The following is a 134706-nucleotide window of genomic DNA, read 5'->3' on the forward strand; positions in this document are numbered from 1 at the left end:
GCAAAGATGTCTTAATGAGGAAAAATCATCTTATGATGAGTTTGTATACTTTAACATAATGTATATTTTATAATAAAGGAAAAGTTAATGCCATTAACATTGGCATATAACCACTTTAGAATTATAGTGATTATGGTGTGTACCTCACGTAAAACAGTGAAAATATCATTTTCAAAAATTATTACTTTGAAATAGGAGTTTTTCAAGCAAAGCAATTTAATATAATTAGGTAGGTTTTTAATTTTTATGGCTGAATGTTAAAACACAATGTGTTAGCTATTTAAAGAAGGCTATTACACCATAGCCATCACCCTACTCCTTTTCTGTTCTCCTCCTTCACTGTACTCAACTGAAGAAAGAAAATCCACAAGTTTCTATTTACCTACATGCAAATACATGCACCAATGTACAGTATACAATGTACAGAGAGGAAAAATAACAATAATGATGATAACCATAAGAATAGTTACAGCCCATCTTTCCATAAATTTGCATCTACTAAAGTGGTCTCATACAACAACAATCTAGTGAGGTCGGTCCAATGCTCTCTAAGGTGAAAAAGCAATATTTACAGAGTATCTCAGCCACATGCCACAGCCACACTGCAGGGAGAAGCAGAGGCGGGATTCCACCTTTGTGCATGTGACCTTTAGCTTAGGCCTTTTTCTTCTAACCATTTAAACATATAACACAAAAGGAAGGAACACTGATTTTTTTTTGAACACTCACATGCTAGGCATGTGCTCGCCACTGAATTACACCACCTACGCTAAATATTTAACATTTTTGTATATGCCCCATGTTTTAAGAAGTTGAAATATTTTTATTTCATCGAAAAGTTAGAAGATATGATAAAACATTTCTAATTTTTCTCAAGATAATTATTTTTTAAATTATGTGTATATCTCTGTGTGTGGTGGGGTACATGTATATGAGAGTGCAGGTACGCAGAGTCCAAAAGAAGCTGTCAGATCCCCTGGAGTTGGAATTATAGATGGCTATGAGTGCTATGAACCAAACTGGTCCTCTGCAAGAATGCTGAAGATGGCAAGCACGTCATCCAATGTGCCATCTCACCATGCCCTAACATGCAAATTCTACTGCTCTACATCTGTGTACATAGCATGTGTTGAGTGGGAGCACTGTCCTTTTCTCAGTATGAGTTTAGGCAGGACTTTCTTCTCTGTTTAACAGGAGCAATAGGATTTAGCTACTCACAAGACTTTGTTATTAAGATGGAATCCAATAACCCATACCAGACAGCTGAAATGGCATGTACATTCCAAGTGCTCAGTACTGATGAATTAACATCATTGTCTGAGATTCTTTAACCCCGCTCTCATTAAAACAAAAAGTTAGTTTGGCCTCATATCAGCTGCTGCTTCTCCATCTCTTTCCTTCTTGTCCTTCCTTCCTGCTCTCTTTAATGTGTCATGAACTTGCAGTTTGCCAAGTTCAATGAGTGCATGTTCACTTAGTTCTCTCATCAGTCAACTACTCAGCGGTGTGGGGGCACAGCTCCATGCTAGAGTACATACTGCATGTGTGTGGCAACATGAGTTCAATGCCTAGCACTATAACAAAAACAAAGCAACATAGTGTCCAGTGGTCATTTAGGTTGCCCACAACTCTTTGAAATACTTTCTCTCTTGACTTCCCAGACTACATTTGTTTATGATGTCCGTCATGGAACATTTGCTACCTCCATTTCCTTTATTCAGGGCCTACAGTTGGAGTCTGTCAGGTATGGGGACAAGATGGACAAGATCCTATTTTGCTTATTCAATGTACTTTCCAAAAATTATCTAATTTCATTGTATAAATACCAACTGTATTTTTTTAATTTTTGTTTTTTTGAGACGGGGTTTCTCTGTGTAATGTCTCTGGTTATCTTGGAACCAGCTTTGTGGACCAGGAGGATCTCAAATTCACAAGAGATGTGTCTGCCTCTGTCTCCCAAGTGCTGGGATTAAAGGCATGGACTACCACATCTGGTCCAACTGTACTCTTACAGTTCCAATTTGCATCTCATTGCAAGCCCTATTTATTATCATATTCAGTTCCCCTCCCAAGTTTTGAAAGAATGTTCATTTTCGGGATAGACCAAATGTAAAATTGTGAACAGATCATCTTTGTTTCAGCTGGGAGTTGGGATTATCACAGGTTTAACTTGTATTCTAACTCCAGTTCTGTTCTGTCAATAATATTGCCAAAATTGCATGTCACAATCTAACATAATTGTGTATAAGATTCTGAGGACTGAGATAAGGTCTTTATTTTTTTTTTAATTTTATTTAAAGCCAGGTCTTTACATATGCTAAAGTATGCTCCTGTGAATTCCACAGCCAGATATATAGTCTAAGATTTACAAATAAACCAAATCAAAAAGATCAATGAATATTCATATACACTGATATAGATTCATTACATTATATTTGCATATACAAAATAAAAACCTCATGAGTCCTTTGTGTTATAAAAATAACATGGATACTTAAAAAGATATCATGCACTTCAGTTGTTCATTGGGTCAGACTTTTTCCCATAGAAAAGCTGAAGTTCTTTGGATGACTTTAAAAGGGAATCTAAATAGGACCTTGTACAGTACAGAAGCATAAGATTGTATGAGGCGTATCACTGAAGATCTAGTAAGCTGTAAGCTGACACCATCTGGATGGGAATGATTAAGCTTGAGGCTGTAATTAATTTTTCATTGCTTTCTTTTTTATCTTTTTGTGTGAGTTCTATTTCTGGCATCTCCTCTGCTGACTGCTGGAGATGGTTTCCGTTTCCTGTAGGCTGTCTTGGTTACTCTTCTGTCATACATACTGTGTTGCACCCTCTGCTATGCTTTAACTGCTTACTCCTCTTTTTACAGATACTAGGATACCATTGTACCATCTTTTCTTAATTCTCTTTCTTGATCATTTTCAGTGGTGTAAATCTCATACCTTACAGTCTCTGCCACCCTGGAGAACAGAAACTGCAGTAATGGTTTAGCACACATCTTTCTATCCGCCATTTCTATGACCAGTGTTAAAACTATAATAAATCTCCTATACTTTACCCCATAGCTCTTTGCCTAGAGATAATTCCTCCATTTACATTATAGTCTCGATAAACACAGTCTTTAACACAATTTTTAAAATGTTAATTCACTGAAAGACTTCATTAGTTTACTGTTCTTTTGCTTGAATGTTCCCAGTTTGCCCCACTTTTTCCTCTCTGAATTCTACTCTGGCAAAATGTAGCAGTGGCTGAAAGGAAGAGATAAAGGGCAAATTCTACTACTCTAGTCTTAGGTGTGTTTAAAGAGAAATTTGTCCATCTGTTTTGAATCAGCAGTATCTAGTTAGAGGTCTGATAGAAGGAAAATTGTTATATTTGTCTTTAAGTACAGGGAACTATCACCTTTCATCAAAGACATCCTAATCAAAGGGCTTTTAACTTAAGCACTCATGGAAATGCTGCCAGCATGTTTTCTCTGCTCTTTTATTATATAGAGAAACAATAAGGGGCCGGTGTAGTAAGCTTTCTTGTTAGGATTGCCAGGCCGAAAATGACAAGGAGATTTATTATTTATTAGGAAAACATGGCCTTAGCTTAGGGCTTTCTTTCTAACTAGCTCTTCTTATAACTTAATTAACTTGTTTCTATTAATCTAAATTCTATCATGTGGCTTAGTTACCTTTTCTCTGTCCTGTATGTCTGGCTTGTTTCACATCCCGTTGGTGTCTCTTGTGTGCCTAGATTCATCCCTCTGACTTCCTCTCTCCCTTCTGGAAATCCCACCTATCTTCTCCTGCCTAGCTATTGGCCATTCAGCTCTTTATTACACCAATCACAGCAATATATTTTTACACAGTGTACAAATATTCCACAACATTTCCCCGTTTTGTCTAAATAAGAAGGAGAGGCTTGAACTCTAACTGATGGGGGATGGATGCCCTTCTGTATATATGTTTCTCTTATTGATTGATGAATAAAACATTGAGTGGCCAGTAGCCAGACAGAAAGTATAGGCAGGGCTACCAGACAAGGAGAATTCTGGGAAGACGACAGAAAAAGGAGCTGCCAGGGAGACACCATGTAGCTACCAAAGGAGTGACATGCTGGATCATTCTCCGGTAAGATAAGACCATGTAGAAATACATAGATTAATAGAAATGGGTTAATAATTAAGAGAGAGCTAGCCAGTAAGAAGCCTAAGCCATTGGCCAAACAATTTATAATTAATATAAATCTCTGTGTGTTTATTTGGGGCTAAACAGCTATGGTACCAGGTGGGACAGAACCTCTGTCCACATCTAACATAGTAAAACTATATGCAGTAAGTAAATCATTAATTAAGGATTACATTCATAATGTCCAGTCCATTTGTATTTGGCAAATTTGGAGAAAGTACTCTATTATATACCCTATTTTAGTGAATATAAAGTTTTACACCTAAACCATCTTCTATCATAACTTGCATGTTTTTAGACCTAAAAATATTTCCTTAGACAAACAACTTAAGCTTATTTGTCTCTCAACCTTATGCACTTTAAATCTCTTATGTAAGTTTCTTTTCTGAATTTGGTAACAAGGAAAACTGTAACTATAATTATCTAGTCTTCAACTCCATCAAAAACCTGAGAAGAATATATTACGTGAGTAAACAGGAAGTGCAGAGCAAGCAACTTTCGAAACTATAGAAATGACAGAAATAGTTGACTGCCTGTTCAGTTACCCAAGGTTCCTCTGTGAGGTTGGGGGCATCAATCTTTGGTCTACAGGCCTAGAATATTTGACAGACTTTTCTGTGAAACAGGAATTTTGCAGGACTGTTCTACCTTGTCCTTGCAAAGTTCAGTAGTTGCCTTCTTTTGTGTCCTGCTTGTCTAATTTGTACAGCATTCTATCAGCAGTGGAGGTAAGGGCAGTTTCTTTGCCCAGTGGCTAACTTTGCCACACAGAAAGCAAACTCAGTATGGAGGGTTTTAGATGCCCATCTTACTTTTTTGAAGTAGATTGGTGCTCCTAGGAGCAGATTTGTCTCGGTGTCATAAAAAGCCTCTTGCTATGAAAACATCTTAAATGCCATATTTAGGCCTCTGAAGTATTTGAAGACCAGCTATCTATCTAAAATATATGTTTCACCTTGAAAACATACCTAACATGACTATTAGCCTGTCTGTATTTTATTATCCTTAATAGCTTTCAAAGGCTAGAAATGTACATTACATTTTTAAATGAACTACATCAGTACAATACCTTAAACAAGAGTAGAAATATATATACAACAAAAATAACCTTAAATTTGTATCAATATACAAAAATCTATACCAATGTAAACTATTTGAGACTGGTAGTTTCTTTTTAAGTTGAAAGTAGATTCAATAATCTACCTTTATTTTATCCTATAATTTCTATATCCCCCCTCCTCTTTTCAGAACGAGATCCTTGAATTTAACCTCCCTTACTTAGTTTCCTCCCTTAACCATGACCAGTAACAATTTGCAACCAACCCCCTAAACAAAGTCAAATATCTATAGCCCACCAAATAACCCAAAACCACCCACCTTACCGCTTAGGAATGTGGTTGTGTTCTCTAGACTACTTCCTGTTGTCTGGATGTAACAGCATCTTTAGGGGACCCTGAGAAAATTGAGATAATGGTCAAGTTCTGGGAAAACCAGCTGTAACATTTGTTGTCTAGTCTGTGTAATGGGAAAGTGCATGGCTTATCTGAAGTCCTGGCTAGAGTAGGCCATGATGCTGGACCATCTCAGCTGAAGCACAATCCTAATTAGTCTTTATAATAAACACCAGGAGTCAATACAAGGTTGAGAGACATTAAAAGATAATTTGATAATGCAAATTAGAATAGAAAGTAAATTAGGTACAATCTTTTAGACTCACCAAGATAGGATAGATAATAGAGTATTTTCTCTGAATTTGTCAAATGCAAATGGACTAGACATTGTTGATGTATTTATTGCTTATGTATATTATAAATGTTATTGTACTTACTGTATATAGTTTTTCTTATATTAGTTATAACCTTTTTTACTTTAGACAAAAAAGGGGAAATATAGTGATATATTGTTTGTAATCAAACAAATAAAGCTTTCCTGAAGATCAGAATGTAAAGCTAAACCACCAGTTAACAACACACCTAGTTAAGAGCTAAGAAACTAGTTAGCTACACATCTAAGCCACTAGTTAGCCATAGAGAAGAGCACTCCAGATGGATCTCTGTGAGTTCAAAGCCATCCTGGGCTACATGAGAGTGAATCAAAAGAGAAACAGAGCTCATACCTTTGATCACAGAACTAAAGAGAATATAAGGCTCAGTGCAGTTGACTTTCGGTGGAGAGCTAGTCTGCAGTCACTCTGAGGACAGGATTGCTCCCCTTTTGTCTTAGCCTTGGTAGAAGTAAGAACTCTTTAGCAGCTTGGCTGCTTTGCTTTTCTGACCTTCAGTTTGAACCCCAATATCTATCTCTAGGCTTTTATTATTTGTGCTACACACAGCTAGTAGCTTTGAAGTTGTTTTGGATGTAAAACTTTTAGGGCACTATAACAGGCATTCTGAGAGGCTGGATCACCTGGGCTACTTGTCTTCATTGGCATTTGGTCCTCTAGTTTTGTGAAAATACACAAAATTTTAAAGGTAACATATATATCTGTATTAACACAAGTATGGAATGTTCAATGTGCACAAGTCAGCTAAAGATATTTTTTTTGTTCTATGCTTGAGCAGTTAAAAGACATGTGTTAACTTTATAAGTCTATTTAAGCTGTATAACCAAACCTCTATCCATGTCATATGAAAGGATGACATAAGTCATGAGAACTCTGTAGCCAACAAGATTTATCATGTCTCATCCAGTCTCAAAGCTGTTCTCATGTAGAGACACCAGCATACACATAGACTGTCCTGTAGTCTTTCCTGTCTTCCGCCCTCATATCTGTAGCCAAAATCCTCAGGTCTCCCCTGGTCAAACCTATCTCTATTAACTTTGAAGAAATCCATAGCTTTTTGTTTACTGTGAAAACAAAGGCACAACCTCTTCCTCAATGCAACACATTTCCCAGGTTCCATTCTGAAGCCAAGACATCTCTAAGGTATATATAGTCTGTTTAATTCTACAGTCCCTTCCATAATCCCATGTCTCTCAGCATCTGCAGTTCATTCATCAGCATTTAAAAAATTCAAAGTCAACAAAACACCATACAATATCCAGATGTCCTATACATTTCCCATCCTTAAGCGATTTACTTTTTATTAGTTTATTCTTTCCTTAAAGACTTTATTATTTTTAAATTATTTTTCTATGACCGTCTATACCTATTTTTTACTGTATCTGTTTAAAGGTTTTCTCTGTTTGGACTGATTTACTGTACACCTGCAACCTTCTCTGACCACATGAGCCAAGCCTTAAACCTACCACGTGGCTCCACACATGGCACTAGCTGGCTCAGGCCCACAGGCAACAGCCAGGAATCATGTCTTTGTTCTCCAAGGCCCGTCTGACGTCTGAGAGATGGAGGGACTAGAAAGCTGTATTTGGCTCTGTGTTTGCATGTTTGGAACTTTTTTTTTTTAAGCTTTTTCAGGTCCTGTGTGGAAATATGTGTCTCCACATTGGGCGCCATATGTAATGAGTCTTTTTCTGTCCTGCCAGTCAACTCCCAAATAATGAAATGCAGACTTTTATTAATCATGAAAGCTTGGCCTATAGCTTAGGCTTGTTCCTAACTAGTTCTCATTACTTAACTGATGTATATTAATCTACATTAATGCCGTTACCTCTCTTTCATCTTATACCTCTTCTTTCTTCTCCATGTCTCCTGGCATCTTCTGTGTGCCTCAATTCCTCCTCCTCTTCTCTCCCTAGAAATCCCACCTATACCTCCTATCTAGCTATTGGCTGTTCAGCTTTTTATTATATCAATACTTCTTCACACTGTAGCATGAATTTTAATTGGTCTTAATAATAAAAACTCTGAGTCAGCTATCTGGGAGTGAAAGCTGAAGATCAGAGAAACAGAGTAGCCAACCACTAGAGTTCTTACCAATGATGATTCCAAAGGGGCAATCCTGTCCCTACAAATCCTCAGATTGTATCTCAGACTGAATCCTCAGACTGCTTCTGTCTCTATGAATCCTCAGACTGACCTTAGCTCCTGTCCCCTCCCATCTTATATTCTTCTCTCTGCCCAGCCATATCACTCCAGTCTCCACCTCCGTAGTGCTGGGATTAAAGGTGTGAGATCGCAAGTGCTGGGATCACCTTCGTGTGAGCTCTGTTTCTCTTTTAGACTGGATCAATTTGTGTAATCCAGGGTGGCCTTGAACTCACAAAGATCAGTCAGCCTCTGTCTCCTGAGTGCTGGGATTAAAGGTGTGTGCCACCATTGCCTGGCCTCAATAGCTAACTAGTGTGGCAATCTCTGGACTCTGATCTTTGGGCAAACTCTATTTGTTAGGTCAATAAAATATCACCACATCACATAGTATACAAATATCCTACAACAGGCTGAGTCAGCTGATTTAAAAAAAAAACGCAAAATAAGAATCGTCACAAAAAAATGAAAATCAAAACAAACAAGCAAAAACTCAGTAAGACAAAAAATAAAATCAAAGCAAAACAAAATGAAACAAAAGGTCCACAGAAACAAAACATGGGAGTTCTTTTTGTTGACCAACTACTCCTTGAACTACAGTGTAGTTGACATACTCAGTGACACTCTGTTGGAGAAACTGAATTTTGGTTTGAGGGAGGGAAGAAGGGAGAGAGACAGAGCGGGGAAGTCACATGAAGTTAAGTTGTGAGGAGCAAGGGAGGATCTAGGAAAAGTTGTGGGATGGAAAAACAGGATCAAAATATACTGTATGAAAAAATAAAACCCAAACCAAAAATCCCCTCCAAACACCAAAAAGCCCCATAGACTATAGGGCTGTTGGATGCAATAAAATGCATAATCAAAAAAAAAAAACCCTTCAGAATTAGTAAAGAGCATTCCATAAGCAATTTTTTGTAGTTTCTGAAGAAAGCAAAGCTTATGTCTCTGCTATATCTGTCAGGGAAACCAGATCAGACATTAACTGTGAATTGAAGAATGGTAACTGAAGGAAACATTCATGGAGATTGGACAGGGTTAAGGGATTGTAAAGGAAAATGCAGACACCTGTTGACCAGATGAAATAAAAGATATAATCTTACCCAACTGATCTTATTACTATTACAGTAAACTTCGTGTATGAAGTTTGGAGTTAGACAGATAAGGGATCCAATACCAGATCTGCTATGGGGTAGCCCTTCTGCAGTTAAAAAATAGTTATCTATACGTCAGTTTCCTTATTATCTCAGAGTACAGTGCTTGCTTAGCATTCATCTAGGACCTGGGTTTTATCCACCAGTGTTGTAAGGGGGAAGAAAGCAAACAGAAGAGATGGAAGGATAGAAAGAAGGAGAGTGAGAGAGAGAGAGAGAGAGAGAGAGAGAGAAAACAAGATTATGTAACATCGCAAATGTTTCTTCTTGAAATAGGTAGCATATTTATTAAAACCTGACCCATAGTGTATCTCATAAACATTATTTTAATTTCTATTTCTTATTTTATTTTCTTAATACAGAGATTATAAAGCTAGTTAAACAAACGATTATCTTTAAAATCAAGTTTTGCTGCAGTAAACCCATCCCTCAAGAGGCCTCAAATTCATGACCTGTTCTTCAATTACTGTTTACACACACACACACACACACACACACACACACACACACACACACACACACACCCCCTCCCTATTGAGCTGTTGCCTGTATGTGTACTTGTTCAGGGTTGAACACATGGAATTGGATTCCGGATCAGGGAGCTCATCCTTGGAGACGACTAATTCTCCCTCTCCCAGCAGCCAGTAAGTAATTGACTGTAGTTCTGCATTTAGGGGTAAAGCCTTGTGAGATTTCTCCAACCCACAATGGCCTATCAATTGTGTTATCATTGTGTACATCTTGCTCAGTTGAGATTTCATGGGTGCAGCTTCCCAGTCATATACAGAAGATATACTATCTTGAAGCAGATGTTCTGGTCCCACTGGTTCTTTCTACCCTCTCTTCCACAATGCTTCCTGAGCTTTCGATGTGGAGGTTGTATTGCAGATGTGTCAAGTGGGCGTGTGTACCCCACAGCCTCTTATTCTCTGCATTTGGCCAGTTATGAATAACTGCCATAGCTTCCATCTACTGCATAAAGAAGCTTTTTTGATGAGAAGTGAAAGCCACATTTATCTATGGGTATAAGAGGTAATGTTTAGAATGCAGTTAGAAATTCTATTGGTTTGGAAAAATTACAGTAGTAGGTTCTTCTCTTGGGTCTACAATCTCTCCAACCAGTCATTTAGCTAGGTTTCTGGTACCAGGCATGACTTCTGTTATATTAACCTTAAGTTCAAATAGATAGTTGTTGGTTACCCCCAATATGTAAATGATACTATTATGCCTTTGAGGATATCTTGTCATAGTGGTCTTTGTGGTGGTTATTAGGTTTTATATCTGGGTAGGACTGCTTTTCTCTCTTGGCAGCTTTATACCTTCCCATATTATGAGGGCTAGTCCACAGGTAGGAGACTTTCAGATCAGTTCCAGCTCAGCTCTTTGAAGTCCTATATCTGAAATGTGTGGTATCTTCAGCTATAAAACCTTACCTTTAAGTTCTGTGAGGCAACCAAGGACAATGGCTATAACCTTTGCTATTTGGGATATCTCTTCAATTCCCTTGACTAAATGAAAATAACTCTGTGTGTGTGTGTGTGTGTGTGTGTGTGTGTGTGTGTGTGTGTGTGTGCATGTGTGTGTGTGTATGTGTGTGTAGGACAACTTGTGGAAATGGTTTTTTCTCTTCCTACCATCTTGGTCCCGGGGATTGAACTCTGGTCATCAGACTTGGTGATAAGCTCCGTTATCCACTGAACCATCTCAGCAGCCCTGTAAACACCCCCCCCCCACCAGGTGGGGAGACCTAATGTCTTTTACTCAAATGGACTTGTCTTATTACAGGTTAGTTTGTTTAAAAATTACTTGTAAGTAATCAAATAAGATTAGTGTGCTGGCTAGTTTTATTTCAACTTGACACACAGTAGGGTCATTGGAGAAGAAGGTGCTTCAACTGACAAAATACAATCATAAGTCAGGCTGTAGGCATTTTCTTAATTAGTGATTGATGTGGGATATACTAGGCCTTTGTGCGTGGGGTCACTCCTGGGCTGGTGGTCCTGGGTTCTACAGAAAACCAGGCTCAAGCCAGGAAGTAGTGGCACATGCCTTTAATTCTAGCCCCCAGGAAGCAGTAGCAGGTGGATCTATGTGAGTTTGAGGCCAACTTGGTCTACAGAGAGCGTTCTAGGACAGTTGGGACAACACAAAGAAACCCTGTCTTGAACTGCCTCTAGCCACCAGCCAAAAACAAACAGAAAACCAAAGGGGGAAAAGAAAGAAAAAAAAAGAAAGAAAGAAAAAGAAAACAGGCTGAGCAAGCCATTAGGAACAAGCCAGTAAGCAGCACTCTTCCATGGCCTCTGCATCAGCTACTGCCTCCAGGTTCCTGACCCCTGATTTCCTTTGAAGATGGACTGTGATGTAGAAGTATAAGCCAAATGAAGCACTTCCTCCTCAAGTTGCTTTGGTCATGGTGTGTGTTTTGTCATAGCAATAGTAATTGTGGTGGTTTGAATAAGAATGGCCCTATAGGCTCATACATTTGAATGCTTAGTCACCAGTCAGAGGCATTATTTGAAGGATTAAAAGGATTTGGAGGAGTGGCCTTACTGGAAGAAGTGTGTTGCTGGCAGTAGGCTTTGAGGTTTCAAAAGCCCATGCCAAGCCTAGAGTCCCTCTCTCTACCTTCGGATCAGGATGTAGTTTTCAACTACTTCTCCACCACCAGCCTGCCATGCTGTACCATGCTCCCTGCTGCCATGCTCCCTTCCATGATGACAATGAACTAAACCTCTGAAATTGTAAGCAAGGCTTTCTTTTATAAGAATTGCCTTGGTCATGGTGTCTCCTCATAGCAATAGGACAGTGATTACAACAGTAACCTTGACTGAGACAATGAGTATCTGCATGCTTCTTCTATTGGATACTCTAAGGTATAAACAGCTATAAGTGCTCAAGTTCATATGGAATCCAGGCATGGTACACATGCCTATAATCTCAGCTCATGGGAGGCAAGGCAGGGAGAGACTGTGGGGTTTGAATGAGAATGGTCCCAATGGGCTCATGCTTGAATACTTGGTCCCCAGTTGTGGAATTATTTGGGGAGGATTAGGAGGTGTGGCCTTGTTAGAAGAGGTGTATCACTGAGAATGGATAGACTTTGAGGTTTCAGAAGCTCAAGGCATTCCTAGTTAGCTCTCTCTGCCTCACACTTGGCAGGTCTCAGTAACTACTCCAGCACCGAGCCTGCCTGCCTGTCTGCTGCCATGTCTCCACGATGGCCATGGACTCTAACCCTCTGAACATACATCCCCAATTAAACTAGCTCTTTTATAAGTTGCTTTGGTTATAGTATTTCATCACAGCATTAGAAAAGTAACTAAGACAACCACCAAAAGTTCAAGACCAGCTTGAGTTCAACAGAGAGACACAAAACAAAATAAAACAACAACTCCTACCCCAAACCACAAAGAAACAAAAGATCACCTGGAAGCATGATAGCTTTTCTTGAAGAATAAGAATTCTGCTCAAATTTATGTGTCATTTTCTTGCTCTGTCTAGAGCTCAGATTGTCATTTAGGACATTCTGGTGGCACTGCCATTTGGAGGGCCTGCTTTGGACCTAACCCAACTGCCCACAACTACAGTGCCAGGAGATCTGACACCGTATTATGGCCTCCAGGCTCGCACACAAGTGCACTAACATACATGTAGGCTAAAACATTCATACACACAAAATAAAAATAAATGCATCTTAAAAAAAAAAAAAACAGCTATCCATCTAGACAGAATTGATTCCTGGCTTCCCTAAAGACACACATCCAGTAGTTCTCTACATCCAGTAGCGTTACATTTTCTTGTCTGATTGTCCCCAAATTCTCACAGCAGCGTCCCCTTTCCAGTTTCCTCTTAATTGTCTCTGGTTTGGACCCTGGGCCTCTGGTAAATTTAAATGTTATCTACCAGCATGGCAAGTACCTAGTAAATTAAAGTTCCCACTTGGTTAATAACAGAGTAAATAACTCAACAGATGGTCTCTCTGAGAAGGAGGAGAGAGGAATGAGCGGGAGAGGGAAAGAATATATACATTCAAGGTATGCAGCTCTACGTATATGTATGTTGCACACTGACAGATAAGTTTCCACTTTTCTGGTGGGACTAGGACTCTTAAACAGCCCTTAAGGAAAATCTATTCTGTGTGCTCTTGTAGATTTCTGTAAGCTAGTGGATACAGTAGCTTTTAAAAATATCTTTGAAGCTATTTGTTACATTTCATTAGAAAGTTGCTTTAATGAATTCAGTATCTTATTAACTTCAGAATGCCTTTTATTTAAGGTGGTGAGGCATTTTGTGTTTGATTTATACTAGTTAAAGCCCCAAATGTCCAAGTGACGTGAGTCCCCCGCGGTGGAAGTTTTCACTCTAGTCATTCCAGTGGAGACACATTTTGTTCATGTTTGAAACCCTGTGGGATCAGGAGTGGACGCGGAGTGGGATGATGACAAACAGTCCTTGGTAGGTGGGGGGTGGAAAAGTAGAGTTGCTTCTAGGTATTTAAGGAGAAGGCTGGGAGCGAACCCTCCTTCACCGAACAAACATTTGGGTTTTTTGTTTTTGTTGTTGTTGTTGTTTTTGCCTACCACACGCCATAGCCTATTCGTGTCTCCGCCGGATGGGTGCTGCTCCCTGATAATTCTCCATTCTGATCATCTCAGGAACTCGAGCTGCCCTCACTTCCGACCTCCTTCCTCTGAAGCCGGCTGGAGGCGGGAGCGGGGACCGCGGCGAGGCGATGCCGGTCGAGCGGAGCACACATCTGCCGCGTTCTCCCGGGAGCGTCTGTCAAGGCGTGGGAGGAAAACGCGCTCCGAGTCGCCGCCAGCCCCGTCTCGAGACCAAAGTCTCCCGAAACACAGCGTCCCCACCCTAACGCCGCTGCGGGTCCCGGGGGGTGGGGAGCTGAGGCAACTTCGGGGGAAGTCGAGGAAGGCGGCCTGGGGTCCCGGGAGCCGAGGCCCGGCAGGGCGCACAGGGCGCGGGCCGCAGTTCTCCCGGCGGCCTCGCGGGGGCGCCGGCGCGGCCGATCAGGTGACCGAGCGCCGGTCCCGGCTACGGGAAGCCGCCTCGTTCTCAGCCGCCGCCGCCGCCGCCGCCACCACCACACCTAGCGGAGGAGCCGGGAAAGGCGGCCCGGGTGGGGGGGGACTGGGGTGGAGAGCTCCGCGGGTGGAGGCGGAAGGGCGGCGGGCGGAAGCGAGCGCCGCGGCTGCTGTGTCACGGCGCGGGTGGGCGCGCGGCATGGGCGCGCCGCGCTGAGGCGGAGGTCGCGGGCGGGCGGCCGGGAGGGCCTGAGGGAGGCGGCGAGCCGCGGAGTTGCGCGCCCGGCGGCGGTGGCGGCGGCGGCCGCACCATGTCGCGCTCCGTGCTGCAGCCCAGTCAGCAGAAGCTGGCGGAGAAGCTCACCATCCTCAACGACCGGGGCGTCGGCATGCTCACGCGCCTCTACAACATCAAGAAGGTGCGCACGGGCCGGCGAGGCCGGGCGGGGTGCGGCGGGGGAAGGCCGCGGGCGCGAGCTCGGCCTAATCGCGCGGGGCCTCCGGGATGCGCCGCGGCCTAGAGTGAGCCGCGGGGCGGGCAGGCAGGAGCCATTTCCCGGCTCCCGGCGGCAGGAGCCGGCCGGGCCGCGCATGGCCGCCGCGGCGCGTTGGTTTGCGGGAAGGGAGACGCGCGGCCTTCCCGGGCTGCGGCGAACGGGCCCGGGTTTCTTGGCTTGCGAGTGTGGGAATGTGGCGACCGACCCTCAGGGCTCCGCTCTCCACTTGGTCACTTGATATTTCGGTCGCTGAATAAAGCTCCCCCACCCCACCCCCCAGCATGTTGACGTTTAGGATAATTTCATTTTGGAGATGGACAGGAGGGGGAAGTGAGGGTGGAACCGGTTTTCGTCTGAAATACTTGTAGGCTGTGAGTCACTAGAACAGGAATAACAACCTTTCCTCTCTACTCCTCCTCATTTTAGTTTTCCCAACCCTATCTGGGGAGCACCAAGGCACCATTCCTTAAAGTACAATGGCTGCATAAAATAAAAACGAAATCTGCTCCCATTGCTATTCCCTTCAAAACATATGCGAGGATTTGAGTAACTAGTCAGTAGACCTATTGGAAATCCGTGTGCCTTCAGATTAGGGAGTGGAGAGCTGTATTGAAGTTAAGAAAAGTAGAGATAAAAATAGGGGGGAAATGCCATTAATTTACCTTAGAGGAAAACAACCTCAAATCCGTTTAAGACTTCTTTGATGAGCCTCAGGGAATTTAGTAGAGAAAAAGTTTGTCTTTGGTACATTTTATACATCTACATTCTTGTGGGTTTGTATGTGTATGTCAGATTTTTCATAATCTCGTTTTAAAAGAGTATAACGTTAAATATTGCCCTTTGACCATAGCAATGGAGTATATAGGTTGTGAGTATTGCTGAAGATTCTTTTAAAACTTGAAGTCAAAGCATTCGAGTATAAACTTGTTTTACTTCTCCAATTTGATTTAGACACTAATTCTGAAGCACACTGCTTTAAGTTAGTAATACTAAATCCTGGGAAAGGATAGCTGTGTTGTTCTGCTTACTCACTTGGTTTCAATGAATGGTTGTCTCTAAACCCAGCACACTCTGGAGCTAGGATGTACCCATTCAGTCTGTGACATGATAAAGTCCTCTACATTCACCCCTTGATTGCAACTTTATGGGGTTTGGAAATTTTCAATTTTAGGTAGTATAAGTTGCATTGATGATGAACGACTTTTGGATTTCACTGCTTAAGAAATCTTGGAAATCTAAGTTTTATATGGACTTTGTTTTCTTAAAAAAAAACCCAGCAAGTCAAATGTTACTAAAAGTTACTAGACCTGCGGTATTGTGGTTAAAGAGGAAATGGTTATGATGGTTTCTAGAAGAGGAAGTGAGAGTAACATCAGAAGTGATTTGGGTGTTTGAGCAAAATACTTTCTTTGATGCAGTCAAGTCTCTAAACATTTTTATAGAATAAATATAAACAGACTTAAATATTTTATTCTCATGGGTAATAGTAAATGGAATTCTAAACATTTAAACTTATAATTAGTCTGTGGCCTTTTTTCAAAGTGTTTTTCACTTCCTGTTTTGAGAAACCTCGGGCTCTTGTTGTGTTGACCCCTGAAATGGAAAATAAGTGAACGCAGTCATTATATCTAATTGTTAAGCATTTTGAGTTATTGAAATGTTGTATACTTCAGCACTTACATATAGTTAGTTACTTGAAATATTTTGCGTACTTGGCTTATGAATTTCTTCTGAGAAGAGTAATTCATTTTGAAGACTAATACTTAGGGCATTGCCTAGCACATAGGCTTTGATTAGTGCTTGGTGAAAATAGACTCTGTGTTAAATGCATCTGCTGTTTGTTTTGTGGCAGGAAGAGAGAGAGTGGGGAAGCAATCAGGTGCTTGGAGGTTAGTGGATAACTTGTGAGAGTCTGTTCTCTTCTTCTACCTTGAGGGTTTCTAGAATCAGACATGGAATCAGGCTTTACGCTCCGAACCATCTTGCTGGCCCTTTTGATAGAATTTGAATCTTTAGCCTGTGGAATTGCCTGTCTGTATCAGCTGCCTGTCTATACTCAGCTGGCTAAGGATTGAAACATTTGTTCAAACATCTAGCCAAAGAAGTAAGATCTGTTCATCATTGTTTATAAGGTCCATGTTGTGTGTATTCTATGGCAATATAAATCACATAATCTTTTTATTTTTATTTTCTTTAGGTTTTAAGTTTTATATGTATGAGTGGTTTTGCCTGCATGTAGTTCTGTACCATTTGTGTACCTGATGCCCACAGAGGTCAGAAGAAGGTGTTAGAGCCTCTGGAACTTGAATTAAAATAGTTGTCAGCTCCTACTCATATTTCAAAACCTGGCACAAATGTTCCTATCCATCTTTCTATCTTTCCCACCCTAAAATCTTTAAAGTCTCAAGTCTCCTACAATCCTACTTACACACTGCATTAGACTAGCTAGCTACACATCTCTCTAATCAAGATATGAATATCTTGGTGGTGGACTTAATATACCTGTTTCTCTAATGTTAGAGAAGACATTCAATAGATAGTGATTAAATACAGTTGGGGGGGTGTAGCATGAATTCTAATTGGTATTAATAATAAAAACCCAGAGTCAGATATTGGGGTTAAAGCTAAAGATCAGAGAAGCAAAATGGCCAGCCACTAGAGTTCTCACCTCTACAAATGCTCAAACCAAAAGGACAATCCTGTTCTCAGACTGCACTGAGTTCCTGTCTCCTCCCACCATATATTCCTCTCTAGTGTTGGGATTAAAGACATGAGATCCCAAGTGCTGAGATTACCTTGTATGAGCTCTGTTTTTCTTTTAGATTGGATCAATTTCGTTTAGCTCAGGATGGCCTTGAACTAATAACGGAGATCCTCCTCTGTCTCCTGAGTGCTGGGATTAAAGGTATGAGCCACCACTGCCTGGCCTCTATGGCTAAGTAGTGTGGTTGGCTTTGCACTCTGATCTTCTGGCAAGCTTTATCTGTCAGATCATATACAAAATATCACTGTAGAACGAATAAAAAGAACCCAGAGACAGATGTTGCGATTCAAGCTGAAGACCAGAGAAGGAAAGAGGCCAGCCATTAGAGAGTTCTCACCTCTACCAATGCTTAGTAGGAAGGGGAGATCAAGTACTCTGATTGCATCTCCAAATGCTCCTCAGACTGCCTAGACTGAAGAGTGACTATAGTCTGAGACCCTGAGCTCCTGTTTTATATTCCTCTCTAGTGCTGGATTAAAGGCTTGCACCACCACCACCCAGTATCTATGGCTAACTAGTGTATCTGATGGGATTAAAGGTGTGTACCACCACTGCCTGAGCTCTATGGCTGTGGCTAGTTTTGCATTCTGATCTTCAGGCAATCTTTATTTGGTTGATCATACACAAAATATCACAACGGGGAAGCCCTCTCAACATTGTGATTACCTAAAAGATTAGTTTTATAAGGAAGTATTTTCAAGATTCTTTCAAGAGGTTATTTGAAACTGTCAGATACACAAATCTGTTTACACATTAACAATTTAAGATTTTATGAAGTTTGATGTTATTAATAAAATACTGCAGTACTATGCTCAAACAGGGAATAGTTTCATTTGACCAAAGCCTACAGTATTGTTAAATTCTTAATAACAGTATCAATTCCTATGATCTTAAGAACTTAATATATTCACTAGCAAACTCTATTGAAAACTTGAGCAAGAAATCTTAGGCGTGTGATTACTATTAATTAAGCTATTCATTAAACAAACTTAGTTTGAGTACTATTAATGAAACAACTTAGGCTAATCACACTTTCTAATTGTATTTCTTGTATTGCAGTCTACATAGTTTTTCAGTGTACAAAATTATTATTTGACTTTGTGATTTCATACCCAAGACAGTGCTACAAACCAAATCCCAAAGGCAGTCTTGCTAGAAGTGTTCTGACACCAAGCTAAATTCCCAGCATCACTTTTTGTCTTTGAAAATAAAAAATCTAAAATGAAAATTACAGAAGAAAAATTTTATTTCACTGTTTTTCTTCATACTAATTCCCTGTTTTATATATACTTCCCCCAGTTTAAGCAAAATGTCCTATTTATTTCTGTTAGTTTTACTTATGTGGTTAGTTCTTTCATCTTGTACACATTATAATACATCAGAGACTGAATGAATCTTAACAATAACCAACCATAAAGGGAGCTGAGGAGACAGCTCTGCTGGGGAAGGGCTTGATACACAAGCATATGAGTAAGGTCCCCAGTACTGACCTAAAATTCCAGATTTGTAATCCCAGCTCGATCAAGATAGAAACAGGTGGATTCTTAGAGCTTGCTGAGTAATCAGCCAGCCTCATCTAGTCCCAAATCAGCCAACCTCAGACCCCAGTGAGAGACCCCCCCCACTTCTCCAAAAAGGTTAGGTAACTCCCTAAGGAGTGACACCAAAGGTGACCTTTGGCTTCAACATGAATATACATGTCACACACCTACATTCAACCCATGTAAAGAAAATCACAAAAGGAAATAAGCTTAACATGTAAAGTTGATACAAAATATATTTTACCAAAGAAATTTGAGTTACAATTTTAAATTGCTAGTTTAAAATTATCTCTCCTTGTAATTCATTACAAAACCAAACTGAAATCTCCATTAATACTCACTGATGCACTGACAACGATGAAAATGATCCTTTCATACAAATTTCATCACAAGTAAGCACAGTAAAAAGGAAAATTATTCCTCTACTTGTACATTTCCGTTAGGTTATTGGCACGTTACCATCAATTGCATATTCTTTTGAGATGTTTAAGAAATTGAATTGGATCTACCTACAGTCAGGTTTCTGAAGAACCTACTATGAAAATTGAGGGGCAGTGAGATGGCTCAGTGAGTAAAAGCACTTCTGCCAGGCATGATGACCGGAGAATGATTAAGAGGCTCCTGGTGGGGGGCTGGAGAGATGGCTCAGTGTTTAACAGCACTGGCTGCTCTTCCAGAGATCCTGAGTTCAATTCCCAGCAACCACATGGTGGCTCTCAAGCATCTATAATGAGATCTGGTGCTCTATTCTGGTATGCAGACAGAAAACTGTATACACAATAAATAAATAAATAAATAAATAAATAAATAAATAAATAAATAAATAAATAAAAGGCTCGTGGTGGAAGGACAGAACAAACTCTGGAAAGGTGTCCTCTGACCTCTACCTGTTGCTCCATGGCAGATGAGAGCATGTCCCCTTCCATATCTCCCTCTCTGCACGCCCCCCTCACACACAAATAAATTAATGAAAAAATGAAATTTTCTGAGCTGTAGAGATGGCTTAGCACTTAAGAACATGCCTGCTCTTCCAGAGGATTAGTGTTTGATTCCCAGCACCCACATGGCTCTTCACAACTGTCCTTAACTTCAGTTTCAGGGGATCTGACACCCTTTTCTGGTATCTGGCGATCCCAGGCATGCCCAGTGCACAGGCAAGAATTAAGAAAGATTAAATTAAGAAAGAACAACTTTTGTTCAGTAGAATAACGATACAAAATATGTTATAAAGTACCTGTGCTAATATTTTTGAGAGAGAGAGAGCGCGTGTGCAAACACACCCCTGTGTTGAGGTCAGATGACAGCTTGGGGGAAGTTGTTCTTTTCTTCCATCATATGGGTATTGGAGATTGACTCCAGTCATCAGACATAGTGGCAGGTCTTTAACAACTGAGCCATGTAGCCAAACTTAATTTTTTTTAATAGGCAAACAAACTATGCTTCCCTGTATTTATGACATTGTTTGTGGGTTGGGTGTCACATTCTAGGTGAAGCTTTAATACTATTTTGTTTTAACCTTGACCAAATTATTTGTCCTTTTGGCTATAATTTATAAAGTGAGATTAGTAGTCTTACTTACAATCGAATTATCCCCCCCCCACACACACACAAGTCAGTAGTTGTGAGCTAAGAAGCTCTGCTATAAGAAAACAGTGTTGCAGTCCTTACTGCCTCTGGTTTCTTCCTCCAACAGCTCTTCATTGTCAAGATTCAGTTTGTCAGCTAGGTTATAACTACATTTTGGAAGGTTGCACAGGACTCTCTTGTAAACACAAAATGTCCTCATGGTATGTACCTGCCCTCAGGGCCTGTCAGATGCGGACCTGCATCTTTTGCCTTTTTAAAGCCTTACTAGCCCTGCTGGCTCTAGGCTAGCACTCTAGCACTGCACTCTATCTCCAGTCCTCAGTATTACTGATTTCCATTCTTAGAATCTCAAGTAGATAATCCAGTTCTCCCACAAGGTGCAATACTGTTACTAACCTCATAGTTTGATAATTAAGTGGGTTTGTTTATGTCAAGTATTAGTACAGTGCCTGTACTGTACTAATTTAACAAGGGATAATGGGCTAGGAGAGATGACTCACTGATTAAGGGTTCTTACTGCTCTTCCAGAGGACCTGAGTTTGGTTCCTGGCTCACAGATATGTGTAACTCCAACTTGAGAGGATCCAACATCCTCCTTTGGCCTCTACAGATAACCTGCAATTAACACACTCTCTCTCCTCCCCCTCCTTCCTCCCCTTAAGCTTTAAAAAAGGAATGAACAGAATAAATGTTGGCTGCTGTTATCTGTTTTGGGGTCTTGGAACAGAACACACCCCTTCCCATTAAGTCCAGTTCTGTTCTACCTTTAAAAATACTTAAGTGCCGTTTTCTCTACTTGACATCTAGTTAGTGTTCATACAGAGTAATTGCAGAAGTGTGTTCTGCAGTAGTTCTTTAAAGTTCTACTCAATATTGGGCACAACTATGTCAGTGTATAAAACTTAAACAAACCATTGTTTCATGACATATATATATATATACATATACATATACATATACATATACATATACATATACATATATATATATATATATATATATATATATCTGCATCATGTGTGTGCCTGGTGCCTGAGGAAGTCAGAAGAGTTATTGATTCCAAACCCCTGGAATTGGAGTTATGGATGGTTGTAAACTACCACTTGTGTGCTGGAACTCAAACCCGGTTCCTAGGCAAGATCAGGAAGTGCTCTTAACTCTGAGCCATCTCTCCAACCCAGAAATAAAATGATTTTGAAGGATGTAATGGTTTGATCCTCTTAGATCATGATTTTTCCCAAGATTTGTGCCTGGAGAACAGTCATTATAATTTCTTTATCTTTAGATCTGCAATTACTGACTTTAATTAAGAGCTAAAATTATTAATAGAACTACATGATTTGAAAGCATTTCTAATAATTTTTACACACTTTTCTCTTGGCCTCTTAGCCTAAACTATTGGTGAAGTATTTTTTTTTTTTCCCCTACTCAAACTCAGGGAAAGTATTAGCTTAAAGTAGATTGGCTGACCAAAATATTGCAGGTACAGGAGGAAAAAAATTGGAGTAATAACCAGTGATTCTGCAATTCAAGACTGTGCTATATTTTTTAAAAAGCTTGTCAGATCAGTCAGTTCTGGGCAGCTGAATTATGGTAAGAATGTTGTAGCATGAATTGTCTTTGATCTTCATAATAAAAACTCAGAGTCAGCTATTGGGGTTAAAGCTGAGAGATCAGAGAAGCAGAGCAGCCTGCTACTAGAAAATTATCACCTCTACCAATGCTCAGACCGAAGGGGCGATCCTGTCCTCAGACTAACTGCTCCTCAGACTACACTGCTCCTCAGACTGCTGTCTCAGACTGCCATGAACTCCTGTCTCCTCCTGCCTTATATTCCTCTCTCTGTCCAGCCATATCCCTTCCTGTCTCCACCTCCTTAGGGCTGGGATTAAAGGTGTGTCACTTCAAGTGATGAGATCACCTTTGTGTGAGCGCTGTTTCTCTTTTAGACTGGATCAATTTCTTGTAGCTCGGGATGGCCTTAACTAACAAGAGACCCATCTGCCTGTTTCCTGAGTGCTGGTATTAATGGTGTGTACTACCCTGCCTGGCCTCTATGGCTAACTAGTGTGACTGGCTTTGCATTCTGATCTTCAGGCAAGCTTTATTTGTTAGATCATAAACAAAATACCACTACAAAATGTAGAATTTTTTTATATATTGCCTTGACATCCTTCTAGAGATATATCTTCTGGTATTTCGATATTAAGATACGGGATTGTATTTGGGTCATGCAGGTTAGTGACTAAACCCTTGATTGGCAGGCCACTTTGTTTCTCTGAAGCTCTTCTGTTCAGGTAATTTCTAAAGTGTTGGTGCCTTTGAATACAAGAATTGCCCCAGAAATGTTGCTTCTCCTCCTCTCTTATTTTTTATTATTTTGTTGTTTCTTGATTTTGTTAATAATCTTTTATGAATAGGTAGTGGGATTTTGAGAATGCTTTTTTTTTTTTTTAATCTTTTGAGTTCTTGGGAAAACATGTAGCTTTTTTTTTTTTTTTTTTTTTTTCTTTTTGGGTTTTTTCGAGACAGGGTTTCTCTGTGGCTTTGGAGGCTGTCCTGGAACTAGCTAGCTCTTGTAGACCAGACTGGTCTCGACCTCACAGAAATCTGCCTGCCTCTGCCTCCTAAGTGCTGGAATTAAAGGCGTGCACCACCACCGCCTGATGGAAAAACATGTAGCTTTAAGCATGTAAAATTAAGCTGTGGTGTGTAGTCTTAGCTTGTGGAAAGAATTGAAAAGGATTTCAATGGTAGGTTACTTGAAAAAATTCTACCAGATCTAGTATGGTGTTTCTAGTCAAAGGCATTTATTTTGCGACTTAAATAATATGTTTTCTGGAAATCTGTTCCTGATGATAACATTTGATTTGGTTTTGTGAGAAAATTAACATACAGATGTTGTATTAGCAATATGAAGGTAAAGTTGGAAATCCACATAGATTGAAAGTTTTACTTTAAAAGTGAGGAGATGTGATTTAGAACTGGGTTCTTGGCGTTGAGATAAGCATTTATATGTATATCTTAATATTATGTCCACCTATAAGATAGGTAGTAATAATACCCTTAGTTAAATCAGATGGGCTTTGGACCATTTGAGCAAAAAGGCACACATCTCTCTCCCTCTCTCCTTCCCTCCCTCCCTCCCTCCTTCCCTCTTTTCTTTTCTTTTTTTCTGTACTGTGCATCTGTACTGGGGGAGGGGTTAGGGGTGTGTTCAGCCTGCTGAGTTACATAGCCAGCCCACCAAAGTAGCATTCTGGCTAATCTGGCTAGCCATCGGCGCTATGGATCTCTCTGCCTCTAACCTCCCCCAGTGCTACACAGGGCTTTTACTTGGTTACTAGGATCTGAACTCATGTCTTTATGCTTGCACAGCAGGGACATTGACCTTTTGTTAACATGTTTAGATTCAATCTTTGTTATGAGCCTTTCTGGATATATTAGTACAGATGGTTTTAGTAGCTAAGTGTAGTGATGTTTGTAGTTTTATAAAAAAATCTCTACTTCTAGGGTGACTAATCAAAAGTAAAGGATTAATTATAATTTTGATAGCATGAGATGCTTTCAAATATATTGACAATTTCTGTTCTAAAACAATAGTGGGGAAATTAATCTTTATAGACAGATTTTTGGTCAGTTAGATTTTTCTACTGTGGTAGTATTATGTGAAAACCATAACTGAGTTAAAGTTAGAGCTCCTTGCTAGTGTGTATCTTACCAGGGTACCTTAATCAGATCATAGTTTAGCTTTTCTTGTACTTTTCTTTTTTTTTTGAGTATTCCTCATATAAATATTATTAAATTAAGTAAATATGTTAAGTAAGTTGATTTTAGAAAAAGTAGAATGGAACTTTTGTGCATCCTTGTATTTGTATTAGGTTTATTTTTTTTCTTTAATGTTCATTGTATGTGACATACACCCGAAAGTTCTTCACACCCACAAACATTCCACACCCATGTAGTGAATATATAGAACTTTTAAGGACACATTGTAATTATTGTCTCCAGTTTAGTAGAAGAAGACACCAAGAGATGAAGGGTAAAATCATTAACTCATGGTTTTATAGCTATTATATGACCTAGCCAGGACTTGATTATGGGCACCACTGTTTTAAAACTCGGTTTTAGGCCATTGGGATATAGTGGTAGAATATGCTCTTAGCAATTTTGCATTCCCAAGTTCAATTCTCAGCACCAGAAACATAAATCTATATTCTTTTTGTAAGTAAAACAAATATAGTATGTTGACCTAGGGTAAGTGCTAGAAACAATGTGGTTGAGAGAGGGACTCACAGTTAAAGAAGTTAAACTAGATGTGCTGTTTCTAGATACCATGATGGAGACCTCCCAATGATCAGTCTCCATAGTAGACTTCTGCTTAGGTGACTGTCGTATTCTTTATTTATTATAGCCATTCCTAATAACGGTGTACAGTTTTGAGCACTTATGTGCCAGGCACTTTGCTTTGTTAAATGCTTTACATGGATTACCTAAGCTCTTCAAACCCTCATAATGACACTGTGAGGTAAGTACTCTTCCTTTGGCCTCTTACAGGAGAAGGAACTGAGACTAGGGAATGTTATAAATGTGAGGCCTCAGAGCTATTGGATGGTAGAGATCAGAGTCTAACTGCTTAGTAGAGTCTGGTGTCACATCTCAGGGATGCTCTCAGGTATGCTCACTGAGCAGCATGCAAAGAATAACTCAACAATTTCTAAAAGAAGTTATGTATAATTTTATTTGTCCCCTGAACTGAAGTTCCTTTTTTATTCTGTTTTCAGTGTAAGAAGAGCTGTTTATGTACAGATTTCTTTTGTGATTTTGGGAAATGGGTATTGTTTTATTGATAGCTGCCAATACTGTTAAGTACTTGAATTTTTAAATAATTAGAATATAAAAGATACATATCATGAGAAGTCAATATATTGATTCACTTTAGGATTTTGTGCTGTCTTAGACATGCTTTATATAAGAAAATGCTAATCTGTAGCTATTTTTAAAGGGCAGTTTCTTAGTTATGTGAGCCTTGGTTATGTGAGTCTTGATTATGTTACATATAATATCTTGAAAAAAGATGACAAACTACAAGACCAGTCTATAAGAAACTATTTCAAAGAAATTATAGTCTGAGGAAAAGTCAGATTATCCTAATATTATGTAGAAATGGATTTGCATAGTAGCCTCGTCAGTCTCATTAAAGGTTAAGTTCTAAATTTAAAAAATGTTTGATCTAATTATACTGAGAATTGGTACTGCATTCCCATTTCCATTTATAAAAGTGGGAATGTTTTTATTGGCTTTCTTTATTTTATACTTTGGATTGGAAGCTAGGTGGTATTTGAAAAATAGTTTCAATTTGAGTTGAAGTACAAAGTTCAACCTGTAACAATTCATTTTTATTCTTGGCTACCGTTTCTTTTTAAGGTATGTAAAATTTCACTAATGGTTTTGCTCCTATTTTTATAGCTGCATGTAGTCTTTATTTTTCCTTCTTTCTAGTGTTATTTTAAGTTGGTTTAGAAAGACCCCTAAGATACTGACATGGTTGTACACTTACACAGTAGTATTTAAATCTATATGAATAGTATAAACTATATAAACCTATTGTATAATAGAACCTGCTACTTAAGTACGTTATAAATTGTAGCACCATACAGTTCTCATTTTGTATTGTTATTGGTAGTCTGCAGTGCATAAGATTTTTACTGAAAGTATGTCATAGTTTGACAATCATTGTTTACACGTAATTTTCTCTCTTTTTATTACAATGCTTCCCCAGCAAGGACAAGTTTGGAAGGTTTGCAAAGCTTTTCACCTTCCCTCTGCCCGCTTGCCCGCTTTCAGATCAGTCTCATGTTTCATAACTTCTCTTTCTGTAATCCACAACATAGCCATAGTAAACTAGAAGGTCAGGTTACAGTACTGTATCTCCTCACACACAGCAGACATCACTGTAGTAGCATATGCTTTAAAAATGGAATAAAAATTAAGGATGATGTGATTTTTAATATTTCCCTAAGAGAAAGCATCTCACATAAGCAGTTACCTGTTACATACTGTACTGTTGATACTTGCTGTTTGTATAGTGCTTTCCAGGTCACTTCAGACAGAGGAGCTTGCACTGCTGATATGGTCAGATGGGGACATTTCCATATCCCTTGCTCTTGAGAGAGAGGACAGGCACAGGTGCATTGCTTGAGGTGCTGCTGGTATGAGGGAACACAGTGTTGTAACGCAGATGGCCAGAGAAGCAGGCAACACGAGTTAGGAGTACAGACCAACTTACTTCAGTGGTAACAGCTTCCAGTTCTTCTGAACTAGGACTCTTGAATTCAAATGTTGACAGTGAGTGAGGAAAACATTTTGGAGAAGACATTTTCAAAAACATAAACCTTCATTTTATAACACTTAGAAACATTTCTAGGACTTAATATTTGATTTTGTAATACTTTATTAGCTTCAGATGAATACAAACCTACCTCAAACCAAAAAGGTTTTTCATTTTCTTTTCCTTTTTTTAGGTTTGAGCTTTTTCCTTCACTGCTGTTCTGCGCTAACTGCTTTAAAACTTTCCATGCGTTTTTTTCAGTAGAAGAACATCTCTGTACTGTCTCCATCGCATATTTCAGCTGTGACAATCCCTGCACTTTGCCTGTTCATTTTATCACCTGCTCACCAAAACAATAAATCTTTCTAATTTCTGATTTCAGATTTGCTATTCTTCCTTGATTTTAGGAAGATACATTTCACTTTTTTTCATTACTGTTGTTTTTTTAGGCATGTGGAGACCCCAAGGCTAAACCATCCTACCTTATTGATAAAAACCTGGAATCTGCTGTGAAATTCATAGTCAGAAAATTTCCTGCTGTAGAAACGCGCAACAACAATGTAAGTTGTCCCCATTTTCTACTTGGCGTCACCCATCTATGAGAAGAGTGATGTTCTGTGGAGTATTGTATCTCCCATTCATCTAATGCTGTGTGCAACATTTGATGCACACCTTGCTTGATTTTAGACCTTGCTTAAATGCTTGTAAAGGCAGTATTCTTATCTCTGAAACTAGAAAACCTTCTAGCTGATTGTTAAATCTTCATTTCTTACACTATTTTCTTTGAAGTTACAACAAGAATAGTTAATGTATAGATAAATAGCACCCCAAATGTGCATGTGGTTACTTGGGGCATCTTGTTATCCTTATATCATTAACTTAATTTTCTTTTGAGGTTGGCAGTGGTGTTATAGAGCTTTATGGCTTTGGTAAGCAGCTGTTTTTACTTTTAAGATGTATTTGCTTCCCTGGCACTTACTTGGTTTCTTGGGTTGCAAAAGCATTTCTGAAGTTAGTGAGGTTGTGGTACTAGGGTCTTTCTTCTCGTATTAGTTCCTATGGAATTTTTCTCTTATAAAGTTTGGTCATATTCAGTCTTTCTGGTGTGTTTTTTTGGGGGGCAGTTTTTATAGTAATCTTATGAATAGCCAATTCTAAAATTTTGTTTTACTGCAACATATTTATAAAAGTTTTATTGACTTGGAAACAAGTCATCATTTTGCTTTTATTTTTCCTTTGATATTCCCATACCACAACCCTTGTTTCTTTTTTGCTTTATATAAAAATTTATTCTAGCAGTTTCCCCTTATGAGTGCCCCAGTCTTGAATCTATTTAAAAGATACATTGTCATGTTTTAGCCTCAAATGATATGTGATTATAGAAGATTTATATTTTCCTTGTTGCTAATATGTAAAACATTTCAATGTGGAGAGGTACTTTTAAAACGTCTTGGTTTGATTTTCTTCTGCCTTTTAAACACTTTGTTAAAGTCTTTTTTTTTTTTTTGGAAGTTTGGGTTGGTGAAAATCTTGGTTTTATAAAAGAGTGCATTGGTATTTTATAATTGATTGTATAAAAGCATACAAAGAGACCCTGATAGAAAAATTTTTATTCAGAGTACACACTTTAAAAATACAGTTATTTAATGTGGATAATTAAAAGGAAAAAAAAACAGCATGATGGTATTACATTGATAATTTCCATACAACCAAAATTAAAACAAAGTGCACAGAAAGCATGTATTCATTTACATTGCATAGTAAAATATTTGCATAGTCTGCCGGGTGTGGTGGTGCACTCGTTTGGGCAGATGCAGACGCAGCTCTTGGTGACAGGTTAGATTGGTCTAATAGGGTGGTCCAGGCCCCCAAGACTACATAGTGAGACTGTCTCACAGTCTCAATGGAAAGGACAAGGTGTTAGCTATGAACATTAATTTGCTCTTCTTTCTGAGAGATTATATACTCATCCAAAATGACAAATGAAAATCTATCACTTAATTCAGTATGTATTTGTTCCTAATGAAGTGACAGAAAAGCTCTTAAATTTAGCATATGTTAATTTTCATATGGCACATATACTGAATGTAAGATCTTATTAGGAGCTGATTAGATATATATTAACTGTTTAATATTAATAAACATTTTCTGAAAGAGCCAATAAATAATTCTTACTGTTCTCAGTATGCTTGGCAAACTGCTTATAATAAAAATGCTTTGCAGATCTTAGTTCTTTAATAGTTTCTCTTCCTTTTTCAATATTAAAAGCATGAAATTGAAATTTTTGATAAACATTTTATTTAGAAATATTCCATATGCCATACAATTTACCTCCTAAGTGTAAGGACTAGGGTTTTTAGTATCGTCACAGAATAATTCTGAGTCACAGGTACCATACTGTTGGCCTGGCACACATGAAGTAAACTGTTGATTGATTTTTAATGTATTCAACAACTCAGTCAGTTTTAGAGCAGTTAATCACCTATAAGAAAATCTGCTTCCTGAGCATTCAGGATCCCTGATTCCTGCCAGCCTCCCAGTCCTAGGCAAGCACTGATCTACTTTCAGTGTCTGTGCCTATTCTAGAACTCTTATGTAAATATAATCATGACATATAATACTTTGTGACTGGCTTCTACCATTCAGTACAGTGCTTTCCAGGTTTATCCAAATGCTGGTGGTTTCACACTTCTTTTTATTATGAAAATTATCCCATTGTGAATATAAAATATTTTATGGATTCATTCATAAGTTGATAGATGTTTATATTGTTTTTACTTTTCTTGACCATGAATAATAGTATTGTGAACATTTATGTGTGTGATTATGTGCATATATATATGTATGTGCTTCACTTTTAATGCATATATTTATGAGTAAACTTGCTATGATATGTATTTTTTCTGTGTTGAACCTATAAAATTGATACCATGATGTTAACTGTTAGGACTATATGTACAGTTTACTCTGTGGAGCCTGTTTGTCATATGCTTTTACAATTATTCTATGTATGTTATTCTGTGCTATCTGTTTTTTGTTTGTTTTTAAATACACATTATATTATGTATTGACTCTTTGAGAGGTCTTATCTCAGCTTTGGTCTGGGTCTGCTAAAATATTGATGATAGACTCCTAGCTAGTTTAGATTAGAAAATAAGAAGTTGAGCTTTGTAATTATTTTTCACTTCCATAAAATTAGTTCATGAAGGCTACATGTTTTATTGCAGCACTCAAGAGGCAGAGACAGGTGAATCTGTGAATTTGAGGCCAGCCTGGCCTACCAAATGATTTTCAGGCCATTGAGGGCTATATAGTGAAACCCTGTCTCAAAACAAAAATTAGTTAATGAAAGTTTAAAGATTTGAAGGACAACAGTGCCTGGAGTTTATAGGAAGTGGCAGATTTTTGTCTGCTCTATACAGTAGTCTTTGTGCCACAGAACATGCTTATGCTTACCCCACAATTGGCACTATTTCTGCTTTGATTCATGCTTTAAATAATTCTTGTCCTCCACTTAAGAAAAGAAACTCAAGAATAGAGATTATTTTAATACAAATTAAACGTGTTTTTTCAAGTTTCTAAAGTAAATTATGTAAGTAAAGGGTTATTCTTACAACATTGCAGCTAAAAATATTTCTGGTTTTGGTCCCTTTTTTTTATAACTGGCCTCATCATCTCTCTAAGCTTTTTAACTCTGTTGGAAGCTGTGAGCACAACTTTCCTGTGTATATCAAAGAAAGCACTGCTGTTGGCAGCAGGGTGGTGTGTAGGGCAGCCTTGTTCATTGTTTTCATTTTTAGTCTTATTCAGGACCCTTTGTCTATTAATTTTGGATTTAGGGTAAAAGACTGTACTAAAGAATGAGGGGTGCCCCATCCCCAGCTATAATGTTAAATTAAAATGCCTTATATACTTCAAAGTAAGCTGATGAAATGAGATTTCATTACAATTATGACATACCAGGTTTGTAATTATAGAAGCCACTTATTTTGTCTTCATATGTACTGGGCTGTGCATTTTGGTATATTTCATTCATTTATTTTTTTAAAGATTTTATTTATTATGTATACAATGCTCTGCCTGCATGTATGCCTGCAGGCCGGAAGAGGGCACCAGATCTCATTATAGATGGTTGTAAGCCACCATGTGGTTGCTGGGAATTGAACTCAGGACCTCTGGAAGAGCAGGCAGTGCTTTTAAACACTGAGCCATCTCTCCAGCCCCTAATACATTTATTTTTAAACTGTCCAAGTTATTGAGCTATTATTTTTCATTATCTTGAAAGTTCAACTGTGGAGATGTCCCTATTTCTCCTACATATCTGAAGATCTGTTATGATCCAGTATGAGGAATGCACTAGAAACCCATTTAAAGCAATACTACTTTTTATAGGAAAAAATTTAAATCCCCACATTGTCCATTTCAATTTAAAAAATCTTGCTATTTTTTTCAAATAATTTTAACTTAATTTTTTCTTCTGTTTCTTTCTTTGTATTTACATCTAAAATCTACGTAGTCATTTTAAAATAAGAAAATACTACCCTGTAATCCTAGTTCTTAGGAGGTAGAGGCAGGAAAATCCGGAGTTCAAGGTCATTCTCAGTTAGTTACAAGCAAGCCTGGGCAACACGAAACCATGTTTCAACAAAAGTGAAAAAAAAATCAGTCATTAAAATTTTCCTATTGTGCATTTGCATATAATATTTTGATTTTATTTCCCATTGTAATTGGAAAATAATAATCACTGACATAAATGTGTTGAATATATCTTTGGGTCTAAGAACAAAGGGCATTATTGATGAGTAGAGGGCAGCAAAGGTGATATAGGGATTCTGGACCAGAACACAGGCAATTGCCAAAATACTGTGAAGTCATTTTTTTTTTTTTTTTTTTGTTTCTTTTGGGTTGTTTTGTTTGTTTGTTTTCCCAGACAGGGTTTCTTTGTGTACCCCTGGCTGTCCTGGAACTTGCTCTGTATGTAGACCATGGCCTCAAACTCACAGATGTCCACTTGTCTCTGCCTCCCAGGTGCTGGGATTAAAGGCATGCCCCACCATAGCCCAGCTGAAAATCATGTTTTCAACCAAAGAAGAATATTTTAAGTTATGGATATTACTTCTTAGGGCAGCACAATATTATAAAAGGCTATGCAACAATTATTTTCTGTTTAAACTTGCATTTTTAAACAGTTTTTGTTTTGTTTGTTTTTTTAATCCCTGGTGCCTGATACTAGAGAACATCAAATATTTTGTGAACAAGCCTATTTAGTACCAACTTTAACTTGTATTAAATGCTGCGTTGCACTTATATCAGAACCCAAAATCTTTTTAAGAATAAAAAAAGTCCCAGTGCATTTTAAAAAGTAAAATTAATGCAACTCTCATAAGACTGTTATAGAGTTCCTCAAAGTAACCTTGTAAAACAATAAGATTCCTAGCTTTAAAAATGTAATGAGTCTAGTTCATATGGTAGTGTGATATTGGAATAGATATAGGACTGCCCTTGATATGCCCACTGTGTGAAGGAGTTAGAAGGAAATGATAAATACATTTGATTCCTTCTTAACCAGTCCTTAAGGAGCTTTTCTTGTTTTACCATGATTTTTGTTATAAGAGTTGTATGGTGGTTAGAGACTGAACTTTGGAGTCAGAATTTGAGGTCACATACTAGCTAAGAGATTCTAGGCAAAATTATTTAGTATCTGAAGGCACCATTTTTCATATGTATAAAATGAAAAAAATCCCAACTGAAGGAGTTCAATATATCATAAAACATTTAGCACACTGACAAATGGCTTTTAAAATGGTAGCTGTTGTTTATATTACCTCCTTAACTCCCTGGTTTACTTCAAAACCAGTGAAGTAGATTTCTAAATGATCCCCCCCCCCCCCACCTCCACCCCCAGATATCCCACTTTGGCTTCTATGGCTTTGATGAAACAACATGCTATTTTCTATGATTGGAATGTCTGCTATCCTTTGAACAACTCCAAGTTGAACACCAAATTTTGTTTTTAACATTGAACAATATTCTTTTTTTCCTTCCTATTGTGTTTCCTGCCCTGAGCCATTATCATATATTTTGGTTGTTTAAGCTCTTATCTTTGTAATCTCTTTTCACTTTCATAAAACATGAAGCTCGTTATTTGGGGCTTGTCTTCAACTCTACAGTTTCATGAAGTTACATCATTCAGGTATATGTTATCTGTTTAAACAAGTACTGTCATCATAAGCCAAACACTGATAGATTTTCTAATCTCCTACTTGCTATTCCTTCCATTCTCCAGCAGGTGTAGTAAACCAAACCAGTATTTTTCCCTGACACCTTAAATGTCTGTCTTTATGGACCAAACCATTCACTCATTTTTAAATCTCTGATGTCTAGGAGGTATAATCTCTGATGTTTAGGAGATACAGGTCAACAAATAAAACTTTGGTTTAGAAGGAATCACCATGATATACAATATTACATACATTGTGGCAGTGTACTTCAGTATGAGTGTATGTATTCCCTGATGGGAACTTGATAGAATGTATACAACATGTGTTAGGCTTGAGGAGCCCAGTAGAAATCTGAATGGAAACACTGGCAACAAATTGCACATTTCAATCTAGAACGCAGGCTGGAGTTAGGGGTAAGCTAAGAATCAAAGAGAGCTTTGATTTGGGGGATTTTAAGAGACTTGAGAAAGTGCATTAACCATTGAGGAAAGAGGGAGAGTGACTTGACAATAGAAACTGAAATAGTGTTCTGACTCAGTTACTGTTAATAATCATAGAACTAGATTATGATCAAGTCAGTGTGTGCACTTTATGTCACTGTAGGCTTCATCAGGCAATCCTAAGACGAAGAGAAGGACCAGAGATAATTGTAATGCTGGACCATTTAAATTAAGATGGATAAGAAAGGAATTAGGATATGATGATGAGTGACAGTTAAAAAAATAATAAAGGTAGGGGTGGGCCTGGAGAGATGGCTCAGTGTTTAAGAGCACTGGCTGCTCTTCCAGAGGTCCTGAGTTCAATTCCCAGCAACCACATGGTGGCTCACAACCATCTATAATGAGATCTGGTGCCCTCTTCTGATGTGCAGGCATATGTGCAGGCAGAACACTGTATACATAGATAGATAGATAGATAGATAGATAGATAGATAGATAGATAGATAGATAGATAGATAGATAGATCTTTTTTTAAAGGTAGGGTGAATAATCAGGGGCCACCCGAGTTCAGAGTTCAGAAATTTGGTGGAGGTGTGTATATTCTCTTCTAATGTCATCTGATGTATACAAGCTTTCCAAGAACAATAGATGTCCAAAAACAACTAAAAGAAGCCAAGATAACTTGAAAGATAAATTTATAGTTTTGGTTTTTGGCTTGCCAATTAAGGAAACTATCATTCTGCCTTGTCAGTATACACCCCAGATAATCCATGGGTGTTCTGATTTCGAGGCTCATTTTTAATTTCCTCCACCAGGCTCACTGTCCTTATGACTCTTCAAAGCCATGGCTTTTCTTATTGTGGTCTGTCTGTCTTGTACTACAACACAAGATTTTACCCCTTTCCTGTTATTATCAGCTGGTGAGTCCCCGTGGCTTGAAGCAAATGTGGGGACTATAGCTTCCTCACCATCTTTGAATTTTCACCGAGAAATAGTTGTGGAACTGGCTTCTCAACTGTGTATTTAACTTCAGCAACAAACACAAGAATGTCTTACATATGTGTATGCACATCCCTCACTATACTTTATAGCTCATTTAGAGAGTCTTTGTTCATACTTTTGCTCAGCTTCTCCCACAAGATCTGATAACTTTGTAGTATTTGTTCACAAGTAATGAGAGATGTTTAGTGATCAAATTTCATTCAGTTAGCTGTCTGAATCACAGCTGAAAACTAGGAAAGGAAGCAGTTGTAATCGAAGATAATTCAAATTTTCTCAAACAAAATAAAAATGTCTTTCTTAAGATATGTTCATAGCAGCATTGATTATTCATAATTCCAAGCTAAAAACAGTTCAGGTGCCATCAACTAACTGATTAATGAATAAACAGAATGTGATTAACACTCTCTGCTCCAAACCGAATTGTAGGGGAAGCTGTAGCCACGACTAAGTTGGCTTCCCCTACACCGAATTTCTAGAAGCTCAAAGAAAAACAGTACTGATATATATTTAAGCTACAACTAAACATTAAGGGCATTATGTTAAGTGAAGGAGTCAAATAAAGTAAGCTATGCATACTGTTTGATTCTTTGCTATAAGGTGTGTCTAGTAAAGGAGACGTCAGGAAGTAGATGATTATTTGCACAGGGCTGAGATTCAAACCTAGATTACTTGTCAGTAAGCACAGGGAACATTTTGGGGATGATGGAGATATTTTAAGCTAAATAGAGTTGGTGGCTTAGTAAGTGTAAATATGCTAAAATATATAAAATGCAATCTTGAGAAGTAAGTGATAGTTTATAATCAATGAAGTTTATTCAGAGGAGGGCTTTCTGCTTCTATGACCCAGCTAGTTGAGTTTTCTTACACATATTTAATTGTACCAAGGATATATGTATGCTTAAACACATTGTACATTAAATAGTACTTTTCCTTGGAAACATGATTATTGACAGGGAGGGAAATAAAAACCTTAAAAGTATAGTTTCTGGGAGCAAGGGCAGGAACTGGGGAGGTGGCACAGTGGCTCAAGCTTGTATCTCAAGCTACTGCATATGTAAAAGCTGGGCATGGTAGTGTGTAGTAGCATCTGGCCTTGCCAGTGAATTTGTGTTAGTGGCTACACCCCTTTGGGGGTGACTTCGGGTGCAGATGTGACGGGAAGGTATTGCAAGGCAGGCTTTCTTGCTTGGGTCACAGATCACATCAGAAGGACAGAGACTGCATCTTCTGGAGCAGGAACACCGTGGTGGTTCTTTACTATTATATGTGTAAGTTGTTCTCCCAATAAAACACCCATTTGTCATTTATCTTGGGTCTGGTGAACTCATTAATACCCTACCTTCAGTAGTGTGTGTCTATAACCCCAGTGATGGGAGTGGCCTTATGCACATACTATTCTTTTTAGTTACTTCTTTCTTTTATACTTACCTGTTCTGGAATGGCATGTTCAAATATTTTGCCCAGCTTTGGGGGTTTATTGAAGGAATCAGTCACTGTATATGTTAAGATATACTCACCTGGGAGATGAATGTATTCCAGGTTTTGATTTCATTTTCTAGCCACAAAGTAAGGCCTGCCTCCTTTGTGATTTTTACTTTGAGAAACTTGAGGATGATTGATCTCTTGTTTATAGTGTATTCTGTACATAGGCTGTAGATGCTCAAGCTCTGAGAAGATAAACCCTCTTGTTGTTGTAGAATTTAGTTCAAATAGACATGTTAGGTGACTAAGTGAATAAATATGCACGTCCTTCTTGAGATAAGTGGGAGAAAGAAATGAGAAGCAAGGTAGGGTTTAGAGCAGTGGTTCTTACCCCTCCTAACACCATGGCTCTATGTTGTGCTGACCCCAACCATAAAATTATTTTTGATGCTACTTTCTAACTGTAATTTTGCTACTGTTATAAATCATACTGTAAATACCTTATACTCGACCCCTGTGAAAGGGCCATTTGACCCTCCTCAAAGGGGTCATGACCCTCAAAGTTTAGTAACTACTAGGAGTGAAGCTTATTTTAAATAGCCTTCAGCAAAATATCTTCACTGAAGAGAAGTGAGCAAAGAACATCCCAGACATGACTAAGAGCAGATGCAAGAGCTCTGAGGTTGGTGACAAGGAGCAAGGCCAGTATGACAGCTGTTGATAATGGGGCGAGATTTGAGAACGAAAACATTGTAAGATTATATTTTGTTTTAATCATGCCAGGAGATTACTGCAATTTAAAACTTTATTATGAAATAACATTAGACTTAAATAAAATTTTCAAAAATACAGAGTTCTTAACTACTCTTCACATTGTGTTAACGTATTGTGTGATCTTCATTAGAATTGCTTTTTCAAGGTAGAGTGGTGTGTACCTTCAGATGTACGCTGTGCTGATGCTATGTGAAGATGTGTGAGGAGCACAAGTCCAAAGACCATTTTAGGAGCCACTGTAGTAGTTTAGTTGAGTGAGAGCTATGGCAGTTTTAAGAAGGTATCTCAGTACTTTCTTATTTAAATGTATCTGATGTGGAGTCTTACTAAGACACAGGACAGTGTTTTCCTGAAACTAGACTTTTTGTTGTTTTTCTGGCTTATGTTTTTGGCATAATTTTGAGACTGGGTGAGGCTAGGCTAGAACTCTGAATCCTGCCTTAGCTTCCTGATTGCTGGAATTCTAGATGTGTGTCACTGTGAAACCCAACCCACCCCCAAAAACAATGGTCTAGATCAAGAAAAAATAATTATACACAGCCTCTTCAGTAATAAAGAAGGTGATAACTATACTTAATTAAAACCTCTAGCCATGTTTCTTGTGTTAAAGATCAGTGAGTTAGCCCTGCTGAGTGTTGGTTCCTTCAGTAATTTACTACTGCCTTTCATAGAAAATAATGAAAAGTAGCAAATGCTAAATTTCAGTTCACATTTAATTTTGTCTGTCTGAAAATGCTTCTTAATTGAACTGAGATTAATCAACAAGATATTCAGTGTAAAGATGTCCAATTTCTTTGACTGATGTGCACTCTATTTCAGATTTTACTTAATGTTAAGAATAATGACACTAAGCCAGAAAACATAATGAAGCATTATATGAATATTTTGCTAAAATGTTTTCATGTGTCACATGAATATGCTTTTAAACTGTTGAATGTATGATTTTCAGATAGAACCGCTAATGTTCTGCTGTACATCATTAACTATTGCCCACATATAATTTTAAATCATCTCCAACCTTGAACCTGACATACAATGATTTTTTTAGGTGTATCATTGACTTTGAAAACTAAAATGTAGTTCTTTCCGTTTTTTTCCCTTGTAGTTGAAGCCTGATAATTATTTTATTCATGATTTTATGAAGTTTATTTTCACTAAAACAGGGAGCATAATTGTGACTAGTAGGTAGAAATTGTGTGATCCTTATGAAATACTAGGAATAATGCTGGTCACCCAGTGCGTACTCAGCAAATATTTGTTTGTTCTGCATATTATGAATAGCATTAGGATTAGTTATATAATAGTTTGTTTTTGCTTGTTTGGAGTAGTGGTCTGTGGCCTCCTTTAATATTCTCCCAACATTTAATGCATAGTTTCTAGATGTTAGCCACTATTTAGTGTTGTCATGTGCCAGCTTATACAATTGCCTTGATTAAGTGTATAAATTAGTTTCCATGTGGTAAAGATGTTAGACTTTGAATTGTTAAGTCACTTATCCTTTTTTGTTTGCACAATTGGAGAGGGACTTTCTAAAAGCATTTCTTCCCCAATATGTCATCTGGCACTCTGCATTATGATCCTTTATTTAATACATTTGGATTGGATACTTGTATTAGAGCTGTTTAAGTACTGGAAACTAAAACTGTTGAGTCTTGAGCACTGTCTCTCTTGTTGGGGATTACAGGGACAAGCTAGAAAGCAGTGGCTGCCATCAGGAGGGAAGGGTTTGTTAGTGTCTAGGAAGGATGTTCATCAAGGTTGGTTTCTGGAAAATGGGGTCAGCATTTAAGCTGAGAGGTTTAAGATAAGGGGATTTGGATATAAATAGTGAGGTTTTGATATCCCTGTAGGGAAACAGTTAGAAATCATGAGCTTTTCGTAGCAAAATTTGTTTACTATAAAGTCTATGGATAGATGTAGGGGAGACTGAGTCTGGAAAAGTAAAGGATCCAGATTGTAGAGAGCATTAAAAACTCACTCACTTAAAACATCTTATGTAGTCACTGTAGTTGATATAGAGCCTAGTAATACATGGTTTAGGAAAACTAAAGGAGAAATTTAGACTAAGGGGGGGGGCTCTGTTTTGACAAGGGGAATGGCAGGTGAGAGGTGAGACTAGAACACATTTGAGACACTTGGCTGTCAACTAAGTATTTAACTCTGCAAGATTTATTTTGGATTTTGTAGAAAGTACATGTAATTTTTTAAAATTAGTAATGCAATTTTATAAAATTTATTTAAAAATTAGATGGAATGAAGGTTTGTGTTAGACTATTAAGATTTATTTATGAGTATGTGTCATTAACTTCAAATTAGGATATTGAGGTGGAAAAGAAGACACTGTTAGTAATTACCTTAGTGCAATCTAAATAAATTGGGAGAAGTCCCATAGCAACCGTATTATGCTCTTCATATCTTTTTATTTGTTTTTTGCTTTTTGAGACAAAGTTTCTCTACATAGTCCTCACTGTCCTGGATGTCACTATATAAACCAGGCTGGTCTGAAACTCACAGAGATCCACCAGTCTCTGCCTCTGAGTATTAGGATTAAAGGTGTGTACTACCACACCTGGCTTTTCATATCTTGTTATTTGAGCTTGCTTTTCTGTATTGTACACTGGAACTCAAGTTTATAGAACTGAAAAGCCAGAAAAAGAATTATGTCAGTTGGATGTGTTTAGTAAAGTTATTGAACAAGGTAAAGATGTAATTAAAGGACAGGATCATTTTAAAGTAGTTATTCACCTGATAATGCTGGAGTAGTAGTGTTTAAAAAAACAGAGAAACATGAAATTGTCTTGAAACAGATATATTGAACAAAATAGTTAACTATTCTCATAGAAGAAGCTGCACATTGGAGTTACACGTTGCTGCAGGTGCATAACTTCTTGAATTTGTGGGGAGAAATGAGATTTCATTCACTCATATTTTCCAGACATAATTCCTTCCTTAAATGTCCTTTTAAGGTGTTTGCCAGACTGCTTACTGTTTTTAATTGGCTTTTACAGAAGAATCTTTTCTTGATGTTAGGCTCACTTTTGTGAACTTTTTGACACTATAATGGCTCAATATAGTTATGTATGATCTATATGATAGGCATTTCTCTCAATGATCCCATGAAAGTATACATAACCTTATGAGAACCTCAAAATTGTGTGACCTTTTGTCACCATGGTGGATATTTTTGAATGCTTTCTTGTAGTTTTCTCACATCCTAAGTGCTTCTTAGCCATTTCCTGTGTATGTAGATCACCGGAGCTATGTTGTTTAAAAGGCAGGTTCTTACTCGAGCAGGCCTGAGGTGGGCCAGAAACTCCTTCCTCCTTTCTAATGAAGCAGCCCTAACATACTCGTTAGACAGCACATAGAACATTCAGGCTCTGGATGGTCCCCTGGAATCCTGGGCATCCTGTTACATAAGGCACCAGAAAGGACTAGTTTTCTAGAAATGATGGTAACCATTGATTTAATAGGGAAAAGTAATACTTGTAAGTTCAGTAATTCAGCTGATAAGAATACTTTTTTCACATTTCCTTCTCTCATTTCTAAATTCTAGTCTTGCTTTTTTTTTTTCATTTCCTTTTTGTTCTTGTGATTTTTGCTTTTGTTTAAAATATTATTGTGTTCTGTGGGTCTGATCAGGGAACCGTTACTGTATTTTATGTTTGTATCTACATTTTATTTTGCATGCGTAACGTGGCTTTGCCTGGATGTTCTTTTTGGTAAGTTCCAAATTTATCTAGCATATTGTTTTTTGTAGTGTAAGCTGTAATGTTTTTCATCTTTTCTCCCACTTCTAGAGAACATAATCATTGATTTGTTTTTAATTTTTTTAAAGAGTTCATTCAGTGTATTTTCTCCTAACATTTTTCAGTTTTCTGTTGTAGAGCAGTTTGGTACTAATCCACCTTGATCTGTTTTATGGCCTCCCACTGTCAGCTGCTGATCACATTAGCAGTTGCTCTTTCAAGTGATTAGGTTTGAAAAAACCTTAATCATTTAGAAGTCTAAAAGCTTGCGCTTCCATATAGCAACCATAAAAAAGGTAGTGTACAGTGGAACTTGATACTTCTGTTCTCTCTGAAAATAAACTCATTTTGTTTTTACAGCAACAGCTTGCACAACTGCAGAAGGAAAAATCAGAGATTCTGAAAAATCTGGCGTTATATTACTTTACATTTGTAGATGTTATGGAATTTAAGGTATGTATTTTAATATGTAAACTTTAAGATTACAGAAATTGATTTAGTATTTGTTAATTGTATAAACTGCTTTATCACTTATGCAATAAAAATAGAATTCCTCCAAAACCAAAGTCTAAAGTATACTTTATACGTTTGTGTTTTCCGAATTTAAAGTTATTTATTTGGGGCTGAAGATGTGGCTCATTGGTAGAAGGAATACCAATCAGAAACTCTGGCTTTAACTCTCAGCACTTCCCTCCAGAAGTCCTACTGGTAAAAGTTTGATAAACTTTCCTTTTCAGGACCATGTATGTGACTTGCTGAATACTATTGATGTTTGCCAAGTCTTCTTTGATATTGTGAGTATCATTCTTGGGAAAATTTCCTAATTCTCTCAGTTTCCAAAGAACTCTGGGAACCAATTGCTTTTCTTTGAAGAAACATTTTATGAGTATATAGTTTATTTGGCTTGCTGAATAACATTTTAAAAGTAAAACTTTTATCATATATTTTTTGTATGCTATTGAATATAAGCCTAATTCATTTGTAAAATAGCTGTTAAATTTAGCATTTTATCATAATACACCCAACTATAAAAAGTGGACAATATTTTTCTGTAGAGTCATACTTGTTAGTTTTCTTTTATATGACATTTTGTAGATAGAGTGAGTTGAGGTGAGAAATGTGCCCATTAACTTAATAGTAAAAATATGAAAAATTAAATACTCCTTTTTGCTTTGGTGAGATTGGTACCGATGTCTCTCTCTCTCTCTCTCTCTCTCTCTCTCTCTCTCTCTCTCTCTCTCTCTCTCTCATCATTTTCATCTATTACCAGCTTTAATGCAGTAGCCAAAGTCCTTTTTCTTTTTTCTGTAAAATTGTGTTACAAACAAAACAATTGTTACCTCTAACTCCCTAATTATACATGTTTAGAGAAAAATTAGAAATCCAGAAATGGTAATAAACGAAGAGTTAAAGAAAAAGTATGTAGATTTTTGTGTGTTTCAGAGTTTGACAGAAAGGAGTTAAATTTGATTTTGTTTTTCTAGACTGTGAACTTTGATTTAACAAAGAACTACTTAGATTTGACTGTAACCTATACAACATTAATGATATTGCTGTCCCGGATTGAAGAAAGGAAGGCAATCATTGGATTATATAACTATGCACATGAAATGACCCATGGAGCAAGGTAGGTAAACATTACACAGATGCTTCTAAAGTTCTTAATTTGATGGCTTATAACTCACTTGAATTTGTGTTTATTTTAAGTGACCGAGAATACCCACGCCTTGGTCAGATGATTGTGGATTATGAAAACCCTTTAAAAAAGATGATGGAAGAATTTGTACCCCATAGCAAGGTAAGAGTAATTTTTTAGATGTGTAACAGTACGTGTAAAGAATTGCTCAAGCTTGGAGAATAAGATCACTTAGTTTGGTGATAAAAATTATAATGGCTTATGAATAACTTTATCTGTGAGTCTAAATAGAAGAGAAGCACACTATTCTTCACCTTCTTTCTTGTTTTATCAGTCTCTTTCAGACGCGCTAATTTCTCTTCAGATGGTATATCCTAGACGGAATCTTTCAGCAGAGCAGTGGAGAAATGCCCAGTTGTTGAGTCTCATCAGTGCACCCAGTACAATGCTCAACCCTGCCCAGTCTGACACTGTATGGTCCATTTTACCTCTTAAATGTATATTTACTTATCATTTAAATGTGTTATTGCAAATTTTTTTCTAATTAATATTAGTCTCAGGTTTATTATAAAAAAAAATACAGGGTTTTAATGAAATTGCTTAGATCTCAAAAATTGAAGTTGAGCTGGTGAGATGGCTCATTGAATAGAGGCACTTGACACTGTGCCTGACAACTTTGATTCCCAGGATTTAGGGCTTGGTGAAATGAGAAAGCCAACACGGGAGTGTATACCCACACAAATAAATGTAATTTTAAAAAATTGTTTTTATCATTGTATAAAAATTGAAGATGTAAACAAGTATAAAGAAAAATGCAAACATGTCAAGTCTTACCAATTAGAAAAAAATCATTATTATAGCCTGCTATATTTCTTTTCAACTATCTCTCGGCATATGAACATAGATATTACTGTTGCAGAGAATGCACACAGACCCTTGGTTCACTTGGGAGGAGATGGAGAGGATCCAGGCACAAGAATCTCTTTTCACGTGACTAAAATAAATCATTTGGACAAATGCAAACTCTTAAAGTGAGTTTGAGAAACTTTATTATTTGCCAGAAGACAGTTTGGCAACAGTAGAGTTCAAAGATGGTTGAGGGTGTGCAAATGTGAAAGGCTGCAGCTCTCATTGCCCTTTACTGGCTGCAAGCTTAAATAACTATTAATTTTTACTCATATCTCAAATTTCTTGTGGTATGTGAACCAATAATTGACCAGTAAGAATTAGGAGGAAGAGAGATTAAGTAGGAAATTGTTTAAAGAATTTATGTTAAGCACAGGTGTGTCTATTCTTTTTTTAAGATGCCTTGTGAATATCTCTCCTTGGATGCAATGGAGAAATGGATTATCTGTAAGTAAAATGGGTTAGTTATGGGATTACCCCTTAGGTTTAAGCTTTAATGAGGAAATACTTGGTAACTTGCCTTCACTCTGTAGTAAACACCTTCATGCTTTACCTCATTCATTCCTCATATTGATCACATCAGAATATAGATAATCATGTAAATGAGGAATCTAAAGTTAGGTCACATAGCTCTGTAGTGACAGAGATCAGGGGAGAGCTAATGCCAAAGCTCAGGAGCTACATTGTCTCCAGTCACTTTCAAAATGAACTTTTGCTTTTAGTAATTTTTTCTTATGTCACATCTATTTAGTTAAGGGTTTTGGTTTTAATTTTCATGCTATAAATGACTTATTGCTTGTCAGTTTGATAGATTCATTAGGGATAAAATTACTATTGTCTGGTCCTAGGCAGCTTACAAACTGGAAAAATAGACATGATAGAAAATGAGAGTGGTAGTATTATATGTTGTCAGGTTCATTCTTCCAGCTGCTCACTCTCTACCAGAGGGAATAGTTTTGAGTAGTTTGTGCTTGTTTCTTGATGTATTAACTGTCAACTGTTTATTATACTGTTTCTCCACTTATGGTGAAGGACCATTTTTCTTAAATACCTGTGGTTTGATACTTTAGCAAAACAATGAATGTTTTAAAAAAACAAAAACAAGTAATTAGATTTGGCACCATCTAGCAACTAGATATTGTTAAGTTTTACTTAAAAATGACTACAGAGTTTTCAAATAGTCAGCATATATACAAAATTTCATGGACAAGTACTTTTAGTAACATTAGCTTAAATATGAAAGAGAAATTTGCTAGCACATACTAGCTGCACTTAGATATTTTAGTTAATTTTATTACTTTTCAGATTTGTGATAGTAATGTTTTTTCCAAGAAAGATAGTTTACATTTCTATGCCTTGTCTGTTAACTTAATTTTAAGGAAAGATAAGGTGTTTGAAGCATTAATTTTGCTTGATTAATGATTCTTAGTTTTTGCTTTATATGTTTGGCTGTGATTGAAGAATTGGGTTGAATAGTAGGGTTAGCTGTATGGATAACCATACAACTGTCTTTGTTAGGATTTCTGTTGTTGTGATAAAACACCATGACTAAAAACAACTTGAGGAGGTTTATTTCAGCTTATATGTCCTGATCACAGAGGGAAATCTTGGCAGGAACTGAAGGCAGGTACCTGGAGGCAGGAGCTGCAGCAGAGGCCATGGAGGAGTGCTGCTTATTGGCTTGCTCCTATGGTTTGCTCAGCCTGTTTTATAGCTGACCCAGAGTGGCTCCAATCTCAATGGGCTGTACCCTCCCAAATGAAGAAAATAACCTACAGTCTTGCTTACAGCTCCACCTTCTGGGGACACTTTTCCACTTGAGGGTCACTGTCTTAGATGCCACTTTCTTGTTTAAAATGACACAAAACTAGCCAGCACTTTGGAATTCAGTTTAAAAAAAAATTGTAGTGACTATTGAGGAAGAGGAAAATTTCAACAAAAGTTGAAACTTTGTGCATATGTAGCAAGTACTAAGTAACTGTTGAATGAGTAGGCAATGAGGCTTCATGCCTTGGTGTAGAAGGCTAGAGAGGGCATTTACACACCACACACACACACACACACACACACACACACACACACACACACACACACCTCTTTATACATTTGTGTAGGGTTTACACACACACACACACACACACACACACACACACACACACACACCTCTTTATACATTTGTGTAGGGTTTCCAGATTGGGTAACCAAAAGTATAAGATACTTAGAATTTATATACAGAGAGCCCCTTAATCTGTTACAAGAATGTTAGACTTCAGGGGTTAACACTTGGACTTCCTTTTTTGTTTTTTGTTTGTTTTTGTTTTTTTTTTCTTTTATTTTTATTGAAACAGAGTCTCTTGGCCTAGCCCTAGCTAGCTTGGGACTCATTATGCAGACCAGGCTAGACTTGAACTCACTGCTTGCCTGCCTCTGAGTGCTAGTTAAGATGTTTCCTTCCACATCTTGTCTGCCTCTTTTACTTTAGTGTTACTGGGCTCTCACACCTTCAGCTGTAAAAGAATGATACTGTCTTCTCTACTACATGGAATAATCATGTGAGGTAATGTGTGCAAAGATTAGTAAGGGAGAAACTGCTGAGACAAGCAATGCCGTTACTCTAGCATTTCTTCTGGTGACTACAAAAGTTGATTACTTTTATTATTCAGTTATTTTAACAGCTGTAATGATTACCACATTATGTGTAGTTTCTAATCTTTTGCTGTGTTTTTAATGCTTCAGTGCATCTTCAAAGAATTTACTCTGCAGAATATAGAAAGTTACAATTAAAAGTGTTGTTTATAGATATATGTATATGCACATATGTATACGTATATATGTATTACATTATGAATCACTTAGGAGCTTCCATTCACTGATGGAGATTGTTTTCCTCTCTGTAGAAAGTTACCCCATAACCAAAGGACCTTGTCTGTGCAATACTTTTAACTTGTACTTGTTTTTCTTTGTGTTGAAGTTGGCTTTATTCTGTGCCACGGGATGCTAAATACAGAGGCTACAGCACTGAACCTTTGGAAGCTAGCTCTTCAGAGTAGCTCTTGCCTCTCTCTCTTTCGGGACGAAGTTTTCCACATTCACAAAGCTGCAGAAGATTTATTTGTAAACATTCGAGGGTATGCTGTTTTTACTTTATTTTGGCGGTGGGCGAGAGTGGTGGTGGTGGTGAATGCTGTCTTTAGTAACAGATTTGAGGGTTAGAGAGTTATTCACACCCTGCAGGAAGGTGTGGCCTAAACTGTCTTTGATCCCACCAAGCAGCTTTTAGCAACAGCCTGATAATGGTAGAAAATAATGCTTTTACAGGTACTTCTACTAATTAAAAATCTTCAGTTTCTTAACCCTATAAAATTTGTCTTCTAGAGAAATGTGTCCTCTTTTTAATTCATACATGATTGTATACATAATTACACTGAAAGCTAAATATAGGGTATATTTCCCAGCATGGTGGCTTACTCCTTTAATTCTATCACTTGGGTAACAGAGACCAGCAAATCTCTGACTTTGAGGCCTGCTCCGTGTATAGAGTGAGTTCAGGATGGCCAGGGCTACACTGAGAACCTTGTCTCGCTCTGTCCTCCAAATAAAGAACTGTGTGTATTTATAGGAGTATTTGAAGCAATCAAAAAGATGTCATTAAATTATGAGTGACAGTTATAGAAGCCTAATGACAGCACAGGGATCACAGTTCTTGCCAGCAGAGTGTGCCCAAATTACTTATATTAGTCATTCTCTGCATACAGCAGATACTTCTCTGAATGGCTGTAGGGGCTCCTTGTGTTACCATCTTTAACAGCTTCATTTCTCTTGAGGATCTGTAGCCAGTATTTAGAGAGCCATGCTGAATTCACGTGAGAGCAGTCATGTAATCTTTTGAAATAAAAAGCAGATAAAATATCCCAGAATTCCTTGTACTTAGCTGCATATGTTGGATATGGTAACCAGGAAAAAGGTGAATTTTGTATATATTTTATGTCCCATTCAGTATTTCATAAAGTTGAGACAAAATGAAGCTTTTATTGTTTTTTTTTAAAAATAACAGTGTGTTGCTGGGCATTGGTGGTGCACGCCTTTAGTCCCAGCACTCAGGAGGCAGAGGCGGGTGGATCTCTATGAGTTGGAGACCAGCCTGAACTACAAGAGCTAGTTCCAGGACAGGCTTCAAAGCCACAGAGAAACCCTGTCTCGAAAAACAAAACAAAACAAAACAAAAAAAACAGTATATCTAGCACTAATAATTTGAGCCAGTCTTGTGTCTTAGTGTGCGACTGAACTACCCTGGGATGCAAACTGAACACAGGTTCTCCAGGATCACTATTATTTTGGAGAAAATAGTTTGTTCTGTGCACCCTGAATACTTTATTGAGCAGTCTTCACCTGGATGATTGTGTAGGATGTCTCTGCTTCACAGAGCTTTTGTCTCTCTAGTCACCACTGCCATTCTTACTTCTTCCTAAGCAGCAGTGTTCTGACTTCTGTCATTATTATTAGTCATATGAAAAACACTACCAAGTTGCTTCTCTACTTTTATTTTATTAAGATTGTAGATGATAAAATTTGTATTATGCCTTAATATGTCAGCTATTGCTTTATAGAATCATTTCAATACACTAACATTGTAAACCAGTTAATGTGTGTATATTCAATGAACTTATGCATGGTGTTAAGTCTAGTGATACCACAAAACTATCTTTATCCTCCTACATATTTTTTAAAGGTTTATTTATTTTTATTTTATGTGAATGAATTTTTGCCTTCATGTATGTCTGAGGACTATGTATATGCTGATTGGTGTAGAAGTATTGGATTCTCTGGAACTACAGTTATGGACGCTTCTGAAGTTGTGAGCTGCCATGTGGTGTTGGGAACCAAACCCTGTTCTCTTCAAGAGTAGCAAATACTCTGAAATGCCAAAACATCTCCTCAGCCCTGATCCTGGGTGTGTTCCCCACCGCCAAACTCATTTCCTTTTTTTTTTTTTTTTGTTTTGGTTTTTTTTTTTTTTTTTTGAGTTATCAGTCCCATTAAAAAGAATTGTCATAGTCAAGTCATAAGTATGAAAGTGTGTTAATTACAAAGACCCATTTTAGACATTTTCTCAAAGAGGAAATAAATCTTAGAGTGCTTGCATATAGAATTTAGGATTCATTTTAAGGATTCAGCTAAGTTGTCAGAAAAGGTTTTTTTCTCCTTCTATGAATTTTAGTTTTTATCAGTAGTATTTATGAAGTTATTTATTAATACTCTTCAGTAGTATATCTGAACTAATTAATATTGGCATTCTGATTCTTTTACTTTCTATTAGACGGCTTCTTGAGATTGGGTCTCATGTAGTTATGGGGGTCACTGTTTAGACCATGCTGAATTTGAACTCACAGAGATCCACCTGCCACTGACTCTGAATTAAAGGCATGCCTCACCAAAAAAAAAAAAAAAAAAAAAAAAAAAATCCCTGTGCGTGTGTGTGTGTGTGTGTGTGTGTGTGTGTGTGTGTGTGTGTGTGTGTGTGTGAAAAATATAAAAATAATCCATAGTTCTGTCTTTAAAAAAATGTAATCACAATGTCCTGCTTTAGCTTTCTGTCCATACAAAACACCCACATTCAAAGTAGCTTCTGTGGATTCCTCATTTGTATCCTTTTAGAATTTATCTGTGCTTATGAGTGACCTTTCTAGTGTCAGAAGCAATCATATTTTGAGTACTTGAGATACTTGGAAATCAATTACATCAAAAGGAAATTTTAATATATCTTAGTGCTTAAGGAAATAATAAAATTTAATAAAAATATGCATTATGTAGTTTTATTTTTTGATTTACTGTAACTAATATCTTTCTAAGAAGATTTGAGTATGGAAAGTCCTTGGAAAATACATTTTAGGCAGACTTCACCCATCACTTCCTTTGTTATTGTTGTTGAAAATAAGTATTTCCAATTGACTTTTTGTATTTCACTACTTCTTCTTGACTTTCTTTCAAATTAAGATTGACACAGTTTATATTTTCCTTGTATACAGCTATAATAAACGTATTAACGACATAAGAGAATGCAAGGAGGCAGCTGTATCACATGCGTGAGTAGTTCCATCTGTGACGAATTTCCTATTAAAATACTACTTTGTTAAATGAAGACTAACCTTAGTGACATTCAAATTTAGAAGATAAAAACTTTTAATTGAAGGAAAAGTATAGAATGTCTGTAACCAATAACTTCATAACTAGTGTAGATCTTAGATGTTTTGAAATACTGATAAAGAAGTTTCCTGCAAAAGATTTTAATTGTTACCTGTTTAAAAAAATTTTTTTACATGTATTTGGTTAGTGAGGATAGGCATGGGTGTATGACTATGCTTTCGCTACAGTACATATATTGTGGCCAGAGGACACCTTAAGGGAGTTGGCTCTCTCAGTCTACCATGTGGGTTCTGGGGGTCAGACTATTATGGTATGAGCTTAGAGAAGATGAAATGGTGATATTGTCTGATCCATCAGTGTTTCTACAAGACATGAGAAAGACAAGCATAATTCCATAGATGAGGACAGCAGATCACAAGTTTTAAATCCTTATTCTTTGTTGTCATTCCCTGTGCCTACATTTTCCACCTGAGTGAAGCACAAGTGACATGTGATATCTTTCTCTACAGTGGCTCAATGCACAGAGAAAGGCGCAAGTTTTTAAGGTCTGCACTGAAAGAACTGGCAACTGTCCTGTCTGATCAGCCTGGCCTGCTTGGTCCCAAGGTAACTGATGATAAATGTGCCCTGTCAACAGTGAAAAGTATGGCTTCTTTAGGAAATTAAAGAAGCTTGAACCAAGAATGCATTTGCTGACTTGAGGATCAACATCACACTTCTCTCTTTTCCTCCTCTCTTATATGCACACTCATCTTTGTGAGTACTGCCTTGTACTGACCACCTCTTTTAAATTTGGTATTATTTCTTGCCAAGGACTTAAAGCAAGACTATAAGCAATGTTAATCTTCAATCATTGAATGATCACTGTTGTTGTTTTTTTTTTTTTTTTAATAGGCACTTTTTGTTTTCATGGCATTATCTTTTGCCCGTGATGAAATTATCTGGCTACTTCGTCATGCAGATAACATGCCAAAGAAGAGTGCAGATGACTTTATAGATAAGTAAGTTAGTCACATTACAGGAACATCTACTTCCTGTTTATTTCAGTTCAGTTTAATATGAGTCTGAGGACTTACATTAAAGCAAAGATGTTTTGAAAAACTTTTCGGGGTTCTTTATATTTGTAATAGAAAAAATGTTGGTAATGTATTAAATTATGTAATTAGAATGCAAAAACTCTAAGACCTTTAATGTTTCTATTATAGTAGTGATAAGAAAGTTGTTCTTTGACTTTGCCCACTAATTATATATCCTATGCATTTGGTTTTCAAAATTAATACTGCACAAAAAATAAAAATCATAGCATGGTCTTCTTGCCTAAGTGTGGCATTTGAAATATCTTTTAGTCCCTGGTTTCTCAATCAGAGTTAGATTGAAAATAGAAATTATTGCATTTAGAAAACTTATTTCTTGTTAATTCTCTGATTTAAAACAAATGATAGAGCTATGAGAAGAGAAGATTTTACTTCCATTTGAATATTCTGCTGCCAGTTTTCTGTCTTAGCATTTTTTTCTTTCCATGATTTTGTTGACATAAAAGAATTTTAAAAGGAAGTAATTGACAGTAAAAATTAACAGCTGTAGCCAAGTAGGGGTGGCACATGCCTTTAATCTCAGCACTTGGAAGGCAGAGGCAGGTGGATCTCTGTGAGTTCAAGGCCAGGCTGGTCTACACAGGGATTTCGATGACAGCTAGGGCTGTTACACCTGTCTCAACCCCCCCCCAATATTAATGCATTTATTAGGAGAAAAGTTATAGAAATAATACCAAAAACATTTAGTATATTCTGGATCAACAATGAACTTACTCTCGGAAACCTTTCTCCTGGCTTGTCACAAAGGCATATTGCTGAGCTGATCTTTTACATGGAAGAGCTTAGAGCACACGTCAGGAAGTATGGGCCTGTAATGCAGAGGTACTACGTGCAGTACCTCTCTGGCTTTGACGCTGTGGTCCTCAATGAGCTCGTGCAGGTAAGAAGTTTCCTAATTCCCTTTGTTCTTTGCTTCCCATCTATTGAGTAATTGACATGTAAACTACAACATGTACCAAGTGGTATAAATGGTCACATTCTGCCAAAGAGATTATTGTCTACAGGTGAAGAAATAGTTGGTTATTTCATGTGTGTTTGTACAAACTTGAGAATGAACACAATGAAGAGACCAGTTACCTATTCCCAGGATAGATGTATACACTAACCAAATTCAAGAGAGCCTTGCATAGTCATAAGTCAGGACTTGGAAAGATAGATCGTGCTGGCCCAGTGTGACTGAAGCATTGCTAGAGGCCAAGGAGAAGACAGACCAGAAGAAAGAATAATTCTTGCAGTAGGGTAGGTGAGTGCTGATGAGAGCCTGAACTAGACAGTGACTGGATAAAGATGGGTGAGATGACAGGCAGTCTAATTGGTGGTAGTAGTAGAGGAAAAGGGGTGGGGAAAATAAGATGGCCAGTATATGAAAATCTGTCTGATTCTTATGCAAGTGTCTATTTTTATTTTTATTTTGGAGTTTTTTCTTTGCTTCTTATTCTTAGCTTTTTGCTAAAAAATTTTTTTCTTTGATTTTTTTAGTCTTTTTACTTAGTCTTCTTACTTTAAAATAAATTTTCTTTAATTTTATTGCAGGTAAACTATAATTTAAAATAGTTTTATTTTGCTTCACCTTATAAACTCACAAGTACCTAAAACTACTGTAAATTAATGACCAGTACAAAAAAGGAGCAATAAAATTCTTTTAAGATCTGGTTTTCCTGGATTTGTTTATTTTTATTTCCACTAGATGGCGCTCAGGCTGTTTTCTTTTCTTTCCTTTTTTTTTTTTTTTTTTTTAAAGAATGGTCACTAAAATGGACCTGAAAACCTGTTAAATACCCAGAGCATTATTGGCTTGTAATTTTATTTACAGTTAGATTTTAGATTCAGATTTTTAAAAACTCAGTTCTTGTTTTTGCTTTTGAAGTGCTGTGGATTAAACTAAGGACCTGCTACCTGCAGGCAAAGAACTCTATTACTGAGCAACATCCCAAGACCCCCAGATGCTCATTTTTGTAACCAGTAAAAAATAATTTTCTTTGGAAATTTTACTGTTTTACTGTGACCCTACCATGTTGAACATGCGTTACTAGACCTCTGAAAAGTTGGGGTGAGATTTTTGTTGTTGTTGTTTTTTATATCTTGTTTTGTTGGTCCTTATTTTTTGAGGCCTATTTTCACATATTAAAAATAATGTTTTTAGTTGGGTTTTTTTTTTCCATTTTGAGGCAGTACATATATTCATGTAACTCCCACCACATTTGACTTAGAACATTCCCATCATTTTTAAAAGTTTTACCGTGTATCTTCATGGTTGGTTCCTCATAGACCTTTTAACAACTGATGTCCTGTCACTGTAGTTTGTCCTTCTGAAACATTGTTCATGTGGGATCCCACTTTATTGTCTTCTGGGTTTATTCCTTTCCATTTGTGTGGTTTTTTTGGTTTGGGTTTTTTTTTTTTTTTTTTGAGATTTATTGTACAGATCAGCATTTAATTCCTTTTTCTTCCTGTAGTGTGGATGTACCAGTTTATCCACTTGTTGATGGAGCTGTGAGTTGTCTAACTAGATGGCTTTCATATTACTGTTTTTTTTCTTCTTCAGAATCTATCTGTTTGCCCTGAAGATGAATCAATCATCATGTCATCTTTTGTTAACACTATGACTTCCCTAAGTGTAAAGCAAGGTAAGTAAGGGTGTGTTGTATTTCAGTTAGAGATTCAAGTTTTGATTATTAAAGGGAGAGGATTTTAACAGTTAAATTTTATAAAATCTTTTATGTTTGGGTACATTTGATCTGTTGCCTTTGTCATAATTTAGCTGTGTAAGAACGAAGATTTCCAAACTGGGTTTCAGATGGTGTCCATAAAAAATTGAAGAGTTGTTTTGTGATGCATCTGTGACAAAAGGTGAAACAGGAGTACTGAGTATTGTAAAGTGTCTGTGGTTCTGGCACACCTGTGACCACAGTGCACTGGTATCAGTTATAGCATGTTTATCTGTTGCGTGGTGTGGTGAGAACCTTCAGCCCAGCACCCGTGAGGCAGAGGCAGGTCAGCTTGTTCTGCATAGTGGAGCTCTTGATCAGGAAACCAAGTAATAATAATTTAAAGTCTGTACCAGTGACTTTATATGTGTTGTCTCATTTAATCTTCAACATTAAGAAAGAAAGTTACTTCTTTTATTTGTCAGAATAGTAATTTGTAAGAGTAGTAATTAGAGGTTAGGTATGCCAGTCTCAAAAATCAGTCCTGTACCTACACCAGCTAGCTGTTGTTTCAACATTCTGTTCCAATAGATTGATGTGTTTTAGTTTCTATTCTTTATAAAAAAAGATGTCAAAAATCCTGAAAAGGTCAGATCAATAACAACTGTATTTTAGTTCCATCAAGCTTTATGCTTAGTAAATAGTAAGGAGACTACTACAATGTTGTGTAGTGATGCTTGATTTCTGTGGTATTACCTTATGGAGCACTATCCTGCTCTCTTAGATTGGCATTGTAAGCACATGAAGACTCAGAGCTCTTCTTAGAATAGCCTGCTTCTCTTGGCACAGTTGTCACCTTTAAGGATTTGAGAAGTGTTGTCTTAATGCCTAAATTAAACTTTTTTGGCTTCATTTTTTTACTTAGAAATTCACTTAACATAAAACATCCTAACCTTTCAGTGTATTGTTCACGTTTATTCATTGCCTAAGATCTAGTCTGGAGAGCTTTTTCATGTTGGAAAATTGGAACTCTGGTGTTTAAACTCCATTTTGTGCTCCAACAACCCATGGTAATGCTGTTCTAATTGGCATTTTTGTAAACTTGCTCTAAAACACTTCTTAGTGGAGCCATATAGTTGTATTTTTGTGGCTGGCTGCTTTTTTTTTTTTTTCAAACATTCTTTCTTGTTTTGTTTTGTTTTGAGAGAGGATTTTGTACATTACTTTAGGCATCCTCCAACTCTTTACATAATCCTTCTGCCTCAGACTCCCAAGTAGCTGGGATTTCAGGCAGTAGCCTCTGTTCCTGGCTCTTTGACTCATTGAACATAATGTCATTAGTGTTCAGCCATATGTAGAATTTCCTTCCAATAGAAGACTAATAACTCTTTTGTAGTTTCTCTGACATTTATTAATTCATTCATTTTTGCTTTCAGTTTGGGGTATTTTGAAGTACCTGGGTTAGGGTATGACTATGTGTGTACAAATACCACTTTGAGACTCTCATTTTCTTTTGGTTATGTACCCAGAATTGAATTGTCTTAGCATGTTAGTTTGTTTTGGTTTTGTTGTTGTTCTTGAGATAGGATCTTACTAGGCAGTTCTGGCTGTCCTAGAACTCACTATGTAGACCAAACTGTCCTATAACTCACAGCTATCTACCTGCCTGTGTCTCTCAGGTGCTAGGATTAAAGTCCTATACCACTTACCCATATGTCTTAGCTCTTAAAGCATAAAATATAATTAATGATTTGTAAAATGATTAATTTGTTTTGTCCCCTTTATTTTCCTTTATTATAGTCGAAGATGGGGAAGTATTTGATTTCAGAGGGATGAGATTAGATTGGTTTAGATTACAGGTAAGAATAACTTACTTTATTTTTATTGTTCTGTTTTGTTTGAATGCATTATAGTTTTATAACTTTATGAATTAACTTACTGAAAAGATGTCTTGTATGTGATCAACCACAAACATGAAATATTTTGTACATTGTTAAAATTGTATAAATATATTTCTAACAAGCCAATGTAGAAATTTTAATGAAATAGGTTATAATTTTATGATATGCATAGATTTATATCCCTAGATCTCTTGCTTATCCTGATTCATACATTTAAATTTTACTGTGAAAGCAAAGTTTCTTTTGACAACACATTTATAGTGTAGCTATAAATTAGTTTTTAAAGTTGCTAAAAACTTGGGCTTGTATGCTATACAGTCTTTGGCATAAATAACACTTTCATTATAATACCAGAGCAGGTGCAGACAATACATAAACAGAGTTCCCCAAACTTTTATTTCTGAACTACAGAACTACATGGTTTTAGGACAGGTTTTTCTGTGTAGCTTTGGAGCCTATCCTGGCACTCACTATGGAGACCAGGCTGGCCTCAAACTCACAGAGATCCGCCTGCCTCTGCCTTCTGAGTGCTGGGATTAAAGGCATGCGCCACCAACACCTGGTTTATTTCTTGAGTATCTTTTAAAAAATCAATCCTATTGTCTTTGTGTACTGTAAATTAGCAGTAGTTGACTGTCCTTATTGTTAGTAATTACAAAAAGAAGAGGGAATTACCCTGTTTAAGAGTTACATAATCTAACTATTGGGACAAGGCATAAAAAAATAAAGCAGCTGAAAATCTAAAAGACTGGGGCTGGAGAGCTGGCTTAGCAGTTAAGAGCATAGGCTCTTCCAGAGGACCTAGGTTTGATTCCCAACACTCACATGATGGCTCACAGCTGTCTGTCACACTGATTGCAAGGGTTTCGATGCACTCCTCTGGCCTCTGAGCACTAGGCATACAAATGATTCGTAGACATACATGCAGATGGGATACCCATACACATTAAGTAAGTGAATAAATTGTTTTTTTAAGGCTTGAGTAAGAGATAGCACAGACATAACTGTTTGCTAATTACAGCAATTTAGAGGGAGAAGGCTCAACTGGTGGTATAACTTTTACACAGAAAGATGGATGGGATTTAAATATGAAGGTAGCTTTTTCAGGATAAGAACAAAACTGAGTTAAGTACAAATAAACTCTAGTATGAAGTTTTCCTGTGATAAGGAAACATTGATAATAGTATTTCTGTCACTCACAGTTGATTCGAGGTAGAAGAACGAAAGTGATTAGATAAACAAGTGTGGCCAGGGAGAGGTGAAGGGTTCTATAGACACCAGCAGTTGTTGCAGTAGAGCAAAGCCAGCAAAATTAGCCTTTGGAGAATTGCAGGTGTGCTTTGCCCTTGCTGGAGTCCTATCCAATTTTGATCCTGAGATTATTATTTTTTTTTATAGGTCATTTTCATGTTTCACTTTTTCCTACGCTTGTGAGTTCTTTATGCATTATTAGTCATTTTTCTCTTACCAAAGGATCTCATTCCTTTATCATGTAGTGTAGGCACTTTGGCATTTTCACTTCCTTTCCAATTGTCATCTTCCCATCTTCTCATTTATTTGAATTGTTCCTTTCTTAAAAATGGTGTAGGAACACACTTCTCCTTCCATTGTTGTCAGTGATTTTAGAAGTGTGTGTTTTCAGCCATTTCACTTGATACTGTTTCTCCTGAATCTATTTTTATGTTATTTAAATTCTGAGCTTTTTAAGTAGGCATCAGTTATTAGAAATCTTTATTAAAGTCTTGACTACAACAGACTCCTCTTTAAAACAGAATAATACAAATAAATACAATTAGGATTATGCATATTTATATATACACACATTTTTTTACAACAGAAATTTAATGTTTGTTTCTTACTCTCTCCCCCTTCCTAACAAACAAAAACTAAAACATAACGAATTGCATTTTCTGACTTGTATAAATGAAGGTTTTTTTCCTCCCATCTGCCAGTTCTCGAATAAACACTCAAAGGCTTAATATTAATTATAATTGTTTGGCCAGTGGCTTAGGCATATTACTGCCTGGCTCTCACAATTAAATTAACCCGTTCAGTTTACATTTTACCAGGATGCTTGTAGCTTGTTACCTCACATTTTGCTTCTCCAGCAGCTACAGGGTGTCTCCCAGATTCTGCCTTCTTTTCCCCTGTATCTTTGCTTGGATTTCCTGCCTGGCTTTATTTTGCCTGGCTATCGGCCAAATCAGCTTCTTCATTAACCTACATATTAATATGTAATAAAACATATTCACAGTATACAGAAGGACATCCCACATCAGACTTGTTGCTATTAGTGAATGGTAATGTCCTCTATCTGAATGCCTTTTGCTATTGTAAGATTAGAGATGTGATTTCTATCTTGCTTATAAAACATAACTTAATTTCTTGTTATTCCTTGGTTGGCAGGACATGGAACTCCAAGAGACCCAAGTACTTGATTTTTTCCAGCATACATGTCAGCATATGTGAATCATTTTCTCTTTGTCTCTGAGTCTTAACAAGACTTTAGGTTAGGCTCTTGCAGATTAATGCCTTGTGTGCAGTGGGTTGTGTTGCAGTTTAGGGATCCTGAGCTTGAGGAACTGTCTGCAGTGTATAGGCTTGTTTATTATTTCCATGAAAACATTGCCTCATTTTTCAGGTTTGACTGCTATATATACAACTCCAATGTAGCCTTGGGAATGAGTAGTCTGGGTCTTGAGTCTTTCTCATATTTAACAAAATGTAGGAGTACTTGAGATCCATGAAGAAGTGTCCCCTAACAGCCAGAACTGTCATCAACATCTGGAATTCTGTTGCCATCACATCTAGTCATTTCCCACCATGAATTATTTGAGTGACTATCACTTTAGACCAAGCCATCATAAGACATCTGACATGTTGCCAGCATGTCCTCTAATAGGCTTCTGCCTGGCTCTCTATCTATCTCTACTTTTCCTGTTCCTTCCATATGCAGCCAACTTCCTTAAATAAGAACTGGACATTACACAGAGCCCTCAGTGGTTCATCTAAGGTTTTGAATCCTAGCATGATATATAATCTGCTTGAATCTCATTCTTTATCACTTGTTTTCTTTTGTTTGCATTCAAATTCTGGCCACTAAGGCCTATATTTATCTGTAAGCACATCTCCTGTTACCCTCTGCTCTTCTTAAATGTCCATTATTCACAGACAGAACCTTAATGTTTGATTTGGTATCCAAGTCATGGAATTTCTTTCTCCACAACCTACTTGAGAGTGTTGGTTAAGTCTTAACTTTCTTTGTCCAATTCATTTTAATAGTTAACTTATTACATATGTTTATAGAAGCCATCAAATTGATTTAGTCTATTATAGTGTCCAGTTTTGTGTATGTGTGTAGATGGTGTAGGGCAGGGCACACATAAAGGTTGGAAGAAAACCCTTGGGATTCAGTTCATTCTTCTACCATGGGAATCCAAGGGATTGAACTAGATCATTTGGCTCAGCCACAAATAGGCCCACTTGCCAAGCCAATGCACCAGCTCCCACTGTGAACAACTGTGGAAAACAATGTTACTGGTACAGTTTTTGTGATTTTCAATAATGGACCCACACACACATACTTTATAATGACAAGATTAGAGTCATTTATCTTTCTCTAAACTACTGTTTGTGTTGAATTGCTACAGGCATACACTAGTGTCTCCAAAGCTTCACTTAGCCTTGCAGATCACCGAGAACTTGGAAAGATGATGAATACAATAATATTTCATACGAAAATGGTAGATTCCTTGGTGGAAATGCTGGTAGAAACATCAGATCTCTCCATATTTTGGTATGTTATACTTTTCTTTAAATCTGGAAATATTAACTATCAGAAGCTGCTTGATTGTTTTTTGTTAGTACAGTTTTTTTTTTTTTTTTTTTTTCCAGTTTTACAGTATTTGACTCTGAACCATAAGGGAACAATAGACTTTTATAAAAACTTTGTAACAAACAGGGGGTTGGTGACTCATAGTAATCCTAGAACTCAGGGGGCAGAGGTAGACAGATCTCTTAAGTTCGAGGCCAGCCTGGTCTACAGAGTAAGTTCCAGGACATCCAGGGCTACACAGAGAAGCCCTGTCTCCTTTGTAGCAAAAGGAAGATTGTCAAATTGAGATTTTTATGTCTGGTTTTAGTTACTCTTAAGAGAAACTCTTCACGTGTGAAATGTCTTTCTTGCATTTTGTTTGAAGATATGAATCTCACATTAAGGGCTCTTTTACATATTTAGTGTGAGTGTAAAAAGGTTGTGGATAAATCAAGGAGAGCAAATATTGGAAATTAATACCTGGTAACTTGATGCCTGTATGTATGTATGTATGTATGTATGTATGTATGTATGTATGTATATTGCTAGACAATTGAGTCACAGGAATGTGCAAGCTGCTCCCAGCATTGTTAAGCACAGCCTCTCCTATCACACTTAGCACTGTCATTCACTTTTCTCTGGTTTTCACTCCAGAAAAGTTATTTCTTAAAGGAAGGTTATATTATTGTCTCCTTTTTGTCTAAAATACTAAGTGTTTAAGAAATTTTGGAATAAATGAGTAAGCTAGGTCATGGTCAGACTCAACAGTTCAAACTCGAGTCCTGTCACTCTGTAGCTGTGTGGTACCAACTCAGTTCCCTGCTTCTTGGCCTTTTAGAGGGGTGAATTGGAGCATCATAATCTGTCTCCTTACTTCTAAAGGGTTGAGATACAAGAATGGATAGTAATCATGGTATCAGGGTGTCACATATAGGTGATTATTAAAAGCTTTTCCATTTTAGCAGTTTATTAGGTTAGCTTTTATTACTAATGCTGGAGAAGAAATCACCAGGAATGAAGGCCTGCTTCTCAAAGGAACGCATTAGTCCATTCACTTTTCCTTTTAGAACTCCGTATGTTAAATTTATGATAATTTTAAGATTATTTGGACCCCCTCTATTACTATCTGACCCAAAGCCTATCCTAGAAAACTTGATTTTTGTTTGGATTATTTTTTAGCTCTATAAAGTTCCTATTGTAAAAGATTATAGTTAGAAACATCTTCCCTTTTTAGAGATAAAATTTCTAAGTCATATTTGGTTAATTTTGTTCATATTTTAAAAATTGATGTCATATGATTAGTTAGCAATATTTTTCTCAGTGATAACTTAAAATAATATTGGTCCTTATAATTGATAATTCCTTAGCTATGATAAAATTTGAAGAGTTGAGTGACATGTATTTATATTCTGTAGAAATTACAAATAACTGTTTAAGTTTTTGTTTAAAGTATTTGATGTTATTGAAAGAGTTATTACTCTGAATGAATTATTGATATGTAAAAGACACTTTGGGGGAATATTTTTAAGGGAATAAGTGTGATCAATTGGTAACCTTTATTCACTTGAGCTTAAATTAACCAGTTGTCAGGCACTATCATTTTTGTTTGCATCTAGCTATGAGTATTTCTGTTTGATGCCTTCACTGTCTCTCCTAACAGTTTTTACAGCCGTGCTTTTGAGAAGATGTTTCAGCAGTGCTTGGAGTTACCCTCTCAGTCAAGATACTCCATAGCATTTCCTCTCCTCTGCACTCACTTCATGAGCTGCACACATGAGCTGTGTCCCGAAGAGGTAACTTCAGCGCAGTGCTGTGGTTTACAGTAAAGCTAGATCAGATGGGTAGTCAGCCAAATGTTTAAAAAGACCCCATTACTTAGTCTTTGTTCTTACCTAAGCCTGTTTATGTAGATCAGAAAAATATGTGAACAAACACATGATAAAACAGTCATCAGTGAGATATGTGATAGAGGTATGGCAACCAAGAATATACGTGGATGAATACACATGCATGTATATCAGTCCTTTGCCTTTTAAAATAACTAATTTGACTAGTAGTACTGTTTATGCATTCAGTAATTCAATTTAATAATTGAATTCAATAATTAAATTTCTGTGCTTTTCATCTTAACACTGAAAGAACTTGAAAATTGAATTTATGGATTACTGATTCATTAACATCATGGATATGTTAGAAAAACCCAGGTTTGCTGACACTTGTGAGACAGATATAAACACACAACTCTCGAGGACAGCTAATTAGTAATTTTGGAGAGCCTAAGTATCTGTCAGATACATACTGGGTGTCAAAAGGAAAATTTTAGTTTGGAGAAATAAGTTTCAATGATCTGTTACATTGCATGGTAACACAGTTAATAATGTACAGCTGGGTGTGGTGGTAATCCCAGCACTCAGGAGGCTACAGCAGGAAGATCACAAGTTCAAGGCTAATCTGAACTACCTAAACTATCTCAGAAAATAGTAGTATTAGAAAATATGTTAACGGACTAAAAAGAATAGAATTTTAATGTTCATACTACAGAAATCAAGTTGGTGAAGCCACCAAATCTTTCTACAGTGTACACAGAGATCATAATGTAAGGATGCTTGGAGTCCATAGTGTGGTAGAGTCCTTGCTGGGTGTTCACAAGACCCTGGGTTTATCCCGAGAATAAAAATAAGTAAATAAATAAATAAAACAGTACATTGTGTCTCCAATAGATGCACTTATCATTTGACAATGAGTAAGGAAATAAATTGAAAAGACTATACATTAAAATTGAGTAATGTATTTCTTTGTAATTTAGTGTTTACTCTCTTAGAACTGTAGAATATGTTGAAAAGAAACTTGAGGTAGCATATCTCTAGATTGTGAGTATTCCATGGGAAGAGGACTTTGAGACAGAGATGAGGCCACAGGAAGCTTTTTCGGGACCTAAAGAAAGACTTGTGTGACAGGTTAAAGAGACCTAGCAGACATGTAGTTTATTAGTAGTGTGCTTACCCAGTTAAACTACCTAGCTCTGGGTTCAAGCCACAGTCAGCTCCCTAACCATCCATGTGTGTACCCCATCTCCCCTGCCAAAAACAATCCTCTGAGCATCCCTCCCCCCCCCCCCACATTCAGCATACACATACAAATTAGCCAGTATTTAATTATCCTTGGCTTTTTTGTTTGGATTCCTATTAAAATTTATAGGTTGTTTAAGGTTGACAGATTCAGGAGTGGTTATTGTATGGATCAAATATTGGTATGTTATGTAACATTATTGCAACAACATAGAGACTTTCTGTATGTTACATAAATAGGGAAAACGGAGAAAGAAATTTTTTTCTTAATTTCTCTTTGTAAAATATCTCATGTATAGTGGAGAATTTATGCCTTCATATACTGAACATTCTTGCTTTTTTTTTTTTTTTTTTTTTTTTTTTTTTTTTTCTTTTGAGACAGAGTTTGTGTATCCCTGGATGTCCTGGAACTCATTCCATAGGTAGAGTGGGCTGTTTTAAGTATTTTCAGTCAGCAATTCATTTTGTTTTGCTTAATTTTTAGTTTTTCAAGACAGCCCTGGCTGCTTGAAACTTGAACTTACTCTGTAGCTCACACTGGCCTTGAACTCACAAAGATCCACTGGCCTCTGCTGTGTTGGGATTAAAGGCATGTGCCACCATTGCCCAACTCTTGTTATTTTTAACAAAATCCCACCAAACAGCTACAACCCACCAAAACTAAACAAATACAGACCCCTAAAGAGATAACTAGCTTGTCTAGACATAGCTACATATGCATACAGATGTATTAATAACACCCTGAAATAAAGTACACCATTCCCCACCCTGCTGTGTTCAAAGGATGCATGTTCAGTTTTGTTATTCTTCCCTTTCCCATCCCCAGGAAGCAGGAACAGAGGAGGTAATTTCAGAAATTTTATGTCTCATTTATTTTCCCAACTTGATTTCTATTACTTTTATTTATCTGTTTGAGCTCTTGTTCACTTATTATAGAACTGTGTCAGAATTTGTGTGTTAGATGTAAATATTAAAGAGGTAAGATTAGAAAACTAACTTAAATTGCTCATGTACTTTGTGTGCTTTATTTGTAGATACTGAATATGTAGATTTAGAACTCGGTGCATTTGAATAATGAAATACATAGTTTATTATCTTTCTTTCTGAGATAGTCTCAGCCTTGTGAGCCTTCTACCTCAGTTTCCCCAGTGCTGGAATTGCAAATATGTGCTACCATGCTTTTATGCTTTATAAATAGTGAACTTTGAAGATTTTTCATAATCATAATTTTTTATATTGTTAATATGTTACAAAATACATACTCTTATGTGAACTGCGCAAACATAAAATCGTAGCTTAATTTCTGTAGTAGAGAAAGCAACATACATACACTTTCCCACCTCTTACAGTAAGACTTTAATAACTGAATTTTCACATTTATTTAAAGTATTTTGTTCTGATCACTTTTTTGTGACCTGTGTTGTTACCATCCTCTGCCTACCAGCGCCATCATATTGGAGACCGCAGTCTTTCCCTGTGTAATATGTTCCTGGATGAAATGGCCAAGCAAGCTCGAAACCTCATCACTGATATTTGCACAGAACAATGTACTCTTAGTGATCAGGTAATAATTTAAGTTTTTCCAACAGAGAGGGAATTTGTAAATGCAAGAAAATAAGTCATTAGTTGTTGATTTACTTTCCTTTTCAAGAATCTTTGACTCTCGGAAAAGCCATTATCACCTGTTGTTGTGACCGCCATTAACAACTTCTTATGTAAAAGTCTGTCCATGTCTGTCATTTCTTTTAAGAGACATGCATTGTCTTCTTGATTTGTTTTTGTGATTTTAGTACTTCATTCCATTATTCTTTGGTGACTCATATTTAATAGTTGTACATTTTCATAGATTTTTCTCATTTGCTTTTACTCAGTGGTATAGCTGTAAAGGAAAACAACGAAACACTTGACTTCCCTTTTATTTCCTAGGTGACTAATAAATTATTATATACTATAGTGGGTTCCTGGAATTTACCATGTTTGATAATTTTTTAACTACCTGTTCCTATACTGAAATTCATCTTTGGCCAGTGGCAACCTCTAGAGTACCTGAGAGCCTTCTTGCTTTCTTGCAATATAAGCCCTTGGATAGTACATGTATCCCCAATTGCCTAGTATGTACATGGGCCCAGTTTCAATCCCCAGTGCAAAAATAAACACAACCTCCCTTGTTCTCTGGCTCTTACAGTCTTTTCGCCCCCCCTCTTTTGCAGTGTACCCTTAGCCTTAAGTACAGGAATGTTTTTTTTTGTTTGTTTGTTTGTTTGTTTTTTTATCTACTGAGACTGCTCCACAAGTCTCCATTTTGATTGGTTGTGGTTTTCTGTAGTGGTTTTCACAACTTGCCTGGTTGTGTAATTTTAACTTTCTTGCTTTAACTGTTTCTTCAGTCAGTATTAGAATTATCCTTAGGAAATATCCTTTCCTACTGTGGCTCCATTAGTAAAAATTGCCCCTATGTTCAAGTTTGCTTGCAATCTGAAAACCTCACCTCTGACTTCACTCTCAGGACCCTCTTGATACCTAGAACTACTACATTAGTTTATACTTTATGCCCCACTATATAGTGTGCCCACTAGATCCTGAACAGATTTTGTTTCTTTTTTTATAGGCCATCTACATAATTGTAGTGACTGTTAATATCTCACTTGCCTTGTATGTTTTTATTTAATCTTTTGAATGATAACTTGAATAACCCTTGATGCTTCAATAGGGTTCCACTTTCTTGCATGCTCTATAGGCCATGTGAGCTGCATGCTCCCTACATTTGTGCTTGCTTGTCCAGACTCAGTTAAGGTGTCCTGTATTAATTTGTACATTCTGAGGAATCAGTGCAGCAATATAATGTCATTCTTACCCAATTTTAGTTACTGCCTAAGCATTGTGCCAAAACCATCAGTCAAGCAGTGAATAAGAAGTCAAAAAAACAGACTGGCAAGAAAGGGGAACCGGAAAGGGAAAAACCGGGTGTTGAGAGCATGAGGAAAAACAGGCTGGTAGTGACCAAGTAAGCCTTCTACTTTGATTATATCTGTCTGCTCTTGTAAAGATTCTCTTCCTGTGGTATTTGATTAGCTGTTGGTACTTTATTCTAAAATGTAGACTTTTTTCTTTCTTTTCGTTTTTGTTTTTTAAAGGCATGTTTTTTTCTGTATAATAAAGACAGATTTTCTCTGTATGATAGCTCTGGCCGTCTTGGAATTCATTTTGTAGACTAGGCTGGCCTTAAACTCACAGAGATCCATCCACCTGCCTCTGCCTCTGAGTGCTGGGATTAAAGGTGTGTAACATCACCACCCAGCCTAAAATGTAGATTTTTGAAGATACATTACTTTTGCCATTGTGACAAAATACACAAAAGAAGCTATTTAAGAAGGAAATGGTTTATTTTGGCTTATGGTTTGAGGGTACAGTCCATCCTAGTGGAGGAGGTACAGAACAGGAGTTTGAGGTCCTGGGTTTTGTGCCTGCAGCTAGGAAGGAGGGAGAGGAATGCTGGTGCTCACCTGTTTTTACTTTATTCCCTGGAACCCCAGCCCATGGAATGACACTGCTCACAGTTAGATGAGGTCTTCCCACCCCTGTTAACCCAATCTAGAAACTCCTCACCACACGCCCATGGGTTTATTTCCTAGGTGTCTTTTAATCTGTCAAGACAACAGTCAATATTAACCCTCACATGTATAACAGATGGTATTTGTTTTGACGTACTGAATGCTAAAAGTCAAGAGTCTGTCTCAAACTTTCTGAGGAACAGTATAAACAATCTTAATTCTTAAGTCAGGTAACAGACTTTGAGCATTTAGTGATATATTAGTATATATCTGGTATCACTATTTGAAAACAAAAATATGTTAGCTAGCACTTTGGGACATTTGTGTTTTGATTGTTGGGAAAGGAAGCATTAAGTGATCAATAATCAGGTGAATGTTTTTTTATTAAAATACCCTACTGTTCCTAAGATGAACAAGCCATCACCACTTTATAAACAGTGCTCCATTTCCCGTAATAGATCAGCACCATCAGGAGGAGGTTACTGCTGTTGAGTGCAGAATGAGCACCTCTTTCTGTGGTTGCTCAGTGTATTCATTATTAGCCGAATGTAGAGAAACAGGAATTTTCTTAGAATTGCCTACTTAGTTAAACCTAAACATTTTGAGCTATCAGTTTAAGAATAAATAGAAAAATCAAATTCTGCTGTATTCTCTATAAGTCTTGCTATTTGTATGAAACTGATTTGGAATTGCTTATGAAACATCATTTTGATTATTATTTATTATTGTTTTTTAGCCTTGATAAGTTGCACACTGCACTTTCGGAGTTATGCTTCTCCATAAATTATGTTCCAAACATGGTGGTCTGGGAGCACACCTTCACGCCTCGAGAGTATTTGACTTCTCACCTGGAAATACGCTTCACTAAGTAAGAGAGTACATAGACTGCTGTTGAGCTGTGTTCATTATCTAGCACCCATCTGATACTAGCTTTTATTAGACAAAGTGAGTTGTACTGATGCAGTACAAATAAAAGTGAACTGAGACTTCTGTCCCACACTTACTACTAATTACTGACACTGCTAACATCAGTTTCTCCCAAGTTTTAATTGTTGAATACAAACAGTAGGTGATTTACTGATCTATCTTCAGGCTTACAGAAAGCAAGTGCATAAGGCTGGGAGTCAGTAAAAAAAGACAGAGAAGGAATAAGAAAAGATGCAAGCACTGTCACCAAGTTTCTAGTACTCTTTTGTGCACACCAAGCTGTCATTTCTGAGTAGTTTTACAGGTGTTTGATAACACCTTACAGAATAATTTAAAAAAATTCTTTCAGTTCTATCAGATGAGTGCTTCAGACTACTTAAAGTTAATTGTTAAGGAAGCATTTATTAATAATTTATAATCTCGAGAATCTTAGTATTTGAAAAATTTGCCAAAGGATTTTCAAAGTTTTATTGTCATTTATGAGTAATATTTCTATTGCTATATGTTTAATATGTGGTAAGGAAATAGTATAAATCTTAAAACTTTAATTGATAAGGCAAGAATATTGCAACAGAGAATAAAATAGGACTATATAAAAACAGTACTAAATTGAGTATTGTTACTCGGCTAGAGAAGTGGCTACTGTTAAATAATGTGTTTTGAATACTGACAGTAAAACTCTAGAATTTAGACCCAAGGGACATTATGTCTTCTGGTACTTAACATTCTTAGATGGGTGGTGGGAGACTCCTGGATAGAATCTGAGACTCAATTTTCAGACCCAGTGTTTTCTTTCTATAAATAGTTTGGTTTATAATCTGTGGGCATGCAAATGTTCTCCTTTACCTGAACCTCTGTGTAGTGGTCAGGATTGAGACAAGTGAGCAGCTTGCTGGGTTTGTTTTGTTTGGTTTGTTTAGTTTTAATCTTAGCACTCAGCTGCTATATACAAGAATAGCAGTTTTTATCTTGAGTTGCCTTATCTGGCCATAGTCCTTAGCTTGTTTTGTCTGCTGCCTCAAAAATGGATTTTTACAAAAATAAGTCTGAAATGTTGTCACATAAGGGAACTTCTTTAAAAAAAAAAAAAAAGTAAGGCAGCATGGCTCAGTCAGTATAAAGGTGCTTGCTGCTAAGCAAGCGGACACTAGGTAGGAGAGAACTGAGTTGACAGCATTGTGTTCTAACCTCCACATGTGTAACATGGCACGTATGAGAGTACACACACACACACACACACACACACACACACACACACACAAATATAATTTTAATTTAATTTTTTTTAAGGGAATAGAAAGGACTAATGCAGAAAAAGATCACTTCGAGAAGTGTATTAGGGGTTTCTATTGCTGTGAAGAGACACCATGACCGTAGCAACTCTTATAAAGGAAAGATATTTAATTGGGATGGCTTACATTTTCAGAGGTCCATTATCATGGTGTGTGACATGGTGGCATACAGGCAGACTTGGTGCTGGAGAAGGAACTGAAAGTCCTACATCTTTACCCACAGGCAACAAGAAGTAGCCTGTCTCACTGGGTGTAGCTTGAGACCTCAAAGCCCACCTCCACAGTGACACACTTCCTCCAACAAGGCTACACCTCCTAATAGTGCTACTCCCTGTGAGCTTATGGGGGCCAATTAGATTCAAGCTAGCAAAAGAAGTATTTTCAAATTTGTGTTTCTTTTCAGCCATATATATATATGGGGAATAAAAATAGGTTTTAATTTGCTGCTTCATTGTTATCTTGTTTTAACTGTTACCGCAGTTTGTTGAAAATGAACATTAAGTCAGGCAGACATTTAAGTGCTCATTCATGTGGTCAACTTCAGATGCAGGATGTATTCCTTCATAAATGCTTAATTAAATCATTTCTGTAGTTGTATTTTTTTTTTCTGTGGTTATATACATTTCTTTTTAGGTGTTTGTAAACTTTGTTCACTCTAGACAGACCATCTCCAAACAGTAGCTCATTTTTAGTTTATTTATGTTTTGAACCTTAGTTTGTTTATGAAATGTTGGTGATGATAGCAACATAGTCATATTATTAAATATTGGGATTGTAGTTTGTTCACATAAAATACAAAATGCTTCAGGCAGGAGTGCCACTAAACTATAGGTTAAATAGCTCATCATGCTTGCTATATTAATGCAGTTTTTAAAAGTCCTTTTTATATTTAATCACTGCCAATTTATATTCTCCGGATGTTTTTCAATTATTTGTATTCCTAGTTCGTCATTTTTAGTTATTAAAATAATCACAGTAGTAATTTCATGGCTTAATTTTAAGAATCTTTAAAAATTAATTTTATTGCTCATTTGACAGTAGATGTTAGCAGATTGGAAGATTGTTTACAAAAGTGGGAAAATCTTACCTCTTTTATTATCCCCAGATCAATTGTTGGAATGACTATGTATAATCAAGCTACACAGGAAATTGCAAAGCCATCAGAGCTTCTAACAAGTGTAAGAGCATATATGACTGTACTCCAGTCCATAGAGAACTATGTGCAGATCGATATCACCAGAGTGTTTAATAATGTTCTTCTTCAACAAACACAACACTTAGACAGTCATGGAGAACCAACCATTACAAGTCTATATACCAATTGGTAAGTAACATATTTAGAAATTTTGAATGATGCAAAGTTTTGTTTTGTAATGAATTCCTTAAGAAAGTCATTTTAATGGTTAGTGCTTATATATGAATGTATGTGTAGTACATGTGTGACTGCTGTCCTCAGATTAGAAAAGAACACTGAATTCCCTGAAACTGGAGTCACAGCCAGTTGTGAACCAGCATATGAGTTCTGTGAACCAAACTTAGGCCTTCTTGAAGAGCTGCCAATGCTCTTAACCTCTGAGCCATCTGTCTCCAACATCATGTGCTCATTTATTTTATCAGTTGACTTGAAACTTACATGTAGGGCTGTATACCGTAATAAATTTTTGTGCAGACCTTTTCTTCTGGTTATAAATTTACTTTTCTCTTTAGGTACTTGGAAACTTTACTGAGACAAGTCAGCAATGGCCATATAGCTTATTTTCCTGCCATGAAAGCATTTGTGAATTTACCCACAGAAAATGAATTAACATTCAATGCAGAGGAATATTCTGACATATCAGGTGAATATTGCATTACTAATGAAGAAAACCTGATTGTTTTACATGATAGCTTGATTTGGCTTGGTTGTTTTGACTATTAATATATAGTTTGTAAGATGGGGTAGTGTATTATGTCATTGTTTCTTAACATATTTGCTCTGTCAAGAAACTTAAATCAATTCATTTCTTTCAGAAATGAGGTCTTTATCAGAGCTCCTAGGCCCATATGGGATGAAGTTCCTAAGTGAGAGTCTTATGTGGCATATTTCATCACAAGTTGCTGAACTTAAGGTACACAACCTTTATCAACCCAGCTCACTGTCCTTGTTTGCAGTGTTGGGGTTTGAACCTATGACCTCACTCACATGTGTTAGGAAGTGCTCTAACTGAGCTACATCTCCAGCCCCTTTCTCATTTTTTATTTTGAAACGGGGTCTTAGTAAATATCCCAGGCTGGCCTCAAAAGTCCTGCACCAGTCTCCCAAATAGCTAGTATTCTAAATGTAGGCTGCCAAATATGACTTGAATTCACCTTTTAAACAGTAATTCTTGTAAAACATTGCAAGAATGTGAGAAAACATGAAGTTTTAAATTAATCTGATGTGAAAGTACCAACATGTAAATAGAACTAAAGCACTTGTAGAGCTCTCAATAGTATCTTGCCTTAGAGGTGAGAAAGCAAGAGACCTAAAAGGATGAATTAACTTGCAAAAGGGTCTGGGTTCAGGTTTCTGAAGTATTTTTAGTTAAGCCTTAATTCCGTTGCACAGTGATACTTTTATTTGATTATTCTCAAAATTCTAGCCTAAGCTATTTGTTCCAATTTACCATTGAGTATTACTTTCCATACTTCCACAGATTGTGACATGAACATTTTTAGATTATTGGGCATGTTAGAGATTGAATGCAGAGCCTCTCACATGGTAGGCAAATGCTCTACCACTAGCCTCAAACCTGGTGTTTTAGTTAGTATTACTATAATGCAATGATGAAACATCATGAACAAAAGCAAGCTGGGAAGGAAAGGGTTTGTTTGTTTGTTTTGTTTTGTTTTGTTTTGGGGGGTTTACACTTCCACATCCTAGTCATTCCACATTCCATCACTGAAGGAAATTAAGATAGGAACTCAAGCAGGGCAGGAACCGGGAGGGAGGAAATGTTGCAGAGCCCATGGAGGGTGCTGCTATCTGGCTTGTTTCTCATGGCTTGCTCAGCCTGCTTTCTTATAGACTCCAGGACCACCAGTCCAGGGGTGGCACCACCCACAATGGGCTGGGTCCTCCCTCATCAGTCACTAATGAAGAAAATTCCATGTCTCCATGTTCTGGAGACATTTTCTGAATTGAGGTTCCCTCCTTTCAGATGACCCTAGCTTGTGTCAAGTTGACATAAAACTAGCCAGCACACCCAGCTTAGTGTGTTATCTTTTATCTTAAATCCTTTAAGCTGGGTGAAAAATGTCTTTAGGCTGCCTAGTATTTATTTTAAAAAGATATTAAAGCCAGCAACATGTTAAGTTACCATTTTTATCATTTTAGGAATATGTCAGTGCTAAGATGAACTATATTGAATAAGTACATACATATGTAATGTCTTTAGATCTTGAGGGAATTTGAATTCGGGTCACTAAAACTTTTGGAACTTACCAGACTAGTAAAGGCATGTTTTAAAGCACTGTTGTGCATCTAAGCATATGATGGTCTTATTCTTTGCACTTATCTTCTGAGCTTTCCTGACTTCTTGAATTGGAAAACATTGATCTTAATATAATTTTGAGATTCTTTTATTAAAACAAAATTGTTTAGCATACAACATCTGGACTTCATGAATTTTGTTTTCATTTTCCTATTGTAACTCACAAGCAAGTTCTTATGTCATTGACACAAAAGTCTGTGCCTGACTTGGTCTCTTTCTTTCTTTTTTCTTTTTCTTTTTCTTTTTTTTTTTTTAGAAACTTGTGGTAGAGAATGTTGATGTGCTAACACAAATGAGGACCAGCTTTGACAAGCCAGACCAGATGGCTGCACTCTTTAAAAGATTATCCTGTGAGTAACTTGTGGTACTTTTTATAAACATTTGAAAGATCTAACACACAATAGTCAATTTCTAGCCAAATTTGCAAAATAAATGCAAGCAGCAAATTATGCAAAGTGCTCATTAGCATATGAAAAGAACTAGAAATAAATTACAGTCAATGGAACTTTTCAGTACATATCTACTTCAGTTCTTTGGTTTTGGTCTTGGTTTGGTTTTGGGGGTGGAGGCAGAGTCTTAACCCAGGCTGGCCTTAAACTCAAAGTTCTGCCTGCTTCTGTTTTCTGGCTTTACTTCAGAAATGCTTGACTGTATTTTTAGTGTGTGTTATTTATTAGTAACTATTGCTATTAATGAGTTTCTGAACCTATTAAATTTAATATAGTAAGTCTACATTAATTAGGCTAAAAGATAATTAACTTCAGAGTCTGTAACTTCCTAAAAGTCAGCGTCCCTAAAATGTCCGCACACTGAGTGAAGGCTGTGGCATTTACTGACAGGTGTTATATCTCCAACTGTGACGACAGGCAGCAGTCCTGTCATCTCAGCAGCCCCGTCTCTCTGTTGTATTCTTCCTCCTCCTGAACTCCCACAGTCATTCCTGCCACCATAGACTACATTCCTATCTGGCTTCTTTCACTTAGCATGTTTTGGATTCACCTGTCTGTGTTGTCCTTGAGTTAATAATTATTTCCTTTTTCTGCTAATTACTATTCTATTGCATGAAAACCCTGAGCCTGTCATTTACAGCTTAAATTTTTCTTTAAATATCTTCTTGAAATTGATAAGGTAGCTATACCTTACTTATAATGGTAAAGGTTTTCCCAGCATTAAAAATGTAAGAAATCCAAAATAAAATTTATTTGTATTGAACAGAGCAGAGTGAGTTTACTACTCTCCAAAATCCCAGGTCCCGGGGAGCAGGTTTATCAAGTGCAAGGCTATGGCTTCTGTTCCTAGCATTGTATAACTGAAACAGTGTCAGTCATCTGAAATATTACAGTGTACACTTGATGTACTTAACACCTGACATTTTCTTCTCAGATGCTTAGAGATTCACTTCATTGCCTGTCTTCTGCTTTTAAACCCTAACTTCATTAGAATTAGCATAGTGCTTCAGGGCATTAAAGATGGTCTTGTAGAACACAATAGTAGCTGCCAGGACTTAGAAAGGAAGCAGCAAGGGAGTTTGGGGGATGATGGATGGAGCTGTTTGCCATAGAAGCGATATTGGTAAAAAATACATGATAATTTCATAGAACTGAACACTGGTGGTTGGAGGAGCGAAGCTGAGTTTCTTATGTGGTTGTTTAAAAAATAAAAAATCAACTTGACTGCCTTACAGGGAAAAATTAGAAATAAATGGAAATTTTTTAACCTTTAATTTTTACTATTATTTTGCGATCTCGGTGTTTTCTTTATTCTCCTTCGTTATTTTTGTTTCATTCAATTTTTGGAGTCATTTGACATGACCACCCTACCAACCTTACTGTACTTAACTTTCCTAGAAATAAGCAGTCTTTTGATTGGACCTTATCATTGGGACCACTAATAGACCGAGCTGTTTAATATCCTGTCCTTAATTCTACCTGTGCAGTTGAAACAAAATGGAACTTTAATTAAAGTTCCATATTGAGAATCTGCATGATTGAATTTTATGTATAATAAGACTTTGGGATTTGCCAAAACTAAAATTTAAATTGAATCTTTGTGATCCATATTTATAAAGTTAGCCTTAAATACATTAAGCCCATTTTGTGTTTTATTAGAAAAAGAAAAGATGTGCTTGAGAGAGGCTTCTTGGAGCAGATGACTATTCTCTGGGATGAAGTCTTTTCCTTGTCCTTGACCCTCTCTTAAGCTTCCTTCATTTCATATTCAGAAAGTCAGAAGTTTGATTTAGAATCAGCAAGTCATTGTGTTAAAGAGACAAGGTATTATGGTTTATTAAAAGTGGCTCTGACTTGGGAGTCAGTGTGAAACTTGGTTTTCACTTTAGGGCTTCTGTGTCACTCAAGCAGATCTCATCATGTCCTGGGTCCTTACTTTCTGTCCTCTAACAGTCTCTCTTGGAGCCAGGCTGCCACCTGATTCTAAACCATTCTAGATTTCTGCCATGATTCTTCCTTTCAAAAATTTATTTCATTCCCTTTTGTCTTCCTGTCACCATGTCTAAACTTACAAGTTTCTGCAGAACAATGTTTAGTAGGGTGATTTCACTGCAAATTATTCCTCAGTAGTCTTGGAGTTTGGAGCTCTGTGTCCCAGTGCTCCGTTCCATTGGTGGTCTTGTGTTAGTCACTAAAACCCAAGCTTCTCCACTGTCTTTTATTTATCTTTTTATAAATTTTGGTTAGTGAAGCTTTCTCCTTTTTTAACATTTAGAGTGTATTTCTATGTGTGGGGGGCAGTGTGTGTGTGTGATACACACACACACAGAGAGAGAGAGAGAGAGAGAGAGAGAGAGAGAGAGACAGACACACACACACACACACACACACACACACGCAGAGAAAGAGTGTACAGTTGTGTGTAGAGGTCAGAAGTTGGTTCTCTCCAAGTCCTGGAAGCTAACCTCAAATTGTCAGACTTGGCAGCAAGCCCCTTCAGCAGTTCTTGTTTAGCTTTGGTGTAGAATTATCTTTTCTTCCTAGTCCTCCTTTATGTCAACTAGGATAAAATTTTCTCAGACAAATAATTTGTTCTTTGTTTTTTTATTTTTTTCAATCATTTCTTTCCTCTAGTAGAAACACTTCCCTAGTTTTTTGTTGCCTCACTTTTATTGACTGTCTGCTAATCTGCTGGTTATCAGGCACTGACAAACTGTAGACAGATAACAAGATGAATAGGTTGCTTTTTCTTTATGTGGAACTTACCATATATTTGTATTATTTTGTTAGCAGTTTTTAAAATTTGTCACATTTAGCTCATAATTATTCTTATTTATATTAGCTAGTAAAACATATATAGTGAGAGTTTAAATTCTTAGTCCAAACAAAATACCTCAGTTCCTGCATTTCAATTTGCATCTGTGGTTTTCTATATATCTATTTCTAGAAATTTGCTTATTTGAATTTTTCTAACATAAATGCAGTCATATTAGAGGCTTATGTGTGTATGTGATATTTAAGTGAATGTGTATTCAGATACACATGCTCAGAGCCCCAGGGTTTATGTCAGGTGTCCTCCTCAATTGTTTTCCATGTTGTGTTTTTGAGACAAGGTTTTCTCAGAACTTGAAGCTCACCAGTCATAGAAAATGGCTGGCCTGTGGCCACTCCATGGCACTAGAATTACATGATTTCGAAACCGTGCCCAGCTTTTACATGAGTGCTGAAAATCCAAACCAACACTTTACCCACTGTGTTCTCTCCCTGGCCTCCTCTTCTCTTATCTGTTTAGATTGCTTGCACTAAAGCCCAGATTGTTTTCTATATTTATGTTATTACATAGTCTATTGCCTTGTATAGGGTGTTTAATAAAATATTCCCTTTGATCCCACTCTTATTTTGTTAGGACAGTTTGAATATTAAGTATATAATAACCATTTTCAAAGTTATTTTCTCTGAGCAACATGCACGTAATCAAGGCCATCACCATGGGTTCCAGTAACTTAGCTCTGCACCACCTGTTTAGAATCTCCATCCAGCACTGACCAGCATAGCCCTGCTTAGCTTCTGAGTTCAGAGGTGTTCAGGTGGTTTGTCCATAGATCTGCTTATGATCTCAATAAGCAATTGTTTCATTTTTTACCCACAACTGAAGAATTTTCTCCAGGGGGTTAGAGAGATTAACTCAGCAGTTAAAAGGTACTTGCTATTCTTGCAGAGGACTGGAGTTTGCTCCAGATTCTCAATCCCCTCAGCAGTGAACACAGCTCTTAATTCCAGGGCATCTGACACCTTCTTCTGGCCTCCTTGGATACCCACACACTTAAGTCACACAGAGAGACTCACAGAAATGCATATTTTAAAAAGTGTTTAAAAAATTAAACTAGGAAGTAAGTAGTGGTGGCGCACACCTTTAATCCCAGCACTTGAGATGCAGGCGGTTCTTTGTGTTCAAGGCCAGCAGGTCTGCAGAGTGAGTAACAACACAGCCAGGAATACACATTGAAACCCTGTCTCAACCACACACACCCCCCCCAAAAAAAATAAATTGGAATAGCTGGAGAGATGACTGAGGTTAAGAGCACTGGCTGTACTCCCAGCACCCACATGGCAACTCATAACCCTCTATAACTGCAGTTCCAGGCATCTGTTGCCCACTTCTGGCCTCTGCAGTTACCTCGCACATAAAAGGTACACACATACATGCAGGCGAAATACCCATACACATAAAATAAAGTAAAAATTTTAAAATATAAATAAAATAATTTACTCAAGAGTTCCTGTTCCATCTGAGGGTTTAACTCCTAACTATGCTAATGGCCTTTCTCCCAAGCTCTCTTCTTACGCCTGTCTCTGCCAAGTGTATGAGGGGGATTACATATTATTTCAAGATCTTGATCAATGTCAATCTTCTAATACATTTAAAAGAGCAGAGTTTTAATATGTGTGTGTGTGTGTGTGTGTGAATTGATAAATAATTTAAATATTGGCTATCAATGCATTAGCCTCTTTAAACAAACACTTATTGAGTCAAATTACAATTAGTCATGGAATTTATTCCAGAAATTTTGATTTTTGAGAATTTTATCCAAAGCTAAGAAGGAAGCTAATGTTTTATATTTTCTTCTCTTCTCCCCTTCCTTGTAATTTAGCTGTTGACAGTGTCTTGAAAAGGATGACCATAATTGGTGTTATTTTATCCTTCCGATCATTGGCACAAGAAGCACTGAGAGATGTAAGAATCATTTCCATATCATCTTTTTATTTTCCAAAAGTTAAAATTCACAGCAATAGTAAAATTCCAGTTTGCATAGTGATGATAAATAAAGTACCTTTTTTGTTTAGTATTAAAATTTGGTTAATACACCATTTCAGCTTTGCCCTACATTAAAGTGTTCCTTTTGAACTGTACTAATTTTAACACTGAATATATATCATTTCCGTGCATTTTGGCCTTTTAGAAAGGCCCAGTGAAGTAGATAATATGTTTTTTTGTGAAAATTTGACCTTATCAGTTGGTAGTGTATTTTATTAATATATAGGCTGCGTGAGTACTGACCCTGTGTTTTTGTTCATTTCCTGCCTAGGTTTTGTCTTACCACATTCCTTTCCTTGTGAGTTCCATTGAAGATTTCAAGGATCACATTCCAAGGGAAACTGACATGAAGGTAGAGCTTTTGTAGTTTTAAAGTGAGATGTTCAAGTTACATGTGAAATGAAGTGGTAACAAACCTGGAAATAGCATTCTTGCCTGTGCTATTGCTTCTCTGATTTCTTAGCACCAAAAACTTCCTAAGCATTTTGAAAGTCAGTCTTCTTTAATAATCAACTAAAAGGACATAAAATTTGTTAAAAATTGATCTTTTTCCTCTTAGACAGCTTTTTCTTGCATGGCCATAAAGCAGCAAAATAAGTTGTTTTAAATTCAGTTGTAACCAGTTTTAAAAATAAGTGTTTAAAAGTCTTAGACAAAAATTTCTGTAGTCTAATCAAAACCAGTTTTCTTTCACATCATTTTTTAATGAATATAAGACAGGAAGTTGCCGGGCGTTGGTGGCGCACGCCTTTAATCCCAGTACTCGGGAGGCAGAGGCAGGTGGATCTCTGTGAGTTCGAGGACAGCCTGGTCTCCAGAGCGAGTGCCAAGATAGGCTCCAAATCTACACAGAGAAACCCTGTCTCAAAAAAAAAAAAAAAAAAAAGACAGGAAGACAGGAAGTCAACAGCCTTTTAAAGATCCATAATTATTTATTTTAAAATTTTTGATCCATGTGATCCAGCCATGGGTTTAATCTCAGCTGTGATCTCCTAATGTATTTAAATTATGTGATATAAAAGGAGTCATAGTTATTGTTAGTGTCCATGTTTGAGAGATGATTTTATACTTGGCTTACTGTATAAGTGCGTGTGTGTCTCCCAGGAATCAAACTTAGGCTGTCAGGCTTGGTGGCCAGTGCCTCTGCTCAATGAACCATCTTTCGAGCACCCTTTGCATTCCTTGACTCTTGAATAGTGTTCAAGTTTCAGAGTGATGCCTTTCAAACTTTAGAGTGGAGTAGGGCTTGAGCGTCTTCCAGTGAATCTCAGGCTGACCTAGAATTCTAAATAATCCTCCTGCCTCAACCTCCCAAATGTTGGGCTTACAGATTTATGCCACCTTGCTTGCTTTATTCAAATGGCTTATCATCTACTGCTCTGTTTATCTGCCTCTCTCTTCATATGTATCATTTGAGCTATTCATTCTCTCATGTATCCATTTGCCCTCTTCATTTATTCTACTTGAAGCACTGCCCTTTTCTATTTCTGCATGTAGGAGTCCTGCCTAGCTATTAAGGCCAGGTTCACTTGCTATTTTCTAACAACCATTTCGAGATTTCCCCAATGATAAAAAATACTGTCTTAGTGCTAGCGGAGAACTTATTTTTCTTCTACCTGTATTTATACCAGATAATAAACATCTTAAAGGATAAAGCCTTGTTTCTTTTAATTTTTGATTTTCCTATAGTGTTTTGCAGAAATATGCATTGGACAAAGCCTTGTTTCTTTTAATTTTTGATTTTCCTATAGTGCTTTGCAGAAATATGCATTTGAGAGCAATGAATTTATGATGGAAACTCTATGAATATAGCAGAAAATGAATTTTTCTTAATTGGAAATGCTGCAGAAAGCTCAAGGCTACACAATTCTTATGAACACACTGATGCACAGGTGCTGAGAATTCTAATACTCTGCCCACATTGAATTAATCATCCAATTCCTATTAGTTGATATAATTGTGTTTAGTTTCTAGCAAACTGTCAGTAAAATTTACTTTGCTTAAAGAATCCAAACATGATTTCTAACAGCTTTATCCTTATAAAATTCACTCATCTAAAGTGGTTAAGTGGTTTTGGGTGTAATCACAGAGTTGTGACTTTCACAGTTTACAAAGAGCATCAGTACCCATAGCAGGCACTCCCCACTTTAATCCCACCCCCAATCCTAGATGACTGTGTCTCTAACTGCACACTTGCCTGTTTTGAGTGCTATGTATAAATTATACAACAGATATTCTTTTGACTCAGACTTCTTTAACTTGGCGTGTTTTCATGTTCCACCAATATGCCATAGTTTGCTTATTTGGCCATCAATTAGTGATAGGGGTTGTTCTTACTTCTCACCTATTGCAAATAATGCTATTTTGTTTATCTTTGTTGATGTTTTTGTTCTCTTGTATAAGAAATGGAATTGCTATAAAAACTGTGCTTAGCTTTGAGGAAACACCAAACTGATTGGCCATGGCAACATGTGTTTATATTGCTATCAACAATGAATGAAGGTGCCAGGATTTTCTGTATCTAATCCTTGTCTTCTTGATGAGAGCCATTTTAGTAGGTGTGCAGTGGTGCCACATCATTTGGGTTTGCATTTCCTCCATATAAGAGATGGCACACATTTGTTGATATATCTCTATGGCTTCTTCAGAGACAGGTTTATTTGGATCCTGTGCCCATTTTTAAACCATGTTGTCATCTGTGTGTACAGAGTTCACCCTGTCTTTTCACCTTTGCCTGGCTCTAGTGGTTGAACTCGAGTTGCTAGGCTTATGCAAGTGCCTTTTTATCACTGGCTCACATCGTTTTACTTTTAAAATCCTCAATAGAGTCATAATTTGTACATTTCCCCCACTGAATTATCTTTCCAGTTTCTTGATGGTATTCAAGAAGTACAGAACTCTTTAATTTCAGTGTACTTTAGCTTGCCTGTTTTTTCTTCTTTTTGTAGTTTTACTATCAAATTACACAAATAAACATCATCTTGACAAAGGCCATCAAGATTTATGCTTGTATTTTCTTCCAAATTTTTTAAAATTTTAGCTTTTACATTTATGTCGTTGATGCATTTTGAATTTGTGTTTGTATGTGGTGAGCAGTGTATGTCTATGGAACTTAGTGCATGGTTGTTTCCATTTGTCTGTGGTTTATTAGCTGTAATATCAAAGATAACTAATTATATGCACAGTTTTTAAGTAAAGTATCAGTCAGCCTGAATAATTGGAATCCATGTATGATGTTGAAAATAACTTGCCAGAAATTGCTTTATCACATTTTTAAGTTAGTGTTTTCTTAAATTTTTCTGTAATTAATTTGCTATGTTTATCAATTTGATTAAGCATTGAATTCCTAAAAGTTTTTATTAAATTACTGTGGACTTAAGCATAAGTTCAGTAATATTAATTCACTTTTGTTTGTTTTTTCCTCTCTTGGCTTTTACTCTAGCCCAGGCTGAGCTGGAACTCATTGTGTAGCCAAGGCTGGCCTTGAACTCTGAAGTGTTGATAGTACAGGTGTGAGCCACTACAACTAGCTTCATTTATTCATTTCTTTTGACTTAATATTTTACATCCATGTTTCCAAGACTAATAGAAACTTTAGAGTGATTCCGTGGAACTTGCCACAGAGGGACTGACTACAAGTCTTGTTTGTCTGCACAGTGGGAAGTTACAAGGAACAGTGTTATCCAGTGTAGGTTAGCTATCCCTGCTTCAGCTAAGTTGCTGAAATCATCTAGTATGTAGGCAGACTGATTTAAACCATAAATATTTTCTTACTAAACTAAACTTTCTCAGTAGTTTGTTAAAATACTGATTCTTTGTAATTCTTGTATTTTGTCAGGTTGCAATGAATGTGTATGAGTTATCGTCAGCTGCTGGATTACCATGTGAGATTGATCCTGCCTTAGTTGTAGCTCTTTCCTCACAAAAATCAGGTAAAATGCACTAACAGATAGGTAATATTCCTATTAAAATTATAGGGCAGCCTAAGTGTGCATGTCGTACGTACTTTTGCAGATGTCTTCTTAGTATTAAGCTTTTTTTTTTTTTAATTGGAACACAGCAAGATAGAAAAGACAAAATGCCTTACTTTTTGGAGTCTTTCTTTGGCATGGCCATTATGTATATACTGTCTGAGCCATATTATCAGATGAGGCTGTTAAAGCCATTTAGTGTAGATAGGTCCATCAGTCAAGAGGAACAACACCATTTCAGCTTCAATGAGCTCAGGGAGAAGGAAGAACCACATAGAAACTGAGGTGGAAGGACCAGTGGAGTTAGAGAAAAACAAACAAAAACTGGGAAGAAAGCTCTGAAGAAAGTGGAGAGGGACTCATCAGCTGTGCAGCCTCAGTGAGCTATGATGATGAGATCAGTGTCAGTGGAGTTCCAGTGCAGCAGCACTCAGATGGATGCAGAAAGGGGACTGCAGATATTAAGTTAGAAACAGCTCTGTCGGGAACAGGGACATCAAGTTAGAGGTAGGTGGAAAATCAAGGCTTCTTTGTTGCCTTGGGAATCACAGGTAGGCCTTGCACATAACACGCTTGAGCTATACCCCAGCTTATGAGAAGGACTTCTGAGATGAAAAAGTTGAGAACATTTGTATGCTAGTGGAAGACTGTCCTTATGATAGCCAGGAAGTTGGGAACTGGTGTCCCATTTTAATTAGAATGGATAATCATCGTAAAAAAGTTGATAAATATTAATGACCATTTAGGCATTTTAAGGCCAGTCTTTTGAAACATAATACCAAAATTGTTTCACATAATTCTAGATTTGTCTGCAGTGTAAATAAGTTTTGTTTTCTTTGTATTGAAATGCCCTTCTCCACTCTTTATTTTATTTTGTAATTTTTTATTAATGTGTATGAGTGTTTTGCCTGCACTTATATATCCTCCATGTGCATGCCGGGTTCCCAAGGAATAAAGAAAAGGGCATCAGCCCTTGGAAGGGGAGTTAGAGATGATTGTGAACCACCATGTGAGTTTTGAGAACTGAACCCAGGTCCTCTGCAAGAGTAGCAAGTGCTGTTAGCCACTGATTCATCTCCAGGCCCGTTTTCAATTTTTTTGAACCAAGATATAGTCTTAGTCCATTAGTTTTCTTACTAGTTACACTTTGTTTTCATGATTCATTATATGCATTGTTGCTTATAGGTATTTTTTTTTATGATTAACCAAAAATTTAAAATATTACGTGGTTTGTTTCTTCCTATGATCAACCCATAGTTGCATATAATTACAAACTACAGGGTAACTAGAAGCTCCCAAGTATCAGGTAAGAAGTCAAGTGCTAGTCAGAACAATTTAAATACCGTAAATATTTTAGTAAAGATTATTGTCTTATAGCTATAGAGTATGCTAGATATTCTCATTTGTAACTGCTTCCTCTTGTTTTCTAGAATAGAGAAATAGGTAATGCAGTCCCCTTTTCAATATTGGTATTCTTTAAGCAATATACTTTAAATGATATTCATAGCTATCTTAGGGAAAGAAAGATTCTTTTCTTTCAGTAAATTTTTAGATTATGGGGTAGAAAAATTTATAAATGGCATCATATATGATGTTCTCATCATTTTTCATCATTTTTCACTTAGGAAATTTAGATTAAAATGTTATTGCCTTTATTTTTTTCTAGATTAGATTATTAACTTTTAAATAATCTTGAAGAAAAGCTTGATTTTTATTCCTCATTGTTTCTTTAGACAACATTAGTCCAGAAGAAGAATATAAGATTGCTTGCCTCCTGATGGTCTTTGTAGCAGTCTCCTTGCCTACACTGGCCAGCAATGTGATGTCGCAGTACAGCCCTGCTATAGAAGGTACCTGGCTCAAACTTGTTGGGACACTGAAAGATTGTTTTCAATGTTGTAGATACTTTTTTGCTTTAGGTAATCTATGTTCTTTTCTGATACAATATAGATTAAGTTCTGCCAAACCGTAGCTTTAAAATGGGCATCTGTTTCGGTTTTGAAGTTGTAGTTTTCTGAAATATGAAATGTGTATAGGTCAGCTTGACAGTACAGCAGAAGATGGTGTGCATGCCCAGGTCATGGGGTGATTTTAGGGATTGAGAGACGTCATGCTCTAAAGAACCTTAGCCTTCATCATGTACATTTCCAAGGTATACATCTGAGTGTCCCATCTTTCCAGAGTGTTTCCCTGCTAATGAAATACTGACCTGATCATTACTTGCATCCTTGCTGTGATATTTAAAAACTCACAATGCTCATAAAAGGAAAAGAGTAAATCACTTTGCATCCTAACTTTTAGTCATACTGCTTTTTTTTGTCTGAGGAGTTATTAAGGCTTGCCTTCTGTGTGTTTAAAATTTGGGGTCAACAAACTGCAAAATCCTTTTTGTACTTTCTCAGGGCACTGCAACAATATACATTGTTTGGCCAAAGCCATCAACCAGATCGCTGCAGCTTTGTTTACAATTCACAAAGGAAGTATTGAAGACCGACTTAAAGAATTCCTGGCGGTATGTCTATTCAAATATCAGAACTCGTGACATTTTACAAAGAAAACAAAATTTACCTAACAGTAAATTCCCATTACTTTTACATTTTGTTGTTTGTTTTTCAGTGATATTTTTGTTCTCAATTTATTAAATATATAAATCTTGCTCATTTTTTACCGTTTTATATTTGGAAAGAGAATAGGTTACATCAAATTTATCATTATTTTCCCTCCAGCTTAGACTGTCTCCCCTTCTCTACCATATATGACATTTTTGCTTAAACTAATGTTTGGACTAGAGATTTTTTTCACATTCGAAAGATTTTTTTTTTCCTTTAAAGAAAAATGGAAGCAAAGAGAGATAATGTGTCCTTTAAAAGATGCAATTTATTCATTTCCATTTACTTAAAGATCACAGATGGCAACAAACTCCACAATAAAAGTACTGCTTGAGAGCTATGATAGATATAATGCCTATACCTTGACTAATGGGGAGGCAGAAATAGGATTACAAGTCCCAGGCCGGCCAGCCTGAGTTAAAGGGTGAGAACCTCTCTCCAAAAACACGAGGGGCCAGAGAGATGGCTTATCAGTTAAGATTATTTGCTTCTCAGTTCCCAGACCTACATTCGAAGCTCACAACCAACTGTAACTTCAGTTCCAGGGGATCTGACATTCTGGCTAGTGTGGGCACTGCTGGCACACAAATGGCATATTCAGGCTCTCACATGTCCTTTTTTTTTTTTTAATTTACAACAGTAGCAAAAGGTAAATACCTTACTTCCAGTTATTTAAAGAAATACTTTTAATGAGTACAAAAATATGATTTGCGAGGCTGGAGAGATGGCTCCGCAGTTGAGGTTGCTTACTGCTCTACCAGAGGACCCAGGTACAGTTCCCAGCACCCACATCAGACTTCTCACAACTGCCTCTTAACTCCAGGTCTCAGGGTCAGATGCCCACTTATACACACACTCATGCAGGCATATCCATACACACATAAACAAAAATAAATGAAACCATAAAAATGTGACTTGCTACCAAAAGAGAGTAGTGTTATATCTGTGTGTCAGACATGGCTTTACGCAATTTTTTTTCCCTATTAGAATATCTTTTTCATACTTTGCTGAAAGGAAAGAGGTCAAGCAAAAAACCCTAGAATATTTAAGTTCTTTTCTTGGTTGAAAATCTTGTCAGCTTTTAAATTGTGTGTGTGTATACATACATACATACATACGTACATACATATATATATGTATTTTATATTTGTAGTGGTAATTTAAGGAGAAAACTTAAGTTTGAAAATAGTATTAAAATTCAGCTGTTTTTTTTTATTTGCTATATTCTGTTCCGGGTTTAATGTCCTCCTTTGCAATTACTATGAAATTCAAATCCGGTATGAAATTGTCTTCTTATTTAAGAGTTAAAAAAAAACACAATAAATTTAGCTCTTATCAATAAGATAATGCATTCAAAATCTCCCACCCCAAGTGGTAGGACTGAACCGAATACATACATGTACACTAACTACACACAGTAAACTATTAAAGTATCATAAATTATTAGCAGAAATGATAGAAAATGTTCACCAATATACTATAACAAAAGTCAAGGGAGTGTGGTCTTTCAGTATACTTTGTTGTAGTGTGTTCACCCTTGCCATACTGAGGTGACAAGGGTGTGGGTGAGATAAGTGCAGGTGAATGTTATAGACACTGCATAGCATGAGGTTGGGTGTTGATTTTTGACAGTGCTTCAAAGTCAGGACCCACTGCTTTGGATAATACTGATGGTTAGGCCATGAGAATGTCTTACATAATGTGCTACCAAAAGAGAGTAGTGCTGAGTCTGCCCATCAGACGTGGCTTGGTGTAGTTCTTGAACATTAGTAGCAGGTAATTGTTGATAGTTGGGGATTCTCAACAGCCTTTAACAGAAACCTTTTGGAAGAATATTATAATCAGCAGTTACTATCTGTCCTCAGAAAGCCTTTAAAATAACTCATTCATCACTGTGTTCATGAGTTCCTCATATTGTTTCTAGTTTTTATTTAAGCCATTGCAGGTTTAATAAATGATACTGTGTCCATAATAACAAATAGTTTTCAATACTGTATTATGTCCAGGTTTGGGTTTGTTTGAATTGCTGGTTGATTACAATCAAATACCAGGGAGGTAGATTTGGTCCTAATAAACTAATTAATACTCTAGTCCGATTGAATCACATGCATTAAATTCCCTCCCACTCTCCCTCCCTCCCTCATCATTACTGGTTTTTTGGGTTGGTTTGGTTGTTTTTTTGTCCGGGCTGTCCTGGAACTCAGTATATAGACCCAGCTAGCTTCAAACTCATAGAGATCCACCTGCCTCCAGAGTGTTTAGATTAAAGACATATGCCACCATGCCTGGCCCAGCATTACATTTTCATTGTCTCTTTCTGCAGAAGTTCAGGATGGTCAGATGTTGTCTATTAGTCATAGAGCTTTTAATTGAAACCCTTCTTCCAACATTTTTTCTAGTTCTGGAATGTGTGTGAACAGTATGACTGTCGCCCACATTCTGGTTATGTTTTTATTTCTGAGGTCCTTGTGTTCATCACTGGTACTGTGGCATACACCGTAGCTATAACCTTCAGTTTGCCATGTGGCAGCAACACCAGAACAGATGTCCTTTTGCAGGTAGATTGGATTTTTCTGGGGATTTCAGAGTCATGGTAGAAACTTCCTTCCTGTGTGGATCTCTACATTTTCACGTGAAGGAAAGACTTACTGTTTCTCCTTAACTGTACAAGTGCAAGCAGTACTGCTGGTGCGTGGGCACCATTATATAGCAAGGGCCACTTGAACATACAAACTGCGTTACCACGCCATTCATCAAGTAACTGGTGGCCAACTGACTAACAAGCAGGGGGATATGCTGGGCAGAGGGAGAACTCTGTTTCCAGGGAAGATGGAGCAAAATCATACAAGATTCCATCTACTTAGAATGACATATAATTCAAATTTAGGAACTGATTATAAGAAATTAGAAAATCTAAAATTTTCTATTTTGTTTTCCAACCATGGTTGGCCAACAAAAGCAAAACCATTTGTAAAAGGAAGGGCTGCTGTATTGTTATTATAGATATTGGGAAGTGAAAAAATAATTGGCATCATCTTAAGAAACAAATTTGAGGAAAATGTCAGTTTTAACAAGTATTTGATTTTATATATATATATATATACATGTATATATATGTGCTATATAATGTATAATATATATATATATATATATATATACACATGTACATATACATACACACACACCCCATAGTTGTTAGTTGATGTAAGGTCTCTAGCTCATTGTTTATTATACATTGAATAATTGAAGCTTGTTTTGGGGATCAGGCTATGCTGAGAATAAACAAGTAGGTGAGCAGCATTTTATTCCCAACCCCCCTGATTACATGTATGTACTTTTAAGCTTGCGTCCTCCAGTCTACTGAAAATCGGCCAAGAGACAGATAAAACTACAACAAGAAATAGAGAATCTGTTTATTTGCTACTGGATATGGTATGTCTTATTTCAATTTAATTAACTTTTATTGATAACAAAAAATAGTCTAGTCCTTAACACACATCTTCTTGGCAAGTGAAAGTTTTGTTGATGTTTCATTTTGTTTTTGTTTCTTTCTCGATTTTTGGGTTTTCTCCATTTCTTGTGTTCACTCCACCCAAGCTGTACACTTTTTAAAAACTCCTGCAAAGACTGAAATCACTTCCATGTAGCCATAGGTTCATCATAAGAACTAATAAGACCAAAGATGAGCACTGTGTGATGTCCTGTATGTATGTATGCAGGCCTTGTGTTTTCCTGTTATGTTTTCAAGTTTAGTTCTCTGAGCTTCCCCATGGCTGTGTCTATGAATCTGCCGTAAGGCTCTTCTCAAAGTGGTTTCCTTAGCCTTAGAAAATCAGCAGAACTCGTAACTTCAGTTTTTTCCCAAATGATCTCTCCAGTCACACACGTATATTTCTTTTTCCTTTTGGACATTAGAATTTGCTGCTCTCCATTTAACTATACTTGGTCTTATTATTATTTTTTACTTTCCTTTCTAGCTCATTTTGAGTCTCTTGAAATATGCCACTACATTTTAAATATTTTTGTATTCATATTTATGTTTAGAGTATTGCTGAGGATTTATGTTCTATTCATTCCTATTGATTAATTCATAAACTTGAAAGTACCATTTGAAAGTATTTCAATAGAATTTACTGTGGCACATTTGTATTTTAGATCTTGAAATAAAATAGTTTGTGTCTGTTTCTAATGAGAAGAATATAGAGCTGTTTACCACTCCCATTGAGTGAGTAACTTGTTTTTTGACATGTTTTTTTGACTTTTCCAGATTGTACAGGAATCACCATTCCTAACAATGGATCTCTTGGAATCTTGCTTTCCTTATGTATTGCTGCGAAACGCATACCATGCTGTCTACAAACAAAGTGTTACATCTTCTGCATAGAATACTTACTAAAGACAAGCACGCGTTTTTGTTGCCTTGTTTTATCTGTAAACTGTGGAACTATTTTACCTTAAAGCCTGAAAACAGTTTTGTGGATCAAATTTTCTTCATGCCATTGTATTTTCTGATCATTGGCTTCCTAATATGGTTGTACTAAGGTATACTTGGTTGATTTAGTTGCACATTCTCAAAACTCAGTGAAATTCTATGATTTTAGAGTATCATTTGTTTGAAATACCCTAACACTATGTTTTTGATAACTGATAATGAAAAAAAAACTTGCTTGTTTATTTCTGAAAATGAATTGTATTTAGTGATTATTTTAGATAGTGATATGATAGCACTCATCTGTGTGTAAATTATTTCATATAGGGAGAGTTCTGACCTGTACCTATGGTTCTTACTGAGATCAAGACTGAATGTCCATTTCTGTGATGCTTACAAATACATTTCTACTTTATTTTGACCATTTGCCAAACTAAATACTCTAACACTATTTAACCTTAGAAATGTTAGACAATGTGAGCATTGGAAGCGGATTCTGAACTTTTCCAACAGCAGCATTTACTGTTGCCTGTAGAAAGCCTACTGATAATCTCATCCCATGCCGCCCAGTTGGCATCAGCACTACCATGTACCCTGCTGTATAATAGACAACCGAGACACTTGTCAACTATTGATACAGGTGTTAGTCCCAAACCACTTTTTATATGTTTTAAATTTTGAAATTCAAGTGTATCTGCCATAACATAAATAAACACTAGACTGTATCAAATTTTGAATTATTTCTTTCAGATTTTTGGAAATTTATTCAACAATATGAAATTTTTAGTTGAAACTTTGTTTAAAGTAATCATAACTTTAAAGATATCTTAGAGCATTTGATAGAAAATTTATTACTTGTTTAAATTAGAAAATATTCCAATGGGAAAAAACCTGAAATTACCAAGTGGAGTTGTTGAAGAATAAGGAAAAATGGAGTGACCATGGAGCTAGTGCTGTGTTGTTAAGGGCCAGTACTGGGTGAAGGGTCACAGAGTGCCTCTGCTTTGAGGTGGGCATGGACAGCAGGGCATCTCTTTCAGTTTTGCCTTCTGATTGATGTAAGGCAACCTCTTCAGCTCTGTAAAGCACAGAGAGCTGCTGTACATAGCTGCTTATGTACACTGCTAACATTACTTCCACACTCACTAAGCCCCTCATATAAGATACTTTGTACTTGCTTTCAGCTCATGCTAAGGTTGTCACCAAATGTTTAGGTTTCTTTTTATCCCTTAGTGACTAACCAGTAAACACAATTCCCCTTCAATGTGGCTTGAATATTTGTTTGTTGATGGTGATATAATTTATTGAGGCACTCTCATAAACATTATACACTACTCAATATTTTCAGAAACCACAACATCGCTCCTTTTCAAAGTAACCTGTATTTAGAAAAAAACAGTAGAAAGTTGATGTTTTCTTATGCATATACTGCATCATACAATAACTTGGAAAATATTACTCACAAACTTTGGGGTATGTCTGAATATTCGTGTTTCCCCAAGCTTCACATGTTGAAATGTAACTCCAATGGTGGGGTAGGCCTGTGGGAGGTGATTATGGCTTGAGAGAGGAGTTCCTTATGACTGCCACCATCTGAGGACACAGGAAGGAAGCACAATCTGGACCAGCAGGCAGGCCTCTGCCAACACATCAATCAGGAAATTCCTTAACATCAGCCACCCCAGTTTGGGCATTTAGTTAAAGCAAACCACACAGACTGACATCCTGGTTCTGGAGGTGTCACTGTGAAGCAGTATGACTGGCTTTCAAGATGATAGTACTGCTTCTGAGTGTACAGTTAAGTCATTGTTTAATGGTGTACACACAAGTTATAGAAAAACTCTCTGACAAGTATCACATAAATGTTTGCATTCTAAAGACATATAAGAGATGTTTAAGTTACAGGTAAAATGATTATATTCATTTAAAAGACCATTGAATTGTTAATAAATGAGAATGCCAACCTAGAGAGGGAGAGGCAACAGGATTAGGAGTTCCAGACCAGCTTGGACTATGTAGTGAGACTTGCTCAACTATGTTCATAGCCAGAATATGTAAACAACCTAGATGCCCCTCATCTGAAGAATGGTTAAAGAAAATATACATTTACACAGTGGAGTATTACTTAGCTGTTAAAAACAGTGGCATCATGAAATTTGAAGACAAATGGATAGAACTAGAAATCATCCTGAGTGAGGTAACCCAGATCCAGAAATAAAACATATTGTGTACTCACTTATAAGTGACTATAATCATGCTGCAATCCACAGACCCAGAGAGTCTAGCTAACATGGTGGGCCTAAGCAGGACACATGCATCACCCTGGGAAGGGGAAATAGAAGAGATCTTGTGAGTGGACTGGGGGCAAGTGGAAATGGAAACATGGGGGATGATGTTGGGGGGTGGATGGAAGGGGGGAGTACTGAAAAGGAGGGGGGGGGCATTTAGAGTCAGGTAGAAACCTGGTGCAAGGGAAACTCAGAGGAATCTACAAGGATGACCCCAGCTAAGACTCCTAGCAATTGTAGCTATGTATCCTGAACCATCTCCTGTGACCAGGCAAGACCTCCAGTGGAGGAACTGGAACATCAGCCCAACCACATAACCTTTGAACTACAGTCTGTTCTGCCTGTGGGATGTGCTGGGTTAAGAGTGGCACAGAGACTGTGGGAGTGCCCAGCAATGACTGGTCCAGCCTGAGACCCATGTCATGAGAGTGAGCCCACTCCTGACACTGCCTGGAGCACCAGAACCCACAGGCTGGATGGCCCAGAGACCTAGGATAGAGCCAAACATGATTGGAGAAAAAAAAAGTCAACATAACGATGCCTGACAATATTATGCTATACTCATAGACTGGTGCCTAGCCCAATTGTCATCAGAGAGCCTTCATCCAGTATTTGATGGAAAAATGCAGAGAGCCACAGCAAAACATTAGGCTGAACTCAAAACATTCAGCTGAATCCTGCTGAAGAAAGGGAGGAAGGATTGCACGAGCCAGGGTATCAAGGACATCACAAGAAAACCCACAGAAATAACTAGCCTTGGGCTCATAGTGAAGGGACCAGCTCCCCATTTCCGCAGCCATGACAGTAACACGTGCTCACTATGACCTTGTCTTAGTCACTAGAGGTTAGGTGCCTGCCTCGTGACAAGGAACCAATCAGAAGTTAGCTGGTGGCACTATGCTTTATGACCCTGGGTGTACTTTACGGACAAGCGCACAGCAATGACACACAGAGCAAAGCAACCACCCTGGGAGGGCCTATGGGCCATAACATCCAGTTGATCAATCAACACAGGGCCTGTGTGTACCCCCTAGATACTCCCCTTACGCTGCCCACAAGATCTCTCGGTTCAAACTGTCTTTTGTAGCCATCCGACATGATGGGTGGACAAAAGACCAGAGCCAACATGGGGTTAGCCATTAAATTACAATAAAGCCTCATGCAGTTTGCATCAAGCTCTCGAATCTGCCTGGTGGTTGGGGTGACCGCGGTCGTGGCCTGGGATCCCGGATACCTGAGTTTTTCCAGGGGTTTAACAATAGGAGCTCACAGAGTCTAAACTGACAACCAGGGAGCCTGCATGGGACTGACCTAGGCCCTCTGCATATATGTTACAGTTGTGTATCTTGGTCTATTTGTAAGACTCTTAACATGGGCTGTCCCTAACCTTTGACTGGCTCTTGAGAACCTGATCCTCATACTGGGTTGCCTTGCCCAGGTTTAATACAATAGTTCTACCATGACTTGATTTGGCATATTTTGTTGATACCCATGTGAGTCCTGCTCCTCTCTGAACAGAAACAGGAGTTCTCTTCTGCATTGCTGTGACAGGTCCCCTGATAAAAGTAATTTAAGGGGGCCTAGGACGGGCCCAGGATGATGTAGTGGACTTTGGGGAGCCCGGAAGAGGGCTCTACCCTGCCTGGGGAGTGGAGGGTGGATGGGGGTGGGGGCAGGTGGGTTGGGGGAGAGGATTGGGGGAGAGGGGAGGAGGAAGGATTGATGTGAAGCAAGCTTGTTCCTAATTTGAACTAAAAATCAATTACAAAAAAATAAATAAAAAGTAATTTAAGGAAATGAAGGAGGATTTCCCCTCACAGTTTGGGGTACAGTCCATTCATGAGAATATTACATGTCCATGTGTAGGTATAATCTGAAAATTTCACATTATCTTAAATGAAAAAGAATGGTGTCTTTAGTTTTAACATAAACAAGGCTAAAATTAATCTTAAGACTGTGCTGTGGTGTATATACATAATAATGTATGTACTCTACATGTAACATGTATCAGATGTAGAGCTTATACCTTCAAATGTCATTGTGACACTCAAAACAATTATGATGATTGTTCCTTGGAAGCCCCTTCCCTTTTCTGCATGCTGTTCCCTACCCATATAATGGAATGTTCTTTTATATTCTGGCTGGTAAACTCCTGGTCATGTTCTAGGTATTGAGTTCAAGTATCAATAACCCTGTTCCTTAATGCACCATTCTGTTTCTTTCCAACCTTGCAAATACCTTTATAATAGAGCCTACTGAATCATAGTTACATGCTGTTGTCTCATTCTGGGAGTATCTTGAGGTTAGGGTCTGCTTATTTCATCTTCCTGTGTGGTCAGATCTCCAACCCTGGATAGCTCAGAAACTATGATGCGATGTAGACATGGTGGTGGCTAGGCAGATGATGCGATCTCCTTGGGTAGAGTTGCCTCTTGTTTCGCTTCATGTGGGGACTGGGTGATTGTATTTCTCTTGGTTCTGATGGGGTTGCTGGGTATTGTGAGTTACAGGGAATGAGAGGATTCCCAGGTCCTGGAATACCGATGTCTCGATGGTGACAGAAAAGTGGTTTCTGCTATTTATCATTACAGCAAGATAATTCACATGCCTGGGAATTTTGAGAAAGAGGCAGAATAGCATCAGCGGGATAGCAAATATATTTTCCTTGTTGCAGAAAACAATTAATTTGGAAACATAAAGAAAATATTGAAGAGCAAAGAAGAACCAAAGAGGAATCACAAAGCAACCCTTGATGTTACTGCACTGGATAAATGATATTTCCATTCTGGTGACTCATCTCTAACTGGAGTCAGTACTTCATAAAAAGTGCTGTGGCTTTGTTGCACTTAACTGTAATCTTACCCCTGGGCTGAAATTCCTCCTGCACTCAACTGGCCTGGTGATCTGATGTCGCCGAGCTCAAGGGATTAACAAGCTTTGACATTTTATCCTATCAGTGCAATGCACCAGCTTTTCTCAAGATTGCACTGGCCGTTTCTTTGGCAGCTGATCACACGGGGAGAACCATAAGGGCTCAGAGGCTTTCAAGACAGCAGAACAACCTTGGAGAATAAATGTCCTGGGTGCTGCAGGTCACAGCTCCCAGAAGTGACTAGAGGTGGCAGCTGATGACCTATAGCCTGGAGTGAGCCCTGCTATTTCTGTCATGGGTCCAGATGCTAAGTGAGCTGTGTCACACCCCCTTTCTGGAGGAGAATACAGCTTTAATCTAGATTCTCTTCAGCTGTGAACTGTGAACCATCTTCAAAACAAGTGATTGAGACCCATATAGAGTCTCACGGCTGAGGGCAGAAAAATGTAGGGTTGTTTGTTTGTTTGTTTATGTATGTATTTGAAGCTACTTCTTTTTTATTTAAAATCTTTTTTCATTTTACATATTAACCCCATTTCCTCATCCCTCTTCTTCCACCCGTCTCTCCACATCACACCCCCTGTCCACTCCTCAGAGGGGTAAGGCCTTCTTTGGGAAGTCAACAAAGTCTGGCATACCAAGTTGAGGCGGGACCATCCCCTCCCCCCTGTATCAAGGCTGAACAAGGTATTCCACCATAGGGAATGGGCTCCAAAAAGTTATTTCATGTACCTGTTCCCACTGCCAGGGGCCCCTATAACAGGTCAAGCCACACAACTGTCACCCACATTCAGAGGGCCTAGTTTGATGCCATGCAAGTTCCCCAGTTACCAGTCCATACATAGTCTGTGAGCTCCCACTAGCTCTGGTCAGCTGTTTGTGGTTTTCCCCATCATGATCTTGATGTCCCCAACTTGTTCATATGATCCCTCCTCTCTGAGGTAACCCAGACCCAGAAAGAAAAACATGGTATGTACTCACTCATACGTGGATATTAGACATAAAGCAAAGGGTAACCAGGCTACAATCCACAGCCCCAGAGAAACTAGGTAAAGGGGGGACCCTAAGAAGGACATACATGGAGGGCCCCAGGAAGGGAAAATAGTTAGAATCTCCTGGGTAAACTGAAAGGAGGGGTAGAAGAGAGGGAATAGGAACATGCGGGACTGAGAAGGCCAAATTGAGGGAGGGACAGAGGAGGAGACATGCATGTGCCGTCAGGACTACTTGTGGAAGTTGGTTCTCTCTATCGTCTTGGCCCCAGTGATTCATCTTTTAATGAATCATTTGTCAAGTTTCCATTTACAAGTAACGTTAAGAGCAAAGTTAAACGTCAGTTTCCTGCTTTAAATGTGTGCATCTTGGCAGCAGTTAGATTGATCCGTCCAGAGTTCAAAACTCTGGCAACTTAATCTCCTGCTTTCCTTCCATCACATACAAACTGTAAAGCCTAGAAATAGTAATCCATATCTTAGCATCAGTTTATTAAACATAGTTTTTTTAAGTGAAAAATACTTACTATGTGTTAAATATAGGGGACAGATGGCAAAATACAAAGCCATCCTAACTAAGGAAAGCATGATTGACTAGATTTGTCTGCGGTTTCCTGTTGTACCCCTAGTTTCATCCAGCAATTATACTTGGAGGGACACCTTAAACTAAAAGTCTCATAGAGTAAGGTCTGGGCAGGAATTGGAAGATTAATTGTGCTCAAATGTTATGAGAGCAGTGACCACCAGGAAATTGATCAGGAAAGAAAAATAGAGCAAATGCATTGTATTAGCTTTCTGTCACTGTGATAAAACACAACAGTCAATACAACACAGGAAATAATTTATTTGGGCTTATGATTCTAGAGTATTAGAATAGAATCCATGATGGTGGGAAGAGCATGGCAGCAGGAGACAGCTGGCAGGCATGGTGGTTACAGCAGCAAACAATCCACATCTTGAAGAGCAAGAACAAAGCAGAGAGAGCAAACTGAAAATGGCACAGTCTTTAGACTCTGAAAGCCTGCCTCCAGTGACACATTTCCTCCAAGAAGGTCACAGACTGTAAACTTCCCCAAACAGTGAGGACCAAATATTCAGATACATAAATGTCCTATGGGGGACATTCTCATTCAAACTACCACATGTCTAAAAAGAAGCCTGAGAGGCGAAGGGAAAACAGTCAACTTATTTTTTCACCTGAATTAATTTGACTAGACTTGTCTTGCAACCAAAGGGCTCTGTGCAGAAAACATTGGCAATAACTATTTGTTGAATGAATGAATCCACGACATTGCTTCACAAACAGTGTCTACAAGAAACAGATATGCTGCCTGATGTCACAGAATTTACAGATTAGTGAAGGGGACAGATTATACATTTCACTTTGCCCATAATACAAATCTTAACATTTCTCATGTATGCCGGAGGCAGACAATAAAACAAAGAATGATTGTTTAGCATGACTATATCAAAACCTAGCAGGTACTTAAGTGAAAGTCTCGGTGTTAGTAATCACCGCCAATGCACTGATGGATACCTTTGAAAATTAACATACTATCTCTCCCTGGCAAACAGAATGAGTCGAACTTACCTAAAATTCAACGTCACTGCCCCTCCTTCCCTGTTTGGGATGCAGTTACTATATCCAGTGCATCTATTTTAATTTTGTTAAGGATGTCTAATAGAGTAAGTGGAATGCTACAAACATTGAAGCATATGTTTATCCCAGTGACTAAATAGTTATAGCTTAGCTAGTCAACTGTGACCTAGCATTCCAATCAAATCCTTATTATGGCTAAGAGCAAAGCTCTTGCAATTGTGGATTCTTTGTCAAAGGAAAGGACATATTTCCCTATCACAGAGCATGGCTGAGTTTGTTGAACATGCTTTTCCTATTTTATATTTTCTAATTTTTTGCTGAGAAAAGGGCCTTTCTTGAACATGTAACTTTGTATCTCAAAATTATAAGGTGCTAAAAGATGCCCTGGCCTTTCAAGGACATGACGAAGCTCACAGTGGAACCTCTTTGATCCCTGCTGGCTTTTTAACTGAAAGGTTTTAAGAAATCTTTGGCACAGACAGAAACAGAACTGTAGTGGCTGTTTATAGTAGGTGGATTTTATCATTGGATAAGAAAGTATTTGTTGAAGCCAATTTATTCATGCCTGATGGGTAGCATGTTGCCCTACAGGCATTTTTTCTGGTATCAAAACTCCCTTCCCTTTTTTTTTTTTTTTAAAAAAAAAACTAACATCCAAAGATATTTAAAATAATCTTTGTTTTCTTTTCCAACCCATCATATGCTGAGAAGTAGGACTAAAACGGATGAACCTCAGTTTTGTTTTTTCCATGATGTAATTGATACGGTATCTACTCAGTTGGCCTCAAGCTTTTAAGGGCTAAGTCTATTTGCTGAATTGTTTGCATTTCCTACTCAACCAAAAGAATTCAAAGTCACGAAGTGTCTATTTGAAAATACATTAATAATACAAAAAACTGTTCTCAAGAGGCCTATCAGAGTGGGTATCAATGAAGTAACTGGTCTCATAGAAAAATTGAGCCATATCAAATTCATCAAGGCACTCTCTCGACTTTTTTTGTTTTTAATTTTCATCAATAAATTCCCCCATCAATGAAAACAGGCGTTTTTCAGAATAATCTTTGAATTAACTGGAACAAGAAGGAGTGGAGAAGGGATGTATTGAAAACTAGTTGGTAACTCTGCCAGCTCCAAATCATAATGATGGTTTGAAGTGACAGAGTATTGGTTTGTATGCTAATAGTTTGGGAGTTTGTACTTCAGTATTTTCATATGGTCAGTTTATAACAGTACATAAAGTGTGCATTAGCTTTTGAGGTTAATAAAATCTTAACTTGTAGGCTGAACTATGGGGTGAGCCCTTTCCCACGTACTTGATTCTGTATCACATAGGGGGTGGTGAAAGTCTGATAACCTAAGGATCCGTTCTCTGAGCATCGTTGAATTCTTTACAAGGTACATACAGTCAGATGCCACAAGTTATTCTATATTTGAGTCAGATGTAAAGTAAAGGCTCTAGGAATCATCACTGGTGGGCTCATCCCATGCCTCAGGGCTATAGAGAACTTCAGTGGCTATATAGCGGATACCGTTGACTGGTAGGAACTGGCAAGCTGTGTTGTTCAGTGTTCTCTGGGGTAGCAATGGCATCCTCCCTAGACTTTCTATGCTTCTGATGGCCCAGTATCCAGATCTGGATTTGTAGCATGGGCATGCTGGTTAATATTTCGTGAAATTCTTTTTTATTTAGCAAAATTGTACTATTTGTTCTTGTTTTTTAACAGATAAACACACACATTAGTAAAGTAAGTTCACTTACACATTTTAATGCATGAGGATCTGCCCTCCACTTCAGTGGATCCTTTTTTACAAGTTACACATCTGTATTGTAGCAAATATAGGTGTGTGGGGGTGTGGTCTAGCCAAGAAGGTTAGTTACAAGACTACAGGATGGAAAGGGAACCACGGGGATTAAACGTCCAAACTGCAGGGACCATTTCTCCGCATGTCACTCAGACCTCCAAGCTTCTGGAAATCATTTCTTCCAAAAAACTTTGGATCCACCTGGATACAGAAACTCATTCAACATTCTGGCTCCGCGAACAGCTGCTCCTAGCAGAGCACCTGTGCCAATCACCATGACTAGTGTAGGACAGCTGCTTAAGCTCTGTGACGAGCAGAACTTCCGTGGTACTCAGCTGAGGTCCGGGGTGGGTTGGCAAAGGTTGGACCTGATTGGATCTGCTCAGATCCTAACATAGCCTAGAGCTTATTGAGATAGTTCTTCTAATTGGTACTCATTGCTGCTTTAGCTTCCAGAGCGTTTATGTGACACCTGGTAGTTGAACAAAGTAGTTAAGTAACCAATCTTTGCAGGAAACTATTTCTCCTTGATGCTAGAGCCCAGCAGTTGGATTCCCAAGAAAGTTGCTCTTCTGGACCTCTTGTGGTTTAACTATGCCTCATTCTCACACGGGTTGAGGCTTGGCCCTCGGTTAATGGTGTTGAGGCCTTCTAGCCGGGCGTTGGTGGAGCACGCCTTTAATCCCAACACTCGGGAGGCAGAGGCAGGCGGATCTCTGTGAGTTCGAGACCAGCCTGGTCTACAAGAGCTAGTTCCAGGACAGACTCCAAAGCCACAGAGAAACCCTGTCTCGAAAAACCAAAAAAAAAAAAAAAAGGAAAAAGAAAAAAGAAAAAAAAAGAAAAAGAGGGATCCATGTGCCGGGTTGATGGTGGTGCAAGCCTTTAATCCCTGGGGGCAGAGGCAGGTGGATCTCTGTGAGTTCGAGACCAGCCTGGTCTACAAGAGCTAGTTCCAGGACAGCTGTCAAAGCCACAGAGAAACCCTGTCTCAAAAAAAAAAAAAAAAAAAAGAGGGATCCATGCTTCTCTTAAAGTTCTGAATTCTTGCTCACACACGACTGACTGCTCATCAAAAGAAAGGCTTGTTGTGAAGAGCACTTGGCACCTCCCCATTCTTGTACAAGTGATTTTCTTTATGTTTGTTCCTCACTCTCACAGGTGCTCATTCGGTATAAATCAGCCAACCTCATTATTTTGTTACTACTCATCTAAATCACTAAGAAATGACTCTCCCATTTTAGTTTGTATTTTGGCCTTCATGAATCCCCATTCCACTTGTTTTAACAGACAGGGTTACATGTGTGTAAACACCAAATGAGTCAGAATTTGTGTTTTTTGCCCAGGAGGATATTTGGCCTTATGTTAAATCTGTTGATGGCAATGAACTGTAGTAAAGGTCTTTCTTAGGAAAACTCAACAGCTCATGTTGAAACTCTGCTCATGTTAAACATCAAGTTCAAAATGAAGAACAAGCTGGGTATGTTGGTGTATCCTATAATCTCAGCACTTAGAAGGATGAAGCAAGTGGATTGCCATGAGTTTAAGATCGGTCTGGGCTCCAGAGTAAGACCCTGTCTCAAAACATCAATAAGAAATCAGGGCACAGAAAACTCTGTTCAAATTCTTTGTGTTTTTGATACTTTGCATCCTAAACTTAGTCTCTAGGAAAATTTGGCCTTATAAATGATTGATCACAGGCCAGGTGGTGATGACACATGCCTTTAATCCCAACACTCAGGAGACAGAGGCAGATGGATCTTTGTTAGTTCAAGACCAGCCTGGGCTACATGAAATCAATCCAGTCTAAAAGAGAAAAGAGCTCACACAAAGATGATCTCAGAACTTGAAGTGACATGCCTTTAATCCCAGCACTAAGGAGGTGGAGACAAGAAGGCATATGGCTGGACAGAGAGGAATATAAGGTGGGAGGAGACAGGAGCTCATGGCTGTCTGAGGCAGCAGTCTGAGACAGGATTGTCCCTTTGGTCAGAGCATTGGTAGAGGTAAGAACTCTCTAGTGGCTGGCTGCTCTGCTTCTCTGATCCTTCAGCTTTTAACCCTGATAGTTGACTCTGAGTTCTTTAATTCATGCTACAATGGAAAGTAAATGACAGTTATTAGTGGAGGTAGGGGAGCAGACCAGCAAACCTGCAAATAAGATACTCAGACCAGCTGAGCTGCCTGGAAGAAATGAAAGACGCTTTCCAACCTGTTGAGCTACTGGGGACTACAGTATGCTCCTGGTTCCCAATTTTGAGAGCTGTCATTCGTGCTGAGATGGACTTTGGTGGTGCAGCTGTCTTTTAGTCATTTCTGCTCCTGTGGGTAACCCTTCACTCATATTCCTATAAGTAACCCCAATAAAACTCATTGGTTCACCAAGTTGTACTTTGGTGTGATTCCCTCCTTTAATCTGTCATTGGTTCCATATCTGGGGGAGTAGATGTTTGTTTGTGTCTCTCCAGGGATAGCGTCACACAATAGTGTCATTTCCGTAGCTTCTACAGTTTTATCTTTTCTTTTAAGGACTTATTATGTGTCTGCTTGTGGTTATGTATACATGAGTGTATGTGTCCTCAGAGGCCAGGCTGTCAAATCCCCTGGAGCTGGAGTTATAGATCATTGTAAGCCACCGGATATGGGTGCCAGGAACTCAGGTCCTCTGGAAGAGCAGCAAATACCACTCACAGTTTCACTTTATGCTAACTGCCTCCCATTCATTATAATTACACCCCTATGGGAAACAAGTGAGAAAGCCAGTTCAGTAAACCCCCACCTCTTGCTTATAATACAACTGGCAATTGGTAAGTTCCCAATCTTGGTTATAGAGGCACAGTCATGGTTCTGAATGGCTAATGTGTTCACAGAATTTATGACCAGAGACTACCTATGCTGTCTGCTCCTGCATTCCACAGGAGAACTGGGCCTGGAGAAGAACATAAACAACAGCCTGTCAGAAACGCTGGCACCCAGCCCAGCATCAGGTTTTCCTTCATTAAGCACTGCATTTTCACATCGTTCAGGAGCAGCACAAATGGATATAAGACGTCGCTGCTCATGTAGCTTGCTTCCTCCACTGACACAGACCCTCATGCCCACCTGGGTGACTTAAGACTATGTTCCCTTCTCACTCAAAGGCCAGAGTGGGGGTAAGTTTCTCAAACCACTCATACTAAACCTGGAAGAGAAACCAGACTCCAGCCTGTGCTCAGGTAGTGGGGGATCTGGGGCTCCATTTAAAGGTTATGATACAGGTTCTTGTCTTAGTCACTTTTCCTATTGCTGTGACAAAATACAAAAGCACTACAAGGAACCAAAGGTTTATTCAGGTGTACAGTTTGAGGGTACAAGATCACCGTCATGACTAGAATGTAAGGTAGCTGGTCACACTGTGCCCGGGTGCAGAAGCAGAGTCAGGGGTCTCTAGAGAATGGAACTGATTGTGTGTGTGTGTGTGTGTGTGCGCGCACACACACACACACACACACACACACACACATGCATGTGCATGTGCATGCGCATATACAGGATTACAGGGCTGGCTGTCACAGCTGATCTGCAGTATCTGCCAAAATCCCAAAAAAGTAGGCTCTAATGTCAGTGAAGGAATGGACTTGCTAGCAAGGTGAGAGCAAACGGGCAGAGAGAGAAAGAGAGAGAGAGAGAGAGAGAGAGAGAGAGAGAGAGAGAGAGTTTCCTTCTGCCTTGTCCTTTATATAGGCTGCCATGAGAAGATGTGACCTCAAGGATATGGAGTTGAGGTGGATCTCCTGACCTCAAATGAACCTGTTAACTAAAAATCCCTCACGTGTGCCTAGTGCTTTGGGTTTTTAGTTAATTCCTGATGTAGTCATGTTGACAACCAAGAACAGACATCACAGAGAGATTGCTCAGCTCACTTTGCCTTTATCTTTATGTTCAGTCTCAAGTCCAGCCTAGGGGGTGGTGCTGACCACATTCAGGGTGGTTTTCTCTCCTCAATTCACCATCTCTGGAAATACCAGAGAGAGAGATCTGGAGGTGTGTCTGTTAGGTACTTCTAAACCCAGTCAAGTTGATAAGCTCAACCATCTCATTGTCATGTTTGTACACACACGTGATTTCCTGATTTTAATAGTTCATATTGCCTAGTAGATCTTTTTCAAAGGAGATGGAGAAAAGGCCAAGAATTATTGACTAGCATAACCTGTATAGAATATCTGCTTAATGGATATTTGCAGCATGGTGTATTCCTGAAAGTCTTTCAGGAATACTGAAAGTCAGTAAAGCTTTTCATAATGGTTTTCTTGTTAGTAACTCCCAGTTAAGAAGGGCAAGGGTCCACAAATGTGTAAATATTTTTTAAAACCTTTTGCTTTCTCTTAAGAGTTCCCTGCTTCCCCTTCTCTGAAATCTTTCCTGAAAGCTGAAAAAATCTATGTGGAAAAGTGTGAGAACATTGGATCCTAAATGGTCAGTCTTGGTTGCAATGAAGCCAAAACAAAGGTTCACCATATCTTTAGTTGTCTTGGGACTGTGGCAGGGGTAGTGGTGTGGTGGGGGGGGTGGTGTCACAAGGAGCTGGTTGTACTCCTGAAATAGCTACACCATTTCTTTGGTTATAAGCAAGTTACTGAAGGGAATGTGAAAAGAGATGACAGAGCTGGGAAAACTGGCAAGTGTGATGAGAAACCTTGGACACAATGGAGAAGGAACCCTCTTCCTACTCCGCTACAACAGCTATGTGAATAAACACACCGGTGTTCTTAGAGGTGGGAAATTGCAGCAGCTATTCTCAGCCTGTAGGTCACGACCCCTTTGAGGGTCACACATCAGATGTCTTACATATTAGATATTTACATTATGATTCATAACAGTAGTAAAATTCCAGTTATAAAGTAGCAACAAAATATTTACAATTCTTATTTTGAAGAGAAATACCACAGAAGCGCTTCTCAGCCTTGCTAACGCTGCAGCCCTTTAATACAACTCCTCATGCTGTGGTGACCCCCAACATTAAAATTATTTTCCTTGCTACTTCATAATGGTGATTTTGCTACTGTTAGGAATAGTAATATAGATATTTTTGGTGATAGAGGTTTGCCAAAGATGTCACAACCTACTTGTTGAGAACCACTGACCTATATATTTAGGCAGGCATGACAAAAATTTAGTCTTGTAGGAAACAGGAAGAGCAATAAAATCCCTCTTTTATTATTGTAAGTAGATACATTTTATGGTGCTTTCAAAAGTCACATAGCTGGGGACACAACTTAAATTCTAGCTTGTGTATTAGTAAATAGCCTCTGCTGAATTATGCCTTGTTTATCTATTTAAACATGCTTTATAAGAGTCTTTGAACTGTAGGTAGCGATTCCTTAACTGTGATTCTGAGATGAAGGGAGAAAGGCACTTGACACTGAGCGTGTGCCTGGTGAGTATGAGAAGAGGATGGTGTGTTGTAGTTCATTAGTTTGAATGGAAACAAGTTAGGTGAGGGGTTGGGGAGATGGCTCAGCAGGTAAAGCACTTGCAGCACAAGTGTTGAGACCTGAGATGGAATCCCCTGTCGATTGCAGTAGCAGCATCTGTGCTGCCGGTGCTTCTTGAGCAGGATGGGGGATGGAGACAGGAGAATCCCTGAGGCTCATCGCCTGCTCACTTGGCATATGGACCATTAAACAGCAACAAGACCATACCTTGAACAAGGTATAAGACAAGGAGCAACACTGAACCTGAACGTGTGCACTAGACTACACTTGTGCGCTTTCTCTCTCTCTCACGCACATGCACACGCACACGATGAAATCTTTCAGGCATATGATATGCACAGGATAGCACACCCAAGACTCTGAGTGATATTCTTACCCTCGCCCTTCTTTAGCCCATTAAAGAGAAAGTAAATATCATGTAATTACTATTCTCAGGAGGGCCACTTTCTTCAAAAGTAAGAAAGGGGGGAGGTTCTATTTTTTCTATATCACAAATGAAAGCCAAGAAACTTAAAGAGCAAGGGAGAATCTCTCATGAGCCCTAAAGTCGAAAGCTTTCACCATACGCCATTTCTACACCAAGTGCTCAAGTGCTGTTTTCTCAACAGCAGCAGGGGAGAGCACTCGAATGGCAGAGTTGCCTCTTCTGTAGTTGTCATGCACTGCTCCAGCGCAGGTCTTCTGCTGTACACCAGGTAAGATTCCTAACTTGTAAGGCTGAAAGGAAATATTTTCATGAAGGTTGGGGCACAGACTGGGTTTTACATTATAAAGGAACCACTTGAAGGTGATATTCTCTTGTGAAGTGACCACATTCCCTCCCTTGTTATTAGACTGAGAAGACAGCCCCTGATGGAAAAGCAAGAAGGAACTGGACGCCAAAACAAATTTCCTGTTCCTGGAGCTCCTAGCTCCTGGTAAGTTAATACAGAAAAATCATTTAGATGACTTATGCTAGGAAAAAAATAGAATATTTGTCAATTAAAAAGGTTTCATACACAATCAATATGCCATAAGAGAGGTCTTACATAGAACTGGATACTTTTTCACTTCGAAAATCTGAGGTGTTACACACACACACACACACACACACACACACACACACACACACACACACACTCACACACTCACACACACACAACTTGAAATGACTTAAATCATGTTTCAACAAAGGGTGCTTTAGCAACCTAAAATTGTCAAGAACACCTAAGAAATCAATAGCTAATGGTTTAGTTATTGCCAGTGAATTTTGAGACTGAGCCCATAACCACAAGCCCATGTAGTCTGGGAAATACAGCTCTTCCTGCAACAGAATCCAAAGGGCAAAACACTACAATTAAAAACTGGGACTTGATGGGACCTGGATGGAGGGCTCAGTGGTCAAGGGCACTTGATGTTCTTCTAGAGGATCTGAGTTCCCAGCACCCACATCAGTCTACTCACATCACCATGGCCCATAATCATCTATAGCATCCTCTTCTGGTCCCTGTCAGCATCCACATGCATGGACACACACTCACAGATAGACACACATGTGTAAGAAATAAAATCTTTAGGCAAAGGAATATTGGGACTTGAGGAACAGTAACATATAAAACACATTATGTTTCTTCAGAATGATATGATTTAATATCAGATCTGATAAAGTCTGGCAATTGGTTGATCTATTTTAATTTTTCATAGTGTATACCATTTAAATGTTTTTTCTGCGTTTAAAGTAATATATCCTCCTTGAAGAACATTTACATATTTACTGAAGAAAATCCATGTTAACCCAGAAAATTTAAGAATAATCAAAGAACACAAACCTTAAAATCTCCCTGAATTTCAATCCTCAGAAAGTTTTTGTTAGATGTTTTAATATCAATAGCTATATATTTATATATATGCATATATATATGCATACTATATGAATAAAAAGTAAAATCCATCTGACGAAAGCGACCTGCCTGCCGGACCCAATTCAGCTGTGGCGGGTTACGAACACCAAACACCCAGAGGCAGCCCAGCCTCCAGCTGCCGGCCCAGGTAGGCCAGGAACTATTTCCAGTTCTGGTTCATCATGGCTACGCAGAGTCATCTGAGGCAAGCGACCTGTCTGCCAGACCCAGTTCGGTGGTGGCGGGTTATGAACACTGAACACCCAGCCCAGCCTCCATCCGCCGACTCCGGTAGGCCAGGAACTGTTTCCAGTTCCGGTTCATCATCACTGCTCAGAGTCATCTGACACAAGTGACCATACAGAGTTAGGCAGCGGGATCCAACACCCCGAGGACCGGTGACAGCTCTGCCTCCGACTGCCCTCCCAGCGGGACCCGGCTCACCCGGACATTGCCGACACCCGGGTAACAGTGACACCTCCATCCACCAGAAGAGAACCGACATCAGAGTATTGGATCTGTTTGCATCTATCAGAAGGGAAACGTGGTCCCACACCCACCAGGAGAACAAGAAACACTTGCTACACCCACCAGAAGAAAGGATGAGAAGAGGACAAGGTAAAAACACATCCAACAACAGAAAACCCAACATGACACCACCGGAGACTAGGAACCATACACCAGTAAGACCTCAACATCACGATGCAGATGAACCAGAAGAGAATGACCTTAAAAACATCTTCAGGAAAATGATAGAGGAACTCAAAAAGGACACGAGAAAAATCACTTAAAGAAATTGAAGACAAAACAAACCAAAAAATACAAGAAAGAGTTCAAGACCTAAAAACTGAAATAGAGACAATAAAGAAAGCACAATCTGAGGCAATGCTGGAAATAGAAAAGCTGGGTAAACGATCAGGAATTACAGATGTAAGCATAACCAACAGAATACAAGAGATAGAAGAGAGAATCTCAGGAGTTGAAGACACACTAGTGGAAATAGATTCATCAACCAAAGAAAATCTTAAGTCCAACAAATCCCTAACACAAAATATCCAGGAAATATGGTATACTGTGAAAAGACCAAACCTAAGAATAATAGGTATAGAAGAAGGTGAAGAAATCCAACTCAAAGGTGCAGAAAACATATTCAACAAAATCATAGAAGAAAAATTTCCCAACCTAAAGAAAGACATGCCAATGAAAATACAAGAAGCCTACAGAATACCAAATAGACTGGGCAAGAAAAAAAAGGTTACCTCGCCACATAATAATCAAAACACCAAGCACACACAGCAAAGAGAAAATATTAAGAGCAGCAAAGGAAAAAGGTCAAGTAACCTATAAAGCAAACCTATCAGAATCACCCCTGACTTTTCCTTGGAAACTCTGAAAGCCAGAAGGTCCTGGATCGATATTCTACCTACACTAAGAGACCATGGATGCCTGTCGTGACCCGGCTTGTCTCAGCTTTAACCCACAGCAGCCATGAGGTTTGGCCTGAGTGGGGGTGTGTGGACCTGGAAGCTCCCAGCAACCCAATGGTGATAAAGATCAAACACAGGCATCTTTCATCTTCAGAGAACTCTCAGTTCCATGTTGTAGAACTAGAGTCATTTCTTTATTAGCCATCTTTTCTGGTGTTTCTTAACCGTCCTGCCATGACCATGAGAGAACCATCCCTCTTTGTTCTCTCTCCTCTCCTCACTCACCCTTCACTCCCCACCTTCCATCCTCACCAGTTACACACATCTGATCTCCCTGGCCAGGTGCAGGCCTATTCAGATGCTTAGGCACATACAGATGCAAATAAGAGGCATATTACCCTGGGGCCATGTTAAACAATAGTAGCCTTACTGGCATTAACAATACAATAGTGGACCAGAGCTTTCCCTTGGTCCATGTTTAGTGAGACCAAAGGCTGGATCTCAAAATATTCCATAGCGGAAATACTTTGGTCCCCCACAGAGCCAGCCCAGAATATTATGCCCAGCAAAGCTTTCAATAATTATAGATGGAGAAAACAAGATATTCCATGATAAAAATCAGATTCAAACAATACATATCCACCAATCCAGCCCTACAGAAAGTACTGGAAAGTAAACTGCAACCCAGGGAAGTTAACTACAACCAGAAAAACATAGGCAATAGATAATCCCAATTTTCCAACAGTCAAAAGAAAAAAGGGATAGAATCCCATACATAATCTTGCCACCATCACCAAATCAAAAACAAACAAGAATGAACAATAATCAATGGTCATTAATATCCGTCAACATTAATGGTCTTAATTCCCCTATAAAAAGACACAGATTAGCAGAATCGATAAGAAGACAGAATCCTTCCTTCGGCTGCTTACAAGAAACTCACCTCAACCTCAAAGACAGACGGTACCTAAGAAGTAAAGGTTGGGGAAAGATCTTCCAATCAAATGGACCCAAGAAACGAGTGGGGGAAGCAATCCTAATATCTTGGACTAATAACAAATTGGACTTTAAACTAAAATCAGTCAAAAGAGATGAAGAAGGTCATTTCCTGCTCATCACAGGAGAAATCCATCAGGATGAAGTCTCAATTCTGAACATTTATGCCCCAAATACATGGGCTTCCATGTTTGTAAAAGAAACATTGCTAAAACTCAAATCACACATAAAACCGGACACACTTATAGTGGGAGATTTCAACACCCCACTCTCACCACTGGACAGGAACACCAGACAGAAACTTAACAAAGAAACAAAAGAACTAATAGAAGTTATGGCACAATTGGACTTAACAGATATCTATAGAACATTCCACCCAAATACAAAACAATTTACCTTCTTCTCAGCGCCACATGGAACCTTCTCTAAAATCGACCACATACTTGGCAACATAGCAAACCTCAACAAATACAAAAAAATTGAAATAACCCCCTGTGTCTTATCAGACCACCATGCTTTAAAATTAGAATTCAACAACAACCCGAACTACAGAAAACCTACAAACTCATGGAAATTAAGTAACACCCAATTGCACAATTCATGGGTCCAGGAAGAAATAAAAAAAGAAATTAAAGATTCCCTAGAATTCAATGAGAATGAGGACACAACATATCCAAACCTATGGGATACTCTGAAAGCAGTGCTAAGAGGAAAGTTCATACTGCTAAATAAATGCCCATATTAAAAAAACAGGAGAATAATCACACTAGAGAATTAACAGCACAACTGAAAGCTTTAGAAAACAAAGAAGCCAATACACCCTGGAGGAGCAGATGCCAGGAAATAATCAAATTGAGGGCTGAAATCAATAAAATGGAAATTAGGAGAACAATACAAAGAATCAATATAACTTAAAGTTGGTTCTTCGAGAAAATCAACAAGATAGACAAACCTTTATCCAAACTTACCAAACAACAAAGAGTGAACATGCAAATTAATAAAATCAAGAATGAAAAGGGGGTCATAACAACAGACACAGTGGAAATCCAGAGAATCATCAGGTCATACTTTGAAAACCTGTATTCCTCAAAATTTGAAAATCTAAAGGAAATGGACAATTTCCTGGACAGATTTCACTTTCCAAAATTAAACCAAGATCAGATAAGCAACTTAAATAGACCTATAACCTCTAATGAAATTGAAGCAGTCATTAGAAGTCTCCCAACCAAAAAAAAGCCCAGGGCCAGATGGCTTCAGTGCAGAATTCTACCAGAAATTCAAAGTACAGCTAATACCAATTCTCCTCAAAGTATTCCACACAATAGAAACAGAAGGGTCATTACCAAACTCTTTCTATGAGGCCACAATAACCTTGATACCCAAGCCACACAAAGACACAACTAAGAAAGAGAACTACAGACCAATATCCCTAATGAACACTGATGCAAAAATTCTCAATCAAATATTAGCAAATCTAGCAAATCGAGTCCAAGAACACATCAGAGAAATCATCCATCCTGATCAAGTAGGCTTCATCCCAGGGATGCAAGGATGGTTCAACATACGAAAATCCATCAATGTAATCCACCATATAAACAGACTGAGGAAAAAAAATAACATGATCATCTCACTAGATGCTGAAAAAAGCCATTGACAAAATTCAACATCCCTTCATGATAAAGGTCCTGGAGAAATCAGGGATAACAGGAACATACCACAACATAATAAAATCAATATACAGCAAGCCAACAGCCAACATCAAATTAAATGGAGTGAAACTCAATGCAATTCCTCTAAAATCAGGTACAAGTGGATAGGTTGTCCACTCTCTCCATACCTCTTCAATATTGTCCTTGAAGTTCTAGCTAGAGCAATAAGACAACAAAAGGAGATCAAGGGAATACAAATCGGAAAGGAAGAAGTCAAACTCTCACTGTTTGCAGACGATATGATAGTCTACATAAGTGATCCGAAAAACTCAACCAGAGAACTCCTACAGCTGATAAACACCTTCAGCAAAGTGGCAGGATACAAGATTAACTCAAAAAAATCTGTAGCCCTAGTATATACGGATGACAAATTGGTGGAGAAAGAAATCAGAGAAGCATCACCCTTTACAATTGCCACAAACAACATAAAATACCTTGGAGTAACACTTACCAAAAAAGTGAAAGACCTGTACCATAAGAATTTTGAGTCTCTAAACAAAGAAATTAAAGAAGATACCAGAAAATGGAAAGATCTCCTATGCTCTTGGATAGGTAGGATCAACATAGTGAAAATGGCAATCTTGCCAAAAGCAATCTACAGATTCAATGCAATCCCCATCAAAATCCCAACACAATTCTTCACATACCTTGAAAGAACAATTCTCAACTTTATATGGAGAAACAAAAGACCCAGGATAGCCAAATCGTCCCTATACAATAAAAGAACTTCTGGAGGCATCACCATCCCTGACTTCAAGCTCTATTATAGAGCTATAGTCCTGAAAACAGCTTGGTATTGGCACAAAAATACACTGGTAGACCAATGGAATAGAATTGAAAACCCTGATATTACTCCACACACCTATGAACACCTGATTTTTGACAAACAATCCAAATTTATACGATGGAACAACGAAAACATCTTCAACAAATGGTGCTGGCATAACTGGTTGCAGACATGTAGAAAACTGTAGTTAGACCCAAGCCTATCACCTTGCACAAAACTTAAGTCAAAATGGATCAAAGATCTCAACATAAATCCAGCTACACTGAACCTATTAGAAGTCAAAGTGGGAAATACCCTTGAATTAATTGGTATGGAGACCGCCTCCTGAACATACACCAGTAGCACAGAAACTGAGGTCAACAATTGATAAATGGGACCTCCTGAAACTGAGAAGCTTCTGTAAGGCAAAGGAGACAGTCAACAAGACAAAATGACAGCCCACAGACTAGGAAAAGATATTCACCAACCCCACATCTGACAGAGGGCTGATGTCCAAAATATACAAAGAACTCGAGAAGCTAGTCCCCCAAACACCAAACAACTCAATTAAAAAGTGGGGTACAGAACTAAATAGACAATTCTCAATAGAGGAATCTAAAATGGCTGAAAGACACGTGAGAAAGTGTTCAACATCCTTAGCCATCAGGGAAATGCAAATCAAAACAACTTTGAGATACCATCTTACTCCTGTCCGAATGGCTAAAATCAAAAATACCAATGACAGTTTATGCTGGAGAGGATGCAGGGAAAGAGGAACACTCCTCCACTGCTGGTGGGAGTGCCAACTGTGGAAATCAGTATGGTGACTCCTCCAAAAAATGGGAATGAGTCTACCACAAGATCCAGCAATTCCACTCCTAGGCATATACCCAAAAGAAACACATTCATATAACAAGGACATCTGTTCAACCATGTTCACAGCAGCATTATTTGTAATAGCCAGAAACTGGAAGCAGCCTAGATGCCCCTCAACTGAAGAATGGATAGAGAAATTATGGTACATTTACACAATGGAGTACTACTCAGCAGAAAAAAACAATGGAATCTTGAAATTTGCAGGAAAATGGATGGAACTCGAAGAAACCATTCTGAGCAAGGTAACCCAATCACAAAAAGACAAACATGATATGTACTCACTCATATGTGGACCTGCTTTATGATACACAATAGTGACCATGCTTTATCAGAGCTGTTTTTAATGATGTTGCTCAGAATGGTTTCCTCCCAGATGATGACTGAGAAACTAATTTTAAAAAAATGGCGCCAAGTACCACAAGAGTAACAGAAATGTGCTGTCTTCTGGGATTTTGTTTTTTACTTTTTTGTTGTTGTTGTTTGTTTGTTTTTTTGTTTTTGTTTGTGTTTTGTTTTTTTAAAATGGAGTGTGCTGGATGTCTCTACAATTTTGTTCAAAGGATTGCAGAACCTGGAAAAGCTGTTGCTGCTATTGATGCATAACATATTGCCATTATTGCTCTCTCTCTCTCTCTATATATATATATACATATATATATATATAAATATAGCATATATATATGCTTATTGAAACTCAAATATGTGATGAATCCAAGGTGTTTCAGTGAGTGCTCACCTGTGCATGCAAATTTGATTTCATCTTTAGTAAGTAGTAAAGTTATATGCTTGCCAAAAAATAAATAAATAACACCCTGGAAGACAAATGTCACACAATTTCAATTTTATGTGTAACCTAGAAATGATGAGCTTATGGGAACAGAGAGCAGAATTTTGGCTATTAGGCTTCAATGTGGGTTTTTAACAATGGGAAAACGATTGGTTTAAGGATATAAAACTGCAGTTGGACAAGAGGCATGGACTCTGTAAAGTCCTGAGGTCTACTGAGAGCATGATAAATACGGTTGATAACAATATGCTATATTTTAAAAGTTGTGAGATAGTATACTTTAAGTGTTCTCAAAACAAAAATGATGAATATATGTGATGTAACATGTTAATTGGTTTAATTTAGCCATTGTGAACATACTGTATTGTGTATCATAATTGTGCATGACTTTATTTATGAACTAAATAAATGAATGAAAAAATTTCAGAAAAATCTCTAAAACTAAAAAAAAGTAAAATCCACATCTGTTTACAAGTGTATATAATGTACATCCTAGAACTATGTGTTTCTATAAAAATATCTATGTTTACATCCACAGTTATGTATCTCAGCAGTTATGATGACATACTTTCATAACATCTTGCAATAACCCCTGTTAGATAATAATTGTGTGTGTGTGTGTGTGTGTGTGTGTGTGTGTGTGTTTGCTTATGGGGATAATAAGAATGAGATATTGTGCATGGTACATAAATGTCCTTTCATAAAGCTATACTCCTGCCCTGTTTGATAACTTCAAAATTTTGAATATATTGTGACCATTTCCCCTTGCCATTTTCTTCTCCTTTTGTCTACTCCAAATTGTTTTAATAGTTTATGCTTATGTAGCATGTACCAATATCTGCTTCTTCTTTGGGAAATATTTTTTAAATTTATTTTTATTCAAATTAGAAACTAGCCTGTTTCACATGTCAATCCCAGGTCCCTCTCCCTCCCCTCCTCTACCAACCCCCCACTCCATTCCCCCTCCACAACCCAGGGAGGGTGAGGTCCTCCATGGGGGATCACCCTCCCCCATGTGTCCAGGCTGAGAGAGCATCCCTCCACATGGAATGGGCTCCCAAAGTCCATTCATATGCCAGGGATAAATACTGGTCTACTACCAGAGGTCCCATAGATTGTGAGGCCTCCTCACAGACACTCACAGACCCCAGTGGATCAGTCCACTGGGGAACATTTACAGTTACAGAATTCTGGGTTAAGGTTGACAGAGTTCTACCCTTCTGAGACCTTTTGTTCTGCAGACACCATCTCTATTTCTCCTAATAGAATTTGACAGACTTGCTTTCCCACCTCATACCAAATGTTATTTTAAGGTTTTATAGGCTCTTCTTAATATGGACAACTTAAAGTACCACAGGCATAGGCACAGGCACGCACACACACACACACACACACACACACACACACACTCACACACACTCACACACACTCACACACACTCACACACACACACACACACACTCTAAATAGCCATTGTCTTTAATGAATCCTGTGTCTTAAGTCATGGGGATCTTCAGGTCCCTGCTGTGACCTCTCCAATCCTTCCATTTCCCCCAGCCACAGGCTCCTCACTACTCCTCCAACCTGCCACATACACACACATCTCAGGCCCTATTGCCACTGTGTCTGGGACTCTTGTCTCTGAACCTTACCCTTCACCTTCTTCAGGTTTCCACTCAATCTTTATAGGAAGCTCCCCTCCAGTAGAAGTTGGGTTGGGGGGGACCTGCACTTCATTTGACAAGAGATTTTTAGCTCTTCTTAACAGGATGTGGAATAGACAGTTATCTGAGGAACAATTTATAATGTTGACTCCACAAGGTTTTACTGGGATTGCCTTGCTCACTGAAGAGTCAAACCTTAGGTGGAGATGAGATGCAGCTCTGTGGTAGAACACTGGCCTACAGCTTACCTAAGAAGCATGAGGCAAAGGCAAACTTGCCATTCTGTCACCTTTTTTTTTTGCAGATTTGTGTAATTTCCCTGTTGCTGATGTCTCATCCCCTGAGGGTCCAGTCTCATCACTGCCAAACTATTTAAGGGACATTTTCAGCACCCCAAGAATTTATGTACTTTGAGCTGCTTCAACCTTTTCATTTTCCTGTGATGTTCTTTCACTTTTCTATGCACATACGTATCACTCACACGGGGCATTTGCTTGCATGTGGAAAACACGACAGACACTTCAGGAAAATGGAGAGATTTCTGTCACAGGTAAGTCACCATCAAAATGAAACATTAGATATTTCTGACGTTGGAAGTGCTTTGGCTGTTTCTGCACAGTGCACTCTAGTTTCCATAATGACACCGAATGATTGCAAGGGTGAAGTGAGAGGGAGGATGAATCTCTTGAACAGCGCCCAGCATGGAGAAACCCTTAGCTCTCCTGCTTGATCGTGCTTTCTCTCAGCAATCGCTCACGCTGTTGCTGTGCAGCTAGATTCTCTTCCCTTTTCCTTGCCCCACATCTCCTTCCCCCCTCCGCCTGCCCTAGTCCCCCATCCCCTCCCCACATCTCAATTTGCTTTTACTTCTGGTTGGCTACAGATCTTCAGTCCCACCCATCTGGGATGTTTATGAAAGCATTTCCTAAACAGATATGGTTTCTTTTCTAAGAATGCTGGTGCCAGCCATTAAGATAAAACATCTTGCCTCCCCCTCCCCTAAGTACTTGAAGCCTGGGGAGAAGATTTACTTAAGTTACAGATACAGCCCGGATTCAGATCATGTTTCACCCCCACATCCCAGATAATTTAGCTACACAATTTGCTTATTGACCACACAATGTGTTTCTTTGCTTTGCTGACAGAGCAGATACTTCTGGGAAGGCTATGTGTCTATATTTTGTTCTCACCCAAAAGCTCTGGGGTAGATGTACCCAGTGACTAGCTGATGCTTTCCCCTCCTCTGTGAATGTCATTATGCGGTTGAGTCCTTTACTTACATGTTTTCTTATGAGACTTTTGTGACCATTTGACTTTAGGTCAAGAAACAAAAATCAGAATTATTCTATGCTCTAGAGAGTTCAAATTAAAACTACTAATAAAATTAAGTACAAGGCCACCACAAGGAGATAATGAAGCTGTGTCTAGGACAATCTGGTGTGGGAAGCTGTCTTTGCCTGGTTGGTACCTGGGAGGGGGAGTGTGGATTGAGAAAGGTAAACATGTTAAGACAAAGACAGAGATACAGGATTGAGTCAGGAGGGCAATCCAGTCAATATTGAATGCCCCTAGTTTATTCTTCAACATTCTTAAGTACCCAACCTAAAAGGGCGACATGGTAGACTTCTATTACCATGTATAAGGAGCAAACAAACTTAACTTCCCTTAATCCTCCAGGTAATTGGTAGCCACACCTGTTATCAGGCCTTCAGGGTCAAGAGTAAACACACCTGAGCCCAAGTCTGTTGTTATTTAGATAAGACATCTGCTACCAAGGTGAAAAAAATCCTGCAGTAGCCAAGCGTTAGACCTTTAAGTCTTTTGACTTACTAAGGACAGTTTTGAACTCTCTGACCTTGAGGCAAGTTGAAGCAAAGCCATTTTTATGGGTCCCAACAATCTGGCACATGTGATGGTGCATATTTATACTACACCAAGATCACCTGAGTTTTGTCTGATTGAATTCACATGGTTGGCACTGCTGGGGCAACATTTATTCTTTATAAGAGAAAATAATGTCTTTCTGATGCTTCTGCACTATTATGCTGATCTAGCAATAAATATATGGGGATTTTATTTTAAAAACCTGATTAAGTGAACACATCAAACAAAAATATATTCAGGACTCCATTTGGTGGTGGATGCCTATAATCTCAGCACTCAGAAAGCTGGGACACAGGGATTTTAAGTATAGTATGAATCTAGCCTAGGATGCATAGATGAGACCCTTTATGAAAACAAAGCAAGCATGTTCAATTCCAAGAGGGATGTGTGTGTGTGTGTGTGTGTGTGTGTGTGTGTGTGTGTGTGTGTGTGCCTGCGTGCGTGCGTGCATGTGTGCGTGACTGAGCAAACACTGATTGGAGACCAGCAAGAACAGTCTCATCTCTTGCCACCTAAATCCCACCTCCACAGAACTTGCCATTTCATTTATTCATACTCTAGCTAAGAAGGGCTATTTCATTTATAACCAGTGAAATGAAAGCAACTTACAAGTGTTGTGTCAGGAAAAAACAAAAAAGATGCAGAGAAATGGACAGTAGCAGTGAAGAAAAGTCAAGAGAAGATAAAAGGATGGAAGGAAGGAAGGGAGGGAGGAAGGGGGGACGAAAAGAGGTAGGGGGGAGTAATAAAGTTAAAGAAGACATGGAAGAAAGGGGAGACAGAAGTGCATTATGCAGAAGATTCTGGGACTGAGAATTTATTCCATATATGCTATGCAAATGGAACCTGGGAACAGAAGGTGAACCAGTTACTTAGCTACTTTGCCATAAGAATAATTATCATGCCATTGTGCTGTTGTAATCTCAGAGCCTCAAACATTGCCCAGAGCAGAGTAGATAGTTTACAGTATTTTCTCAATGAACAGATTCATGGTTTTCATAAAGACAGGCTACTTTTTTCTTTTTTTCTATCTCTTAAAAGCAAATGTGAAATTCCCTTCACCCAGCAAGGTAATACAGAATTGGAAGGGCTGAGCTGACTCAGCTTTTCTGGAATTGAATCAGTTTGACTTCGATGGAGATGTAGAACAAATCACAACTGCTTTGACTCCCCCTTTCAACCAGTACTGAAACTCGGAGAATTTTCTTTTCTCTGTGCAAACCCTCCACACAACAGATACAGAAAGCATGTAGATGGTCTCCTTAGAAAGGAAGGACACCGATGCAGAAGCTGTCACAGCCAAAGCCAGAAATTGTTTCACTGACAGCCTGGGGAAGGCCTGGAGTTACTTTCCTGGCTTTCAGGTGGACATAAACTCTTACACAGAACAGGATGGGCAGTAATTTATTACCTAATTTCTTTAATGAAAAAATATGAGCAATATAGCAAAAATGCATAGGTGACTCTGACTAGTGAAGAGACCCAATATAGTAGATACCATAAAACCTGGAATGATTTGAGGTACCCATATGACACAAGGGTACAGGATTTTCCTTTGGATGAGATGATGATTTCAACAGCAAATTAATAATAATTGCTAACATGTATTAATATTAGCAAGCACTACTGTATTTGCTTATACATTTCAATTCATTTTTCATAGCAACCATGTGCTATCAAGGACTGTAATATTGTCAACTCACAGGGGAGGAAATGAAGGCTGAGAAAGGTTAAGACCTTTGCTTAGGTCTACCCACAGAATTGATGCCTTCAGCAGTTGTAAGGGGGGACAACACTACAATGTGATGAGTCAGGGAAGATGAAAGTCCTCAGGGGTGTGTCAGAGGTGAGTCACAGGCATAAAATGCTTGCTCCATTTATAAGCTCTGTAACTTCTCCTGGTTGCATGTGCTGTCATCCTCTCAAATTCTTTGTAAAAATTTCTCTTGTCAAGATTTTAAGTGAAAAGAACACAGAAGTTTATCTTTGGATGTAGTGGATGCAATTGAACCTGAGGCAAAGAAAAGGTCAAAGATGGTGGCTGAGCCCATGAAACCTGTAGCAAAAGGAAAATTCAAGGCACAGGTTTTGGCAATAGCAGAGACATTGGATATAACCAGATAGCTGCAGCAAATGCAGACTATTTAATAGAGAAAACAGATTGAGTGAAGGCTATGGAATGTTCTTTTCTGTAAGTGTTGAGATTTGGAAGTTCTTAGGCTCATTTCTCTGTGTTTCTATGTCACCATAAAAAGGAGGTATGGTTTTCTCATCTGTGTCCACATCACCTAAAAGATTTTCTACCCACACTTGGCAGCTACTCCTGACCTGGGTGGCTTTGTCTAAAGAAGACTTTACAGAATAGGAAGACATCTATTCACATTTAGACCAGGATGACTTGTTGTTGATGATGGGAACTGTGCACTGTAAAGAAATAGTGAAGCACAGAAAGAGTTACACTATGCCCTTTAACTTTGACACACTGAATGGTAATACAGGCCTATATAATGAGGGACAATCACATAAAGGGTGTGGTTCTAAAGGTAAGACCAATGTAGGCTACTAGAATAAGGAAAGGACTCTTTTTTTTTTTTTTTTTTTTTTTTTTTTTTGGTTTTGCAAGGCAAGATTTCTCTGTAGCTTTGGAGGCTGTCCTAGAACTAGCTCTTGTAAACCAGGCTGGCCTTGAACTCATAGAGATCGGCCTGTCTCTGCCTCCCGAGTGCTGGGATTAAAGGCGTGTGCCACCAATGCCCCGCAAGGAAAGGACTCTTAAATTTATCTTAGTTATCAGCTTGAGTGGAGCAAACACTGTTTTTGAGAAACAGCTTCACTGTTGACTTGGAGAGAGGAAAGGCTGGGCTCGATGGAAAAGAGATGCTGTGGAGTACTATTGCTTGGTGAAGAGAGACTGGCCCACATAGCTGGAGTATGACATGGGGTCTAACAATCCTGACACAATCCTTAAAGGGCTTCACTAAAACTTTATTTTTTTAAAGATTTTATTTATTTATTATGTATACAACATTCTGCTTCCATGTATATCTGCACACCAGAAGGGGGCACCAGATCTCATAATGGATGGTTGTGAGTTACCATGTTGTTGCTGGGAATTGAACTCAGGACCTTTGGAAGAGCAGTCAGTGCTCTTAACCTTGGAGCCATCTCACCAGCCCTCACTAAAACTTTAAAAGGTAAGTTTTATCCTAAGGCTTCTTCTTGTGTTTCTTCCAGAAGGATGAATCTGGGGAAGCTGAACACCAGGACTTTGAGGTACAACCTCATGCTAGGGCTTGACATAGGCCTCCCTGAACTGGCTCCTCCCCAAAACTCTGATATGAAGGTCATAGTGCATGATTTCCAAGAGCTGATTGTTTCCTTCCCTTCACCCCACTTGAGATGGGTCTCATTTCATTAGAAAAATGTGCTGTGAAATTTAAAATCCATTATTTTTTCCAGATCAAATTCTCTCTCTCTCCCTCCCCTCTCCCTCCCTCCCTCCTTTTCTCCTTCCCTCTTTTTTTTTTTTGTTTTTGGTTTGGTTTGTTTTTTGAGGCAAGGTCTCTCTATACGATTCCGGCTTTCCTAGAACTCACTATGTAGGTCAGGCTGGCCAGAACTCACAGAGATCCATCTGCCTCTGACACCTGAGAGGTGGATTAAAGGTATTTGCCACTACATCCAACTCATATCAAATTCTTAAAGAGCAAAATGTTGCTGTAGTAGGAACAAATAATACATATCCTATTTAGTTTTCACTTATTCTCATTCATTCCCACAATCTACACTCATTGAACATTAAATAAAATATTATGCTTATATTTTACTTATAATATCCCTCAGTTCCATTCATTTTTGCATAAGTGACACTATTTCATTATTTTTGGCAAAACAGAATTCCACTGTGCATATATAGCACATTTTATTTGTCCATTCATCTGCTGATGGGCACCTGTGTTGACTTCTTGACTTGGCTATTGTGAAAAATACAGCAGTAAGCATGAGAGCATTGATGGTTCATTGGCATGATGATTTCAATTTCTTTGCACATCTATTCAGGAAGGATAGAAGGATCATATGGGAAATTTAGTTTTATTTTTTTGTGAACTCCTCCCAATACTGTTCTCACCAAAAGTGTGGAAGGGATCCATTTCTCCACATTCTCTCCAGTGTCTGTTGTTTTGTGATCTTTAAATTGTAGCCATTCTAACCAGGGTAAATACCAAACTATGGTTAGAAAGGTACATCATTAGAAAGGTACATCAAATTTTAGTGTATGGTGATTTGAAAGAAAATGGCCCTTAAAGGGAATGGCACTATTAGAAGGTATGGCTGTAAGCACTGGGCTGAGCTCTGGGAATTTCGCTCAAGAGAGGGAGGAGGGTTTATATGAGCAAGGGGCAACAAGATCATGATGCGGAAACCCACAGAGACAGGTGTTCTGAACTTGTGGGAGCTCACTGACTCTAAATCAACAGCTAAGGAGCTGGCACGAAGGCCCTCTGCTTCTGGGTGACTGTAGGGGATACCCCAGCCACGCCTACTTGGGGGCTGGAGACAGGTGGACGCGGTCAGGGTGAAGTGAGGAAGGTTTAAGAGTGAGGAACAAGCACACATGCGGGCCCCTTCTACTTACCTTGCTCCCTGCCGACTGGCCAGGGGGTTCTGAGTGAGTAGCATCTTCCTGAGCAAAGGAATCTAGACCCGACTCTGTATTGCCGTTCCACTTTGGGGGACAGCTGTGTAGCTTGGTCTGTTTGTGGGGCTCCTAGCAGTGGGACCAGGAACTGTCCCTGTTACATGCGCTGGCTCTTTGGAACCTATTCCTTATGGTGGGATGCCTTGCCCAGCCTTGATGCAAGGGTGGGACCTTGGTCCTGCCTCAACTTGATATGCCTTGCTTTGTTGACTCGCATTGGAGGACTTACTCCTTCAGATTGGAGACTGAGAAGGAGTGGATGGGGGTGGGTGGGTAGCCACTACCACATCTGCCTGCTGGCCACCATGCTCTCTGCCATGAAGATAATGGGCTGAATTTCTGGACTGTAAACTGCCACCTCAGTTAAATGTTTTTCCTTTATAAGAGTTGCTGTGATCATGGTATCTCTTCACAACAATAGAAACCCTAACTAAAACAGAGTGTCTCTCTACAGTAGGGTTTTCAGCATCCTTCTAATCTACTAAACACGGTGTGAAGTCCTAGAAGGGAGGAGCTTAAGTCTCAAAGCTTTCATGACAGGGAGAGGCTCATCCCTGATCTCATCAGCAGGCATTGCATGCATGCATTGAAACATTCCACTGCATCCTATAAATGTGTGCAATTATTATGTGTTAATAAAACATCAAAATAAGCCTGGTGGAGGTAGCGCATGCTCTAATCCCAGTACTTCTGAGGTAGACACAGTAGAATCTCTTAGTTCAAGGCCAGCCTAGTCTACAGAGAGAGTTCCAGGATGGCCAGGGACACACAGAATAACAAACAAACAAACAAACAAACAAACAAAAACTTGTCTTGAAAAAAATCAAACCAAAAGATAAAAATAATAAAAATAAAAATTTCCATGCTGAGAACACAAAGAAGGTGGAGATTAGCTCTTGCCTTCACATGAGGTCCCTCCCTGGTGTGGCTCATAGCATGTTACATGATTCAAACACTTTCAAATTGGAAGAAAAGCCACCAAGTACCTACCCCATTATGCTTGCTCTTCATCACCCTCAAAGAATGGGTTTAGCCTTGTTTAGCCTCCTCAAATCTGTGTGCCTCAGAAAAAAGGAAGGGCCAAATGCTTGGTTAAATAAAGCCCGACTATTTTGTTGTTGTTGTTGTTATATCCAATCACAGGCCTTAACTGTCGTGGGCTCATCCTACAATGTCACACACTCATCCTACAGTGACTCACAGAACAGCCTAGCAATGGTGTTGCTAGTTTTACAATTTTATTTTGATAACAAGGCATATTTTTACTGAGCAGGAATGGCACATGAAGTGCTTTGTGCAGTAAATGGTTTTAAGACTTTCCAGGTTAAAGCATTTTTTTAAAAAATTTTGTTACTAACAACATTAGGTCTTTCTCTAAAAGCCTTCTTTTGTCAAGGTGAACTTCTGAAAGTAGGAGAAGTGCCCTAACTGCTCTGACAAGCACAGATGAGCTGTGGCTGTTTATACAGATCCAGTGTGCATTTCATGTCTTTCCCACCCAACAAAGCCACAGGGGAACACATGATTTCAGTAATTTGTGGCATAATGCATCTACATTTTAAGTTGTCCTTTCTTAATCTTTAGGGATATAAGTCCTGAATTCTTTACTTTTAACTGAGCAAACTCAGCACAACTAAATTTAGAAAACAAAACCAAACAAAAAGCCTCAAACCAAACCAACAAAACAACCAAAGGAAATCTGTGAGGGTTTTTTGTTTGTTTTATTTTTAGAAAGAAATTGAGGTTTCTGGAGCATATTGAAATATTGCACTAACAAATCTTTAATTGGGGGCAGTAGTTTTGGTTTTATCCTTTTGGTAGTCATGTTTGTTTGCTTAACGTGTGTCTACCAAAAAGCAGCACATTTACAAAATGCAGGGAATTTGTGGTTCCTTCTGTCTGTTGATACTATGGACTGTCCCTGTCCTGGCCATATTAACACTGATGTGGAATCTAATTAGAACCGTGTTGTGATTCTTTGGTCAAATCAGGGTCAGGGCCATCAGATGTAGGAAAAAGTGGTGTTGGTAACGGGTGGGGAAACTGGTTGGAAAACTTCTGTCCTTTGCATTGGTACTGTAAGGGTTAAAGCTAACATGTAAGCCTCGCTTGCCCAAGGACTGATAACTTCCTGGAATGTTGTTGTTCATGGAATATGACAAGTCACATGTTTTCACTTCTATAAACAGTTGCTGGCCCCACCTGCACAGGATACACTTCATCACTTGGAGGGAGGCAGGAGGTACAGAGGCAGGAGGTGTGTCAGGATGTGCGCTTGCCCCCCGATTCGACAAAGGTGGGGAGTACCACAGCCTTATGGGTTTTACCTTTATGAGCACCCAACTAACCTAATTCAGCAGCCATTTTCTGGGACTCCCAGGTGTGGACCGGGTCAGTGTCCATCTTCCTGGCCAGTATTAAATAAAGTTTGCTTTAATTAGACAGTCAAGGATTTGGTCTTTCTCCCCACAATTTTCCCATTTAACAGTACTCTTGCAAGAGAATTCCAAGCCTCCACGATTCTTTATGGCCTTTTTGTCTTTCCTCTATCTCCCTAAATTATTGTCAGTAGAAAAGACATTCATATGTACTTCTAAGTGAAATACAGTGAATTAAATTGCAAATATTTTATTGAATTGTTTTAACAATAAAAAATAGCTTTAGAAAACTTTAGTATGACTAGCAAATAGCCAAGTAAGTGAAAATTTAGCTAACCTCAACTATGTGTAGAAAAAGAAGAGAAGCAAGAGAAAACTTGGGTATGTTGAGAGAATGAAGTGTAAAGGTTGAAAGTCTGGGAAATTTTGCATCACAAGTAAATCACTTCTTGAGCCCTACTCAGAGTCCCATTTCATGTCCATAGCTTTATTTTGTCTGCTGTTCCTCTTGTTTATTTTGTCATATTATGTTGAACATCTATTTGTATCAGATGCTCCATGGATGTTTTTATAGTGGCTGCCTTTAGACACACCAATGGCTCATGAGAACATGTTCTGAATTAATTAATTTTATCAATGGGCTGTTGGAAATAAAACAAACAAAGTGAATCCTGGTGACAGCAGAAGATAAAGCTGGAGAGATGTGTGTCGAATTGTAAGCAGGTTCATATAGGAGTTTTGCTGTTATTTACGGATGTGGCCTCAGAATTTTACAGTAGTTGAAAGCATTAGCCTCCAGGTGGATCAGACTTCTGAACAATACTCACATGTAACACAGCATTGGCCCTATAAAAAACATACAGTCTGTCAAAACCACCTCAGGCCATGGGTTTCGGAGGGAGGCTATTCAGCGCGCCATCTGTTCCTTCTTATATTTATGCAGTGTTTAATGTTTAGGGCATTTTGTTTACAGATAGGCAAAGAACAGGCAATGTGGGAGGAAAATTGATTGGAATGGGGTTGTGAAATATAAGAAAAGGTTAAAATAGAAGCATTATGGTCCTTGTAAATAGTATTTTTTGTTTCATTATTATGAAGCCCCTTTTCTTTGACTATATTTATAAAGATAGCTGCTATTAGGTGGGCATGGTAGTTCATGTCTGTGGATCCCAGCAGTTGGAAGATGACGGCAATAGGATCAGGACTTCAAGGTCATTGTCAGCCATGTATCAAGTCTGGGTTACAGGAGACTTTGTCTCAGAAAATATGACAAAACTAACCTAAATTAAATTAACTCTTAAGAATGATATCTTTAGATCTTAAACCCATCATGTTTGGTTGTGTACTGCTGAGCCGCTGTGGAAAAACCTCATCCATCTTGTTATAAAAGGTCCCTGAGGTGGATAAGATAAGATGAGACTTATAGTAAACTTGAAAGACAACACCACCACTACTACGACCACCAAAGATCTATCTACTATCAACACAAAAACTCTTACCCAAAGAGGTTAAGAGAATGTTTGGATAGTTTTTTCAAAATCGTATAACCATGGCCCAGGCATATATATAGTTTTAGGCTACTGTACACACATGCTTGAATGTGGAAGCAGTTTCATGAAATTTTTATATTAACAGAATAAAGAAAGCCGAAAGTCGAGCGCTTTTCAAATGCACTGGTGAAAACTTTAAGTGGGCTCTTGCAAACAAGCAGAGGAATGTCCACTGTAGGCCTCAGATACTACCTGCATACTCGTAGTCCTTTGGTTGGTAGAAACTACAGTTTTGTTAATACACTACAGAAAGTTTTTATCCGTTAGTCATAGTCAGCCCAGACACAGGCAAGGAATGGCTATTTAGAAGGCTAAAGACAGCCCAAGATCAATTGTAATCAGGTTCGGGACTTGTAACATTTCAGTATCCCATAGTCATTGAAGTTCAATCAGTCAATCAGACTTGTTTCAGGTTGAAGATGTAACTGCTTTCTGGAAACCTTCACACTGACAACTCAAGTTAGAAACAAGACCCAGCAGAGAAAGCAATAGATGTTATCACTGACTCAAGTTTACTGGAGACTATGACTGAGTGGGTCTTGCTAGGTTGGACCCTACTAGTCATGACAAGTCTGTGAGTACTGGCCCATAGGGTTTCCTCTTCAGGGTCTGTGAGTACTGGCCCATAGGGTGTCATCTGCAGGCTCCTACGGGTGATCACACAGAGCACCAAGAAGTAGAAGTTGCAGTGTTCAAAGACCTTTTTTATCATTCACAGAGGTTGCTCTTCTGCCCGAGCTACCTCTGTATTGTCATCCCCAGGGGCATAGATGTTTTCTCTGTCTGGAAATATGTTCTTACTTTCCCTGCAGACACAGAGTTTATCACAGCAATGTTCTTCAGCTCCAGTTCCCCTTGCTTTCTTTCTCTGCTTCTTCCCCTGCTTGGAGGACTTCATGCTGTGCTGGTCACAGGCAGCCTCGAACATTTTTTTGTCTTGAAAAATGTAGCAAATATTTACCCTTTCTGTTCCCAGCCTTTAAAATAGATCCGACACAGATTTCCTCATGATAATGCTGATGCTTGCCTAACCTTCAAGCACAAATGTGACCATCCACCTTTTTCCCTTCACTTCTTCCTAACAATTTATTTCCAATACAGATAGTAGCCATAGCAATACTGTCTGTAATAATTTACAAATAGAAAAATGGAAACATATAACTCAACATACTTTAGATCTATATAGGAAATGAAAAAATCTTAATTATATTCAGGAGAGAAAAAAATTAAATTTAAGTGGAAAACATGAAATATATGAATGTCTTTAGGAACATTGCATTTGTAAAAACAAACAAGCATGCAGAATATGCACACTTGTAAATGGAACCTAGAAATTTCTGTCTGCTAAGAGCAGTGGCTCTTAACCTTCCTAATGCTGTGACCCTCATGTTGTGGTAACCCCCAACCATAAATTTATTTTCATTGCTACTTCATAACTGTAATTTTTCTACTGTTATGAATTGTAATGTAAATATCTGGCATGAAGATAGTCTTAGGAGACAACTGTGAAAGGGCTGTTTGACCCCCCAAATGGGTCAAGACCCACAGGTTGAGAACCACTTCCTCAAAGGAAGCAATAGTTCAATAGAAGCCCTTGGTAAGTGGCCCACTGGATAAACTTCTTGTCTAACTGTGACTGATCTTTTCTCTGCAGCTGCTTGTTGCTTTTGTCATAGCTCACTGTGAACTGTTATAAATATATGCATTTCTGCTTGCTTCTTAAATACTTCAAGGCCCATCTTAGTCCACCGCTGGCTTGACCACATTCTTCAGAGAAAAAAGTGCTTGCAAGCGAGATGCATAACAGATGTAGAGCACGACGATCTCATCTAGCCTCTCATTACAAGTGACATTTTAGCCACAGGTCATGCTCACTAAATGGGTGATGTGCCACAGGCTGACAGCATTCCTTGCATTCTGCACAAACCTGGCAATTATGGTCGCAAAGATACTTCTAGCTAAAACTTTTGGACCAGGAAGAGGAAATGTAATGTTCTGCAAAAAGGCATGCCATGGATGATGTGAAAGGAGGAAAAAGTAAAATGAAAATGTGGACCTGTAATTTGGTGAAATGAAATGACAAAACTTTGCTTATGAGCAAAGAATTCCTTCAAGAGTATACTTTGAAGCTCTTGATAGCTTTGTAACATGCCCCCTTAATTATTTCCAAACTATCAGTCTTGCAAAACCTCACCTTTCAATTACTCTCATTTTCAATTACCTACAGAACTTACCTGAAGAAAACAGGCATGCAGCCTGGTTTGTGGGGCAGTTTCATCCAAGTTCTTTGGAAAGAAATGTGTTCTCTGTACATGAATATATATATATATATATATATATATATATATATATATATATATATATAATTTAGCTAGGATCTCATGTAGCCTAGGATGGCCTCAGACTCACTATGTAATTAAGGATGACCTTGAATTTCTGTTCCTCATTCCTCTACCTCCTGAGGGTTAGGATTACAAGTGTGCACCACCACCTGGTTTAGAAGGAGCTAAGGGTCAAACCCAAGGCAATGCTAGGCAAGTGCTCAACTAGCTACATTCCAGTCCTGTATGACTTAATTTTTATGGATCCAGGTCAATGCTTGTCTTAGTTAGGTGTCCTCTTGATGTGGTAAAATAACATGACAAAAATCAAATTGGGGAGGAAAGGGTTTATTTCTCTCACAGTTCCATGTAACAGTTCATCATCAAAAGCAGTAAGAGCAGGAACTCAATCAGGGATGCCCGAGCTGATGTGGAGACCATGGAGGAATGCTGTTTACTGGCTTGCTCCCCATAGCTTGCTCAGCTTGCTTTCTTATAGCAGTCGGGGCCACCAGCCCAGAGGTGGTGTTACACACAGTGAGCTGGGCTATGCCATATCAATCATTAATCAAACAAATGCTCCACAGACTTGCCCACGGGCTAATCCCTGGATATTTTCTCAATAGAAGTTCTCTCTTCCAAAACAACTATGGCTGTGTCAAGCTGACATAGAACTAGCCAACACAGCTACAGGGTTGGCTGCTATGCTGGTTTTCTATGCCTATTAGAATTAAGGTTTCATGATGTTCTGTACCCTGATTTGCTGGTTGCATTATTGACCTAAAACTGCCTGGTATTTAGAGGGCTCATTGGGAAAAAATGGATTATTTTTCCCAGAACAACAATAATTTTTGATACCTTCTTCAGAGATTTTAATCTTCTTTGTCTCCAAAAGAACTTTTATTGCTATGTCCTGTTCAGTTTAACCCTATTAGACACAGCATTGCAGATCTGAATAGCTTTGTGCTAATCAACTGCATCATAATAATAAATAAATAAATGGTCTCTAATAACAGGAAATAATAGAATAATAATTAGAATAAATGATCTGTAATGGACACTCCCCTCCAAGGACTAATACCTATTCTTATTCAAAGCAGATCACATTTTCTCACACAAATTTAAAGTTTTTTACTTTTAAAAGTGGGAAAAACAGGAAACTCAACCAGAGGAATGATATTCTTGCAGAATATTTAATTAACATTCTTATTGGTGATTACTAGTGAAATGTTTTGACACTTGAATCTTTGTCAGATGAAATGAAGAGCTTAGAGAAACGTTGAGCTGGGGCTGGAGAGATGGCTCAGTAGTTAAGAGCACTGCCTGCTCTTCCAGAGGACCTGAGTTCAATTCCCAGCACCCTCATGGTGGTTTGCAACCATGTGGAATGAGATCTAGTGCCCTCTTCTGGCCTGCAAGCATACATGCAGGCAGAACACTGTATACATCATAAATAAATCTTTAAGAAATGTTGAGCTGGTCAGATGGCTGAGTGGGTAAGGATGGCTACTGCCAAGCCTGACAATGAGGGTTAAATTCCCAAGACCACATGGTAGAAAAAGAGAATCTATTCCCATAAATTCTCCTCTGAACTCTGTGTATGAGGATACATACACACAGTAAATGTAATTAAATTTTTTTAATTATAGAAATTCTGTATTAGGAGAAGCTGGATGTCCCCATGTGGTCATTATATGTGTTGATTGCTTAACTTCACCAAAGTTTGTCTCTATCAGGCCATGAGAAAGGACAGGTAACTTCCTGTCTCTGCTTCAAAATAACTTGAGTTATAGCACACAAAACCAGCACTCAGGAGGCAGAGGCAGGCAGATCTCTGTGACTTTGAGGCCAGCTTCGTCTACAAAGTGAGTTCCAGGACATCCAGGGCTGTTACACAGAGAAACCCTGTCTTGAAAAACAAAAAACAAAAGACAAACAAAAAAAGAAGCTAAAAGTGAAAACAATCAAAAGCTCAACAATTGATTGTAGCTGGAAGGCTTTTCTGCATCCAGCCTGGTGACGCAGCTGTTTATAAAATAATCACACAGAAGCTTAATTATAATTGGCCAATGTCTCAGGCTTGTTACTAGCTATCTTTTACAACTTAAATTAACCCACTTTTATTAAACTATGTATTGCCACTTGATCATGGCATTACCTCATTTTCTATATGTCTTGCTTCCTCGGCGGTAGGCTGGCATCTCTCTTGAACCTGCCTTCTTTCTCCCTGTATTCAGTTTGACTTTTCTGCCTAGCTATATTCTGCCCTGCCATCGACCAAAGCAGCTTTATTTATTAACCAATAAAAGTGACACATATTCACAGTGTACAGAAAGGACCTCCCACATCAATTGATAGGTAAATATATACTACTAGATATATTCATACAGGGGGAATATCTATCAGCCATAAAAATGAATGAAGTACGATGCCCAAGACTCATTGTGCAAAGTGAAAGAAGCCAGTGGCAAAGGCCACAGGTCACATAAGTCTCTTTACATGAACGGATGTATGTACATCCCGAGTAGACATGTTTATACAGATGAAAAAACACTGTTGGCTGTCTAGGGTGCAGGACTTTAAGATACTAAAATATTCTAAAAATGATTGTGGTAATGGTTCACAAGTATGCATAAGCTATGAACCACTGAATTTAAAGGGTGGGTTTTATAACTTGTAAATGACACCTCAGTACAGCTATCATTACAGCAAATATATCAGAAAATTAGCACAGAATGTCACAGTTACTTACACTGAAGCAGATAAAACTGTTCCTCATAGGTATTGGGTCTTGATGAGAGGAGTGCATTTATTGTCCTTCAAAAGCTTGCAGTCCTGAAATAAAGAGACCAAGAGTGGCAACAGTGTTAGAGTAGGAAAAAACTCCTGGTCAAGAGAATAGAACTCTGGCCTGGGTGAGACCCAACACTGCAGCTGGCTTCAATTTTCAGGGACCACGCCTGGAAAGGTAGGCTCACCTTAAGCTGTGCTAAAGGGATAGGTGTAATAATTTGTTCTTTAATGGGATGCTGTGCTTTCCTTCCCAGAATCCTCAACCCTAGTGCAGAAGCTTACACAGACATGAAGGGCCCTTATGTCAACTGCTTTTTAAAGTTCCCGAGGGAAGAATAACTTCTCTTTTTCTATTTGTCTTCTAAGCATGCTACTTTGGGCTTTCCCTCAACATTTTAGGATTCCTTTCTCTTTCTCTGAAGCCTTCTTCTCTGCCATGTGGCTGTCTGTCAGCCTTGTGTTTGATGTCCATGTCAGCCAAACAGTAGGGTTTTGCCCTTCTCTCCTGCATTGGCCTCCTCCTAGCAGCCGCTAAAGTTTCACAGTTTGTCTGCCCGTGATTTTCCTCTTAAACTGTAATAAAGTTGCCTTGTGCTTCCATTTGAGTCTATTTTTAAATTCTTCTCTTAATGAGGCTGAGAATCCAACAGGGGACCTCAGTTCCCTTTATTAGCTGGAGTACCTAGATTTGAATTGTGGCAGGAGCTCTTATTGAGTCATGGGATTTGGGAAAAATTATTTTGTGGCATAGCAGCCAACCACTTGAGAGAAGGAGGAAAGATTTTAATATAGAAAATGGATGTGTAAGAAACAGTTTTCATAGAGAATAACAAAGCAGAGGAAGGAAACGTTTGCACCTCCCTCCTTCTAATGTCATGTCTGTATAACTGATTAAATGTGCTGGGGGAAAGAGATGAGATGCCTGCATTTACCTTCTGAGACTTACAGTTAGGATGCTGTCTAGCTACTACCCTCACTGTTGAGTAGCTAAGCTTGTTGGCTTGGAGGTGATTGCACTTTTCTGTCCTGAGTTGCAAGTCACACCATTTCCTGTGATGAACGAATGAAAAGGATGACTGAAGGGTGGCTAGCCAGAGACGGAAGTGTTAGCCAGTGATGGGAAGAGTGGTGATGCCAAGGGCCACCTTGAGGATCAGGGACTCAATGAAAGAGATCTTAGGGAAAATTACATGAATGATTAGTGAGATGTTTGGGGCTTAACAAAGACAGCTAATCAGGGTATCCAGATGGTGCAACTAGCTGGCTGGTAATGAAGAGGCACTAAACGTACTCCCAGGCAAGGTTCTGCTTGCATCAGGAGGGTCCAGATTCAGGCTTAGACCATTGGCACTGGCTAAATACCTTAAGAGGTTTCTCACTTTGACCTCAGAAAATACTCAATAACTATTTCTATCATTATTATTAACATTTCCTCTTTAAAACTAAGGGGATATTTTATTCTTTTTTCTATTTTCTTGTTTTGTTTGTTGGTTTATTTTTTAAGAAAGGGTCTTTCTATATAGCCCAGGCTGTCCTGGAACTCCTGAACTTAGAGATCTGCCTGCTTCTGCCTCCCAAGTGCTGGGATTAAAGGCATGTGTCACCACTGCAAGCCTCCTCCCACCCCACCCCGCCCCAGAAATCTATAAATATCTCTGTTCTAGGTTAAAGAAAAATCTTTTGGATTTAGTATTGAATGTAAGTGCCAACTCTGCAGATTTATGTTCTCATTATCACATATTCACAGATGTGTTTCACTTTCGAAGTAGTAAATCCAGCTGGGTGATTGCTTCTTAGTGATTGCTTTGTATATTTCAAGGTATACAGAGATCATTTTATGGCTGTTTTCTATTTTGACTGTTATAGTCACAGTTAATTATTTACAGTATAACAACCCCAAACCCCATGTTAAAATGAACTTTAGGCTACTGGCTTTCTCCTAAGATAAATCAAAGAATAAAGTAAGTCCCTTAAAGGGATAATATGAGGATAGAGGTAACAAAATATGTGTGTCTATTTAGAGTAAGAACATGCAAGAGCCTGTCTGTCATCTTCTTTTGTCAAAGGGTTTCCGATTATTGCAGTGCATACCTATAATCCCAGCTCTCAAGAAGTTGAGGAAGCTGGATCAGGTAGTCAAGTGCAGTTTTGGCTACACAATGGCTCATTCTGGGCTACCTGAGATCCTAACACACACACACACACACACACACACACACACACACACACACACACACACCACCCATACAAACTCAACAACAACAAACAAAAACTACAGAGAAAGGAAGGAAAGAAAGAAAGGAAGGAAGAAAGAAAGAAAAAGAAAAAGAGATGCAACAGGATGGTTTGGGTTTACCTGACATGAAGCATAGGGAAACAGGTCTTGGATATTCTCAAACCCCCAAATGCTTTAGGACTGTTTGGAAGCTTGGATAATATTAAGGAATTATATAATCAGAACATTGCTGTATTTGATTTCAGATATATTGAAATGGTACTTGGTGATTTGAAGGGTGTAAAAACACACACATGGCATTCTGAAGCAGAATGGCATAAATAGAACTGGGAGGCACAGTGAACTACAAATGACCTTCATTTGTGAACTTCGATTTCTTTGAGTCTTCTCTTCATGTAGGAGTGGAACTTTCAGGAGAAGGGTGAGTGACCTCTTTGGTTGAGTTTCATTTTACCAAGATACTGAATTTGGTTGGGGGTTTGTGCCATGACCCTTTGGGAAGGCACATTAAATCCTGAGTGCCTCATGATTTTAATACTTAGCCACATTAGTACTATGATTATAGCTTTTGTAGAAGTAATAGAAATAGATAGACCTTCCTGTAATCTTAGATTGCTTTATGATAATAACTTTTGCTTTCAATTTCTCAATAAATAATGTCAAAATCATGAGATTTTACTTATATTTTTATAAAATTACAATAGAATGGAAAGAATTGACTAAGGATAAATGTTAATAGTTTAAAGGGTGACTCTCTGTATACATGTGTGTGCAGATACAACATGGAGGCCAGAGGTCAGTGTCAACTCTTTCTCAATTGTTCTCCACTTTATTTTTTTGAGACAGTGTCTCTCATTAAATCTAGGGCTCACTGACTAGGCTAGACTGTTTGGCCAATGAGCTCCAGGATCCTCCTATCTCTCTACCACAGAACTGGGGTTACAGATATGTTCCTGCTGAGCTGAATTTTTATGTGGCACCAAGGATCTGAACTCAGGTCCTTATGCTTGCACAGCAGGCACTTTACCAACTTAGCCATTACCTCAGCCTTAACAGGGTGCCTTGTTAGGGTCCTCTAAGCACCCTTGGGCAGCGGCAGAAGGAGTACTACCAGAGAACTTCTGGGCAATGCAAATCTTCACACGCTAAATCAACGCACTCTTCAGAAATCTTAGAAGGAGCCCTGCTCAGTTCTGATCTGTCTCCTGAGCTCCTGCAGAGGGTCCTGATTCATGTCATGGGTTGAGATTCCATCCCCTTAACACTGCTGTGGCTATTAGGTGGGAAGCTGTCATTGAAATGCTGAGACTTTCCTAAAGTGGAATTCAAAGGAATTGGACAGTCTGTAGACCATTTTAGGGGGAGGCTATGTGACGTGACACTATTTCTAGAGGGATATGAACAAATATCAACTCACCTCAGATAGGGAACTAACAGCAGGTCAAAGTATGGATATTTCCAAATTCGAATTTAGTGAGCCGATAAGTTTTATTGGATTAATTGCAACAATATGGGTGTGGAGTTACCTTCAGGAGCAGAAATGGCTCAAACACAGCTATGTCACCAAATCCCACCCCAGCATGGGTGACAGCTTCACAAAAGCTGGAAACCTGGAGCACACAGCACAGCCTGCAGTGTGGGAGGGTATCCTTCCCAGGCAGCATAGCTGGTCTTTGTTTCTTCTAGGTAGCCTGGCTTTTCAGGGAACAGGCTTCTGCTGCCAAGTGTGCCTATCATGAGAGTTAGACTCTTCTGCTGCACAAATCATTCGGTAAAATCTCTGAAACCATGAGCTAGATAACTCCCTTTTTTCTTTTTTTGTTTTGTTTTTCAAAGCAGGGTTTCTGTGTAGCTTTGGAGGCTGTCTTGGAACTTGCTTTGTAGACCAGGCTGGCCTCGAACTCACAGATATCCATCGGCCTGCCTCTGCCTCCCGAGTGCTGGGATTAAAGGCGTGTGCCACCAATACCCGGCTCTTTCCTGAAGCTGACACCCACAATTTATCACTGAACTGAACTGGAATCCAGATGCAGAGAAGGTCGAGTGAAGAGCAAACGGGTCCAGACCAGGCTGGTGAAACCCACAGAAACAGCTGACCTGAACAATGGGGAACTCTTGCTCCCCAGACTGATAGCTGGGATACCAGCATGGGACTGATCCAGACCCCAGGAACATGGGTTTCAGTGAGGAAACCTCGGAAATCTACAGGACTTCCTGTAGTAGCTCAGTACTTATCCCTAGCATAGGTGTGGACTTTGAGCCAAGACACACGGGGGGGGGGGGGGCTAGGCCCGATTCCACCCCCCCCTATGGAAGGCCTCACCATCCAGGAGGAGGAGCAGAAAGGATATGTGATAGGTAGGGTTTTAGTTGTGGGGGGGGTGGTAGGATAGGACGGGTGGGAGAAGGGAACTGGGATTGTCATGTAAAACAATCTTGTTTCTAATTAAAATTTTAAAAAATCTGAAAGAAAAAAACTGTATTTCAGACAAATAATCAATGAATCAAATAAATCAATTTCTCATAGTTCTCACAAGACAAAAAAATTGGTAAATATAAACTCTATATTGGACTTTTTTTCTTTTTGGTCGTGGTGGTAGTGACAGGACCATTCAAACACTCAGCTCATTTCTTCCCCTAAAAGAGTTGAGATGAACAGAAAACATGTTTAACAACCTATCATATTCATCGTTCACCTTGAAACTTATCACAAACCCCTCCTATATTTCTTTGCCCAGTAAAGCCCCCGGATATTCTAATGTTGACTGTGTATAAACCTTCCCCCCACTCAATCTTTTTTGTTTGTGCCTTGTCGTTTTTTTTTATTGAATTCGTTTATATAACTTTTGGCTTTGTTTTTTTATATGACACCAGAATAATTGTAAATCAGGAATAGTTTATTTATTAATCAAATGCTGCCCTAGCCGCCATCTGTTGTTGATTTCCTATAAAGTGGACACACTTCCTTCTGAAAACATTGAACTCACAGACGGCTGTTAATGATCATTTTAGAGATAAAAATTCCATAAACTCAAGTCAGCCACTGACATTCCCTAAGTGCCATTGAGCCGGTGCAGGGGATTAAATCCGTATCCCACTGTGTGCTCTTGGAAGTGGACACCGACTTTCCCTGCCTAATACTGACAGCGGAGAAAGGCTGGATAAATCAGGACTGTTCTAATGACGTCAGGCTTTGTTGTAGGTTTTGCCTCTCCGCACCCGCTGTCTTCTGACACTTCAATCCCTCTGCTCGATGGTTCTCCTCTGAAGGGGCACAGTGGTTGGGCCGCCGCAGGACTTCCCACGTACAATGCTGTGGAAGCCAAGGGGACAGCCGGGGTGGAAACGGAAGACTTTTGGAAGGCGTAGCCTGTGAGGGATCTGTTTTCTATTTTCTCCTCCGGATTGAACTCATCTGGATGAGAACCGTTTTCCTGTTTACTATTATCATTACCTGTGTGGGGTAGGTTGTTTGCACCGTTTTATGTCCCGTTAGATGAAACTGCCTGTGGGAAGAGTTAGATAATAAAAGCAATTTTCAGTGAGAAATCCTGGGGAGAGGGCGGGATTCAAGTGCATTAGTCTCCACTCTTAAGCTTTAAGAAAGAAAAACTCAAAAGTTCCGATTCTACAGGGCAAAGAGAAACTCGGAAAGAAGGAAGGAAGGAAGGAAGTAAGGAAGGAAGGAAGGAAGGAAGGAAGGAAGGAAGGAAGTAAGTAAACTTCTTGTTCCGGTGGGTCTATTTGTATTCGTTCACATATTTCCCCCTTTGAGGGTCTGTTTCTCCAGTTACAGACCCCTGGGGTCATTAGCTCTCGCAGGATGGGGCCTGCCACTGCTTGGGGGATGGGGCACGGGGGGGGGCGGGGGCGAGTCTTTGCTCGCACCTTCCAGACACCATTCTAACTTTCCGCAGGCAGAGATGCTCTCTGGTTTTCAGTGAGGAAATAGCTGTGGGGAGAGTAGGGCAGAGTGGATTCCCGGGGCGGGGCGAGTAGACTCCTCCGTGGGTACATTGAGACCGGTTCTCCCGTGGGGACCAGGAGTTCATCTCTGGAGCTGGAGCCCGGAAAAGAGGGGTAAAAGTGCGCGGGAGCATCATTCTGGAGCTACCTAGGGTTACTGCATCCTTACTGTTAGGCAAGTTCCCACCCAACCTCCAGTCCCAGGAAAACTCGCTGCCTTCCGGGAAGGAGGAGCTGGAGGGCAGGGGACCACGGGGTGGAGCTCTTGTCAGCCGAGGTAGGAAGCCACAGCTGCAAGCCAAGGCTCTGACCTCCCCTGAGCTCCCCCCGCGGCTCGCAGGATCT

At 38.4% G+C, this 134706-nt stretch overlaps 1 protein-coding gene across 2 annotated transcripts; it reads left to right on the plus strand.

Moving 5' to 3' along the window:
• Positions 1–14583: 14583 nt before the first annotated feature.
• On the plus strand, positions 14584–88137 carry Nckap1 (NCK associated protein 1). Of its 2 annotated transcripts, XM_027420070.2 has the most exons (31): positions 14617–14724; positions 27475–27585; positions 40994–41086; positions 41371–41427; positions 42118–42260; positions 42341–42431; positions 42604–42741; positions 43574–43622; positions 46147–46303; positions 49202–49258; positions 49829–49925; positions 50214–50320; positions 51161–51293; positions 52959–53040; positions 54862–54920; positions 58613–58758; positions 60437–60569; positions 63289–63408; positions 64709–64848; positions 66132–66263; positions 68720–68938; positions 69322–69452; positions 69625–69722; positions 71383–71476; positions 76228–76310; positions 76663–76743; positions 80230–80323; positions 82096–82212; positions 82765–82874; positions 86314–86403; positions 87239–88137. In XM_027420070.2, the coding sequence occupies exons 1-31, from the start codon at positions 14617–14619 to the stop codon at positions 87353–87355; spliced, it is 3387 nt and encodes a 1128-aa protein (XP_027275871.1). In that variant the 3' UTR covers positions 87356–88137. The 2 variants fall into 2 exon arrangements, with proteins under 2 accessions (XP_035303068.1, XP_027275871.1); XM_035447177.1 differs by lacking the exons at positions 86314–86403; positions 87239–88137 and adding an exon at positions 85434–85975 and having other exon boundaries at positions 14584–14724.
• Positions 88138–134706: the final 46569 nt, after the last annotated feature.

This window comes from Cricetulus griseus, chromosome 6, assembly GCF_003668045.3.
Source record: "Cricetulus griseus strain 17A/GY chromosome 6, alternate assembly CriGri-PICRH-1.0, whole genome shotgun sequence".
Lineage (NCBI taxonomy): Eukaryota > Metazoa > Chordata > Mammalia > Rodentia > Cricetidae > Cricetulus > Cricetulus griseus.

Excerpts from the sequence above, each read along its gene's own strand:
- Nckap1 (XM_027420070.2), top strand. The coding sequence starts at position 14,617 with ATGTCGCGCTCCGTGCTGCAGCCCAGTCAGCAGAAGCTGGCGGAGAAG. Across the intron at positions 46,304-49,201 it reads TTATTTGTAAACATTCGAGG|CTATAATAAACGTATTAACG; the intron begins GTATGCTGTTTT and ends CCTTGTATACAG. Across the intron at positions 49,926-50,213 it reads CTGGCCTGCTTGGTCCCAAG|GCACTTTTTGTTTTCATGGC; the intron begins GTAACTGATGAT and ends TTTTTTTAATAG.